Source organism: Camponotus floridanus, unplaced genomic scaffold (assembly GCF_003227725.1).
Source record: "Camponotus floridanus strain SB8 unplaced genomic scaffold, Cflo_v7.5 scaffold33, whole genome shotgun sequence".
In the NCBI taxonomy this organism is placed as follows: Eukaryota; Metazoa; Arthropoda; class Insecta; order Hymenoptera; family Formicidae; genus Camponotus; species Camponotus floridanus.
The window spans coordinates 3,721-147,899 of NW_020229470.1; the positions used below are offsets into that span (position 1 = coordinate 3,721).

Sequence of the window (144,179 nt, forward strand, 5' to 3'; positions counted from 1 at the left end):
TGCGATTTTTACGAACAATAATTATTATTTTAATATTTAGAATCACAAATACATTTCATGTGTGTTACTTTATCGTTCTACTTGATAATTTAAATATAATTTGGGATGTGAGAGAACGAGAAATAAAACAATCGATTTATAGAAGCAAATAATTAGCATAACAAAAGACTCCGTGAATTGTATGATAAATAATTAATTTTAATCAATAAATTAAATACTTTCATAATTTAATATTTTACGTTAATGTATATTTTATAATATATAAAATATTTCGGTAACGAATTATCGATATCACGATGTTTGATTTTGGCAATATAAAATATAAACAGTAGCGCGCTATACGGTGCCGCTTTGTCATCATTCGTACGGTGACTCTCGAGTAATAAAGTAGCGGTAAGAATCGTTTTGTATATTATAATTTTTCTACTAAACATGATTACAATTAGTATGGAAACATAATTTACGATAAATTTTAATAAAAATTACTTAACTAAAAATTAATTAGCGACATGAAACAGTATAGCAACGATAAATCTTTATCAAATCGCAATCATTGATTACCGCGATTAAAAACTGAAGCAGGTTATACATAAAAGAGGATAAAATATTATGTTGTGATATTTCGATCATCGATACTTATTATAATATTTCTCTATAATATTAGAATATAATGTTACAATCAAATATATATCGATTCAATGCTTTGAGTTTTCTCAATCTTTCTAAATACAGAATTTAATCGAAAATCGTTGAAATTATAGGGATTTAAAATATTAAATAATCACTTCAATAATTGCGATTTTTACGAACAATAATTATTATTTTAATATTTAGAATCACAAATATATTTCATCCGTTTACGTTATCATTCTACTTAATAATTTAAATATAATTTGAGATGTGAGAGAACGCGAAGTAAAACAATCGATTTATAGAAGCAAATAATTAGCATAACAAAAGACTGTGTGAATAGTTTGTTAATAATTAATTTTAATCAATAAATTAAATACTTTCATAATTTAATATTTTACGTTAATGTATATTTTATAATATATAAAATATTTCGGTAACGAATTATCGATAACACGATGTTTGATTTTGGCAATATATAATATAAACAGTAGCGGGCTATACGGTGCCGCTTTGTCATCATTCGTACGGTGACTCTCGACTAATAAAGTAGTGGTAAGAAACGTTTTGTATATTATAATTTTTTTACTAAACATGATTACAATTAGTATGGAAACATAATTTACTATAAATTTTAATAAAAATTAAATAACTAAAAATTAATTAACGACATGAAACAGTATAACGATAAATCTTTATCATTGCAATCATTGATTACCGCGATTAAAAATTGAAGCAGGTTATACATAAAAGAGGATAAAAGATTATGTTGTGATATTTCGATCATCGATCCTTATTACAATATTTCTCTATAATATTAGAATATAATATTAGAATTAAATATATTTCGATTCAATGCTTTAAGTTTTAATAATATTAGAATTAAATATATTTTGACTAATGCTTTAAATTTTCTCAATATTTCTAAATACACAATTTAATCGAAAATCGATGAAATTATAGGGATTTAAAATATTAAATAAACACTTTGATAATTGCGATTTTTACGGACAGTAATTATTATGTTAATAATTAGAACACAAATATATTTCATCCGTGTTACTTTATCGTTCTACTTGATAATTTAAATATAATTTGGGATGTGAGAAAACGCGAAATAAAACAATCGAATTATGGATGCACATAATTAGCATAACAAAAGTTTCCGTGATAAATTTTTGAATAAATAATCAATTTTAATCAGTAAATTGAAATACTTCATTAACTTATTATTCTGCGTTAATGTATATTTTACAATATATATTTTACAATAAAATATTTCAGCTAATTATCGATAACACGACGTTCGACTTTAACAATATAAAATATAATCAACAGAGCTCTATACGTTACCGCTTTATCATCATTCGCACAGTGACTCTCGAGTAATAAAGTAGTGGTGAGAAACGCTTTGTATATTATAATTTTTTTTGTTAAACACGATTATGATTATTTTTGAAACATAATTTGTTATGAATATTAATAAATGTTCATTAATTAAAAATTAATTAACTACATGAAACTTTAATGCAACGGAAAATATTTATCGAATCGCAATCATTCATTACTGCGATTAAAAATTGAAACAGATTATTTATAAAAGAGTATAAGAGATTATGTTTTGATATTTCGATCATTGATGCTTATTATAATATTTCTTTATAATATTAGAATATAATATTAGAATTAAATATATTTCAACCAATGCTTTAAATTTTCTCAATTTTTGTTAATTAAATACACAATTTAATCGAAATCTTAATATGTAAATTTAAATTTACATACTATATTTCAAAATAAATTCCAAATTATATATATATATATATATTATATTATATGTTATATATTATATTATTAAATGGAGTGAGAGTAAAGGATTTGAGAGCTTTTACTCTTACTCCATTTAATTATTTTTTATAGAGAGCTTATTAATTACAATTATTATATTATATTATATTATATATAAAAAAAATTATATATAATATAACCCTCCCATGGGGTACACCTTGTCGTGGTGGGAGGGCTTAGTACTTGGATGGTGCCTTGAGATTTATTTTAAATTTTTCTATTTACGATAAATCTTATGGTGCCTGAAAGGGAAGCGAAGTACCCTTTCGCGTCGTCGGTGCCGTCAACGTGCCGCGGACGGCTGCGCTTCGTAACCGCGTTTTCGCGTTATAGTACCTCGCGTTATCGCGTTTTCGCGTTTTCAAAATCCCAATTTCGTTTTTGTCAACGAGTCTCTCCTTCCGACGCCAACTAACTGGGATGTTTCATCGAGTCGTTGCTTTGCGACGTACTCGCGCCTTGTGCAACGTGGCACTTGGTGATGCCGGCCGCGCAGAACGTATGTCCAGTACAAAATGTACATGGGCGCGCGGGTTCGATGCTTCGCGCTCGATCGGCTTAGTGATGAACACGCTCTGCTTCGTCAATTGATTTGGCCCGAATCGGTTAGAACTCGATCGATTGTTCGAAATGGTCGTCAATGGGTCCCTTCTCTTTGCTCGTCTACTCTACAGCCATACGCCTAGCGTGTGTTAACCCTGTCGAGGAGTCGAGTGGATTCCCCTAGGCACGATTTTCGCTCGGTAAAAGGGGTTGCCTCCCCATTTTCTAAATTGCTGAATGTTAGCTTTTAAAAAATGTGGGTATCCTCTTCTTTTACCGTCTATCAGCCTTGTGTACTGCGCTAGTGATATAGCATCCGTGCGGGTCACTTGAAATCGTCCTTAGCGGGTCCAGGTTCGATACGAGATAGGATAATTATGCGCGAAAAAGAGCTGGTGAACTTTATTTTCCTCTATTCCGTCAATCGTTTCGTCTTCTTTCCGGTTCGGGCCTAATCTTTGCTCGTTGTATCGTTGCATTCCCGACCTGTTGGCTCGAAATTGATTCTCGCGAAATGAAATGGGATTTTCGCTCGTACCGAAACCGGGAGTGCCGTTGAAAGTATATGTATATTAAATATATACATCGCGCGACCAAATTTTTAATCCGAATACCGAAGTAGTGCGGGAGTGCCGTTTAGTATCGCGCGTAAAATAATGAAAATAGCGATATAAAAATATCGCTCGTGAGTGCGGGAGTGCCGTTGAAAGTATCGCGCGTCAACAACATGAGAGGAGGAGGAGGCCTGGGAGAAGCATCTTGCATCGGCGGAGCAACCTGATGGTGAATATTTATTATTTGTATATCAATTCTTATAAGTCGTACGCATAATAATTCGATCTTATTATTTAAATGAATTAAAGAGAAAATTAGAGAGAAAGATTTTTATAAAAGTTATATAAAACTTTTTAAAAAACTTTCTTAAAAAACAGTTTTAAAATTTTATAAGAATTTTCCACACGTGTTTATCTCTGCTTATTATTTTACACATCGGATATAAAATTCCGCGCGATAAAAATTTTTTGAAATATTGATTGCATTTTGTGAGCATTAATATAAATGAATTTTATATTTGTATGTTACAGACAACTAGCTTCGATAACAACAACTCCGCTGTTGCGCATCAGTGCCGGTGAGTGAGAAAAACTTTTATTTAACTTTAAGGTAACGGATTCGTAGAGATTGTAGATGTAGATTGTAGATTGTAGATTGTAGATTGTAGATTGTAGATTGTAGATTGTAGATTGTGAATTGTAGAGTAAGTCCGTTGCCTTAAAATGGATGAGCTAGGATAGATTAAATTAAATAACTTTTAATAAATTCTTTCGAAATGCTTTGCATCTATTGCGAAAATATATTGAAGTATTAATTTAAAAAAGAGAATCAAGAAAAGAAAATTTTTTTTGTAAAGACTTGACTAGTTTATTAAATCAAGAGCACGCATTAATAATTTTAACAATTTTATCAATTTTTGATACTAATTTATTCTTATAACGTGCACTTATTTTATTCTAATTTCTTATATCATAGCTCATCCATTGTAGAATTTGTTTGTAGATACTGTTTTTAAATTTTACTTTAACTTAAAATAAAGCCAAACGATTAATTAATTAAATAGTTTGTAATATCATAAAAGTTATACACATACATGAATTTTATATTTTATTAGAACATATAGTATATAGAAATTTGTAGTAATTTGGCTTTATTTGAGTTAAAATAAAGTTATATTCAAATATTTAACAAACGATCGTAAAATCGAGCGATCGTTACGATGAGCGTGAAATATTTACGCTCATTTGCCGGTAATTAATCGGCAAAAGAAGGAGTGTTTATCTCCTTTTTCGATCTCTGATTAGAGATCGAGCGAGAAAGTGGCCAGGATCAACGAAAGTAAGTTCAACTGGCCTGAAGAAAAGCTTTACGTACAATAGTACGTAATGTCGGACATTTATTCACGCGATTAGGGCGGTTATGCGGTTAGAGAATGTAATTAGGGCACGTAATTAAAATATACGTGATTAGAGATAGGCTTTCCTCGAATAATTTCACTTAATCGAGAAATAGGATTGTTAGAGCTATTAGGTGATCATCAGGTTTTTTTCCTTTCAAATTCCTTTCTATTATGTCATGCTATTAGGTCATCATTAGGTATTCCTTTCTATTATGCCGTGCTATTAGGTCATCATTAGGTTTTTTTCCTTTCAATTTTCCTTTCAAAAAGTACAGGATTGTTAGTGCTATTATGTGATTAATTTAGCTGATTTTATATTATGTATCTTTTAAGGAATCAGGAAATGTAGGTTTAAATAATATTAGGGAAAACAAATTAATAAATATTTCAATAATTATATTATTAATATTAAGAATTTTTAAAGGATCAATATTTTTTGAGTGTTTTTTTATAGGTATTTTATTTATATAAGGATGAAAATTAAATTGTTAACACTCAATAATTTGTATAGTAATACGAATTTTTTTGCGAAATTTTATGTACTTATGTAATACGAAATGTATGTACTTTTATGTAATACGAAATTTTATATGAAAAATTTTAAATATAAATTTATATATTAAGCTATGTTTTAGTAATATGAATAATAAATTTCGTATATTTATGAATTTATAAGTTATTTTTAAATATAGAAATTGAAAGATTTAAAATAGAATTAAGAATGAGTAGATATTAAAGCATGAATAGAATTTATAGAAAAAGATTTATTATTAAAATTTCAAAAAAAATTTTTGATTTAAATAATATTTATAAATAATAACTTTTCGAAAATTTATATATTCATTTATTTATATATTTATGGTTTTAATTTAAATAATAATTTTTACAAAATTTATATATTTATATACTTATATATACATTTAAGGTTTTAGTTTAAATAATAATTTTTATATAAAATTTATATGTTTATTTTCTTATATATAGATGTTTGTGTATTTATGTATTTAAAATTTTAATTTAAATAATAATTTTTATAAAATTTATATATTTATATATATTTTGATTTTATATATAATTTCATTAATTGTATTTCATTAATTTTATTTATATAAATTTATCTAAACAGCTTATATTATTAAAGTTTAATATCGAAGATTAAGAAAATTATTTTTTTCAGATATTTGTGAATATATATTGAATGTATATAATATTGAATATAGTGAATATTATGAACATACAATAGGATAGTAGTTTGTTAGGGCTACTCCATATAATGCTCCTTATGCACATGGTTCCGGGGACTTGCGCGTTGGAAGACTAAGGAAAGGCGCGTGGGGTTTTTAGTTGGTAGTCCCTGCCGTTAAAATGGCGACAGGGAGAGCCCAACACTACCCCGACGGGACCGCTAAATAGGTCCCGTCGGGGTGTGCATAAGGAGCATTTTCCCCACGTAAAAAAAAAAAAAAAAAATTGTTAAATTATGTTGTATTACATTTCAAATTATATTATATTTTAATAATGAATTTCAACAATGAATTTCAACAATGAATAACATAATATCCGATATAAACAATACCGTGCCAATGATTTTGTTTTACGGTCTTGTTATGCAAATTTAAATTTATATACTATATTGCAAAATAAATGCTGCAATTGTATATATTATATTATATATAAAATTATATATAATATAACCCTCCCATGGGGTACACCTTGTCGTGGTGGGAGGGCTTAGTACTTGGATGGTGTCTTGAGATTTATCTTAAATTTTTCTATTTATGAAAAATCTTAAGGTGCTTGAAAGGGAAACTAAGTACCCTTTCGCGTCGTCGGTGCCGTCAACGTGCCGCGGACGGCAAGCGTTTCGTTACCGCGTTTTCGCGTTGTAGTATTCTCGCGTCGTCGCGTTTTCGCGGAAATTTTGGACTTTTTCATATAAAATCCCAATTTCATTTATTGTCACGAGTCTCTATTTCCGATGCCAACTAACTGGGATGTTTCGAGTTTGCACACGTTGTTATGCAACGTACACTCGCGCTTCGTGCTTCGTACTTCGTCAAATGATTCGGCCCGAATTAGTTAGAACTCGATCGATTGCTCGGAATGGTCGTCAATGGGTCCCTTCTCTTTGCTCGTCTACCCTACAGCCACACGCACTGCGTGTGTTAACCCTGTCGAGGAGTCGAGTGGATTCCCCTAAGCATGATTTTCGCTCGGTAAAAGGGGTTGCCTCCCCATTTTCTAAATTGCTGAATGTTAGCATTTAAAAAATGTGGGTATCCTCTTCTTTTGCCGTCTACCAGCCAGGTGTAGCCATATCCTGCATTGCGGGAAACTTCGTGTTCCGGGCGAAGCACCTGAAATCATGCTTAGCGGGTCCAGGTTCGATACGAGATAGGATAATTATGCGCGAAAAAGAGTTGGTGAACTTTATTTTCCTCTATTCCTCAATCGTTTCGTCTTCTTTCCGGTTCGGGCCTAATCTTTGCTCGTTGTATCGTTGCACTCCCGATCTGTTGGCTCAAAGTTAAGTCTCGTAAATGAAATGAGATTTTCGCTCGTACCGAAACCGGGAGTGCCGTTGAAAGTATATATATATTAAATATATACATCGCGCGACCAAATTTTTAATCCGAATACCGAAGTAGTGCGGGAGTGCCGTTTAGTATCGCGCGTAAAATAATGAAAATAGCGATATAAAAATATCGCTCGTGAGTGCGGGAGTGCCGTTGAAAGTATCGCGCGTCAACAACATGAGAGGAGGAGGAGGCCTGGGAGAGGCATCTTGCATCGGCGGAGCAACCTGATGGTGAATATTTATTATTTGTATATCAATTGTTATAAATCGTACGCATAATAATTCGATCTTATTATTTAAATGAATTAAAGAGAAAATTAGAGAGAAAGATTTTTATAAAAGTTATATAAAACTTTTTAAAAAACTTTCTTAAAAAACAGTTTTAAAATTTCATAAAAATTTTCCACACGTGTTTATCTCTGCTTATTATTTTTCACATCGGATATAAAATTCCGCGCGATAAAATTTTTTGAAATATTGATTGCATTTTGTGAGCATTAATATAAATGAATTTTATATTTGTATGTTACAGACAACTAGCTTCGATAACAACAACTCCGCTGTTGCGCATCAGTGCCGGTGAGTGAAAAAAACTTTTATTTAACTTTAAGGTAACGGATTCGTAGAGATTGCAAATGTAGATGTAGATGTAGATTGTAGATTATAGATAAATCCGTTGCTTTAAAATGGATGAGCTAGGATAGATTAAATTAAATAAATGAAATTAAATAATTTAATTAAATTAATTAAATTAAATGATTTTAATAAGTTCTTTCAAACTTATGCTTTACATCTATTGCGAAAATATATTGAAATATTAATTAAAAAAAGAAGAGATCAAGAAAAGATTTTTTTGTACAGATTTTGTCTAATTTATTAAATAAAGGACAGCCATTAACAATTATTAATTTTATCAATTTTTGATGCTAATTTATTCTTATAATACGCACTTATTTCGTAATTGCTCATAGCTTATCCATCGTAGAATTTATTTGTAGATATTGTTTTTAAACTTTACATTAACTTAATATAAAGCCAAATGATTAATTAATTAAATAATTTGTAATATGATAAATATACACACATTAATTATATATTTTATTATAAAATATAATTTAAAGAAATAAAATATAATTTATAGAAATTTGTAGTAATTTGGCTTTATTTCAGTTAAAATAAAGTTATATTCAATATTTAACGAGCGATCGTGAAATCAAACGATCGTTACTAAATGAGCGTAAATATTTCACGCTCTTTTGCCGGTAATTATCCGGCAAAGAAAAGGAGTAATTATCTCCTTCTTTGGTCTCTGATTTGAGATCGAGAAAGAAAGTGGCCAGGATCAACGAAAGGTAGAGTCAACTGACCTGAAGAAGTACGCGATTAGGGCACGCGATTAGGGCACGCGGTTAGGACACGGGATTAAAATATATATACATGATTAGGTAAGATGATTAGAGATAAAAAAAAAAAAATATATATATATAAATATATATATAAAAACATATATAAAAATTATATATATTCGCAATCAGTCGAATAGTGAATTAAATATTAATATATACCAAATGAATTTATTTTATTTATATATATAAATATTAAACGAATTAATCGAACGTATGCATTCCGATTCATCTTTTTGTTCGATATATATAAGTATTTAATCAATTAATCGAACGATTACATTCTGGTTCGCTTTTTCGTTCGGTATAAATATTTAACGAATTAATCGAACGATTGCATACGGCTTGCCATTTTACTCGCCGCTTTACAGTGAATATCGTGCGAGAGAGGCAGGCAACATGTGCGGCGTCGTGCACGATTTCGACCGTCCGCGCGCAGACGAAAAACGGCCAATTTATAACTCGACTTCCGGACGCGATAGCGATTTCGTTCTTTTTGCATAAAATTCTACACCATTTCGCGGCACTACCGGTTAAATCTCGTCCCGATCGCCGGAGGAGCGGCTGACTTACAGTGAATATCCGAAATCTGATTCTTGGACTCACACTTAAGTGTAATATTTATATATATCGAATAAAAAAGCGAGTCGGAACGCAATCAGTCGAATAGTGAATTAAATATTTATATATACCAAACGAAAAGATGAATCGGAATGCATTCGTTCGGGATTAATTCGTTAAATATTTATATATATAAATATTAAACGAATTAATCGAACGAATGCATTCCGATTCATCTTTTCGTTCGATATATATAAGTATTTAATCAATTAATCGAACGACTACATTCGGGTTCGCTTTTTTACTCGATATATATAAATATTACACTTAAGTGTGAGTCCAAGAATCAGATTTCGGATATTCACTGTAAGTCAGTCGCTCCTCGGGCGATTGGGACGAGATTTAAACGGTAGTGCCGCGAAATAGTGTAGAATTTTATGCAAAAAGAACGAAATCGCTATCGCGTCCGGAAGTCGAGTTATAAATTGGCCGTTTCGTCTGCGCGCGGATGGTCGAAATCGTGCACGACGCCGCGAATGTTGCCTGCCTCTCTTGCGCAATATTCACTGTAACGCGGCGAGTAAAATGGCAAGCCGAATGCAAACGTTCGATTAATTCGTTAAATATTTATATATACCGAACGAAAAAGCGAACCAGAATGTAATCGTTCGATTAATTGATTAAATACTTATATATATCGAATAAAAAAGCGAGTCGGAATGCAATCAGTCGAATAGTGAATTAAATATTTATATATACCAAACGAAAAGATAAATCGAAATGCATTCGTTTCTCCTCGTTTCTCCTCTGAGAACATTCATGGAGATTGGCTTTCATGTCTATGTTTTCAATGTCCATAAAGGGAGTATCGCTTTGAGGGATCACCTAAAAGCGGGCCATCTTTCAGTCTTCTCTCTGTTTGACAGCTGATGATATCAGCTGATTCGTGTTGAAAGCGCATCGTTGGTAAAGTTGGAAATAATAGCAATTTTATCGACCGAAGATTAAAATACTTGTGCATGTGCTTTGACATCATGCTCGCCAGATGGCGATACGAAATATCTATGATTTGCGCTGCCATATGCATTTTTTTAGTGTTCTTACTAGTGTTGGTGCGCGAACGTGCGTCGCGATTTTTTTAATCAGATTTTCGTATAGAAATTCGAATCTTTGCATAAACTTGATAGTGCATCTCACAGAGTAAGATACTTTTATTTGATTAGACTTTTATGTGTGAAGATAGTATTATTTATACGCAAGGATCGATTCGATTTTTTAAGGCAAGGTTGAAGTAAAACGGAGTGAAGTGCACGGATAATGGAAATTCTTTGTTTTATCGAAACTGCAATAATGCAATTTTATCCAATTTTCTTTTATTTCCGATGTTATCTGATCCATGCTGTGATGGACATACGCAGTGTGCGTATCTGCATGAATCGCCCGATCGGTGAGTCGAGTTCAATTTTTTTCATTATATTTTTCGCCTTCGTTTCTAGCATTTAATTCGCATATGTATTTGGAGCCTGTATCGTTATTAGATTTCTACAGATTGCAGAGATTGATGATAGCTTCGATTAAATGAATTTGTGTAGCTCTCTTGTCAGATGGGCGAATGTGTAATGCATGTATAACATAAATCTTTCCTTCATGATCAGACAGGAACAGACAAGTCAAAGCGCGCGAAAACAAAATGGAGTATGTCTTACGAATTGATATGATGTTTAAATCAAATATACATATGCGAATAAATGTTTATATGTGTAAAATATATGTATGTATGAAAACATGGAAGATTTTAGTTAGGATTTTATTCTGGACGTGTGGAAATTTTTTTCTGCCGCGATTTTTGTATTGAAAGATGATCTTTCGTCGAGAAATATGATACCCTCATCGAGTTTACAGTCTACTTTTTTTATGCGCGATTTTCGTTAATGCATCAAGATTACATCAAGATAACAATAATATTGCATAAAAACACAAATTTAAAAATCGAAAAAATATATATATATATATATATATATATATATATATATAACAAAAATTAAATTTAAAAAAAATCGAAGAGAGTATGCTTTCTTTAAGAATCAAAGTGAGAGAGGGAGAATAAGAGATACGAAAAATTGCGTATAATCGATATATTTCATATTCTTCAGATTATTATAGTCACGTAATAAAGAAGCGGCGTAATTAACATTATAATAGCTATTTTTCTCGCAAACAATCGCATAGTCCAAGCACGCATTTACGATTCAATGCACGCAATCGATCTATTTTAATTCTTTGTAATTTTGCTGTTTTATTAATAACATAGAAAATACAAAGTTACAAATACACGCGGCCGCATCGCTCGCAGCGATTACAAGAGCCTTTCTCGTGTTACATCACCTGTGCAAGAGGAGAGAGCACGTGGCTCTCCTCGCTCTGTATGGTTTTACACATCCATTATTTAAATATTAAATTAACGAACATGCCGTTATACATTAATGCTCGATTAAATACAATAAAGGTATTCTATCATGTAACATACAAAATATGTGGATATATTAATGATCTGTTTCAATTCTGCGTGAACGTCCATATCTGTGCATTCGGACTTTGGTATATATTTTTATTTCTTCGTGTATATATAATTACTTTTGTAAATATATTTTAGGCAAAGCATGATACGTGGTCATGTTTTAATGAAACGAGTGAGAATGAGAGGGATTTAAGATTCTAGATAAGTAAGTTTTTTTCTCATGCAGAACGGAAACAGGATCTCAGACTAGGCTCGCGTCCGAGGTCTTCTCAGCGTAAACTATGATACTACGCTATGACACATCGCTTATCGCATAAAATGATCATTAAGTAAAAGACACGTCCTCGCATCCTCTTAAATCTACATAATTTTAGCGATGCGACTTCTCGAGTCCTTTTCGCCGACGAGAGTTCCTGCTCGTGAAAGAGGCAGTTCTTTTTAACCGTTTCTCTTCAAGAGTTATAATTAGAAGCACTGTATATCACTAATAATTTTGCAGGGTAATCACTAATTTATACATTACGTCACATTATTCTAAAAATTGCTCGAAAGTTGTACAGAATGTTATTTTCCTATCTCAAATGACGTGTGTGCAAAATCTTGGATATTTATTTATTTTTATTTTCACCGCGCATCGCGATAAACCGCGATAAATATCATTAATGAAAGTATCCTCGTCATTGTCATAAACTTCGAAATATTTTACTATTCTCGACAATTACTGGTATTGAAATTCAACGATCACATTATTACCATCGTATCCTCGTTGACCAACAATAGAGAAGAAAAAAGCAACGATACATATAGCCTGGATAGCGATGTACATTTATACATTTAATGACGAGAGGATACGTGTACACATATACATTGTATAATGAGTCTCTTTCTCTCTCTCTTTCTCTCTAACGAAGACACACTTGAAAAAAAAAAATTAAAAGAAAATGGCACCATCAATTTTTCGTGCGTTTCATCGCGTTCTCTTTCTCTTCATTGGCACGACACGAATTTTATGCAATCATTATTCTTCTTTCCTTCTCTATCCGATATATATTCGGTATATATATTTATCGCGATTTTTTTAACTCCTTAATCGGTGTTTTAGATTCGAGCGGTAGTCTGACATTGCGTTGAAGGTGTCCCTTTTTTCTGGGCATTTACCTGATAAACTTATGTACTCGCCGAATTCGCAGTTAGGCATGGCACATCGATTTTTCTGAATGCATCTGCGATCAAAGATTAAGTATGATATTATAAATGAGGATTAATCGATCAAAATAAAATTTTTAATATTTTTTTTCTAATTATTCTATATAATCTTAATATTAAAATAATTTTGCAATATTATAAATATAGTTTGTTAAAAAAACAGTTGATCAATTTTTATTGGAATAACAAGACTTAACTTATTTTGATTATATTTGCAAATGTTTGGCAGAGTGTATTCAAGTTGAATTTAAATGTAGACACGGTGAAACTTTACCGTACAGTACGTATACAAATTCGCTATATTGTCTTGTAAATGTCAGTGATTAGTATGCAAGTGCTACAGTACGGTTTTATCATATTTTTAAACTCGTGTAATTTGCATTGTAATATTTTGCAAAGTGTGTAGCAAAATTTCAAAGACAGTCTAGACATACTCACATTCTGTCTGTAAAGGAGAAAAATCCCTTTCCGCGTCTGATCCTTATACAATTTTGATTCTTGTCGAAGCAATTACACTGACAAGTGCCTTCCAGCGTGATTTTCGGCGTGAATTCTGATGGGCATCGGCATCTGTAAATTTTTTTTATCGCACAGCAACGATATTAAATGATAATTAAAATTTTCTTCTTTTCTAAATCGTTTCAGGCAAAGTGACACGTCAGAGAAATACGAAAATAATAGAATTAAATATTTTTTAATTTCCATCAGAGAGTTACTTATTAAAAATATTTAGCTAAAAAAATATATACTCACGGCTCTTTCAACGGTGGTTTTTTTATGTTTTGTGGAGGCGACGAAGAGTGTCGATATACTCTCTGATCCATGGGTTTCTCGTTTATCATGTTGTACTGGGACTTCTTCTCGCATTGGCATTCCGTATGATTGTAGAACGATAGCTTCTCCACTACGCTGACGCCGGCCACGTTCGAGGTCTACAATAAAATCAGAAATAAACATTACCATAGGACGCACGCTTTCATAAACGTGCGCGATATACGCATAATCAACGTCGTAAACGATACTTTATGTTCCGAAAGGGTCTGAAGAGCGCTTGAAGCTCTCTCTGTTCCTCTCGCGGGGATTCTTTATATTTCGCTATTTCATTATTTATACACTAATATTTATTCGCACGCCACATTGCGGGAACGTTTATACACGGAAGTTTCTACGATAAGTAAATATCGCCGTGCAAAGTTGGAACTACTTGCGATACGCAACTTTGTAAATAATAGTACGCGATGCAAGAAGCCAGATAGCCTTTTATTCGTTCATTATTTGTAACTGTATAAGGTATTGTAGAACTACCTTCTTGTGCAGATTTTTTAAGACTTTGCACAGTAAAAAATAAAATGTTAATTATAACATTTTCACATGTCCCAGAAAGTCCACTCTAAATTTCAAGTTAAAATAACCCATTCGTCGTTACTTATTGACAAACTAAAAATGTTAAATAATTGACGCGATACTTTACATTTATTTTTGTGACTTTAAGTGTAATGTAAAAATAATATACAAATTAATTAAAAATTGCATGAAAAAATAGTTACAACAACTCGTAAGAAATGTTGAGGATATTAACATATAATAATAATTATTTTAACTTAAATTATTTGTAATAGAAACATTTGATTTTAGTAAATTTGATTATTTTTGTATGTCAAAGTTCAAGATTATTTGATTGTTTAAAATGATTATGTTAAAAATACTTATGTTAAAAATAATATTCCACTTTCAAGAGACATATATAAAGGGTTAAATTATAAAGTTGACATAAATGTAAACACATGAAAATGTTATAAAAATAATAACATATAGGTTGTATGTTAATTTTACGTTAAAGTACTAATCAAAACGTGACGTCACAAGAAAATATTAACATATGGACTCACAATTTTTTACTGTGTAAGATCGATTTTTTTTTTTCAGAAATGAATAACGTTTTATGTAAATAAGTTTTCTTGAGTAATTTTCATTATTATCGTGTCGATTAACCGGATTGCTATTCTCGTACCGATCGCAAATGCAAAAGTGAACCTTTGGACGTAACAGTCGAGCATTCTTATCGTAGTATCGACGTCGTGATCTCATGCTAGAGAGCAATGAGAGCAACGAGACCGGAGGCTGCATAACATTACGGCAATACTTAAAAAACTAGACGATCCGACCCGGTTCTAATTGGGTTCAATTAACCTGACTCACACTTTGTGAGAGAGTCTGCACAACATACTAGAGACGTTTACCGATTGACACGGATACTGTTGGAGCGCGGGAGCTATCCGCATTGTTGGGCCGCATTTAGCCCGCCTTTAATCGGCTCTAATTGCTCTGAGTCACTACTCGTACCCGATTTCTGCTTGTATCTGGCGCATTCCGATCGGTCGTCGTATCAATAATTGACGTGGAATTAATGCACGATATAAATAAACGCGCAATTAGTCGATACAATGCATTGCAAGTCTTGAAATATAAATGGTCTACAATAAAATCAACAGATCGGATAAAAAGTAATTAATTTCAGATTTTCGTTCGAGAGAATCTTGTCTGGCTGTATCTGAAATAATATTTGCGTATTCCGAGACATCGTATATTATGGATTTGATTTCGTTTCTACTGCTCGTTCATGACGGGATTGTTTATTATAGCGTTTTATTACTTACTTTTATGTCTTATATTTTCTTGCTGCTTGTTATACTATGACGCAGTTTCGATTAAATGAAAAATAATAATATTTCACGGTTAATTGAAAGTTGGAAAATCACTGGTGAGAGAAATTCTAAGGCGGTGACACGCACCGCATCGTAAGCGGCCGCATCTCGCGCTCGTAATTATACTGTTCTCGTAATTGGCAACGGACTGATGTTCATTGTGCGTGATAGAAAGCTCGTCGTACGTGACTCACGGATTACCCCCGCGAAGCAAAGATTCACGGTGTGCATTATTACCGGCGTGTTTAAAAATCTACGGACACGTTGACTGCAACAGCGAAATTTCGTAACGACAGAACGCGAAAACGCAAGAGAAATGCATTAAAAATTCAACTCTCGCGAATTAACTTTCATCACGATAATGAAAAAAATCGCAGAAATCGCAGAAATGATTTATAAATTGATAATACATTACATGCTATATGAAAATAATTAATTTTTGAATTTCCAATCTGCGTAGTGCGAGTATTTCGAGCTTTTGCAAATTTCCTACGCACGTGACATTTAACAAATATCCACTTCATTACGCGAAATTTATGAACTGTACATTCTCTTAACATGGCTGAAACGCGAAAGCAACTCGTGTTAAATAGGTCGAGTACTCGATCACCGAGATCAATGATAATGAACGACACGCGGTACGGTACGTTGTGTCCGGTCGAAATCCGGTGTGTAAGCGATCAATCGCCGTTAAGATTTTATTTAGCGGATTGTCGTGACCACGAAGTTGCGCGTCGCTCGATTAATGCCCTTTCGCCACACAAGGCAACGTACGACGATTGCGACAATCGCACATTTCTCGCGACGTTATTAAAATTACCCAAGGGGCAGGATTGCGACAGCCACTTTACGCGATGGCTTTAAAAGCGACCGGAAAACCGCGCAATATATAATTCTACTCGTTGCGATGGTCGATATTAAGGTTTTCCTGTCTGAAAAAAATCTCTTTAGCGGAAAAAATCAAATTAATTAATTAAATTGGATTTAAAATATCGGTAGATAATTTTATATTAAGGACTCTTTAAATGCATCGCGTAAAATTGGGAATTTAAATCTTCGCGACAAATTGCATCTAAGAATTGCACAGGACTTTTTTGCCTTGATAAAGTGCACGGTTCTCGCTGATACTTCTCTTCTTTGTACTACGAGCTGCATTCGCGAAGAGCAGTCTCCTTCTTTCTCCGACAAGCTTTGTCAGGTTGGTATACGAGGATTGAGATTCGCGATCGTCTCTAACGAATAACCACGTCGAGAGATCGTGATCGTAAATTTCATGTAGTGCTGTATGTAGGACGTCCTGTGGTGAACGTATCAGAATTGTGCTTAATATCACTTTTACTATTTACTATTTCAATTTTATTTAAAATATTCGAGGTTATTTTATCAGTGATTAGTCTAATTTATGCAAACTCGTTTCGCGATTACCCAGTCGATTAATTCTCGTATTCGATTTGTATCTTATTACGTGTATTTTTCTTTAAAATTTTTCTAATTTTTTTTCATAACATACGAACAAATGTTTTAATAACTGCAATATTATTATAACAAAAAATTGTCAAGATTAGAGAAGATTAAAAGAACAATAATTATAGGTGTATACATATGTTTCCTCGAATCGAACGTCTAGTTACGAGTTTCGTGAATTTCTTTGCGTGCATCAGCATCATCATACGAGCGAGAATAATGCACCTCCTCCAAGGGATGCATAGAAAGGTAGCAGCGTGGCACGAAGTTCCGCCGGTCTCATGTTTCAAGATTTTTGTCGGAAAGCGACGTGGAACAGTATAGGTATATTTATAAGATGCAGCTTACGACTCCACGCCCATAAAATCAGTATAAAGTCAGTTTGGAATTGTCCCTGACGGCGATTTTATATGTGTAAATTTTATAATAAGTATAAAGTAATATTCTATCACATTTCTCGTATTCATTAAACTCTATAAATGATACGACGATAAGTTGAGACGATCAACCGCGACATTGAAATTCGATGAAAATTACACGATATACAACGTTATATTTATTATCAATCTCGAGTAATAACGCAATTTTAAGCAGCACGTCGGTGAAATATCCCAATTTGCATCTCTCGGGATCGTAATTTTTCGATACACATAGTTACCGTGATCGCGGTGCGTAATTGTAATAGGCGTAGGAAGCAAAGAACGTTGCGAGAGGCGCATGTGATTTTCATAATGCCGCGATGGGTGATTTGCGAGAGAGTTTCTTCGGCGAAGGCACGCCGTGAGTCGTCCCGAGTAGACCGCGGCAAATTCCGGAATTTAATTTCCGCGAGGATTATCCCTTTCGCGGGATCGGAGCAGCTGACTGGTCGCCTCATTAACATTCGCCGTATCTCGCTCCGGGCGCTCGTTCGTGAATGAAACACAGGAACCCGGCACGAAACCAGGCGCACGCCTTTCTGGAACGAGATCGGTGAACCGTGTCCGGGGTGATCCGTTTCTCAGATGAATATCCCGTGTTTACCGAGACAATATTGCGCTACGTTACATCGAAATTGCTCTACCAATGACGTCGAATTTTTCGCAATTTATTTTATCAATTCAGGAAAATAATCCCGAATTAAATCTCTTAAGTTTTTTTTTTGTATATAATTTTTTTGTATTGTCACTTTTGCAATTTAAAAAATTGTATACTTTATATTGTATACTTTGCATTTAAAAAAAATTGTATACCTTTTATTTTTTTCATTTTAGATCACTTTAGAATCTAAATCACTTTTATTTACTTGATAAAAATTGGCGAACAATATTTTTCATTTCTTAATTTTAAATTCCATTAAATCTCTCTTGAATACATGCATTGGGAGGATGCATCTATGGGTATAAGTTTCTTAGACCTTTCTAAACTTTGCTTTAAAATACGAGAGCAAAATAAACCGTGGATCGCTTATGCTTTGACATTTCATAGCGGATATTTTTCACGATTGCTATTAAAGATATTATTTTACACATTGTAAATGTTTATAACCCTATCAATATTCATAATTCCCGTTAATATTATTTGCACAATCATCTGAGGAATGTTTTCACTATAATAAAGGCGTCTATCGAACAGATGCCACATGTCGCATGACGTCTCATATACAAAGTTATCAGGTGTCTCGAATGTCGCGAGGGCTTATTGTATCTTAAAGAGTACAGACTAAACAATGTCGCCGAATAAAATTCTTGCTGCAACGCAAGCCTTCGTACACTTCACTAAAAACGATATAAGACGAAAATATTAATATACATGAAATTTGATACATTTATGAATAATATTTTTAAAGACGCAGCATTTTACGACGATGATTTCTGGGTTTTCGCTTTCGGTTTAATAAGTTAAGTTGAATGCACGATGCGGTGCATTTAAATTAATGGATCGTGCTGACGTTTGTTGCAAAAGCGGTATCGAAATGCGTCGGACAGATGAAGCTCTTCCGGTCCCTCCGAAACGTATCGAATCCTCGATTAATCGACTCGTTCGGTTAGTCAAACCGACTCGGCCTCCCGACAACGATAATTAATTCCTGGCGTCCGACAGTAATTAAGGGACGGGCCGCTTCGTCATCGCACCCACACGGTCGGCATCGCGGCAGAAAGGCGCGGGTGCGCGGGATTACAATGTGGCTTTTGTGTGCTCAGGCTTGTGTATAATTAACATACAATATTCTCGGAGCAGGGAGGTCTGTTCTCAGAGAGAAAAGGAGAGAGTGGATCAAGATATTCCGTACTCAAGAGCGACTTGAAAATATTAATCCGTCAAGTACTATTATCGCACGTGGGTTCGTTCAAATAAATGTAAGCCCTTAGAGAAACAGTTTTAAAATTTACATTATCTTTTTTAATTAATTGATGATGGTAATATATATTTCAAAATATATTTCGTCACGTTTCTAAAAGGATATAAGAGTCGAGTTTAAATTTTAAATTGAATTTCAGTAACTGCAGTAGTTTATTAACGGGGGTGTCGTGCTTGCTTTAATATAATTTACTAACAGAATGAAACGTGTAAATAAACGCAAATCGCTCGCTGGTCTACGATTGCTGCTTTCATGAAGCAGATGAGAGTCGAAAGATACGATGTATCCAGTGTCTGTCAAGCAGTCTCGATCTTTGATACATGGTGTCTTTGAGCGATATCATCTTACGTTGAGGCTCATTCGTTACTTATCAGCACTTTGTTCATCTCCGCCTTCTCTCTCGATGTTCAGAGAAACTTGCTACATGAATTCACGTCCATGCTTCATCCATTGTCTTATTAAGAGACCTCTTGCGATATTTCAAACGTACTAGTGATGAAAAAATATAAAAAAAATTACTCAATTCCTTCTCTTCCTTTTCTTCTTCGATATAACGTTTTCCACTGCTTCTATGTTTTTTGTCGCGAGAAAAATGCGACGCGTTTGAATACGTTTTCGGTTCGCGTGCGTCGGATTTTCACGGGCACGCGCGCAGAGTAAGTGTTAAGGTTGATTTGCATGTGATTATCGGTGGGCGTTGCTACATCGACGATCGAGATCTTTATCGTCTTACCGTAACGTCGAGTCCCCTTAGGCGAGGAGATTACACGGGAATTAGCTGTGACGTCTATCGGAACTAGACCGCGCATCGATTCCTAATTGCGCGGATGGAAAATCGGGTTTGCACGCTATCGAGAGCGCATTTATATAAGCGAGGTCCAGTCTCGCTCGATAAACCGATATCCTATCCGCTTGGCTACTTTAGATAAGCAAATCAAGTTTGTTTTGTACGCTCGTCGTAAATTCACTCAACGACAGGGAGAAAGTTTTTGATGCGATCGTAATTAATTGTAATTGCGCTCTACGAAAGCATATATTTTTTTTTTGCAGAAATTTATCGCGCATTTCTCCTGCCCCGAACGTTTTTTTTTTTTTTTTTTTTTTTTTTCGGCGCGACTTTAGATGCGCAACTATAATATAACTCCGGCAATTTCGGTTGGCTCCGTGATAAAGCTGTCGTAAATCAACGTGCGTCTGGGTCAGCGCGGTTCGCGTTCAACCTGTTTCGAACCAGATCCGAATCGCCGCCGGCGAAACTACGGGGTTACAGTGGCAGTTAAATGACTCTGTCAATGTGAGCAGGTTGTCCCCCTCATGCCGTTAAATACAGGTTTCTATCGAGTTCCGCGACTCCTAATCATTTGATAAACTTCATCAAACCGCGCCATCCATATCCCGTTGGCAGGTATTATCGATCTTATCGATGTCCCAAGTATTTTGCAGGATCAAATATTATTTTATATTCCGGAGAAGCAGTCCGTCATTAAAATTTATTTTTAATTTCAATCTCTATTTTTTTTTTTTACACGATAAACATACGGAAGTACTCGCAGTGCGTCTTTAAAGCATCAATAAAATACAGTTAACGCATAGATTGTTTTTAACAAATATTTGCGTAGCTCGACTGACATCGTCAACCGTTTAGATAACTTTTTTTTTGTTCGTATATACATGAAACAACGACCTCAACTTCCTTGAATATTGATTAACGATATCTACATATCTGTCGTGTCTCTCGCTGGATAACGATCGTTCCAAGTGACGCTGGTTCTATAATTCCGCGGCGTGTATTAATTAACGTTATACGACCGACTGTGTATTGCCAGTGGCATACGTCCTGTCGACACGTTAAGCAGACACATATATATCTCGATATCCTTCAAAAAACTTATACAACTTGACATAGGCGAAAAAAGAGAAAAATATGAAAGATGGAGAAAGCGTATAATTTCCCATCAAGTTTTAAGAATATATGTATACTTTTAAGTATTTTTCTATAAAAACTAAATAAAACAATATTTAGTACAGTGCAAAATAAAAAAACAATAAAAAATTAAATTTGATCCTTAGAATCTTGTTGGACATATTATTGTAGATAATTAAAATTTATGCTAAAATTACACATTGAAATAATTTCAAGAAGCTTTACTTTGCTAGCAAATTGACTCTTGCAATTGCGAGGATAAAAGTTATACGATCGGCCATGTATTGCCAGTGGCATTTCCCTGTCGACACGTTAAGCAGACATATATATCTCGATAGCCTTCAAAAACCTTTTATACAACTTGACACAGGCAAAAAAAGAGAAAAATATGAAAGAGAGAGAGAGAGAGAGAGAAAGCGTATAATCTCCCATCAAGTTATTTTAAGAATATATGTATACTTTTAAGTATTTTTCTATAAAAACTGAATAAGACGGATAATAAATATTTAGCACACTGCAAAATAAAATAATAAAAAAATTAAATTTAACATTTCGAATCTTGTTAGATCTATTATTGTCGTTCTCTCTAAAAGTGAATCAGTGTATTATCACTGATTTACAATGCTGTATTTATAACTGCTTGTAATCAATGACTATTTTTGACTGTTTTTCAGCGATAATACACTGATTCATTTTAGTGACAGTAGTTTTAGAGTGAATCAGTGTATTATCACTGAAGCAGTTATAAGTACAGCACTGTAAATCAGTGATAATATACTGATTCACTTTTAGAGAGTTGATTAAAATTTGTCCTAAAATTGCATATTGAAATAATTATAAGAAATATTTTTTAAGAAATAATTTTAAGCTTTACTTTGCTAGAGTCAAACTTGACTCTTGCAATTGCGTAGATACATCGCGTAGATAATACAAAATCTCATTGATCGTCTGCTTGATTAGCATTGATGTAGATTAATTTATCCGCATTGCACGAACGCGCTGCAGATTTCTCGCGAAAACTTCCTTCCGTTGATGCGTCGCAACCGCGCGTGCAGAGGAAATTAAGCGCGGGGGCATTTCATTCTTTTTGCTCGTGTCCGTGGAATGTACGGCCAGACATGCATGATGCAGCGGCGATGCGATGCGATGCGATGCGATGGATGCGATGCGTTACGTACGTGTAACGCTAGCCGACCAGCCATTCGATAAGAAGCGTAGAAATTAACGGCGATCCCGATCTCGCTCGCTCGAGAGATCGAGTGATTCGTCCTCGGAAATCCCGACCCTGATCGTATCAAAGCTTCGCAATTTCGTAGTCGATCGTAGAGCGTGATTGCCAATTGAAGAATCGTGGAAATGCGAATTATCTCTTTATTTGTTTTCGCCGAGAGATGAGAGAAACAGATAATCGCTGGCACGTAATCATAGTATTATTAATCTTGCATATCGCAGATCGTTCTGTTCCGATAACAATAATAATATCGAGCTAAATGATACGATATACTTGGTCTGCAAGGAGTCTTTCGTCGAACGATTCGAGTTTACGTCGAAAGCGTGCGCTCCTCAAGCTAAGAAAAAAATCGACATGATCGAGAAAAACGAAAGCGCGTGAGAGATACCTTTGAGGAATTGCAAAAGTGTCGCAATTACGTTTTACAATTCCGCTCGATCGCCAACTTGTCTCCGAAATCGATAACGCCGACGCGGGGAGTATCAAAATTTAAAAGTCAATCGACGTGTCGGCGGCGGAACCAGTTCTTGTGTCGATCGCCGATAGGACTCACGAAGATTGAAAGCGGAGAAACGAGGGTGAGGGAGAGAAAACGGAACCGGTGAAAAAAAATGTCCGATCGATGGTCCTCTTAGTGAATGGACGGAATAATCGGAGCTGCACGTAGGATGATCGTCCAGCGACTAGGGTCAACAAGATGAGAGATTAAACTCGAAGAAGGAAGTCGTTTGAGCATCGTTCCCTGACGTAGTCGCATAATTTATACATTGGTAGCTTCGCCGTGATTTACGGGCGATTTAGCGTGTTCTCTTAGGGATACTAGGATGTTTCAAATGTCATACAGAGATATCACGGTGGAATTACTTTCGATGTCAGAGTGTCGGAATTTCTTCCGCGTGTCTCATCTGTGAGTCAAAGCGGCGGGAGTATAAGCGCCGATGTAAATTTCAGTTGACACCGTACAAAGTGCATCGCGTAGCGAGAATCGTGCCACGGTTTTATCCAAATATGATCTACGCCTGTTTGACATCTAACTTGATTTAAGTTTCCAATATATCATCGCTGTTACAAGAATTACCTTAATAATTTTTCCATCGTGTCTTATTCCTCCGATGTTGGAGAAATATTCCATTTTTTAAAGCTGCTGTCATTATACAATTAAATTATTACCATCATTATATAACTTAATTATTCTTATATTTCTCTATTTATATTGATGAGGCTCTTTCTGTTTTCTATTTTTGGATAGATTTTGTCCCATCTTAATTCGACATTCCATCGATTCCTCTTCAGTGAAGTAGGTAGGCTTGCACGGATTAACTTTCGGCGGATTAATAGTTATAGAATAATCTTATTAATTTTTCCATCATGTCTTATTCTTCTGATGTTGGAGAATATTCAATTTTTTAAAGCTGCTGTCATTATACAATTAAATTATTACCATCATTATATAACTTAATTATTCTTATATTTCTCTATTTATATTGATGAGGCTCTTCCTGTTTTCTATTTTTGGACAGATTTTGTCTCATCTGTTAATTCGATATTCCATCGATTCCTCTTCAGTGAAGTAGGTAGGCTTATATTATACAATTAAATTATTACCATCATTATATAACTTAATTATTTTTATATCTCTCTATCTATATTGATGAAACTCTTAGCTCTTTCTGTTTTCTATTTTTGAAAAGATTTTGTCCCATCTGTTAACTCGATATTCCATCGATTCCTCTTCAGTGAAGTAGGTAGGCTTATATTATACATTTAAATTATTACCATCATTATATAACTTAATTATTCTTATATTTCTCTATCTATATTGATGAAGCTCTTAGCTCTCTCTGTTTGCTTATTTTTGGGAAGATTTTGTCCCATCTGTTAACTCGATATTCCATCAATTCCTCTTCAGTGAAGTAAGTAGGCTTGCGCGGATTAACTTTCGGCGGATTAGTAGTTACAGACGGGTTTTAAAGTAGCCGGAATCGGGTGCTGCCGCACCATCGATAAATCTACCTTAATATCAGCGGAGAGAGGCGGATGAAGTCAGCTTAATATCACGGATCCACCTTTGAGAATTACTCGATGGAAAGTTTACGAGTGCGCGCCCGCGGGTTACAGGTGCCGGTTTACAGGTGAAACTCCGCGCGAGATCGAGATCCTGATCGATCCGAACGAGGATTGATCATCGCGCGGAACGATAAATTCACAATATCGTAAATCCACTATACGGACTATACTCGCGATATACTCCGCGGCTATTATTTTCCCACAGCGGGTATTTCACGTTTCGAATTAAGAGATAGGGCGCCGTCGGCGGCGGTTTGCACCGGAAACAGTCTCGATCTCTCTATTATCCGCGCGCGGCGGGACTTTTGCGCGAATTTATGCGACTGAATAGCGATACCCGACGGGAATATACGGTTTCTGCGAACGCGAGATAATTGGATTCCCCTCCCTCCCTTTTCACCGATATATTTCATTTGTGACGCGGGTTTGACGTCCGTCTAATTGCAAATGGTTCTATTAAGCGAACGCATTTTAAAAGCTATACATCTACATTACGTACGGCGTAATTGATCTCAACTCCAGACAGATAATGGTTATTAATCGCGTGACTTATTAATTTCGTCTGAGGCGAGTTAAACGATCGCGCCCAAGATTACTCGAGATTCCAGCGCTTACGATAATGCACGCATTGTATTCTTATTCGATGTGATAAAATTAAAGAAAACTTTATGCGACGCGAGAATAATATTATTGATATAAAAAATTTAATCGTGTTTCAAACTGATATAAATATATCTAAATTTTTAATTTGATAGAATCCTTGCTTGCCGTAAAATATTTCGTGAACTTCAAATGGAGCGAAATTCGAGATTCGACTTAATTCAGAGTTCAATTCGAGTTATCGTTATATCATATTTTCTCTCGTAAATTGCGTAATGACGTTTTAATTAAAGATTTAAGAGTTCAAAAAGACAGTCACGAAGTTGCATCGTGAAAGATTCTTCTTTCGTATCTTTCGAAGCTCGCGGATTCGATTCGTAAATTCAGGAATTATCGTCGAATAGCCGCCTCTAAGTATCGAAATAAATCAAAAAGAGATTCAATTATGATAGCCCATAATTAAGAAACAGGAGAGACGCACGGGGATTGCGAACAAAAGTTACATGGATAAAAATGAATTGTCTTTTGTTAGCGAAAAGCCAAAAGCAAAATTAATTGATCAAAAATATGGCAATCGATAATCTGCCATAAGTCCCATAACGGAAATAATGTGGTCGTCTTTCGCCCGTAGATTTCTCGACGTGGTGCACCTCGAATAAAGACGAGGCAGGTTGAGATCTGTCCGTGCGAGATGGCGTGTAACCCATCAAGGGGAGGGATCTAATTACAGGATCCTGTTTCCTGCAGTAATTAATCGGTACAACCCGGAAGATTTATGTCGGATTGAAGCTCGCGCCTTCGCGTTCGCTCGCTCGACGAGGGCAATGTTTGTCTTTCATGATCTTGGGACGCTACGTAAGGCGTTGCTCTTCCTTTACGTCGAGTGAAACTATTTGCTATTGATATTAATTTCGTAGATTCGCAAAATTATAATTTCGATCGAAATTTACATTTATTTCACGAAAACTTTCAAGAGACTGACATGAGAGGAAGATTTGAAAGAGAATGAGAGAAAAAAGACCATTCTTTCAAGAGAATTTTATAAAAAAAATATACTCTTTTTTGCAAGGATACCTTTTTTCCTAACAAAACTTGCTTGCACCCTGGACAATACTTAGAAAATAGTGGGATCTTCTTCTCGGTTGATTAGGCTTAACATGGTGTTAATATTAGCGAGACGTCGGAATCCGACTGGACGGACTGATCGCTTGAAATACGAGATGAGAACAATGAGTTTCCGGTAACTTTGTGCCTTTGTACCAGGACAAACGACAATGGTCACATTGTCTTGTACGAGCTGCATAAAGATGCACTCCTGCGGGAAGGATCTGCGAGTCAACTAACTCTTCCCAGAATCATATATCGTTAGTGTTTACGATCGACAAGAATATTCCACCAACTTTATGGTTATGTCTATTTTAACATAATTTTATAAAAAGGAAATTGCGATAAATTTAGTCGTTAAATTAATTATTAATTATTAATTATTTTAATATAATCTTATAAAAAGGAAATGTCGATAAATTTATTCGTTAAATTAATTATTAATTATTAATATTTATTGAAATATTTGCAGAAAAATTAGTCACCGTTTTTATAATTTGTTTTTATGAAACCTATAATTTATTAATTAAACGAATTTTTTTATAACTTTTTAGAAGATACAGATAGAGAAATGTGTGTAAATATTCATAAAACTAATAACTTTCAAAATTGTAATACAATATTCACAAATTTAAATCTCATCGAGCAATTAATTTCCTTATAGGAATTATTAGAGAAATCGACCTTATTCGATTATGCAATCGCAATGATATCGTAAACAACAGTGGGTGGAATTGCGATCAGTGTTCTCACGCGAAGATATATAACAGTTTAATCGTCGCGATCGGTCGAGCACAAAGCACCGGTAACACATATTCCCCAGTCACCTGCGAGTAAAAAGCGCGCGTCCGTTCGTAGATGAACACATTGCGCTATCAGTTTGTGTCATCGATCATTGCGCAATCGTTCGCGCGTTACGATATCCATCCGCATTGTTAAATACCGTGATCTATCACGAGTGCGTCATCCGGTTGCTGCGACCAACGGCCTATCGGGATCGACGAACGATCACCTTCCTCGGCGTCGTCGCGCTCGTTAATCTTTGCGATTCTGTCGCGAAATGATACAGCCTGCTCGGGGGAGAGAAGGAGAGATCACGAGGATCACGATTGTGTTAAACGTGCTTGGACGATAAACATATCGCGCGATTTTAACCGCCTTTGTAACGCCACGAGTGTACGGCGATAATCATAAACTGCACTCGTAATCCGTTGATCTAGCATCTTGAGCTGAGTGTTGACAATTTAATGTTCTTTAAGCGGGTGTTAAATATATCATCGCGCGATGCTGCGCTGTGAAATCTGCGAGACAATAATTTGACAAATTTCCGAGTAATTTCGTAACCATATGTAGGTAGATTATTTTTATCAGATGCTGTAATAACGTCGCGGAATAAAAAATTTTTTACATAAATTATTCTAGAATTAATCAGTTAATGAATTATGAAAATTATGATATGTTGTAAATTGATGTGCTATAAATTTTTCTTTTCCTTTATCATTAAATTAGAGAAATTTTTTTGATTAGGGTTATTGTAAGGTGGGAATTTATATTAATAATTTATATTGTTACATTTAACATGGGATAGCTTATATAGAAAGAAATAAGTTATATTTAATTTATATAAAAGATTATTTAATTTTAATTTTATATTTTATTCCTTTAATTATATATTATAGTTTAATTTGGTAATATTATATTAATTATGATATATTATGAGGAAGAAAGATATAATTTTTAATAAATAAATTTCACGCGTGGGGAAAATTCAAATCAGACTAGAATATAATATTTTTTCTACACGAAATAGCGTTAAATATACTTGCCATAAAATAATAAGAAACTTTGGCATGATAACAAATCAAGGGTACACAGTTTTGTTTACGCTACATGTGTGTATTATTCACTCGATAACACTCGGCTGGTAGATAATAGGACAATTCGCTCCTCGAAACGCGATTATTTTGCATGTATTGATTATCAGATTTGTATGATCAATACTCGGAAATGCGAGATACAGGATATAAAATACAAAATAATTTCGATACGGAATTATTCATTTCGTAAATAAAAAAGCGTAAAATATATTTGGTATAAAGCAATAATAACAAACTTCGAAATGATAACAAATCGAGGACACACAGCGTTTGTTTGCCTACGCACATGTGCGTATTATTTCGCTCGAAAATGATGTTAAATATACTTGGCATAAAGTAATAAGAAATTTTGGCATGATAACAAATCAAGGACACATAGCTTTGTTTACGCTACATGTGTGTATCATTCGCTCGATAACACTCGGCCGGTAGATAATAGCACAGCTCGCTCCTCGAAACGCAATTTTGCATATATTATTTTGCATATATTGATTATCAGATATAATTAAAATATAAATTCGAGAAAATAAATACGGAAAATAAATACAATATAAAATACAAAACAATTTCGATACGAAATTATTCATTTTGTAAATAAAAAGCGTAAAATATATTTGGCATAAAGTAATAATAACAAATTTCGAAATGATAACAAATCAAAGACACACAGCATTTGTTTACGCTACGCACTGTGCGTATTATTCGCTCGACTAGAGTCGATAATGGCACGATTCGAAACGTGATCATTTTGAAATTATCAATTATCAGATTGTATAATTAACTCCATGATGATTCAAAATTCACATCAAATTTTAATTTAACTAATTAGTTTTATTTTCAGGAATATCAAGCAAAATATTGCGCGTGTATCTTTGTTTAATGGACGGTCGGTCATGTTTTAATTTCATTAGTAATTTTGTTTACTTTCAGAAGTGCCACGCATCTGTTTTCATCCGTATCGCGGATAGATTTGTTATACTTTTATTAGTTCGGGAGTGCCGTATAAAGTATCGCGCGTATAAGTGTTGCGATCGATTAATGTGTTTTCGCGAGTGCAATGAAGAGAAGCTGATAATTAAAGGAGAGAAGGAGAAGTCCTGAAAGGCGCTGAATTAAAGGAAACATCCTTGGGTGAGTAATCTATTATTTATATATTATTTTTTCTATATTTCTTATTGTATTTATTTATTGTTTATATTATATTTATTTATTATTTTTTTATATATTATTTATATACGCGCATAAATAAAAAAATGCCAAACAGATATTATTTGTTTTTTCAAGCTTCTATTTATTGCATATAAAGTTCAAATAATTTATATACTTGGTATTTTTTTATTTTTTTCATCGTAGAAATATTTTTGCATAGAGATAAATTGCAATAATTCTGTTATTCTGTCAATCTTAATTCTAAAAGTATATATACGAAAAGTTCAAACAAGAATTATTTACATGGTAATGCAAGTTTAACCGACGTCACGTCATGATTTTGCTAACCGACGTCACGTTGTGATTTTGTGTCTGTAATTACGACGATGACAATCTCGTTAAATCTTCTCTCGCATACGCGGGACACAAAAAATAGAGAAAATAGCTCGGCTATATCCGTCCGCGTTAATCAAAACATCCCGTAATAACGATCGCGATAACGATCGGGAATTCTAGAGATCCACGGCTAATTGCACTTCCAGCATTGCATATTGCTCTATTCTTAAGTCGTCACTCGTCAATTTTTACGTCGACCGCATCTTCGTCCGCCTCCAATTTCCGCGGACGCATGTTCCGCGGGCGGTGTAAAAAGACGCACGAGCGGAGATTAAACGTCCGATAACGTCGAGTTGTTTCACATCCGTAAACCCATTCTCAAGTACCGTTTACATAGATTTAGCGCTAATCCTCGTAGAGACTTTATTAACTTCAATTTATTCAAAAACCGCGAGATCTCGCACGACTTATTCTTCCGTTTCATTCTTAATTTCGTGACCATCGGTGAAAAGAAAGTTGTGTAGTTAAAATTAACGGGACCAGCCACGTATGCATGTGTGTGAACGATACTTCAGGGCAGCTCTTGCGCGTAACCACCTTCGCCTTCGGGCTCCTCACGGTCGAGAGACAGCGGAAGGTTACTTAGAGAAACTCGCGGGTGCAAGATAGTTATCCATCTATCTGCCTACGTTCGATGCAGCAATTCTCGTCGACGTCCCACGGCGCGAAGATCCTTAACTTCGCCCTCGGGGCGTATTACGCCGCGATTTTCAGAATCGTTCACGATTGTCTAAAAGACGCGATCCATCAAGGCTTTGCTTCCAATTCAACGGTCGAATTTTTTAGACACATAATTTTGTTTTTTATTTTCCACTAGATCTCGATTTCCAATTTTTGTGCTTTGTGTTTTTTACTTTTAACCGCTTATTTTTAAAAATGTTTATGCATCACGAAAAATCTCGGATCGACAGTTTATATGGTAATAAAATAGAAGTGCACGCGGATGTGTATAAACGGTCCTCTTGCTAATTGCTCGATAACGAGTCCAGTTAAGTCATTTCTAGACTCTATTCGTGCTGCTCGATAGATCGTTCCACAAATTCCGGCGATATCAAGTGGAATTGCTCTTAACGATCGAGAATCTCGCGTTTAGAAAGTCGATCTAATTAATTTCGCGCTACCGGCATTTTGCGACTTTCTTTCTGCTTCATCGAACCGAAGAATGTTCAATGCTATAAGATCGAGATATATCGGCGTGTTCGATTCTACCATTTTGCTGTGAAATAATCGACTCTACGAGTCGAGTAGAGATAAAATGTAAAAATAATATTTCTAAATGAACAACGCGAAGAATACAATGGAATGATAAATCATATGCGACTCGTGTTCGTTTAATAAACGAGGCAGGTGAGCGCTAATTAAGTGACAAGTGAAATCATATGAATGAATGGGAGAGGCGAGGAAAAGATGAATTCAAGAGACTCGAGCATAATGTATATAATAACGACCGACAATAATCCGCATAACGAAAGTGACATTCGTTTTCTGCGAGAATTCCTACGATTCCACCCGGAATCATAGGCATGTGTATCCTGATATTACACATTTTGAAAATTGAAATGGTTCTAGAAAAATATCTCGACAAATAATCATAATTTTCGATATTTATTGCAAAGTAAGGAGAAATAAATTTTCCGATATATATCAAGTAAATTTTTCCTCCAAAATATAATTATATTATATTGAATATTATTCGTTTACGCGAATTAAAACATTTATTTCCAAAACAACATTGGATTAAATAGAATGAACGATAAATTCGCACGTTGGATTTTACTTTCTAATCGCGCGTAGGGAAACTCTCGTCCTTTCTCACGTTTTCCTCTCGCGAGAAAAGCGGCGTCCCGATCATTATGAAACACGCTCCTAACATCTGCTATCGCGTAATCATATTGTCAGCCGCCAACGAGTGAGCAGGCTGACCTCGTTTCAGACCTTCATTTTTCCTCACCTCGCGACAATGGAAATCGCGGGGAAAAAAGAAGTGCATTGCCCCCTCGGCGACTCACGAGTGAGCGGCCAGGAGAGACTCGTCGGCTTGAGTCCGACATGGGCACGGCTCGAAGGGAAATTGCGGCAAAGGGACAAAAAGGGGGGAACATCGGCATTTCTTCGCGTACGAACGCATGCGGCGTTATTATCGCCCACGTGCGCGGCGCGCTAACTGTACGCGCAATTGAATCCCTCTTTCGCGTCCTGCGGGGCTCGCATACCCCGGTGACGACAATGCCGAGAGTTCGCCCACAATCGGGACTGTCTCTCAGCGATGCATCTCGGCTTGTCTGTACTTAGAAAAAACTCGGAGCCGAGTTATTAATGATACTCGAGCTGCGTAATCCTTTAACTGGAAAAGCATCCCCCAACGTTAAGATTTGAAATTTTTCTTAGATCTCTCAGGATAGAACTCACACGGATCTTGAAATATTTCCAGCAATATTGGAGCTCTCGTATTCAAAACTTTAAGATAAAAGAATAATATTCGAAGAATAATATGTGCATCTCTTTCTCTCTCTTTTTTATAGTTTGAAATTTAAATAAGGAAAATTATTTTGTATATTTTGCATAAAATGTCTTTTCTCGGAATTTGTGGTTTTAGATTATTACGTATCGGTCAGCATAAAACGTGAGGTATAAGCATCGGTTGCTTATTATCAGCCTCTTATCGGCTCGAAAAACCGCGGGGGTTCTGTAATTTAAACTGGTATACGTAGAAACTGTAATATAGAATATAATAACGATCGTGTTTCTGGTGAGGTTTCGTGATTTCATATGTAATTTCCTATCTTCCATCTGCATTCGTGACTATATTCGTTTTTCTTGACTGATATAATAAATTTAACGTACATCACTGCAGTGGATACTACAGAGAATAAAATGACATCCCTGGCAATTCGTGCTTTTTAGAGAGATGCACTTTGCGCGCTTCAAATCACGCCGTACATCATATCTGTTTGCTTAGAAATTATGTATATCCTTGTATGGTTATCGACGATATTCATCATTGATAAAAATACACATATATGTGTCAATCCAACTTTCGAAGAAGATAAAGTGCAGAGAGTTTCGAGAGTCGTATGGAGGTCGGCGATAATTTTCCTTTATTCGAAAAATGTACGCTGACGCGCAACATGCATGATTATTCTTGACATTTAGTCAAACGACTACCCTCCTTTTCTTCGAGTCGCGCAGATCGAGGACTGGGTTTTATCGGGCGCCGTAAAACGCGCGAAACGGAGTGCACGCGCGTTTTACGCGCACGTGTGTGCATACATGTGCTTCGGATCGTAGGTGCGGAGCGAAAGCGTGGGCGTTTCGGCCATTATGTACCTGACATGGTGACAAGCTCGCGTGAGTTCCGAGGAATCGATAGTGGAAAAAGGAAGAGGAGAGAGCGCAATTGGATAAAATCGGCGTGGGCGGCCGCTGGACCGACCGGCCGGCTGCATTAGAGGTCATTGATTGCAAAATTTAGAACAATGCGACCTTTCGCTATCCGAACAAGTTTCGTTTTCTCCGCCTTTGTTACGTCACATAAAAACAAGAAAGTCCCATTTGCCGACGAAGCATCTAGTCGCTGTGACATAACTGGAAAATAATGCTCGCTTGTGTAATACATCGATGTTCGTGTAATATCGATATACCTCGTGACCTACAGAATTGCGAAATTTGACTCGTCACCTTTTTCCATCGTCGCTCGAGCCATTTGCATAATGATTGGACGCTGCACGTACTCGTTATGTTTATGCGATTATTGACACTTGCGTGATTCACGTTTTGACTTACGCACTACGTAACAATGATAATCTCCGAGGGTTAAAACGTCATCAATTGATTATAATAAATGGTCACCGTCGTGTAGCAAAGTGTGAAACCGCATTCCCCTTTCTACGTGTTAACGACCCTGAGGAAGATCTATCGAGGTGATCGGTTCCAATCGGTGGTTCCATTGATCGATACAGCCTCTTCGAGATTAATTAGGCGAGATTTTTAATTAAATATGAGGACGATGATCCGATATATAACGAACTGTTAATATATTATATCGAGTTAAATAACGTCAAAAGTTCTTTCATAACTTTAATACGTACAACAGTTTTAAATTCATCGATATAACCGGCTGTTATTAGTTGATGCGCCGAAATGCGAACAATTGTAGATTCGAACGATCGAGCCTGAATGATTCGTCATCCTCGCTTCTTCAATGAATTCGTTTATCGACACTCTACTTGTCGATACTGTTTTATTTAGTGTCACGTCGTGGCCTATTGTCCTTGTTTAGCATCGTCATTCTTTTAAATTGCACTATATAGCTATAAAAACTTTCACCACTGAATCTACCATTGTTCGAGATATAACTCAGCTTCAATATTTCAATTCTTCGCGCATCTCCGGGATCAGCGAATCGTCCTTATAGAAATTAATGACGTCATGTCAGTAATCTGTACATGTATAATAATCTTAAATTACTATCAGAGCTGAAGAGCACATTATGTTTTATTATAGTACTATTTTATTTAAAAAGATCTGTAAAAAAAATTTAGAATGAGATAACAATAGAATTAAATGTGATGATTAATGCTTGCTTATTATCGGTACTCTTCGAGGGAAGAGCATTATCCGGGTAATGGTTCGCAAACAGTCATGTTTTTGCATTTCCAAAAATAGTAAGAGTGAAGTAACACGAGTACATGAATAATGGCGTCACGTTTCATTCGTCGAACATCTATCATTTCGAAACAAATTCCATTCTCTGTTCATATCTGCGAGTGTTAAGCTGTCATGTCGGATATTGCGCGAATGCGTGTGTACTCCTTGATCTACTTTCTTGTCGGGAAAAATTATCGCGAGCGATATCCTTCTCAGCGAGTGATTAATCGCCTAAAGCCAACCTTGAGTAACTCTCGAAACGATGCGCGTACAATTATGCCGCATTCAAATGAGCGATTACTATAACAATGGTACAGAGGTAACATGATTCTCGTAGCCATTGCGGAAGATCTCTGTATTATTTTCTCATGAATCGATACATAATTTAACGTATAAATATTTTTTTTTAATGTTCTCAAACCTATCAAAATTATTTTGTATCGTCCTCCAGTTCGTGGAAATGTTTTCACGATTTAGATCATTCTCTTTGATACAGAGATTTTTTTATCAGACTAATCGTTATGTGATATCAAATTCTTTTCGCAAATATCAACGCGTACGGGGATTTACGCGGAAGTTATGTTCTCAAATTCGCGACGACTCGCTCGTGAAATCGTCGCTAATAGGAATAAAAAGAAGGCGTGCAAAGAAGGCGACGTGATGCGGATGTAGGCATTATTATACGGCGACAAGTGAATAATTTTACGGTGAACGTCGCTATAAATTAGTCTGTCCCGGCGTGTCGCCGTTACTCATCTGCATAACGCCGTGTCTTGCATCAGGCAAGAAAGCGCGATCGATCACGCGCGCAGTGGTCTCTTGTTCCTTTATTTTTTCGAGAATAAAATTTTTATTAAATATTTTATTTAAATATTTTAAATGAGACAGGAAAAATTCTCTTCAGAAATCACCGACAGCGATTCTGCTGATATCTTATCGAAACCGATCTCGTCAATACGTTTCGCTCGATCATAATCAAGCATTGTAATGTTACTACATTATTATTGTCTCGATGATAGATTAGGCCTTTTGAAATGCAGAAGCCTAATCGCGGAAACAGCAATTAACCGTTAAAGTTTTTTTAATGAATTAAAATTAAAATTCTTAATTTTTTTGTTTTATATTTTTTTTTATTTGCAGTTTTCAATTTTTATTTTCAATTTTCAATTTCAAATTTCAATTTTTATTTTTCTGTTTTATATTAATTTTCAGTTTTCAATTTTTAAATAAATTTTTAGTTTTTCAATATTATTTTTTTAATTATTTTTATTTTTGGAAACTATTTTTTACATCACTATTTTCGTAGGTAATATACATAATAGTTTTACACAATCGGTGCGTGTACTTGACACCCTTTTTTACTTTTTTTTAAAAAAGTAAATTTTTAGAAAGGATTATATTATAATCCCTCATGGGTACATCTTGATAAGGCGGGATGCGCCTTGCAAAGGGAGTCCGACGTTATCATTTATCGTCTAATCTCATTTGATCGTTTAGTCATAAAATCCAATAACCTAATTATAATTCAAAGCAGTTAAGAGGCAATAATAGAATTGAAACTCCTTGGGAGTGCGATCGAATCTGTCAGACGAACTTTCTTTCGATATCGGTCGGAACAAAAATGCCCGACAACCGTGGAACAAAGATGGACGGGGGAGTAACGGTAGTGAGGTGATAGAAATTCATAAAGCGGACGTCGAACATGAGTGAAATTAATATCGGGGATAAAAAGATAAATGAGATTTTTTAATTGGGCGGCGTTGAAAGGCTTCGCGGGGAGAAAAGAAAACACGGAGAGGAGGCGTTGAACGGAACGAACAGACGGGCGCGAGAATGAATCGCGAGCACGTGCACCGGTCGGCCGGTCTCGCATTAACGCGGGAGCGAAAGGCCAATAAAGAGACGGGGAAGGCGGGCGACTGTCCAAAACAGACTTCCGCGAATCCATTAACATTCGGATCGTTCCCGATTAAGAACGCGGATTGGCTGGCTGGCTGAGTAGTTAACTAAAATCGAGAGTTTAATTGGGGAACTGATCGAAACGCATCGACCTAATTAGCTTTAATGCGATGCTCGCTCGATTGCTCCGATCGCGAAACTGAATTAGAGTTAATCGATCGAGGATTAGATTGAGCGATCGTTGCGGTTTGTCAAACACCTGCCGTTGCTGCTACCGCATAATTGTCGGATTATATCGATTCAATCATTGCAATTTGATGCGTACGCACGCGTCTCGTGACACAGTAAATAATACATCGTGGTAGCTCGAACCGTTAATCGAGGAAATCCACACAACGGTTAGATACTCGAGAATCGGATGTCTACCTCGAATGTCCTGAATTTACGAAGCGCTAAAAACGAGAGAGTTTGTACTCATTGCTTGTGCTCGGAAAGTTTTATAAGGGAGAGAGAAAGAAATGCGCGACGCGTACGATGCAGACCGGAAATTTCATTCTGGTTGTCCTTTTTTTTCTTTTTCCAACATGGTAGTCGAACCGGATAGATAGTCATGTGGTAATGGGACAGATAAATATGCAGACGTCGAAACGAGGCGGAAGCGCGCTTTCCAAGGAACACTGACGAAGCGTTTAGAATGCGAGAATCGCGTCGACCGCCTTTGCAAAAAGTTCGCCAATGAAGAACAACGTAAAGGAAAAGAAGCGTATCGCACGGTCTAGGTGACGCGGCGAAACGAAACTACCGACTTCCTACTTCGCGTTCACATTCGTAGGGTGACCGATGCACTTGCGCGGATCTTAAGATTGCGGTGCACGCGACATTACGTGAGCCGCCGGCACGAAAGTTTTATTTTTTGCGGTTTGCATCTGCGGTTTCGCGCCCGGTAGACGTCTATTGTCGTTAAGCTCTCTCGAGGATAATTTCTAGATTCTAATCCCTCGAATTCGCATCGCGTTACGAGATCGTCATCGAATTAAAGTGCTTTATCAGCTGACATCGTATCTTCGAAATTAAAGAGATATATATTTTTTCCATAAATTTTATTATTTTTTAAAGATTTAGAAATGTTAGAGGATATATAAGAAGAGAATTTCTGAAATTGCATTAAATATTTTTACTACAATTTATTATGTAATCGTTTAATTAAGATTTTTTAAACATATCATTAAAATATTTCTCTCTTGGTACGTGGGTTATATTCTTCATTTCGCAGTGCGATTTTACGATCATGTTCGCGATCGTTGTTGTTATCAGCTGACATCGTATCTTCGAGATTAAAAAAATATATATTTTTTCCATAAATTTTATTATTTTTTAAAGATTTAGAAATGTTAGAGGATACATAAGAAGAGAATTTCTGAAATTGCATTAAATATTTTTACTACAATTTATTATGTAATCGTTTAATTAAGATTTTTTAAACATATCATTAAAATATTTCTCTCTTGGTACGTGGGTTATATTCTTCATTTCGCAGTGCGATTTTACGATCATGTCCGTGGTCGTGGTTGTTATCTTGCTACCATGTAACACGTGCATGTCGCGGGCTGAATATTGTGTTGCCAACACGAGAACGAGAGACGTTAGGGCCTCGGCGTTACACGGGTCTAATACAACCACTCGAGTGGCAACTTAACTCGAGGAATAATCAAGCCTTAACGAACGCGGTGAGGTTAACGTAAGCGGAGGTTACCCGAGGTTAGTTCCTCGATTGATCGGTGGTTAGACGTTACGTGTAAACGCTTGCAATATGCGGGCCCTGAACCGAGGGCCCGTGCGAGAAAGCATCCGATCGATCGAGTGCAATTCAACGAGCGCACCTCGTATCCGTGTAATTAATTTTGATACGGTTACCTTCTCGCTTTTCGTTCGATTAAAATTAACTTTAAACCGCGTAAATCATTAAATTAAGTTAAATATATCTTGATCTCACATACACACATATGTGACAGGAAAAGGAGACGTTTATTTGCCGTTCGCCGAAATAAAGTTAACTATGAGCGACATCGGTATAACCGGTCTTAAGGTGATTGCAACTGAACCTCGGCTAAAGATCCCAATTTAAATTGCCCCGAGGAGCTTGTCCAGCTCTTTAAACGAGAGAGGGAGGAAAGAGAGGGTTTATGGAATGGCTGTCCACGACTCTCTCGTAAGATATGACACGCGAATTATTCCGCGGACGTTCCCCCTGAATTATGAATGCACCCCAAATAAAGCTGCCAGGCGCATCTCCTCCTGTTTCGTGGCTCAAACGAGCGCGTGCAACAAACGATGACGTACGACGCGTATGTTTTAAAATAATTCAAAATTTATCGTTCCTCGCCGCTCTTATATTAATGCTTTCGCGTTCTCTGACAAGATGACAACGCACGAATACTCGTGCGAAGCACGAGATATACGCTCCCTCTTTCATTGTATGCAGATTCGCGTCTAGAAGTCCTGCTGGAGGACCACACGTCTTCTTTATTCGCTCTCGCGCTCGCGTTCTTTGCGAAATTTCATGAATAAATAAATGATTGGTGGCATCGAAATGCCACGGTGCGTGTAAAATAAATTTTTCTTATGCCATATAAATATATTTTTCTATATATAATATATGCCATATAAATATATTTTTCTATATATAATATATGCCATATAAATATATTTTTCTATATATAATATATAATATAATTTTATATATAATATGTATATATATTTGAAATGAAATATATATTTGATATGAAATATATTTTAAGCGACAAAAAGTGTTAATCGCCTACAGCTTATCTTAATAATGACATATATATCAATGTAAGTCGCGAGATAGAAAGAAAATATAAATGAAATTTTATATGCAGATTTAATCATATTTTTCTTGCATCACATGATGATCGTAATGTGACTTTGATGAAGCTTTAGAGTCAAGTTACGTCGTTTCTCATTGAACTTACATGTGGTCGAGATTGTCAAGTAATTCTGGGATTATACGAGGGATCTCATATGTATATGCCTTTGTTCTCGAAATATATTTTACAAGCGTAAAAAGGAGGGGAGGAGGGAGGAAGAAAAGCGTCGTCAAAGCTGGAGGAACTTATGGGATTAGACAGAATTCTCATAAGGAGTGGCCGATCGATGTGAAAAACGATCCACCGATTATTTAGGAGACAGATACGTTTTTCAAATCGTCGGCGAGATTTATGGCGCTTCATTGATGCATAGCAACTCGTGTAAATAATATAACTGGGCAGAGGTCATGTTGAAATGGCCGTTTAGTGCGTTCGAGGCATCTTGTACGGTCGACTCTTTCGTAGGGCTTCATTCATTATGCTTTATTCATAAAACGCTTCACGTGCACGCGCCTTGAAAACGAATGTTACGACAATTTTACAGGCGCGTTCAACTCGAGAATTTCTTTGCAAAAGCCGTGCCATTTGCCATTTTACGTAACTATATATGTTTTCTTCTTCAATTGAACAAACATCTTTTATTATATAAACGCGATTTCATAAAGATATGATTACATTCTTCTCAAATGAAATTTATTCCTAACTTTGTGAAAAATTTTATTTGCCCATCATTGCAAACGTTATGTGCGCGTTTGCAGTATTTTTCTCAGCTAATCTATTAACAAATCGAGTCGTAAAATGTAAATAGCAGACGAGATACCAACATGTATGAGATACGCTCGCGCTGAGAGTCACTGTAAGGTAGGAATCTGACGGTAAATTACGAGCTACACGAGTACCTACACAGGATGTCCAATCTGCGCAGGTGGTCGGCCAACGGTTGGACGTCCGCGAAAGGATGTACGCGAGGGAATTACAAGAGACAATCAGTCAATTTTTCTCTCGTTTCGATAACGAAGTTCCTGAAGTAGAAGGGCAAGAAGCAACCGATCTGCAAGTCAAAGTCGATTCGTACGTCTCAGCGAAATTATTTTTGCGTGAATTAGTCATAATTGGTGATATACATGAAAGATTATTCACAACGCTGAGTTCAATTTATTCTATCTTTACACAAAATTAAATTGACATAATTCTCATAGGATACAAGTCAAAATGTCATAGGATCAGTCAAAATGTGTAATGTATAATATTGATCTCGTCACTATTCTCGCACGCTTTAAAATACTAATGAATTTGCCGAATATCTATTTCCGAAATATTACAATGGCTCTTGCAAATATAAATTTTTCGTATTTATTTTTAAATTTGCCTACAGGAAGATTAAATTTGAGTCTAAATCTGAGTTTAGAGCTTTACGTTTTATCATTTATTTTTATAGAAAATTCAACGGAAACAGATAAAGCAACAGAAGCGTTAATCTCATTGTCAGTTAATTTTTAATAATAATTTCAAAACGAGTAAGTAAATCGTTTTAAATCTTTGTGGGAATATTTTTACATGTATGAAGAATATAATATTATAAAATGAAATTTTTATCATTGTTTTTTTATAGTTTGTGAATAATTTATTATCTGTCTCTTGAACGTTTACATAAGATCCTATGTTAAAATCGCAAAAATTAATAACTTTTAAAGGAGCAAGCAAAAAAAATTTGAAATAATTCATAACGATTTAGTTATTAAGAATGTTAAATTAAAAATTCACGGCGATCTCATTGATTGTAATATATTCCCACTAACTTAAATGTAGGATATTGTATAATATATTAAACCTCGTATCAATTTGCCGAGATTCTCGTATCAATTTACTCGTGGTAATTGAATAATTTTCACATCGATATAAATGTATTTGCCAATTAGTAGATATAGTCTCATATTTAACCTCTCCATGACAGCATGAAACGAATATTGCGTAGCACGAGAAGGTTGCACGACAATGATGACCAATATAACGCGTCAGCCACTATGCTATCCATTAAAATCATAAGCGATTAAGACAACGTAATGCAAGATGATATAAATTTCTGTTCGAAATCCCTGTTATTAATTTTATTGGATAATGTTTCTCGAATATCTATATCGTATCAGTATCAATACAAGAAATATGTTTGAGTTAATATATCAGGGATGCCTCAACAGTATTTTGTACGCGTCGGCTTATCGGATTAACTCGTGCCAAGTTAATTTCGATCGCGAGTTTGTCTCTCTTTCTCTCTCGTAGAGAGAGAGATCGTTTTCATTGACTGGTAGAAAGAGCATATCTGATGGGACCAGCGCCATTGCGCTCGTTTGCAATCTAAAAGACGTGTCAGATGCTTTCTATGTAAGCATATATACGCGTGCACACGTACACGCGCTTCCACGACGACGATGAAGAGGGCACGTTCTCCGAGTACGTCTGGACGCAAAAATAGAAATAACACGATGCTTAGCATGAGAGAGCATGTCTGGCATGTACGAGGCGGGACTATCGATACCTGACAGCTGACCCTTACGGAGGTCAGCGCGAGTAGGCGAGGCGTTACGATCCAACGGAAAAGGAAGTCGTGACTCCGTTTCTTCTTCCTCCCATCTATCTTTTGCTCGGTTTTCATCATGCGACCTGCGAGATCGAGATCGACTTCTCGTAGCTCTCTGTCTTTCTCTTTCTCTTTCTCTCTCGTCGTGTACACGTTATTTAGAAGCGTTTTAATAATCACATGGTAGCTAGATTTATATGAGATAAGAGCAATTCGAGAGCTTGTTTTCCGGAAAATTCAAGTTGTCTACTCGTACTACTTATTAGCGATACTTATTCGATTAAAATAAATTTATGTTAATGATAACGAATAATTACAATGTCGGCCCGCAATCAGATTAAAGATTATGATTAAAGTTTGTTTCTGTCACACTCGAAGGTATCCTGCATCGAGAGTTTAGCATCAATTATCGTTGACAATTCGAGAGATTTTAATTGCAATCATTAGTTTGGTAAATTATAACAAAGGGATTCCGCAGAACGCGAGTAATATTCGAGTAATATTTCTTTTGTTTAGCCGCTACATTTAATATAGTTTCACGTTAATTACTCGAGTGTTGAAGCAGTTTTCAGATAATTTCGCTAAGTGGTTTAAAGCACGATAAGAACGCATTCCGTCATTTTAGGTAGCACCTGTCAGTGCGAGATAGACCGCTCAGTTAACGTGTAATCTTGAAACAGAAGGACCCACGTTGACGTGATGGTCCCCATTAAAATGATGGGTGCATGTCCACGCTGATGCGACGATCCCATTCATATTACGAGTCCAGGAGCGTCGTTAATCTTGTGGGGTCCTTTTTCCGGCTACTCAGAAACATAACGAGGATGGTCGGGCGGATTCTGTTAGCGGTCTACAAAAGTGGCGACTCGAGAAAACCATTAAAAATGATAACCGACGCTCTCTCCTGCCCCAGATTGGGATCTACCACATTCCATGAGAATGTAACATTTTTCTTTTTCTTACCTTCCAGCGCAGGTGCGCGTGTCAGAAGGTATCTCCGAACAAAATGCCCATTTGTCCAAACAAAATCTGAAGGAACGGTCCTTTTTCGTTGGTTTTTTTCGCGAATTTTCACGAATACGTCGCTACAGCATTCAATAATAACGTTTATAGAATTTTATGTACATGCGTTAATTTATAAATATTTTTTGCATATCTTTGCGCATCGTTAACGCGCATAATCACGGAAAAATCAATCAGTCTCAACTCAGTTCGCACCATTTGCACGGACATTTTCGGCGACGCCACGTCATCCAGTAGCAGTCGCGAATGCGTGGACACACACGTGAATATGAGAAAACACAAAACAATGAAAGCGCGGACTCGTTTTCCTCTTGTTCGTCCCGACGAGCGTGTTGGTCGGCATTATAATTCTTGGCACAGGCTCGTCGTGGCCTTTTTCGCTGCAGCTGTTACCCTCGTCAAAGTCCAACCCGATATTGTTTGTACCTTCGCACTCTCGTTGAGTACTTAAGGAAATTGTAAAATCCTCATTTGCGATCATCACCGACAATAGCTTGACTATCTGTCGTTGACATCTTTTTCAAAATTTGCACGAGAATTTGCTAGGAGCTTATAAATTATGCGTAAAGAAGAATGAATATATTATACTCAGAAATCCTTAGCCCGGTAAAATCCGGGATTACTAAAAATAACTATGGTCCATTTCTTTCTTTGTACGTAGAAACATTTCAGAACACTCCGAAAAAAGGCTTCTATAAAAAAGCATCTCGGATCTATGCGGCACTTGGAACGCTTTTGCGATAACTAATGGTACCGGTGCATAAATAGCAGACTGATATCGAAAGATTCAGGTCGTCCCTAAACGTGCTTTTAAGCTTCACTATTATGCTGTGAATTAATGCATGATATGATTCATTTAACGAATGTTATCGTAAAAGCAAATAATCGGATATGAATATTCTTAATTTTCCAAAATTAATTATTAATCGGATATGAATATTCTTAATTTTCCAAAATTAATTATTAATCGGATATGAATATTTTTAATTTTCCAAAATTAATTATTAAAAAAATTCTTAAAGCTTTCGAAAATAATACATTTCTTTCAAATAAATTTAATATCAATAAAATGATGATATTAACTTAGTCAATATTTTGATAAAATGTTATTTCCCGGCATCGCTTTAGATGTATGAGACGATTAATCTACGCAAATCACGGAAAACGAGTTTTCTGAAAATGGGATCGTTCAGCTTGACGCAGACGCGTTTATCTAGGTGATATCGATTTGACATATATTTATAGATTTCACATATCTCATAAATTTACATTTTTTTATCACGTTTAGCAACCATTTTTACGATAGAATGATAAAACAATCAATGTTAATTTATGAGGACAGACAGCTTAAAACTCGCTCAAAGTTTCATATCTCGAAACCCTCTTTTTTTTCTTGGTCATTAAAGAGAGATTTTTACGTTGATAAATTTTCTAATAATTTATATCTTTATTATTTTCGGTCTCGTTTTTCATTTGTATTGGTATCATAACGTACACCGCGGGGGAATGGAATTCGAAATTCCACGTTTTTATTTATGTGATATATCACTACGTGCTTAACTTATTATTCATGTTAGCGCTTCTACTAGAATATCAAACGAAACGTCACAATAACGATAGCCATACCGCATCTTTTTTTACCAGACGGTTGGCGCAGCACACGAGCAGTTCCAGGAAGAAGGGCGTATTTAGCGTGGGATTATCCTCGTAGAAAATCTACGCAGTCTGAACTTTGAAGAAGCGCATTTTATCCTTGCGTAAAGAACGTTAGCCGGTTACGAATTGTGGAAATTATCCGCGATTGTCGAGTATTAGGCATTATTAAACGTCGTGAAATACGAGGGTCTTAGTTGCTTCTTTAATTTCGAGTGCGCCGACCATCGCGCAGGTAGCTATTAACGACCATTCTGAATTTCTCCTTTGCGAAAAAAAGAATAAGATTGACGAAAAGGGAGTGGAATTTTAATTTGAGCAAAAATGTTGGCCGATGTATTTGCGTTGCTGACGAGATGAAATGATTTTCGTGAAGCGTGTAAATAGCTATTCGACGCGTTTAACGATACGTCATATATTTCACGACCGAGTAGTAATTTCGATTAGACCACTCTCGTATTTTCGACACACCGCTTTTCATATACATAAAGACTCATAAAGACGGTCCTGTTGACGAACCCATCATTCGTCAAACGGATCTCCCTCTAAAGAACTTTAACGATCGACCAACGTTAACCCAGTTGCTTATGCGCGTGTGATGCTGGATTGATGCGAGAAGAAGCGGCTTGACGATCCAGAGGAACTCTATAAATCAGCGTATTTCGGTATCGCGGAAGCCACGGTATTTATACAACTCTAGGTTTGCGCACTTTGTATCCGAGCATCCAACGTACACTTTAGTCGGATGCTTACTGTTGTATGTTAGTCTGCGATGAATTTGATACCTAGCCAAGTGTGGCTCGACTCGAGACTGACTCATTCGGTTCACCAAGTTGGAAGTTAATAGTACAATATCGGGCCGGTCAGGATCAAACGAGTCTGAGGAGAATTTCGTGAATGAGAGGGGATTTAAAGAGTACGATGAAAAGTATGCAAAAACGAGCGCGATCTGATTTTGGCATCGACAAAAGACCATCGAAAGGGTTACGCGGTATAATAATAGAGGGTGAACTGGAGCATGGCGTCGCGACAACTGTTCTTGAGTGATGTCTCCTTCACCTCTTTGTCTTTCATCTTTAAGTGGGACCAAGAGCGTCTTTTGTGAAATGTCTTGTGTCTAAACTTACGGTGTTCCGCTATTTTATGTTGTTTATTAGAGCCGCCATAAATACATAGTAGTTTCTAACTCGAGAGAGAAGCTTCATATTTCTAATTCGAGAGAAGCTCGTATTGTAGAGATTATTAGTTGACATTATCGCTTAACCTTTAGTCTTAGTCAAGCCAACTCTTATACGTCATGACAATGTAAAATATGAACTGATAAAATATTTACAGAATTTAGAAGCATAAAATAGAAAAAAATTTATTTATATTTTAAATCTATATTTTAAATTTATAATAAATATATTTTATTTTATCTGCTTCTCGCAAAAATCGTACTCTAAACACATTATAATAAGACAGTTTTTAATAATCTATAGTATCGTTAATATAAATATTAACGACGCTATATATTATTAAAAACTGTTCGCACTATATTTAATTATTAGATCGCGTTACATAAATATCGGCGTATATTTGTTTCACGCCTTTAGATCGTTTGTGCACGATAAATTATGGAAGAGATATCGACAAGTTTGCAACTCATACGTGTTGTCATAGAGGCGTTCCCGTGTGGATATTAATTCCTCCGATAATATATTAGCTAAGATACGTTCGAGAATTTATGGCAGACGTACGTACTTTCGATGTCGTAACCGGCAGCGGAATTGCGCGCATTCTACAATACTTGGCGTTCAGTGCCACGGATAAAAAAGGCGACATATTCCATTGAATTTATTGCATTCCAAACTGCGTGACCCTTAGTGGTTCCCCAACCTGTACATTTATCACAATCAGTGCACTCAATTGGTCGGCCAATCGGGCGTGGGTTTGCGGAGATATCGGATAATCTCTGGAGATAAAAAATACTGAAGAAAGCTATGTGTCGGCTGGTCAGTCGTTATAGTTATCGTTTTCACGTCTTGTAAAATTCCGAGCCCGATAACTTGTCTATTGTGTGCTTATCCCCTACAAATACGTCGCGACTTTACTATTTCATCAAGCAGTAATTGTTTCGATTATTCGTCCATTGTTTCAATTTATAAATATCGACACAACTAGTAATATACGTATATCTTGAAGGAATGCTGACTATACAAGGATAGTTGCAAATTGAAAACGTACAACTTTATGATCCCGTCAATTTTTTTCACGCGGCTTTGCTCGAGAGTCGCTCGAATCGGAATTTGTCAATGTTTTGCTCGATTAAAAACGAGGTGTCTAGCGTGTCTTTCTTTCTTCTCATGTCCTTCGTCGAGAAAAGAAACAGAGAACGCGATAGAGCCTCAGACATTCTTAATCTATTTCTGCTTGTAAGAAAGGATATATTCATGCTCATCGATTTCGCGATGTAAATTTATCGCGGTATCTTGTCACTTGCTTGTTCCTCCATATCCATTGCGACTTTTTTGTACGCGCATCGCCGCGAGATCCTTGAGTACAGACTCCCGCATTCAGACACGATGCACTTTTAGAGTCGCGAATGACGCGATAGGACACGCCACTGCAATTGTCGATTGATCGAAACAACATGGAATGTTTTCGAGAGCGACACGACGAGATGAAAGAATAAAATATACAAAGAACACAAAAGCGAATTAATATGAAAAAATTCTATTATTTATATAAGGTAAAATTAAATAAGGTAAAATTTTTAATTAATTTCTTTTTTTGATTTTTTTTTTCAATCAAGTCTTTAATCTTCTAGTTAAATTATACTCGGAAAAGTGATCCTCGTCTGGGGCATTTCTAAAAAGCACGTGTTGCCCTCCTAATAAGTGTTTCTTCACGTCTAGCCCACTACCGTTTCCCACCATAGTTGGCTTATGCTAATGTTACGTGGCAAAGCCGAACGGTGATCGTGGTAAAATGCAAATTATACCCGTGGTATTATTGCACATCTCGGTATTGGCAGTTATACGGGCGCTTATTGGAATTTATATCGCGCCTATTTTTATTCTCAAGCGAGAAAGCATCGTTAAGAACTTTAAGAGTTCACCTCTAACGAGGGGCATTCGATCCCTATTTCTGCTGAATAAGGGTCATCTGTTTTGTTAGAGTGATACGGCTTTTTTACCAGGAAATATATCGATATATTTTATTCTTATTATTTATTATTATTATTCTCTCTTTTAATCGTACAATTCAACAAATTTGAAAATTGACGAAACCAGATTTCTGCGCAATTAAATCTGCAATTTGATAATTTTTAATTAGAAATCACTTCTGCGTGTGATGACTTATGGTTCAACGGACCAACGTGCACCCATGCAATTTTGCACGATCGTTTCACAGTTTAATTTTTACGAGGAGGAAATTAGTATGGGCTGTGGCGAGCGTTAAACGTTCTCGAAGCGATGATGATCGACGGCAATTGACCACAACTCTTATCGTTCTCACAGGATGTTACACGAAGCCATTGTTGTTTAACGAGTATGAGAAATAACTAAAAGATGAGTCCAATTGTCGATAAAATAATGGTCGTTATTTTTTGCCGAAGATATATTCCTCTTTTAATTATCAAAAATTTCCCTCATTAATTAGATATAATAAATGGTTTGGACGCTTATCGGTGTTGCTTATCACGTTGATATGAATAGAATGCATTTATCACTGCTTAATTGATTGAATAAGCATTCAATAGTGGAAGATTCGAATTCCAAGCCGGGTCATTGAAACATTGATACCAGTTCGATTAATGTGAGCGAATAAGGATGCATCGTCGCACGATATAACGATTTCTATGATCTTTAAAATCTCCGTTAATATTGACAAAAACATATCAGGGGATTGCAGCCATAAATTACCCTTGCAATAACTTAATGCAGAAATAATGAGTATACGACATTAACATATTCAACAAATCACTAGTTTCCAGAGAAAGCTAGAAGAAACGGGGAAATCTTCTGCTCGCGATTAATCGAAAAGAAAGATCAAGGGTCAATATTCTTCGTGAGGCAGAGTCTCTTATAATCACTTTCGATTTTCCTTCGCATTCCGATTCGACACGATTTATACGGGAGTTTACGGAGCATAATTAATTAAGCATAAATCACATCGATTGTTGTATAATATGTAAGAAAAATAAATTAATTAGTGATACTTTATGCAAGTCGACAGCCACACTAGTAATATTTTATCATTCTTATTACGATAATCAAGCGTGTGAGTATTTATTAAAAAACATTAAATTTTTAATAAAATCAAATCGTTAATTGCCTGACTCTCCTCGATTTGTTCAACTGTGCAGTTTCGAAGTGACTTATGGTACACCCTATACACGCAGTTATGACATTACGTATTCATTATGTTGGGATAATAATACACCAGTGGTAGGACTCGGCTCGGCAATTGCGACAAAAGCAAGTAATTAATCCGATGTGACTGGCGATAAGTATAATGAGGGAGGAGCGAATTTCGCTATATTTGTTTTTAATTGCATATTTATGATGCAGATGCCTTATGCTGGTCGTACCGCATAATAACGCTTGAATATTACGTGCGGCTGTATGAGCCGTGTTTAAAATTGAATTCGCGCAAAAATAAACGGATTTATTTACTGTACGAGATATAATTATCTAAAAATAATAAAATCTGTCAATAGCGTTTACATTTGAGTATTAAAAAGTATTTTAGTTAATTAATAATTATTGATATTTATTACATCTGTGATTCATAAATTACAAAAATGCATTTATGCTTTAAAAGAATCAATTAATCCGTGCACATCGTGATACGACTGAAATTGGGTTAAGTCATGCCGACTTTCCAAGAATGATGGCGAGATGGAAGTCGATCGCGGGGCCCACCATAATCGCGCGATGAAACGATGTAGCAAAATATCGGGTTGCGAGAGAAGCCACGGTGGTCTTAATCCTTAACCCGTAAACGCGATCGGTTGCACAATCACGACTACCGGTTCGTTAAATGAAGGTTTAAGGCCGAGACTGCACCCTTTGTCGGCACTTGGCCCCTCTTGCGTACTTTTCAATCTCAACGAAAAGTGAAAAAAATTTCTCCCGAAGATATTTTGTTCCGTCGAATTACGGGGAATACGAATCCGAATGTGGAAATTCGAATAAAAAAAGGAAAAATAATAACGATTCTCGCTCTTATAAACTTTTTGCTCGCCCATCGTGCGATCGCCTGAGGTCGTTATTAACGTAGAACGCGCGTTGATTGTGAGCAGGCATTAACGTCGTGTATCGGCGACGACGAGTCACGCATAACGTAACGACTTATAATTTTCCGAGAATAATTTTCCATCGCGTGGCATACGCGCGGTGCGTGTAAGTACAGTTGCCCTGTTAAAGAGAGACGCAATGGACCACCGACCACGACGATGGCGCGTGTCATGTGTCAAATTACCGCAACGCGGCATTCTTGACAACGCGGCCTACGTTCAAAAATCGACGTATGTTGACACACACGCACGCTACAATTGCATTTGTCCATCTTGATTACGTCTCAATGATGATGATGCGAAAGATAAAAAATGTCGTAGGAAAGGAAAATATTATACTTTCTATAACTAAAGTGAGATTTGTTTCTTTTAGTGATAATCGATCTGAATAATATTTTATAAATTACGATTTTATATATTTAATATTTATAAGGGTATATTATTATGAAAATCGTTAGCGATTATCAAGCATATAAAATCTTTTATTACTTTGCGATACAAAATTCATGAGTTCTTATTGCTTATTTAATATGGCTAGATAAAGACAAAAATAATTCAATTAGCCAATAAACGTCGAGATGTTTCATGTTAACTTATTTTCCCTGACACTAATACATCCTATTTTAATGATTATTTCGTAGATAAACAGGATATGCGGGCTTTTAATTCCACGAGATAGCACGCTGTCATTTTCGTTAAAAAAAATGATCATTTTTTATTACGATGCAACGATCGCGTGTAGTAAAGAAATCGTACAACGTTTACCTATCTGACGCCAGAATCGAGAAAGAGTTCATGTACGATTTGCAGCTCGATATCGCGACGCGAGTTCGTAAATCATGCTCGCATATCGTTGGCTCCTCCTGTGATATGCCGCTAATAAATCGTTCGCAATACGGTTTAAACGATTAATGATACTTTCATCCGGCGTGCGCGCGGATAAAGTCTTTCTCTTTACGTCGGTGCATCCATCTCTCGTTGTGTCCGGCGCATCGCGCGCGCGAGAACGCCTCTTTCTCCCGGCGAGATTTATCCGACATGCAGCGAGCCGGCATTTACGAGAGCGTTTATCGTCCAATCGATCCGGGCCGTGCCGTTAATTCGCTTAATACGTATCCCGACAAATTATGCGTCGCGGCAGTTAATACTTATTATACGGATTCGCGTACTTCTATGAGGCACGTTGAATCGCGCGATCGAAAGGGGTGGAGAAAAAATGTCCCGCATAAATTTATACCTATTTTTCGATAATATTTATGGAATTATTAATTCTGCTTTCTCTATTTTTCTATAAATTATTATATAAATTAATATGTTTATAAGATATATCAATCGGGAGATAACTCGGGAGACAATTTTGATTTAATTTTATTTCATTGAATTTGGCTGTATATAAAAATCGCAAAAATATAAAAAAAAACAACACGATAAGAAACTAGCAAATAAGAGCCACCGCGAATGATAATGCGTAAAATTTTTCTTAAATTATTCGCGAAAATTCAAAAGTGCACAAGGCATATACATATACATATTTAATTTACCCCTGTCTCTACAGGGGGATAAAGAGGGGTTTATATAGAATTCAAAAATGAGAATCTATATCTTGGTAAATGCACCAAGTAAAATATATGTATATGCCTTGTGCACTTTTGAATTTTCGCGAATAATTTAAGAAAAATTTTACGCACTACCATCCACGGTGGCTCTTATTTGCTAGTTTCTTATCGTGTTGTTTAATATATATAGAGCCTAATTCTTTGATTTATAAAAAAAACAATGAATGTAATAAAACGAGAGAAAAGATATGCTTACGTAGAAGAATAGCTCGACGCGATGAGATTTGATTGGCATGCAGGTGTACGCTTCCGAGTTACAGCATCCGGTGTCGTCCGAGCACCTGTGCAATATAGCGCAGTGTGGAATGTAGGTGGTTGATGGGTTCGGATAAACGTCACGTACTGGAATGACTCGGGCGCGTGGCCACTGACAGCTGGCTTCCTTGTGAACTTGGTGCGCGTAGTGAATGGCCTTTCGCACTTCGGCTTCTAGGGCAAACATTGGATTGGTGAAGTTAATCTCTTGTTAATGCAATCATTGGAAGAGTAGCGGACGTGTCTAATTTCTCCAAGTCGAATAAGAACGAAAAGTACATGCTATAGCCTCGTTCCCGGCTTGCGCATAACACAATTACGTTTATTTTAGAAAGTCGTGATATGTACACCCGTTCGCGACGACGACATGTGATTTATAATGCGTTTCTCTTGTCGCGATTCTTTTATTCCTGCGCAACTCTTTCGTCAATCTTAGGATTTTAAAAACTTCAAGCTTTTCAATTCACAAGGTTAAATATTATTGCTTTTCATAGATCTTTTAACTAACATTAAAGAAACATTCTGCATGCTGTAAAAAGCCGATATTACCACGGTTCATAACTCATTAATTACTGTTGCATCGTAGTAAACGTTCGTGACAAAACGAGAAGAGACGGGAGCAAATAGGTCAGATTAAAAGAGGAGTCTGTCTCGCGGTAAATCTTCGTTATTTATTCATCAAATTTATCCGACACGTTCAGTTACCAGTAACGTACGGAGAAAGAGAGAAAGAGAGAGAGATAGGAAAAAGAGAGACAAGCATGTGACTATGATCAAGATCGAGATATCAGGCGGGACCGAAAGATCACGGCGGATAGTTTGCTTCGCGAGCTCAGATATATTCAACATTTAAGTGACATAAGTCACGAGAGCTTTCTATTGATTCAACGCGGACATAACTAATCGCTTTCTACACGCGTTTCGCGTATCATCGATAATTACGGCGACGCTGTCACTCCGCATTATTCGTTTGAGCGCGCAGAGAAACCGCATTGTACGGGAAATCGGGAAATTCTAGTACAAATAATAACAGCGGGGAAATGTCAGTGTGGTATGGAAAGAAATTTAAAGACAGTACAAGCCATTTGAGGAAGCGAATGGCGATCCATCACGTGATGATCGCGAGTCACGAGATCGGCTGCTCTGTGATCATCGAAGAGAAAGCACGTTTGTTGTGTCATTTAACATTTTCCATTTTTTGCGATCGGGATTATCTCGAATGAAGAAGCTGAGATAAACCGAATCGTTCATATTTCCAAATTAATATGACATTCTCTAAATTGCGAATTTACGATTGCCCTTATGATTAAACGCAACTCTCAACCATTATGCGTTGATTAACGATGTTAATCGGTTCAAGTTCGCAGACTGCGCGTTTCATGAATACCGCATCGAGGTGCCATGTCGTTTTTAATCGAAAATTATTGCGATGTAGCGAATTCCAACAGTTTATGCACGGCGGCAAATTACCCCTCATCAAAGTGTCGTTTGTCGCGTCGAGCCGCCGATTAATTTATTGATCGTCGTTGAATTGGCCGCGCGTGGAAGGTTACGGTATAATATATCGCGATCCGTATGTGCGAGAATCATTGGCGTTTTTGTTACAAACATTAGAATATAAATAGAAAAAAAATGCTTGTTATAATTAATATAATTCTCGATAGATAAATTATGAAGTTTTTGCCGATTTGAAAAACGATTTTCAACATCGTATCCGCATTCGAGTCCTAAATTATTTTGAGAGAGACTGAAATATACATAAATCGCGGAATTTTGTTCACGCCGATCTAATCTCGAGGGGCGATCTCCCTATGCTAATTCCCGACGTAGGCGTTACTCTCGGGGCTGACACGAGATTATATCGGCGTCTTCACAATAGAGGCACGAGCATCGGAAATTCTGAAGTATGTGCGCATTCTGTATTCAAACTCCGGAATATATTATGAGAGGAAAGGATTAGATTCGGTCGCTTTCACTATTTTATAAGTTTTTCAATAAGAGAAAGAATATCATGTGACATGTATGTACACTATATGTATAAATTTTGTTACTCCCACGTATATTTATCAATAGAGGAAGGAAAACTTGAAAAATTCGATTATCGATGATGTTGGCGCATTTTGTTCTTAGATGTTGTTTTTAATAGAACAAATTAGAACAAATTATTTCAGTTCGTCTTGACGCAATTTTTACAAAATAATTTATCAGATTCACATACACATCGATAATTTATTCTTTTATTTTTCGGCTGATTTACAGTAGTTTTGTACGTACAAACTCATGTCGTCTTTTTCTTTTTTCTTTTTCTCTGACTAGAATTGCACAAGACTCGAGGCAAGACAATATCGACAATTCGCAAAAATATTATACTGGTATTGAAAATTCTGGAAAATTTATAAATCTCGTATTTTAGTCTTGAGTGAATCTTTATAATAAAAAAATCTTGTCTTGATTTTATTAACAATTTTTATCTAATACTGAACAATTGCTAAAAAATAATATTTAACATAATCTTTATATATTCGTAACATATCTTAAGATAATTATTATTATTCATGTCATTCGTTTAATTTGCCAAAACATAATTCGAGACAAAATTGAAGACAATATCAAGACAAGTCATGATATCTCGTGCAACCTTGTCTCTGACTCAGCATGAAAGTATTTGATCAACGGTATCTGATGATTCTGTAGTCAGGATGTAGTAGCATATTCAATGAATAAATCACGCTGAAAATATGCAGGATTATACGAGTTAACGGAATGTGATATTATCCATGACACATTACGCGAATACTTTCCACGAAAAAGCTTTATTTTTTACATTTGCTTATCACGCGCATTGTTTACAAGCATAATTCTCTCTTTGTTAAAAGCATAAGATAATTAAAAACTTTTTTGAGAATTAAAAAAATTATTTTCACTAAAATTTAGATAAAAAATTTAGAGAATATGCACGGAACATAATTTGAAAAAGAGGAAAGAGATTTTCGATGATAATAAATCGATTTTCGATGGAGATATGAATCAAAATGTGTACGCACTCACACATGCAATCATTATTAATTTACATATTAATAATCTACAAATTTTTGTTTGTTTTTTTTGCGTCTCATAGAATTCCCAATATTATGCCATCGAGAGCGTTATCTCGCGATTCAATATTAGAAGAATCATGCAGGAAGAAGCAATCGTGTCATATCGAATGTAATTAATAATGAAAATTATTTGCGAGGATGAAAAAGATTTCAAGAGATTTTGAATATAATAATTATAGAATGTGTATTAATAAAGAAATGAAACTAGACAAACGAAAATGTCAATACAGAACTGCGAAATATGTAGAAATATGAAAATATATTCTCTTCACAAATAATATAAAAATATCATATTTTGATACAGATTTTGATGTCTACTTAAAAGCAACCATGAGAAAAGCAGCATCCTCCTCTCTCTTTCTCTTATTCTGTCGAATACAGATATGAATGGCGATTGCACAATTGCAGCGATGGAGAAGGTGCGATACCTCGATAAATACAGGCGTGTGCTGGGAGTCATATCGCAATCGGAGTAATATAGCACGGGCAAATTTATATTGCGTGTTGCGTGTGGCAGGTAATTATAAAAACGTCCATTACACTAACTAAACAGTCAAGTTGCGTACGGTACATTACGTTGCGATTACAATGTAACATTGTGGATCTCAAGGTACACGATTTTTCGCACCGAATCAGACATGCATATATTATTCGCTCATGATCGCGATTGATTTATGCGCGATTTCAATTTCATAATTGAAAGAGATATACTGTTACATCGTGTCCATCCTGATTGCAAACACAAACATCCGCATGCATCTGCGAGGCAATTTCGCGCAAGGCATTAGATGGGCGGATAAGTGCGACTTGTGAATTTTTGCGCAAACATTTGCGTATGTGCGTGCGCGATGAAAAGTACATGGACAATTACCGTGGTATTCCTGACATTCGAGAAATATAGCTGTGTTATTACGTTGATCGAACATTGCCACCAAGAACGGACCACCAGCGTGGTTTTTAATATCGATTAATAACTATTCGCGGTATCTTCGGTGGGTTGTTAAAATTAATTGAGTCAGATGAAAACATGATGGTGAAAATGCAAAACGACGTTACGCGCGCATTTGCATAAACCGATCACGACGCGAATCGCGATCGCTTACAAACTGCTCTCTTGATACGCGTCCCGATCGCCCGCGCCTTTCATTTATCAATGAAGATACTATTACGAAAGAAAAAATTTGATTCGCACTCGACGACTGAAGTGCGCTCGCTCTTACCATTTTTGGTGTGTTGCTGCATGTTACCCCTGGTTTGTTTGACACTCTCGCGAGTGCCTAGCGACTGCCACTTATGTATGCTGTGTGCAGACATCGGTGGATAGTCGTTTTTTGCTTGGTATTCGTTGTACTGTGCCCCGGTGCCGCTTTCGTAGGCTCTCTGGTCCCTGTAATCGTAGCGTTGATTGATCGACGGTTTCGGCGTCGTAGTCGTCGTGGTCGTCGTGGTCGTGGTCGTGGTGGTCGTCGACGTGGCGAGGGTAGTCTCGTCCTCGTCGCCGTTTTCGTCGTCCGTATAATCCTGCGCAAGTAATATATCGGAAAAATTGAGGAATTGAATAACATAATTTGCAATATTGTATATTATTCGCATACGATATAAACATATGAGAAATGAACGAATATAATAAAGACATATGAGACAATTACAATTAATCTTTCAATTCGTGAAAGAAAAATAAAAACGAAAAACATAACATGTTAACTCTTTGCAATTTTAATTTTTTCATTTGTTACATTCTCGTTCTCATATGTAATAATTAAAAGAAAACTGGAGCAAAATGCGTGATCGACGAGAAAATATGTAACACTATTTGCAGTCGCACTTATTCTCGAGACGATTTCCTTTGATCGTAAGTGATTAACGTGACCGTGAATCCTCGGTAGATTTTTTTCTTCGCGATAAGTTTAACAGGCGAATTTGCATTTCTCTCTTTTTGCGCCGAATGCATCTTTCCTGTTCCTCTTCCTCTCGTGATGGTCGATCCGCGAGTTCAAAGAGAGCAGGGACCTACTTAATCGTCGTCTGCAACATCTGGAGTCTTTGATGTCGAGCCGCTTAGTAGAAACAATCTTCGCGACTGCCTGAGCTGAATCTAGGTAGACTTTCTTCGGGATTGTCTCGTGCTTTCAATTCTACGTGCATTTATTGACAAATACACGGATACGTACACTTATGCGTACTACTATCTGTGGACGTGACAATGATAGAAATGTAAGAAAGAATTAACAACGAATTAAAAACGAATCCGGACTTGCATATATTTATTAAACATAAAATTGCACATATGTTGAAAAAAAATTATAAATATTCCGTCTTCAAAATTTATCATTATATCAAAAGAGAAAGAGAGAAGAGAAAAGTCATTTATATTGTAGTTTAGAGCCGCGAAAAAATTTTAAGTTTGTTATTATAAAGAAGAAAATATTGAATGCCATCTTATTTAGCATTTTACGAGCAATCGTTCTTTACAACTTTTCGGGAATTACATAATAAGAACATTAAAGAATGTAGGAATTGCGAAATGAAATCTGAACGGCAATGAATTAATCAATCTCTCTCTCTTGAATGAGTAGCTAGTAAAGCCTATTACTCGGCCAGAGCGATGAATCGAATGTTGCGCAAACATTTATCGTGTTTATCGCGTTTCGATCGGGCCGCTCCTCTACCATTGATTGAGATGTCGACTTGTACAAGGATTTGTTTCTCTAATGAGGAATAGTTTCTGCGAGCGACGAGAGCTCCTTGCATCTTGCCCTTGAGTTATTGAACTCACATGTGATGCAGGATTTTACAAAAGCTCCTTTTTTTCTGAATCTTTGCACACGTTGTGCAACATGTGGCTTTAACAATTGACGAAAGATCGATTGTTTTGAAATTTTTGGTACATATGTGCACTATGGCATTGAAAATCGATATGTGAAATGGTCCACATATTTATTATACTATGCATATGCATTATATTATACGAGATCAATAATTCTTTAAAATTGGAGATTGCAATTAATGCTTGTTGTAATCAATGTTAATTAATATTTTCTTTCAAAATGATAAGTTGCAGTACATGAAAAAATGTTTACCCTGTGTGTTTTAATTATTTGAAAATCTGACAACGAGAGCAACGTGAAAGCTTGTTGGCGGCTTATTTTAATCCGCCTTTTATGCGAGATCAGAATAAGAAGCTTCGATGAGGAAAGAAAAAAAGTCTCGGAACTCGATTTACCATAAAATATATCCGTGAGACACTTTGATCTTCGCTCGCATAAAGCGGATTAAATCGTCGATAAATTAAAATATATCAGCGGTATATATCCCGATGTGTACGCTATCGTTAACGATCCAAAGGAATAAGGATGAAGAGTCAGCCCGATTTAAAAATGAGTCCAGTCTCCTTCGAATCTCTTTAGATATAACCGGTACCATCTACGTGCAAAAATCAAATTTTTAATTTATAAATCTTTCAATACATCAATATTCATCATCCTCATCGCTTTCTATATTTCCTTAATATTTATATAGTACCACTATATTTATAGTACCACTATATTTTAAGTATTTTGTTTATTTATCTAATAAATCTAAATAAATTTATCTAATTAATATATATTGAATCGCGCGCAATTGCAGATGTACCCGTGAAAGCATCAATTCGCAAGAGCGAAGAATCGCGATCGTTGGTAACGACCGTTACTCTGCATTAAAGTACACGAATCGCATTTATGGTACGATAAAGATAACCTTGGCAGGACGTTAGGCACTTGTTATACGTACAGAGCGTATACTATCACCGTCAATGATTCTCGGAATCGAGTGCCTGGATTTTACGAGCGACCCGGGGGGATCAAGGGTCGCCGACGTTTGATTGCCGCCGAGAGAATTCGTCTGTCCGCGTGCTGCATGTCCGCGACTTAACGAGGTTGTGAAAATTCACGATAAAAATCTGGGGTCATCGGCACCGTTTTTTAGTTTATTCTATTTTCAGACAAACTCGTGCTCAAGGATCTTGCTCGCAACGACGTAACTGATAACCAATGTCATTCGCCTATTGTAAACTAGACCACATATGACTCTGTGTGTGATAACGTAGGAAAATTTTTCTCCATTTCTTTTTCTCTCCGCGTCGTATCGACGAGTAATTGTTCTACTTACGCGACTGATAATTGAATTTTGTGCAATCAATGTTTCACGCTTTGTTGCCCCCGAAACCTTAATATCTTCTTAATTAATGATGCTTCTCCGATTATCTCGTTCTCGGAATATTGAATAATTTCATCACTTTTCGAATTTTTATGTTATATTTGTTTCTATATTATTAGTAAAATATAATTCTTGAGAAGATATATATATATAAAATTTTTTCATGCGTGGAGCGAGATATAAAAAAGAAGCTTATTCGCAGACATAATCGTACGATGTTGCTCTTATTGAAATAAAAACATGATGTGAGATTTGACGTGAATCTCATCATGTTTACGCGGATGATGCGATATTCCAGAGTGAAAGAGATCGACACGTTTTAATGTACGTTGTGAAAAATTTAAATATAAAAATATTCAACATATTTTACGAGTTAGCGTTTTATCGACGACGCTTTCGACACTCTACGTAATTTTACGAAGCTACTCGCGGTGGAATACACATACACCAATATGTTGTAAAAATTTTCACGCGGTCGTATATCAAGTAATGCGGTAGCATCGCTCGCAAAGTCAAGTATGTCCATAAAAAGTGACTGGTCGTGCGATTATATTTACGTTATATCTTCTAGATACCACTAGTAAATAATTTATCCGGAATTTTTATACGATAGAGCGATAGAAAATATGCTAGAAAGAGAAAAAGCGCCTACGCACGCAAACGCGATAACATCATATTTCGCGTGCATATATCGAGAAAAAGGCGAAAGGACCGGTAAATTCACATAATTCGCTATCTCTCGCATTATTCATTACGTGTTAATTGAGTGCCGGCTGAGCACAATTGCAAAGATAATTAGATAACATATGTAGTATATATAAAGTTTTCGACCGTGGTAAAGCGGGTTCACCTCTTGCATCGAAGCTGTTAAATACTGGCGGCAAAAAAGGAAAAAGAAAAACCGACCGAACGGAACGCTGGTATTTCCAGCCGGTTCACGTACGACGAATGTGGTTAGAAATTAGACCGAGCAAGGAATGTCTAGAAGTGTAAAAACGATGAAGCCCAAGGAGAGAGGGTGTAAGCGAGAGAAGGCGGTTCTCTCAAGGGGCGCCCTGAAAAACGTAGCTCGCGGCTGCACGTCGAATATTAACAAGTATTAGCGCATAATTCCGTGCACCTCCTGTTATTAAATGTAAGGGTTCTCTCGCCCACGACGTGGACCACCCAAAAATCTTATGGTGATCCGCGACATCGCGATAATTTCCCTCACGGAGACGCGGTTTAGAGTTTGCCTCGCTCCGTATCTTCGGATTTACATAATTTTCGCCCGCGCTTCGCGATCGATGCGATAAATCAGTACACGTCAAGATTTTGGGGAGAAAAGTCAGAGAGTTTGTAAGCGCGAGGTAGTTATAAATAATTGCGTTTTGTGTGAATTTTCGTAATCGCTTGTAATGTAATGCAGAACAATTTCACTTCAAATATTATTATACGTGCATAGAATTATTATTTTATAATTATTATATTATATTATAATTATTATATTACAATTATTATATTACATTATTATACGTTAATAGAATCATTTATCTTATAGTTTAGCCTTGTGGCGATAATTATACAATGTTGCATAGCCGCCGATGAACGAGTTTCCAGCGCTCTCGTGCTTCTTTTTCTTTTTCTAGTGTGCTTCCAAGAGAGTGTAACGTGCCCACGGCGTGTATATCCGATTGAATTAATATTCGTGCATCAGATAGGGCGCTGGAAGACAATACAGTGAGACTTGAGGCATATCGATCATATTTTAGATAGCCAATCTCCGCGCTAAATAAATAAATAAACAAAGCAAATGATAAACCGACCACCCATCGAGCTAAAGGGCGGTTACATTGACATATTATGGGTTCGTCCGGCAGATATTTCGTCCCGTTTGTATTGACAAAGTGTCCCATCTTCTTTCTGCATTAGAGTTATAATTCAAATGTGCGACAAGAAAATTTGAACTGCGATTAAATTATATTTTTTACCAACTTCATTTATATGTGAAGATAAAAAAAATGCTGATGCATATGAATTTAAAATGTCATCAATTACTTTTAAATATCTTTATATAATTAAACTCGATGATATTCCAATATTATGACATATCGTGGAGTTAAAACAAAATTTTAATATCTTTTATAGCAGATACATTATAATTGCGATAACGTCGACCAATTCTATTGTTTCCGTGCTACTACTCTTGAACGTAACAAAAATGCAGAACAAAGTGTCCTATAGGAGTCATGGCACGCCAATGTTATGTGATCGCCATACAAAATGCAGTCTCGATCGTTCCGAGAAAGGAATCGAGCTGCTGCCAGGCTGTCTGCTACCGCGAGTCGGTGACATTAGACATGGACGGCCATAGACGAATCATGATCCCCATCGCAATGGATTAATGCTATTTATAAGAATGACTGTGCGCCCATCGGTTTAATCGATTACTCAACTTGTCGAGAATACAATGACTTATCGTAGATATTTCTTATCGATATTTATACGATTATATTATATTTAAGGACTGCGATCTTTTATATTATTCAGACATTATTCTTTAATAAAAATTGAGAATTGTTAGATTATAAATATCTTGATAAATGAGTTAATTAAATCTATAGATTGTATAAATGTATAAAACGTATAGATTCGTTAAAGCATAGTAATCAATTATAAATCAATTTGAAAAATAGAGAGAGAAATTTTAATTGCGAATAATTGAATGATATTTTTAAATAACATTTGTAAAACAAATGCTGAATGTATGTCTTGAATATTTAAATAACTAAAATTGGTATCGATATAATTATTATATCGCGATGTTAAAATTTCGATATCTTATAATAGAATAAATAACGATGACATCTTTCACATTCATAAACATCACAGATACTCATAATATCGTCACTTTTACAATGCAGAGGAGAGAGATTACGGCTTGTGCTTATTTTTATGATGCAATAAAAAGAGGAAAAAAAATAAAAAATGAACGAAGCCGATAATATCTGCTTCCGTAATTAGTATTTTGCCTTTCACGTGAGACATATTAATTGCCCGTGCATTTATTGCATCGGTATTTGCTTAAAAGTCCGTTCAAGCAATAATTTCTTGGCCTTTTCAAGCTAAACGATTTATTAGCGCTCTGACCGCTTTCTCCATCAAACGATATTTATGCGATTGCATTGAAATCGCTTTATTTATACTAAGTAAATCCAATTCGATGGCATTTAATTCGATGCTGGGAACGATCGAATACCGAGATTATTTCAGTTGGTTCGACCCAAGTACGAGAGCTGGTCTTGCTTCGAAGCTTTAAGAATATTTTTATCGAGGTCGCGCTGCACACCGAAAATAAAGTTCTTTCTATCGCAGAAATTGGCAACGGTCCAAACGAAATTCTCAAGATGAAAGTATTCGAAAGAGTGCTATCCGTCTCGTGAGAGACGTCGACACGTCTCGCAGTCAAAACATTGTGAAATAAAGTTCTGACTGAAGCGTTTTATAAATAACGTCGTCATTATGTCGTAAGAATCTCATTGAAAATTCTTTGATGCGATTGTCACCTTGTGAAAAATATATTACTGCTGCTTAAGCCACTTGTTTTGCCAGCAATGCACAAATTTTAATCGCGGAATAAATCATTATATTAATCATTATATAATTATTATTTATTTTGCTGTGAAAGTATCATTAAATGGCAGTCGATAAATACGTCTAAAATGAACTTTAAGCTAAAATTATTCGATGATGGCGAGAAATATTTCGCGCGGCTTGACATTTTTGAACCCTGATCATATCGAAATGTTTGTTGTGATTTATTTACGATCGTTGCTGTAGAATAAATCTGATATCTCGCTTGTTTAGATTAAAATTTGTACGAGAATGAATTCGATCGATTAATTTATCCGATATTGGCTTATCAGGACGATAACATGCAACCTGATTCTAGGGATAATACATAAAAATGACGCGTGCAAAGAATGCCTCGTATGCATTAATAAAACATCCTCATGTTTTCCTTCAAACTATACGTCCAGTTGAGTGACGCGTCGTGTGTATGTGTGTGTGTGTGTGTGTGTGTGTGTGTGTGTGTGTGTGTATGAATATATGCAAGGTTTATTTTATCCGAGAAATCCAAAGATTTCGGGAGAGCTGCCAAATTCATAACAGGTTTCCTATTAATGTAACATGATGGCCACATTAGTCGCATTCCTGTTTAACTAATATCACTCTTTTATTTCGTAACGTATATACGATTCATATAAATTACAAAGCTAAACAAGATACGGATTCAATTAATTAACTCGATACTCTTCTACTGAGAAAAATTTCAACTTTAAATTTATCGACGATTTTAATTAAGCTAATAAAAATCTTGAATAAAAATCGATATCGAGTAAAAAAATCCGAAACAGTGAGTGGGTATACATATGTTCCGGCCATGTGAAAAGGGGTAAACAGCGACACATGATATCCAAGGGAAATCTGTCGGATACGCTTGTCACTCGGTTCTCTTTTACGATTCAGACAACGTGTCTACCGAGTAAAACAACACGGCATATGGGGTGAGCAGCTTCGGTTCTCGCTAGAAAGAGGCAATGTTTCATCGACCGATTTTATGAGGTGTTTACCGCTTATTTAGAGCCAAGGAAGGCTGTTCCTTGGGTGTTCCTGTGAAGATTTTCAGACGGCCGTTTGCGCGATCGATTACAGCACTATTGTTTGCTCGTGTATATATTGGCACTGACATTTTAGAAGCGATGAATCAACACGACCAGATTCTTCCCAAGCCATCCCTGCCGGTCGCTCTTTCATGGGTGGTCCACATGCCAGACCGCGGAACGACTTACGAGTACGTGACCAGTGAAACCGAGCCACTTTCAATGATTCACTCAATGATTCTTGTTCGTGGTGCCCGGCTGTCTCCAGCGGCGTTTCAACGACGGTTAATCGATTTACGGCGAATAAAACGACGTGAACGTCAGTCAAGTCAATGAGTAATTCGGACTGTCACGTGCTCGTTTTGATTTGGTGACTCGACTGAACGGGCAACGTACTGAGAGAAACTTGAAATATAAAGATCTTGCGTCTGCACAAAGATCCTTAGAAATTTTTTGAAAAATGTTAGCCCTCGAGTTATTCGAAACTTATGCGACATAGGTCGTAGGTCGTATGCTGAAAAGGCATTATGCTATGTTGTCTGCGGCCAACATTCTCCGACCGGCAAAGTCCACTCGTACATCTTCAACCGTGATAAATCTCGATCCAAAATTCCAAGCGACTTATTTTTCTTTTTCCAAGGAATCTTTTTATCATGTTTTTCTTTTATCGTCTTTTCTTGGACAAGATTTTTTTAATTTTTTTGTATAATATATATGGCATTTTCTTCGCGCGCGACTCTCTTTCGGAATAATAAGCGGTTATAAAATGATTCGAGCGGTCTTTGATAAGCTCATCTGTGAATAATCCGACAAATTTTATTTGCGAAGAGCGAAATGAAATTAAATCGCAAGCGATCATCCAGAAGAATTGCTTAACGTACAGCATAGTTGTTGGCTACTAAACGGGGAGAAGGTGCAACGCCTGTATGACATCATCTTGCATTCACGCCTAGGAGAACGCGGCGTTAGACACTCCTTAGAAAGTCTTGAGGGTAAACAAACGTCAGGAAATTTATTTATTCGCATTCACTCAGCCCCGTTAAGAACGATAAATCTTTTGTACCCTTGTTGCACGCGTCAAACGATAAGTCCGGCAAGAAAAACCGCACTCAACGCTGAAAGATTAAGCGAGTGTTAAGCGAATTCGGAGATAGTGTTTCTATCCTAGAGCGCTTATAAAGTCATCCATCATACCGACATAATTCATTTATCATCTCCATCTTTGACCGCGACATGTTTATTCTTACTAAATTGTAAAAGCTGCGTAAGGCAAATGTTGTTTATAGAAAGCTTCCTGCAAACATAATCAACCTTTATTGTTAGATATCTGATGATTTAAATGCACAAAAATATCAAAGTATATTCATTAAATGTGCAATCTTTGTTGCACACAAAAAAAAGTTTTCATATAAGTTTCCTATAAGACGAAAGTTAGAGCAATCATTTATGCGCGTCATATTAAATAGAATACGACTTCCGATAGATAAACCTCGACAACTGTTCGATCAAATGGATTTAGATCGTCATCACATCGATGCGAAGTAAATGAACCGTGCAGTGTATGTCAATGGTGTGCAATCATCACATTTCAGACACATTTTGAACGGTGACTGTCGATAATTAATTGCGAATGCATTCATAATGTATTCATATATTTTATAACGATTTGCATGTCACGTTTTCTTATAAGGAGGAACTGCACGGATTAGCTGTATCAAAAAGTTAATAAATCTAATACATTTTGAGATTCATGAATTTCACATTGCGCAAAGCTCCTTTAGCCTCTTAAAATATCAAATCAATTATTAATTTTAGCCAGCTAAACCGCGAATTTAAAATATATTTTTAAGATATATTTAAGTATATTTTTGACGCAATATTAGAAAACGTATCCGGCGAGAAACTACATTCGGTCAGCTCTAAAAACTGTTCTTCGCGGGTCACAAACCGTGCACGCTAACGACTCGCCTTGGGCACGGTTTCATCTTCCAAGTAAAATCCACCCTCTTGGTAGACCCGTTACCTGCTATGCTAATTAGCCAGTAATGGGTTCAACAAAATCATCGTTATTACCTGAAACGATGGATCAACCCATGAGTTATTAGCAACAATATAACGGTTGTCTTTACAGAATCACATTTTGCGTGAAGTACCGTATAAGAAAAAAAATCAAATATTATATATGTTAAACATCAAGTGGCGGACTGTCAAGGTTTCAGTTTCGCGCCAGAAAACGGGGCTTCTATTTAATCACCTTATTTCGGGCTCCAAAATATGCGGATTCGATCTCGCGTGTAGAAGCAGACAGTACACGAGGGAGAAACGTAAAAGAAAGAGAGAGAAAGAGACGTGGAAACAACGGTTGGGCAGTGTCGCGGTGAGATAAAAATAGTTGACCTGCATGAAAATGATCGCCCAGAGAATCTTCATTTAACCCGCACTGTGTGCGTGTCAGGCTGTCGCGACGGTAATCAGATCTGTTATAATAATTTTGCGCAATGCGTCTCGACACGGCATTGTCGGCGCGCTTGCGCTCCGCGTCATCGGATGAATATTAATATTGGGCTCGGTGTGTCTCGCATAGAACGGATCACCTTGTCGCACTCGCGCGTTCCTAGATCGCGCAATTAAAACGACGGTGAGCGAATTACGCAGACTTATTTGCGACTCGATCTACGCGGTCGAAAAATATGCGGAAAGTCCAGAACATTAGTCGTAGAGCGGTTCTCCAGAAAGCAACGTGTAATATAGGAATAATACGTTCTTCAAAAAGAGTCAGCCGCGATATTAAGGAAATTAGAGAGCGGCGGTGACTCACACAACTGCAATTCTTGTGCCGTTTGCACTCGAGATATTTTATGGCGATGTCATGCCTAGGACTTGTGATTATACGCAGAACGCATCCGCGTTGCGAATTAAAAAACGCCCGGTGTAATTGCACGACGCCGCATAGGAGACTCGCGCACCATTTTCCTTCGTTACTGCATATGTCCGAGTTACTAGGTACATAATTTACGGACACCCCCTATCGCGGAGGAACAAGCAATTAGCGAGAGTTAATCGTGCCGCTCATCATCATCGATGCTATCATTTGATCTCGAGCAGCTCCGCAATCATTAGAGATTTTTTTGCCGTTTCTTGCTTTTTATGAACTTCCTTGCGTCGCGGCTCCTGTGGAGTTAAGTATCGGTAGAAAGCATAATCGATGAGGAATCGAGGTGTGCAGCAATTCATAAATCGTAATTTATCATCGCGATACATTATGCTTATATTCCAATTATATTCTCACGTCTTCATTCAAAAGAGAGAAACTTTGCGCCGATGCAAACTGTATTACAAAATACATTTATTGGTATTACATGTACGAGTATACATAAATATTTGTAAATTTCTTTTCCATTTTTTAATTACGTTTTTATCTTGTATGTATATTAAATTAAAAAATAGAAAATAAGTTTAAAAATATAAATATAAAAATATTTAAAAATATATAAATTTAATTAATTTAATTAATTTAAAAATATATAAATATAATAAAATATATAAAATATATAAATATAATAAAAATATATAAAATATATAAATATTTATATATCTAATAGCGATAAAATAAATGTATTTTGTCAGACGAAGTATAAGGGATAATAAACCTGTTTCTAAAAAATGTTATCCCAGTGGCACATGCATAGAGAAAGGGATTTCGTCAAAAATACCGTTAGATGAACATAAATATACATTAGGTTCTTTCGACATGACAGGGTAAGAGTAAGGCCGCGCATCGTTCTATTGTTAAATAAATGATGCTACGCGCGTATAATACATCTCGTTCGCGTGTCGTTTTAACTGTAAGACAATGTCGAGCGATGCATAGATAACACGTAGCACCGTTATCTGCGCGATGTCCTCTTCGACTGTGCCTCTTCAGGACGACTTTTACACTTGTGGACCAGTTTCCAGCTGGCGATGCGTAAGTCATTAGCGAGCTGCGTAAGAACGCGTTGGATAATTGAATGTATGTTCGAGTTCCATCAAATACATTTCAGTTTTAATGTCAATATTAGTATGCTTTAAATTTAATATTGCGTTCTTAAAAAGCGGTAAAAATGAAGGCTTTTCTCTCTCTCGAAGAAGAAGAAGAAGAAAGTTTGATCTTGGAAGCGGTTGATCTTTTCACGACATGCTTTCTTCTAATGCGGCTGTCAACATGATCGATCATGTGACCTCCTTCGCGGTGATGCTCGGCGGTTGTTATTAAGCTATTACATTTTTAATCGTAAGTTTTTTACATGCTTTACATTTCGTGTTACTAAACCAGTTTCGAATTAGCGGTTAAACCAGCCGGACGCGCTCGGCCGACTCTGGAAGATGTAATTTATTGACATTTGTCGCACAGATGTCGGCGATGCGTGCGCGTAGACATCGAGTGCAAATCCCGGAGACTGCTGCATAATCGATTATGTTTGACTTATCGACGCACAGTGCTCTTTAATGTTTAAGTGGTATTGTTACATGGCACTATAACACCATGAGCATACAACAAATATGGCGCTTGATGATTTTTCTCCTCGCGGTCCTCGTTATTTCAAGAATGTTGACAGATCATTCGCTCCGCTTAATTCGTTATTTAGGTGAGGATTGCGACTTGGCGCATTTAATTTTTTTATTTTTATTTGCATTGATCATGTCTTGTACGCGAGTCTGCAACTGCGCGATAGCGCACGTTCGTTCGAGAATGTCTTTAAGTCTGGGATAAGTAACGGGAGATCAGATACACCCGCGTGCATGCGGCGCATAAATTATTTGTACGATCGCGTCACGCCTGATCATGCTTGAACACGCTTTCGGTGAAAGAGGGAAAACGTTATTAACGGTCCGTTTGATTTATTCTCTTCATTAGTATACAACAAATATGGAATATGTATGATTTCTCTCCTCGTGAAATGTTGCCTTATTGTGTCGCTGAATATTTTTGACACTTATCGTTTCTATATTTATATCTATTGCCTGGTTGCCGTTGAGTTGAAACACGTGGAGTCTCCAACAAGGTGTTAATAAAGTATTAAAGTTTGCGTCGCGACAGAGAAGACGCGAGAATGATAATTAAGATAATTAACTGGTGATAAGACGTATTGTCACAGGTACTTTTTAATTGCCACTTCCTTCAATAATCGACACTTACGAGTCTATTATGGCAATTAATGTCACTGGGATATCCCGCGAAAACTAATCTTCGCGATTAATACACAAGAGCCTCTTCATGTATCTCAAATATCTCTCCTTTTTCGATTTTTCTCGCCATTAGATGAAAATGTCGAAAGAGATCTCGGGATACTTTCCTTTCTTTCTTCAGATTGATTTGTAGTTGTTTGCGCAAACATGGTGATCCTCATCAAGCGAAGTCTTAAACTTCGCGACAACGGATTGTCCGGCATTTTCTATTAACCGCGAGTCGCAAAGTTTCCAGAATCGAGGGCAGAGATACGAAGGACGTTACGTCACGACGAGATAAATCATCCATAACGATTCGGCGGTGTATTTACGATACTACTAATGAGATTTTGCGTTGGGAATGTATCTTTCTTTGCTTTTTCTTCTATTGCATTAGAGAGTTTAGCGTTACGAAATATCTCGAACATCAAGCTTGCTCGGAGAAAGCGCGCGTACATCAATTTTCTTCGTAGGGGACCAGGAAACACCAGTCATCTTTGACCTTTACGCACTTTATTTTATCACACGCGCCGTAATTTAACCATGACCGCATTTAAATGCGGCAACTATTGTGAAAGGAGTAGCAGTGTTTCGATTGTACACAAGTTTCTATTCAATATCTTGTACTTGACACTCGGGTCGATAGGTTCCCGTATCGCGTTATTGTACTATGTAAGTATTCGACTGCCTACGAGATTCTAGTTGTATTCAGAGGACCACTTGACCACCATCTTTGTGTAAATACCGGCTGCCACCGTCGCGCTTGGAAACGCAAGGCCTCATTGAGCGGCCTTAACCCGATACAAACGGGTGATTTTCAACGACTCGGAGATATTCTGTGACTAATCGTGAGCGTGAAGCCGTGACGCAACAAAAGACGCTTTTAGAGTCACGCCGCTCGTTGAAACGTCACGGTGACAAAATGCTCAACCAAGGTTTCATAGGTTACATCTCCATTCTAGACGGGCGACAGACGTAGTCTAATTGGTTATTCGCCATTAGTCAAGAAGTAATATCGAGAATAGTAATATTGAGAATTTGTTATGCCAGCTTATCTTCGCGTTGCGCCTTAATTGACGAACAAAAGCAAACTGAAAGGCTCAATTCAACGACTATTTTTTGTGTTTTGAGTTATCGAATTTTTCAGAAAATAATTATTTTCCAACATTACTCATTATATCGCTGAATATGTTATACAATTGTGAGACCAATTACGACAAGATGATATTAACGATGCAATTTTTGTTACAGGAGAAGCCGTTGAGAGCGACAATCATGCTCAACCTTCATTCGTAAAGAGATTGGAAAGTGATTAGAGCGATCCACGTGGGATCCATCTCTGAGAAAAGTAGCAGAGAAGGACAACGAGGCCGGAGGTAATTAGCTCTGCACCGCTAATGGAAGCACACTTCCAGCAAACATTTGTTCCGTTCTTGGACGCCCGGTATCAGGCGATACGAGATGTATCATATCCACGACTCGATCATCGTCTCGCCCAAGAGCTGTTTCCTGCAAGGTAAGTGTGATGACAGCATGCTTCGCTTCCTCTCGGAGACTTCCTCCCGGTCGCAGTCCCATCCAGGCAAATAAACAGAATATCCTCGCAACGTTCGCGCTTGTGTGCTTGTTCAAGCCAGACGCGCGAGCGTCTCGGGGACCGGTTTCTAAAATGGGATTTAACCCTTTCTCGATCGTCTCACGGATTAGGAGGGGACGTGTGACAAATTCCTCATATATTACTCCGATTTATCGTCGATTCTGCGATCGGAGAATCTGCGCAGTGTTCCTCGGCGATCGCCGATGGTGAAATTCTAATTAGCTTAGCCGCGAAAAGCCTCGTATCTTAGCAAACTGACAAATTGTGTCGATGCTTTAATGCCAACGAGCTTCGCCACCCACGCATAAACGCTCGTTCGAGGCTCTCCTTCTCCCTCGGACTCTAGAAGCTTTCTCGTCAAGAATTCGCATTTGTATATCGCCAGATCGTTCGATATTATATTGGCGCGTGAATGCCCGGGGTCGCAAGTATGCGCCCGAGAAGACGCGTCTCTTTCGCGCCAAAATAGCAACGACTGAAGATAGACGACTCACGCACGCCGGTGTCTAGCTGGCGAATGTAAACCGCGTTGGAGCCTGTGCCGCGAGCGGGTCGTTGCTCTTCTGGACAGGTTCGAATAGAGCCTACATCCGTGATTCCGTTTTAGAATGACCCGCGATAACTGAGATGCCGCGATCTTTTTTTTTTCCCGTTGATGTATAATACATCAAGCCTTTGTTCGTATCAGTCGGTTTTCAGCATAATTGCAGTAGTTTATCTTTGCTGCACCTCTCGTTGATTTCGCGATAATATATATAATAGGTACACCGGTAAGATAAATAATGAAAGAGGTGATTAAAATCGTTGTAAACTTTCTACATTAATTTTGCCGCGCGGTTTATTTCGTGACATAAATGTCACCGTAAACGAATCACCACTCGAAATACCCGTCATTATCTGGTAGTATGTATCCGCGAAAACACGAATTTTTACTTATGCAAATTCAATATAATCGAAAGTGCTATCTTAATGTGTGTACTTAAGATTAGAACAGAGTGTGCGCGAAATGAAATTCAAATGCTACTCTTTACACGAGTGCCACTCTGTGGTTGTAATGATCGATCGCTTATTTGTACATATTTTTATCGTTCCATGTAGTTCCATATAGCGTTTCAAATGTAAGCGAATGGCAATTGAATTATGCACGCATATATGACTTGGCGAAACTAACTCCTGCCGCCTTCAAATCACTTATAAGAAACGATCGATGAAGACCGACAAATTCGCCTTTCTATGCCATTAATATAATTCGCGCGGCAAGATAAACGTCTAATAATATTGCAAAATCATTACTTTGTATGCATATTGACGCGTTGCCAATGAGTGACCTCGATGACGTCGAGGTTGTATCATTTATAAATATGGGAAAACCAACTCGGTATAATGTTCGCGGTTCGCGACACCAGATAAAATGTTAATGATGCATCGCATTCAACGAGTTTCATTCCATTGAATTTGCATGTATCGATTATGATGTCTCTAATGCAATCTTGCAATGTTTGTGATCTTATACGAAATAAATCTCGAGATTGAGATTTATCTGGATATCGAACGGGAGGAAGAAATGTCTTCGCTCGCGATGGCCGTTGAAATGTCAAAGTTATCGCATGTAATTAAAATGCTAATGTCAAGAGCGACGGTCACAAAAATTTGCAAGAAATTGCCGGTTAGGCGTGGTAGCCTTTACATGGCAGCGAAAAAAATGCGAGAGAGGACGATCGAGATTAGCGGATCGCCAACCATATTTCTGCGAGAGGAAGCCGACACGGTGCAATAATTAACGTAACAACGTCGGTGCAATAATTAACGTAACAACGTCCTAACTATAGCATCGCTATAATTCCCATGCGCATTTGGCGGCTATAAATTGGACCACATGGTTTCCTATTTTCTATGCACGTAGTCTCGCACGTGCAATCGAGTCGCTCCACCGAGCAGGCGGCCATTTTTTCGGTAGTACCGGTATCGCTGATATAGCCTTGCCCTCTCTTACTCAGATACCATACTATTATCGTCGCGCGAATGATAGTCCTTTATTGTGATAAGTATAAACTTAGCCATGCGAGGAAAGACGGTGATCGTTAAAACAGAAGGTTACCCTCCCATTTGCCAGCGTATATGTATGTATGTGTGATACCTTTCTGCGAGGTTAAAGAATATATTTTGATACGGCTAATCATTCCTCGCGCGTTACTCGTATCAAGATTATTATGAACTTTTTCTGCATAATAAGATGTTTCGTTATAACTAATAATCGCGCCGAAAGAGAGACGAAAATACAAATGCGCACCGACTGTGCGGATCATTTTGCGCTGTGCTAGACATAATTGAATGGTAATACTCTTCCGAGAAGTACGTAACGTTATAGCAATGCATGCTCGCGCATTAACGCGCGCACGCACGTACGCACGTACACGTCTATGATAAACTCGGCTCGATTTGGATCGTTTTGCACGTGAGCTTTTACCAAGATTCCATTTGGACTTGTTTCTGCGAAAATTATTGCATATTGTTTAAAATCACGCTCACTATTCGTATAAATCTCTCGTCATTTTTAATTAAAGAATAATTTCAAATAATACACACACACACACACACACACACATATATTATTCACAGAATAATTACTGTTTAATCATATTTAATTAAGTAATGAGAAGTTTAAAATTCAATATATAAAATGCAAATTGGTACATTCATTTCATAAAAAATATTTTAATCTATATCGGATATTAATTATTTGAATCATCATATATATCAAATATTTATTGTTTTCATTATTTTTAGATAAATTTTTAATGACTTCTGAGATAATCGGGGAAAACATTGAAAAAACGCAAATACTTGCTAAATCTTGCCCATCATCTTAGCATTATTATATCATTACGCGTATCCTTTAGCAATGTGTTAGCGTCATTTAAATTCAGATAGAGATCAATCATTTTAATTAGCATGTCTCCGTTTAGCATGTTATATAATGATCGTAGCGAACATTACGATGATTATACATAGTACCGATAATATTCTCCATTCATAAGCAAATCAGTAGATGATAATTACACGATGAATCAGTAATGACCGCGGATATAATAAATCTTAGTTGGCATGTCGTCGATGATTTTTAAGATGTTAAAATGAGTGTTTTGAACGACGAGCAAAATTATATGTCGCGTGAACGAAAATATATCACAAGAAGATAATAAATTATCGTAACTGTTCTCGTACAGCTTCAATTGAAATCTTCGTCATGTAAGAATTCCGCCGATTTTTCATATTCTCCTGTCATGTTCGTGTAAGGATACTAGCGAATCGTTAATTGAATGTAATCATTATTTCGTCACGTCGATATTTTACTTACGATGCATGGCAAATGACTTCCTTGTACATGTTGGGTGTGTCTCGATCATTTTATCATAAATTTTTTGCTTGCTCTAACGAACCTAAGAATATTAACATCATGCAATTAAAATAGCATTATTCAATCGACGATTCTACATATGTTTACAATAATTCATTGATTATTGATTAAATATGTGATTATATAAGAATTTATACATGGCTGCACAAAAGAAATTAATGACAATTTATGGTGAGTGTTCGCTATTTAGACTGGAATTAAATTACACGACAGAAGAATGTCGCCGAGTATTGCACGATGACTAATCTATCATATAAATCAACGATATGTACTTTAATGTAACTGGGTAAATCCGAGATGAAACGCAAACGCTTAAAGACTCGCGCAAAATTATTACGACAACTATTATTTGCATAAAATGACGTGTAAATTCCGCTCGGAGATACGCGAAAACTGGACGATGTCAAGAGTTTATCCGCACCGTAAATCTGGATGATTACCGAAGCGATATTCTCGTCGCGAGGGAATGCTCGCATCGCGACGAGCTTGTGTTGTGTGTGATTTCCATTTACCATTAAATCATCTTAATAATCATTATAGATTTGCTTACTGTATAGCTAGTATAAGTAATTATTGAAAATAACATGAGCAACGTACTATACGACGTCGATAATAGACCAAAAAAAAATGTAAAAAGCGGTCACAGGTAATGAGAGCAACTTTACAAGAAATGTGAAGCATGAGGTAATATCGTAAAGATCGTTGCAAGATATTAGAAATATCGTGCGTTGACTTTTTTTGTTCGTTGTCACTAATAATAATTCTGTTGCGAAGTGGCTTACGCGAACGGAGGGATAGATACATTACCATGTGTAAGACGAGAAAATTAATTTCACGCCGCATTACGCTCTGTCGGGAAAAATGCATTTCATTTGGCAACTGTCGCTCGATAAATATCGCAGAATGCCATTCTTCTCTGAATTAGCGCGCATATATTTTTCGTCCACGTCTCTCACATCGAGAGAAAAGCGATTATCGCTTATCGCGGTAGTCTTCTTGCGACATTTGCACAGGATTTCATTTCCATAACGAGGGCGCGAGACCCATTCGCGAGCGTATTCGAGTGCGTATTTATGGACGTTACGAGCGCGTGGGAAGAACAAGACGTCATCCGCGAAGATGAGCGTCCGTCTGATTGTCATGTAACAAGCAAATTTAAATCTGTAGGACTTTGCGCGATGTTTAGATGTATCGGGTTTCACGCGCACAATTTCTCGCTTGCATTTTAATTGAGCGCAATAATGATCGAGACCTCCGCTTCGTCATCTGCGATGCGTCGTTATTTCTCCGCGAGTCACACGTGAAGATCGCATAAGGATTCTGAGGATAATTCAATGTGAATCCTACGCTCGCGATAATTGCAATTTTATTAGCTCCATGGACGTCCAGGATCTATTATATATTTCGTTTAATAATCTGAATATCTCTCGATATTTCAATAATTTTATCATTTAACATTTTTATGAAAATAAAATGCGAACATTAAATAAAAAAATCAAATGTTAAATGATTTGTGTTAATAATTAAGCTCTTTGAGACGACTCATAAAACGAAATTTTTATGAAATTTTAATTACTATCCAGGAGGATCAGCGAAGAGAGTCATTTGCGATCACAGTATCGCTAGGGGCGATTAAGAAATAATGGGTTGTCGCTTCTTCTTCGCGAGGGGATTCGTCAAGTTCAGTCGCGATGAGGTCACACATTCTGCTTTTTGCGCAACTCTTCAATACAGATCGGCTCGCGTGAAAAAAGAAACGGGAAAAAACGCGCGTGCCTTTGCGCGCGCCGCTTAATTACATCCTTGCAGCGTTTATGGCCGGTTAATAGTCTTGTCGCGCGCGTTTTCCTCGCGGCGATCCTAAGCCTTTTACGTTACCGTCCGGGAATTCAATTCTTTCCGTTGCGAAAGCCTCGGAGGAAGCCGGCAACCTTCCACCGGCCGAGTCCCCGTCTCGTATTTTACGCGATCATCGTGTCCGGCGCGTTCAATTATCCTTTGGAAAGGAGCAGGACGATGCGCTCGATTTAAGTTACGTCGCAAAATCCCCTTGAATCGTGAGCGATGCAATTATGTAGCGAGAGCATCGTACAAAAATGAATAAATCGTATAAAAATAAATTCGATAAATTAATTGAAGAAAATTAATTTCGTAAAAAATGCGACCTGTAATTTATTCTTCGTATAAATCGTCGATTAATATATTAATTCGATACGTAATCCCGGAAGTTGAATCGATCGTCCGCCATAACCGACGTGTTACGTGCAAAGTGATTCTGTTGTTTAAATAACATGTACGTTTACATATATTATAATAAACCTATCATTATATCGAGAGATCTACGAGATATTTACGAGATCGTCGAGATACACGTGCGCTTTATAGCAGAATATAATTATCGATGCGCGTCGACCACCGATTAACGCCTACACGAAACATATCCTGCAGAGAAACAAAACTATGAAGATGAATAGATGCACTTTTTATATGACAAATTGTTTTTATTCTCTATTACGTAATGATTTAGTCATTAAATTGCTGCAATGTCAGCAGCCACGTTTAGAATACGGCTAATAATATCCATCGTTAACGAGATTGTGTTGAAATATGTAATTATTAAATACAAAAGAAATGATCTAATTTTGTTCATGAGCAGTAAAAAGCTTTAGATATAAATCGCCTAGAGACAAATTATGTTATTTACCGCAATCGAGAAGTGACCGCAGCGGATACTATTAACGGAATGATTCATTAGGTCGCAAGCTATACTTAACTTCTCGGACAATTAGTTGACGGAAGGAACGCGAGCGCAGCAGTAAACAAGGAGTCGATTGTCGCGAAGTTATTGGGTCTCTCCCATTTCATCCATATAATGTAAAGCCCGAGCAGTTTGGTACATAGTTGGAGCTATAATCATTAATTAAACGCGAGAGCACATAATGTATAGGTATCGTAAAGTAAATGGAAGGTATACGCAGGGCAAACGTTGCCGGAACATTTAGAGCAAACATATGTCGGACCTACCTACGAGTGAAAGAAGCACGTGTTTTCTCAAAAGGGGCTTGTCGCGTGCGAGATCGAAAGGCGGTCCGGCGACTTTATTCACTTGGCACGACAACTCGCATCTCTGGCATTCACTTGCATCACGAGTTGCATCAAGGAAAAAAAGGCGCACCCGCATATTCTTAAAATATTATATTTTTTAATAGGCAAGAAGTAGTGGAAAAAAACGAAAGCTCTGAAACTTTCGCAACTTCGTCCACAAAACTTGTTAACCTTCGTTTTTATTATATCAAAAATGTCAGAATTCTTTTCGAAAGATCAAGGATTTTTTGAGAAAGAGTAAAAATATTTCTATCAGTGATATCGAAACTAGAATACTATATAATTGCACAAAATTGCTTACCTCGCGTTACAATCAATTTTAAGACAAGCGTGAAGGAATTCGAATAATCTTTCCTTGGTATGGCAATAAATCGCTAATGATACTGATAAACGATTGATAAATGGATCGTGTAAAAGCGTAATACGAATCCACGATATGTGATCAAGTAGATTACATATTAATTAAGCTTGCCACCTGGCGCAACGTCGAAAGGCGAAGCGGCATTACGAAAATTCCTACGCTCTTCGATGCGCGTCCGAGATGTGATGTATTAATTATTTACATATCGACTAGGCGTGACGGTAATGATACGTTAATCAGGATTTTCGATAAGCCACCCGATCAATCAACTTGAAACCGACTTTACAACTTGACGTGCGCGATCTCGGACGCGATGTGTTATCCGTATTTAAAGTAACATTCACTTTTCTCAATGCAAATATGTAACGCGACATAATAATTATCGATCATTTGCATGAATTTTAAATCCGGTTAATAGAATATAACAATTTTCTACATGTTTAAGGTAGCTTAAAACATTGTTAATCGATAAAGAAAAAAAATCGAATACGCACGAGAGGATTATTTATGGATGTCGCGTATCTCTCGACACATTGTGTCTAAGCCTAATATATAGGTACACTTCGCTATGCCTGCGGGATATTTGCGTTAATGCTTATTTGACCATGCAAATTCTCGGCTGGATATATTAATTATTCAGTTGGAACGAAGCGTAGGCTTGCCGCGCAAGCAATCAACAACTCGCATATTGGACATGTATGTTAATCGATTCTCGTGAGTGCGGTTAAAAGATTTTTAAAGAGAATCGTTTCGTTCGCGTTACAGAATAGAAGCCACATTTGATCTAAATGTATTGCAAAAAAAATCCATAGTCTCAACGCGCACAATAATAAATTTATTCAACGCCGCAGGACGAGATCTAATCACTGGACAATGTTATCGATATGACATTATATTTGAGCGTACACTTAGATAGATCTATGATATCGAGTCAACGACGTTTACCGTTTGGCCGAATCGTATTATAATTATTTAGATCGTTCGCAAAACGACAAGGGATTAAGCAAGCCGAGCGCGAGTTACGATGAGACGCGCGCAAAGTTGCATTTTAGAAATAAATTGGCTCATACATATATTGTACTATCCGGAATAATTACCGACCGGTGTGCGCGTGTGCGTGTGTTCGTGTGCGTGTGTGCGAGCGGAATAAATCATACTTTACGACGCTGCAGCAAACCGGGATCGCGGCGACGCATACGCGTTTTCGCGCGGCGGCTTATTATTAAACGCAGCGTGAAACGCTTTTCCGCAACAACGAGCAGCGCGCACTGTAAATTAAGCGTTGGCGACGTCTCTTTCATCCGCGGATGACAGTCGACAATATTAACGTGGATTTTTCGCCGGTTATATTGTTTGAAAATAAATAAATTAAAAAATAATTTTTCTATGGTATATATAATACATGTATATCATACATATTTTCTTCTTTGAAACATTTGTTGAAGACATTTTTCTAATTGCGTACGTAGTAGAGATAATTTAATCATAAAATTAAATATTTTATATACATCCTTTTTCTTCTTCTTATCAAAATTTAAAATAATTTCAGATATATAATTATTTGTTGCGTTTGTCCCTGTCAGCGTAAGTTCTTCGATGTTGTGAAAATAAATCCATATTAGCTGTATAATTATATACAACTTATAACGTATCATTATCGTATCTCCAAGATGGCACAATTGCCGCGCAAAAAATGCTAGTTAATCGCAACGTGAAACGAGTAATATTTGTGTCAGCGTAATTTCTCGAAAGCCGCGCACTGCACGCCATTGAAACACATCATCGTCACTCTAAAAGCAATGTTGAAAGCCAGCGAGGTTGCTTATTAAAATTTTGGTAAGCGACGACGACGATTAAATTCCATTGAGTCTTTCAGTCTTCTCTTTTGATAGGCTTTTGAGCAATAACCAAAGTCAATATAAACAACTATAAAGTTCATAAATTTTGGTGGCATCCATTCCGTTTTGTGGATCGCCAGCTTTAGCCTCGTTTTCGTTTCAGGAGCATTTTTCTAGGATTACAATGATGTCACGGGATCAAGAGCGAAAGAATTAATCGTGTGGTAACGCATGAAATGACTCACTCTCACGGTTTTCAGCTTCAAATTTTTTCAATTTACAAAAAAGCAGAGACATCATACTCAGTTTATTTGATACGAATTGCTCGTATAATTTTTAAATTACTAGTCTTAAACATCCTTTAGAGCAAATATGAAACTTTATAATATTATCGTTAAAGCACACTGTTTTCAGGGAAGCCTGATTTCGCCATCATGCGAAACGTATATCGTCCACACAATAATAATGTCGATGAAAATTGTGAAACGTAATGAATCTCGCGACATCGGTGATCATAACCGGACGGCAAGCAAGTAGCCGGTCCTTATCGAAACAAATTGGACGAGCGAATTGAGCGATTAATTTTATGGTAACGACTGAAACACAAGAGTCTCTCACGGTCGTGCCGCGAGTATAAAGCTTTTTTTAATGTGCGGGAAGAGCAAGCTTTCTTTCTGTGCCACCCAAGATCACCGTTGATTCACAACGATTGGCCACAGAATCACACAGACCCAGTCGGTTATCGATTAATAAAATTAATTCCGTCAGCGTAGCGTGCAATCGCATTTGTATTTTGTGTGGGTATCTTGAATCGTCGCTTCCATACGAATTAACGCATTAGGGATTTAGTTTAGAAATCCTTAGTCGCGTAAGAGATTTAATAGTCATCGAGGAAGGGTCACGTAAATGAATTAACCGTTAAAGTTAATCGTTCGAGTGTGTGAAAATTTATAGAAATAATTGATAGAATTAATAGAATTAATTTACAGAAATTAATATATTTTATTGACGTAGCTAATATCTTACAATAAAGAAAGAGCTGTGTCGATTGTTAAGATTTTAACGGTGCATTGGCCGCGTCAAGATTTTATTCGATCATTGAGATGAATTACGTAAGAAATTGCGGTTAATTGATCGCGTTTAGTATATGCAACGCGTATGTATTACTGACGGTACGATCGTAATAATGCGCTTTAATGGGACGCGAGGCCTTTGATCCTGCCGATTAACAAATTACGGCTAATACGCGCACTTTGTTTTTCTCTTCTTTGTTTCTCCGAAGAATCTGGAGAATCATAAGAAAATCACTCGTAATTACTCGTAATTTCGCTCGGGGATTATTGCAAGTTTGAATTTTTACTCTAATGTATTGTATTTACGTGACTATTTCTCTTCGCACGATAATTTAATCTTCCGTTATTTTATTTGACAATCAAACGATCCATCACCGGAAAGTTAATTCTCTATTCTCTTCACCGTCGCAATTAAGCGAAAAAAGAAAATAGCATAGAGTAGCGGCATAATAATGGTAGAGAGTAATAATATACGTACGGCATAAGTAAAATATGCGGGGAATTAGAATGACCATAAAACGAATCAAAAGTGAGTTTTACGATGTAAGCCTTACGACCAGCGTCTGGGAAAGCTTACCGACGGCTTAATGAGTGATTATCGTTGTTCATTTGCCAGACGGTGTTAATTAAGGCGCCGCACCGATTGTGTCCTTCTCCTACTATCGCGAGAATTTCTCCGCCGATTAACGATCGCGCTACGTGACACCGATGCTCATATCGCGGATCTTGGCGCCAGAATTCTACTCGCGCTGGAACATGTCTTATCTTTTTCTTCGCTCATGCGGTTTCATAATACATACTCTACTGATTGTGCAACGACTTCATGTTGTCGGCTTCATGAATGACGATGAGCAATGCCATTTAACATTTATTCATTAATTCGTTTCCCTTAAAATGCTCCTCCAGTCACGGTATTCTTTTTAACACTTTTTTTTTTCAAGTATATTCACTTTTGAGAAACGGCAAATTATATTTCGGTAAAAATTAGTCAAAATAAATGATCAAAAATCGAAGTTATGATTTTAGAAATTGCGCCATAATATGCAGATCGAAATAATTCACGAAGTTGCAGCTGTATATCGCCTATTGAATATTACATGCAATTCCATTGATTAAATTTCCGATTCATTTCGTGACAGAATTTCGTATTTGCTCTTTACGATCGCGTTTTTGTGAACGTTGACGCTATCCGTGGAACGTGTGCTGCCTCACGTGGTGCCGCCATTAAAACGTGAGCACCATAAAAATCCCGGCGCGGAAAGAATCCCGAGAAATTCGACAAACTTTTCGTATCGAAGCGGCGGGAATCGATTCTTACGGCTAATTTCGACCTCAAAAGAAGTTTGTACTTTTATTTGTATATCTAATCCGTGGAAGAAACGACGCAACACGACGAGCTATAGGTCCGAGATGCAATCCCATTCTTTTATGCATGAGCAAACGTTTCTCCCTTAGACCGTTTTACCTGTTCCTTTTTTCCTTTGAAAAGAACATGCCATTGATCTACGTTTTGCGCTTCGATGCCAAATCGTACTGATGTAGTTTTTAGAGACTTTAGAGGCAGTCGTTTTTTTATTTTTTTATTATTAAACTGGAAAGTTGTTAAAACGATTTATCATTAACTATTAGCTGAGTATGAGAAGAAACGATATTATACAACGCGACTTGAAGATAATCTTCAATGATAAGTTCTGAGATTCAGAGTTGGATACGCGAATCTAATCAGTTACGATCCGATGTAATACTTCTACGCTTGTTAATAATAATGAAAACGTTGTGTTAAATTGCTACAAAAAGTGAAATAATATTAAATGAAAAGATACAACGTGAAGCATCGAATACATATACATGTATACTGGAACTTGAACGAGGTAATCCCCATAAAGCAAACTTTATTAAAGCTTGAAGCCACACGCTCGATTACTATAAGGCAAACAAACTTTCCATTTTTTTTTTAAATCGGATCCCATATTTATCGTACTTTTTATAATGGCTTTATTATCCATGTGTGAGCTGTTAACTTAAATCGAAGGTAGTAACGTGTTATTTAACCGATCGCGCCTGTTGGCGAAATTGCCTTCCCTTCTCGTTTTCTCTGAAGGGCTTAATGGAAATGATCGAGATATGGCGCGTCCTGATTCGTACATTCCCTATATCGACAGTGTAAACAAAATTAACACTCTGATGAATATCCTGATTATTGGTCCCAGAAAGATACGAGTCTTATATTTCATGCCGCTCGAAATTGCCGATCGAAATTATTAATTATATAGTGCCATAATTGAGAGACTTGACATGAGACACTTGACTATATTACGCTTTCTCTCTCTCATTTTTCTTCCAGTAAAAATTAATTATTAATTTTATTAAAAAGCAATACATAGTGAAATATTATATAGAAAGTAAAGATAATTTTTTCCTGTCATTTCGCTCGATAATGATAGTCGATAGAGATATATGTCCGCCGAAAGAGCGAGTAGTCATGACTGAATTTTTTCTAATTCGACAACGTTAAATTTCCTTTCGATTCAAATAGCAATTTTATCTAGTTACAAAGCGCTGAGGAAATATATTTGGATTAAGATGCAAGTCGCATTCGCGCGGATGGGTAGTGTTTGGAAATTTTCCAAATGCGCCCCGCTTTGACCTAAAACTCAACTTGAAAATTCGACGCCGCCCGCATCCTAAATCGATCGTATCGTCCTGCGATGAATAACGATCGATATATCTCGTTGGATATAATACGATCGAATCGACCTGGACGGTCGCCAAGATATGCCCGACTGAATTGCACCTGGTCGCACAGGAAGACGGAACCCACCGCATTCAGCACATTTGGAAAATCGCCAGATGCGACCGTCAAAAAAATATCGAAACGGATTTAGGATAGGAACAAACATTTCCGACATAATTATCGATGATGTTTGCCGTTGGCGAGATAGCACGATGTATCCCACGGATTAACTAACATCACGGGAATTAACTTTCTAACTAGTAGCGTGAAAGTTATCGTGTCTATTTTTATCTGAATATTGACCTGGAGTTGACTCGAAAGACCTCTTGGTATTCCGTTAAGTAGGATAACGCATTGTAATAATTGCCGGCTGACAGTAGGCTGTCTTGAAAAAGATAGGTGAGTGAAGGAGATAAGAGTAGTTTCGCAGGGACTTGTAGATATTCTTGAATCTTTAGATGTAAGATGTCGAAAATAAAATTTACATTTGAGAACACAATAAGGGCTTAATGAATATTTGAGATATTATCAAGTGCCATTTGATTTTGGATATCGACTAGGTAGAGATTGTGACGTAAATCCGGACTAATGTAATTTCAGGTTCCATGTCTGCGGGATAATTCTCGCTGCAGACGTGCTTCCAAGAATTAATTAGTCAGTCCCGACGGATTAGTCCGCAGACAAGTGTTTCGCGAGCCGAAACCGACTGCCGAAAGTCGTGAGTCACCATTTAATTCGATTTAATGAGATGAAGCACGTAATAACCACGTCACATAACTCATGATGTTCTTTATAGCATTTATTTTAATTTGTTTAATAATGATCGTGAAATAAGGATGGTATATTAATATTCATTTAGATTGATATTTAGTGACGAAAATGGCTAATCATATTGCAAAAGATTCCACGAATATTTCAAAACGCACAAGCGAGCCAAAGATCGCTATTAATAAAATAATGGTTTCCGAGTAGTTATACTCTTCCATTCGCTTGCCTATTTATGTCACAGTGCGCAGTGTGAAATTTAACGAAATTTAATGCGACTCGTCAATTGTAAAGAAAAGAAAAAAAATAGAAGGAAAATTGTATTATGTATAATTTCCTAATTTCTTGTAGGCTTTCCAAGAATAAATGCACCTGGATGCGAGCCCATTGTTTAGGCAACAAAGCACACTTCTATTTTTATCACGGTAATGATTCGGATTATCTTGAAAAATTATAGTAACACAGGGTTTCTAATATTTCAATTTGCACACATGTGTCGAATCGAGGCACCTTCAAATTAAAGAAAAACCGATCAGTTATATCAACAGTTAATAAATAATACATTTACAATAAATGAAAAAAATTAATAATTAATCTCAAAATCATAAATACTATTTTTATATTAAACTAATTTTTTACAGTGATTATACCATAAAAATTTTATAATAATTATATATAAAAATTCATGAAAATAAAATTAAAATTAATTTTATAGGACATATCTTTCAAGTCATACCAATTAATTATTAATTTTATATTTTTAAAAACTAAAAGTTTGCGCACTGTATCGAATTCATGAATCTCGAATAGATTAGTTTATTAATGTTTGATATAACAGATCCGCGTCTAGGTCTTCCTTAAATAAAACTACACTCTGATTTCAATTTTTCTTTTCATTTTTGTTTGACGTTTGACGTCGAAGATGGGAGACTTTATTATAGGAAAAACAACTTTTATGTCAATAGACACTTTCGTTTCGCGCTTGATTATTTTCCTTGAGCGTTCTTCGAAACCTCTGCATTATGTGAGAGTTTCTTTGATAGATCACTTTACAAGTGCTCAATGAAGGAGACTGATGGCATTCTCACACGCCGCCCGATTGATGTAAGGCGAATGCCAGGCTTAAAATACGTCTCTTTCGAGCGTATAAGTTCGAGTTTGAAGAATCCTTCATGAACCGTATGCACCGTATTAACTGCATTTGTTGAGTCACTGCATTGCGACGACAACGAATCATCATTTTAACTAGTTACTGATTCGTAATTAATTTTAGAAATACGTTCTAATAATAGACACGCACTTTAAGATTAAGCTTCAATTAATGTTTTGCTCATTAGTTATCAAGGAAAGAAATATAGCGTGTTCATTGAGTTTGATGGAGAGCTATAAACTTTTAATGAAACGAGCTGCCCGAGAAGTGATGATCATCACTTGTATTTTCACTATCTGAACGTGATGTTAGATAACTTATTTGTTTACATCATCTGATGCCAATATTTTAAATCTCGCTATTATGAATAATTAATTATATTGAGTATAATTTGAATCTGAATCTATGTCGGGATGATGGCATAAGAAAATGAAGTTGATTGTTAATTTTATCAGGATCTTATTCGATTGTATAGAATCGTCAATTCAATGGATATACTCGGTCACTTTTGCAACTGTGCATTAGATTTGAAGACGATTTACAATGATAATGATGAATCATCGTCTTGAGGTCAACGATTCGCCGATCTTTAATATATATCATCGGATGTCGGTTTTTTAAATGTTTGTTATCGTTTGTCGTCATCCGATGATTGTATCCTATTTTTAGAAATAAGTACATGCAAGTATCTGATGCGCATTGTAGAGAAAGAAATATTAATCTTTTAATTACATTCACTCATAAGAGATCATGACCGATAACAAGAAGAATGCGAGGTATGTATGGTGTCGAATCATTGAAGTACTTCAAGTTGCAAAAGATAAGGAAGTAATTTTATAATATCGCCTGCACGTTGAATGACGCGCTTAACGATTCTACGAACACCATATCTTAAATCAGCTCTTAAACGTATCTATCCGCGAGATTTTTTCCGTTCGTTGCGCAAGCATCGATGTAATTTACTCGCCTACACGAAAATAGCCGTGCGGCGTTTTACGGTCGCCGAAAATGGGGGGGAATTTGCGACGCGAGAGGAAACCCCGATGCTTTTAATTCATACCTCGTTGCATTATGTGTCGTCCGTAAATCCGCGCTCTCGCATGAATTCCGCCGCTGCCGAATCCCTCGTGGATGCATCGCCAGCCGGATTTTACGCACCGCGGTAACGAGCTTCCGTGGTAAGCTTTATGGTGGATTTATGAATACTCTTCGTGGTCAGGTGGTAAAGTTGTTTTTTAATGTTCGTAGCGCGAGACGAGGATTCATTTCAGCGAAATTCTCGAGAGAAATATAGATAAAGAGAGAGAGGGGGGGGGGAGAGAGAGAGAGAGAGAGAGAGAGAGAGAGAGAGAAATAGAGAAAGAAAATCCGTGAAATCGAGAAAAATAGATACAGAACACAATCACAATTTAGATGGGAAAAGACGGATGAATCAAAGAAAGCAACGCCAAAAGAGCTCCGTATAAATGACATTTCGGCGAAGTCTATCAGCTGTTTATCCAGAGATAAAACATTTATACAGATGACATTGATTGCTTTAATTGTAATATATGAATAATATATAAAGTACACCTTTAATAAATCGAATTTAAAAAGATGCTATATGCTCAAAACTACACCGTACAAACGAGTGTGTAAGTAACTGAAATATATGAAATACATTTGTGCGAGTACATTTGTGTGTAACTAAATTGAGACATAAATCTTGTACGCGATAAAAAAGTGATGACAGGCGGACATGAAAATCGGTATTATTTTGGCTTAGTTTTTATCTTCATATCGAGTTACAAGATAAGATAAAGCCGAGTCGAGGCTCGCTCGAGCTTGCCCTTTAAAAGCAATTAGAGAAAAGGACGCAACGAATTAGAGAAAAGGATGCAACGAGGGTACGTTTATTTGGTTCGACATTATGATCTTATAGATCTTTTTAAAGAGTGCATTAATATTAGAATGAAATACTTCTAAGAATGAAGCGTGTCTTTTGAACGAGGACATGTCAATACTTGACGCAATCATTGAAAATGAAATTGTATGCGGTATATGTCAGTGTTAACGATTAATTCTTTGAAATCTTATCCAAATACTTTGGTGAGCTTAATGTTGAAATATTTGTTAATGAATCCATTTTTGATCTTGTATTTAAAAGCGGAAAGTATATTTTAATGCTGGAAAAATATATTTCTGCAAGTAAATAGGAGGATATGCTGGTTATTTGAATAATGCACCGCGCATTTTATTATTTGTACGGTAGATAAATCCAATACTCGAGGAATGATGTATTTGCAATTCGTTCGCGCAAACGCATTAACTTGCAACACTCGTGTTTTCTATACAAGCGACCTGTAGTTACGACGATAATCGTAAAATTCTGCTGCATTTTATGAGTTTTCCCTGTTTTGATAAAGAACGCTCGAGTATCATGCTCTCGGGGCTTTAACGAGGATTCTAAGAAGCAAGATAAGCTGGTTAACGTGCATTTGTTACCATATATTAGCATTGGATAGAACTGACTTTTACGTTGCACTAGATGTTTTTGTCGAGAGGTAGGTCAATTGCAGATTAACATGTCGTTCAGATAAACATGCCAAGCGATAAAGAAAACGCTACATCGACGATTAAGTTTTGATGCACATGTGCGTGTGCCATTTGTAAGAAATGGTATTTTTATGATGATATATTCGAAATATGTTTTGGATTATCTGTGTTTGATATTTTGAAGTAGAATATTTTAATGCTATTTTATGTGATTTCGATGCAAAATTTCGAATTTTGCGAAATTTCTCTCTCCTTTTATACATAATTATTAGAGATATTACATAATGAGATATTACAGAAAGAGATATTACATGCTCTCGTTCCGAGATATTACTGTGCCCTATTTCACCTTTGAAGATATTTGTTATACATAATGCTTTGGACCGTTTATCTTCCCAGGATCCAACGTAATGGAATTAAACGCTAGTCAGTTTCGCGCAAATTGCGAGTCGTGCGGCTTTTGAAGATTCATAATAAATTGGAACGCGAGAAAATTATGGCTCTTTCAAGTCGCTACTGTACGAAATGTCAAATTATGCGCGCCTAATTTAATTTTACCGTCCGAAGAATTAATTGCAAATTTTCTCGTCATATTTAGATCTCTGGATTAATCGCGAACTAATAAATATGCATCCACTTAACAAGATCTCTCTCCGCGATTATGCGACGGAATTCGCAATCGTTTAATCCAAATTAAAAAGCACGATCGGTGACGGAAGGTTCCCTTTGATCATCCGGCATCGATGCACGTGAATTTACGGCGGAAAACCACGACTGGGTAACTGCAACACGTGGCAGAATTGCTCAATTACCCCGGCAATTCCTCTCCGACCGGCATGCAGAGGTAAATTGCCGATGGAACGTGGCGGGTTTACCTTTGTAAATTGGCGCAAAAAGGGCAAAGCACGATCGTGACGACAGCCGCCGTGGACGTGCCCGTCGTTTTGTTCGTCGAGATCGCCTTCGCTGCGAGCTACCGCGAAATTAAGATGCGTGCACCGCGTTTGGCGCCAAAATACGCAAAACTGAGAGCGATGATCTCGTTGTCGAATAGGTTTTCTGACAAGATAATAAAAGTTTCTCCTGATTCGCTTATGGATTAACTTTAGGTACTGTTTTTTTTAAATAAAAAAATTCATAAGAAAGCCATTAAAAATTTCATATATCTTTCTTCTTTTTCAATATACACAAATATATATATAATCAGGCTATTTGCCAAAGTATTTGAAAATATTTTGCTTGGCAATTCAAGTTCTATAAATATGTTCACACTCTGTTGAATCGAGCTTCGGTTGACGATAAACTATACCGAATCGTCTGCCAGACGATTGGCGCCTAGCGAACGGCGAGGTCAATCCTACGAACGTCAGTTAGGAAGTTTTGACGCGGATGAAACGATTTGCCGGTCTGCATTGCCAAGGTCAATCTAATCTTGGTCTTGAGTAGGCAAAGGGTGCACCCCGGGACCATCTCGCATGCAGATACACCAGTCATTAATAACGTCGAGCATTCGCGATCGAGCAAATCCGAAACAGTTTTCGAAAATAAAGTACTTGGAAAATCTTGAGGAGTATGGCATCGCCGATGAGAATAACCAACATCAGGGATTCTAATTTAAAGTTTCTTAAATCTGTTTTTTGAACGTGAAATTACAAGATAAAAGTTACTTATAAATATGTAAAAATTTAAATTCCAACATTTTTTGCTTATATATTTATTAATTATATACAAATTATAATTTAATTTTATATAAATAAATATTTCTACTAATAATTCCAATCTTATACAAAAACGAATATATAATTTTGATGAATAGATATTTGACAAATAAAATAAAATACAGAGTAAAATACGGAGTAAAATAAGAAGTAAAATAGATTTTGACGAATATGAGTAAAATAAGAAGTAAAATAGATTTTGACGAATATGAGTAAAATAAGAAGTAAAATAGATTTTGACGAATATGACAGTTGCAGTGAATAAATGTCTTACATTGTTTCCTTGCACTATTATGAGAGTTGTCGAAATAATTTCAAGGTGAACCAGCGCTACCTTCAATGCCGATGCACTTCGTGAAAGTTAATCTCAAGTTCGACAGCGCGGAACGAGCAGTCCGAAATGTTCTGGCCCATATATTACACGAATGACTGGTAAATCTAATGTGCTCTATCCCGCCAATCTTATTTCGCTCTGTCGACACGCAGCATAAAAGCGATCGATTCTCAAGCTTCGGCTCGTCGTCGCAGGTATAAAATTGCGAAATCTTTGACAAAATCAATTTTATGACAAACATGTGTGTTTGTATATGTGTCGGTTAAGAATAACCTATCAGAAATAATTTTCATTGCCAACATTCGTTGTCATAATAAATCACAATTTACTGTCTCTTATGTAAACACAGCAGCTTTCGGAGATCTATTTTATCGAAATAAGTATTGGCAAAAGCTACGCGATCTATATCGTATACCTATAATTCTTATCAATCTCGTCAGAATCTCGTCAGAGAACGCAAATCACGACGTAACGAAGATCCTAGTAATCATTATAACGGTAGCGCCGTTATGTTAAATTAATCACGAGTGTCCGATTCGATCTCACGTTCGAGGAGAATTGCGATCGAGACTGGACGATTCTGACAATACCGGGGAAGAAATACGGAAGATGACTATCGAAACTGTGAGAATCGTTGAGAAATCTGCGAAAGTTCTCTCTCTCGGTACAGTTACGGGAGAGTTCTTTCACATATCGCGCCACGTGCTATATATCGCGTGTACCTCCTCGGGTGTTTATGCAAATGGAACAGCATTCACGAGAGGGAAGCATCGATGAACGGATTCGCGTTTGCGACTGTACGTGGTTCGAGAGAGCTTCTCGACTTGATCCTAATCTGCGTCGAGGCAAGGTCGATACGAGGAGAGCTCGACAGTAACTGACTTTACGATTTTCAGCTCCTGCGATGGCATCGAGAGCACGTACACGCATACATTCTTTCTCTCTTCGTGATTTCTTAGAAACCGAATTACATTCGCTTTGCTCGGAGCCCGACCTGTCGTGATGTAATGATACTCAATCGAATTATACAATTTTCCGCGTCTTTCTTATTATTAATCGTGATAAATCGTGACACAATCGTGTGTCTTTGTCATGTGATTGGCAAATTAGAAGAATTAGAAATAGTTTCCAATAAATTCCATGATTGGTCTTCTGTCGCGAAATAATACTGATTTAAGAAATCGATTCTGTTTACGAATCATTTATTAGTATTACTCACATTATTAACATCTGCTTGCATGATCGAATCGTCCTCAGTACCAGCTTTAGCGAGGTCGTCCTCCTTCTCGTTATCCGGAGCATTCAGATATTCGTCGTAATCCTCGAGGCTCTTGGTCTTAGTACTGACCGCGATCTTTTTCTCTTGCCGATCGTTGCCCTTGACCGTCACGTCGGTCGCGTTCTTCGGGAGCTTATGTCCGATCGAACCAACGGATTTGACGGTCGAGTTCTTCGCGGCCCGTCTGTTCACGAAATAATTGGACATGGCGCTGCGAGACGCGTTACTGAATCTGAGGAGATCCACCGGTTTGGAGACATTTCTCGGTTCGTTGAAATTCTTGTAACTGTCACGTTTCGCGTGCTTATTCAATGTTTCGATGTTGCGGTAATCCCTCTTGACGGTAGGTCTCGGAGTGGTCGGTTCGCCAGACGTGAGTCTCCTGATAATGTCTTCATAGGTCTTCAAGGGTGATTTGGCCTTGCTCTCATAGAAATCATTATCAAATTCCTCCTCTTCGTTATCTTCGTTGTCTTCATCATCGGCATTTTTCCAAATGTCATCTTCTTCTTCGTCTTTGTCGTCTTCCTCGAGTCCACCGTGATCCTCGTAATCTTCATCTTCCTCTATCTTCTTATCGTTCTTCGAGGAGTGATATTTAGGCTCCGAGATGTTCAATCTTACTCTCCAATCATCCGTCCATCCAGACACATCGGCACGATCGGTGATGCCTCCGCGATCCTCCAAGCGGTCCTTCTTTGCGCCACGATAACCATTCATTCTATTTCTCATGTCTTTCCTGAGGGACGCGTGTCGCCTGGAGTTTCTCCACCACTCGTGATGTTTATCAGCCTCGTCACTTTCGATGTATCTGTGCGTCCTCTCGTAATCGTAATCATCCTCCGAAACATTCTCGAAATCCGACACGTCGTGATTGCGCGAATACGCGGGTTTATGATAGGTCCTGCCGGATTTATATCGATAATTCTTCGTGTTATATCGCGACGGAATTCTATACCTGTCGTAGTCTTCATCGAACCAGCTTCCGCGATGTCCATCGTGATATCTGGCCGGATAACGCGGCTCAAACTTTCGACCGTGATAACCCCTCTGCGCGGATCGATGATGCGATCTGAGATGATCGTAATACGATTGCACGTCATAATCTTCTTCGTCGATCGGATCCTCGGAATCTCCGTCATACGCGTCATAGTCGACTCTCGGCCAGGATCTCCTGTCGAGGTCGTGATGATTCCTTCGATTCGAGGATTCGTGCCTGTGCCTATGTCGGTGTCTCGCCTCGGTCCCCGTCATCGCCGCGTCATCGCGCTGATGATATCGGCATTCGGCCACGAAGAGGCCATAGGCCATCAGCAGGCCCAGCAGCAGCACTAGCCTTTTATCGCGCGTCATTTCGGTCTTCGTAGCACCGTGTCCAGGCACCTTACATCATCATGTGCCCCTTGACTGCGGCTTTCGCGCGATAGCACCTTGATCGATTACCGCTTGATGCCTCGCCGGTCGCGATTTCCTTAGCCGCGCATCGAGCCGGCTCGACTGTCGAGTAGCAGTACTCGCGCACGATCGATATCGCGTCGATCATTCCACGATCGAGGCAAAACGGCCCACCGCGGCGTCGCGTTCTGACGCACCTGACGGCTTTCGTTGAGCGTTTGTTTGATCACAGTCGATAGCTCAATCCGGGAACTGTCAATTTTCTCCGATGGCAGTCTCTAAATTTAACCGCACGTCACGGCCGGATTGTGGTGACCATGTGGTGACCACGGAACCTGAAACGATGGTGCAACCGTGTACGCGACTTCTTTTGGCGCGGCTCCAACACGGTAAGAGTCCGCTGCAACGATGCTCGTCACTGATTACTGAACCATTTAAACATTACAGAAGACACCGGGAAGATATTCCTCAAGACGATTCGAAGCAATTCTCTCGCACTGCTCTATACCGCGTGGTGATCGTCGTTGGTAGTTTGAAATAAAAATCTATCCTTTGTATCGATTAATAATTTCCTCCTTCGGGAACTTAATATCTAAGTCACCTGTTTAAATGATTCATTCATTATAATGTGCATCCACGATCAGCGACTGTCCCAAATTTATGTCATATATTCGTAAATTACTCAAGTCTAAGATTTTGGAGCACAATGCCACTGTCCGATGACGAGTCTATTTTATTAATCACTGGTTTCCTCGGGAGGGGGGTGGTTTTTGTTACTGTACCGGCGCGTAGATATCGACTTGCTGCAACCGGTGGGGTCCAGAGCACGACACGTTGACGCCGAATCGTATCGCGGACAGAACGTCGCGGACGACTGAGACCAGCCGGAGCAACCGGCGGCCTAAGAGATCGCGGCACGCACCGCGCATGCGTGCGGGCGATATTCGCCCCCACCGCCCCTCACGCCGCACCAGCCCGGGATCGCCCGCCGCCGTCGCCTCTTCCTTCGTCCCTTCGTCCTTCGCCTTTACCTCCGCAAGAAATCTCTCCGCGCGCGGCATTTCACGGACCCCGCGATGATGCACCGTGAAACAATAGACATGGACGAAGGGGGCGAGACAGACAAGTCCGCGGACGCGGTGAGCCGCATCTCCGCCGGATGTGCGATCGGTACGAGATGCAAAAATTCTCCTCTCAAAAATTGCCACTTCCGATTGTTCGACGGAATCGTTTCCCCTTTTAATAGCCAGGCATAAATCTCCTCAAGTGGTATTTTTTTAAATTGTGATTTCAGAAATAAATTGAAGCTTATATTCAGTTATTGTATTTATTATAAGACAAATTTAACGTAAAGTGTGACAGCTGAAAGAAAAAGATGATGTTCTTAGCCTTGTCTCGCTTTGCCGAGCAAAGTTGGAGAATTGTGAACACAGGTGTGGTCACGCATCGGAATGTAATTATGTATAAATGACGCAAGATAACTGCTACTTCTCGATTCAAGTGTATTTTTTAAATGTAGGTATCATTGCTTCGGTAGTGATACTTTATATAGTGCCGATTAGAGAATTGGAAAAATTGAAGCTGAGAAAATTGTAGGTGCGGATCGATATGGCAAGACTTCATGGTCCTTGGAGTCACGCGTGTTTGTCGAAACCGGTTTTCAATTTATTTCGAATAGACACGACATTATCCGCATTAGACTCTCGTGGAGATTGCTTCTTATCCGCGATAAAAGGCATTAAATTGATTTAATATCGAATCAAGTGGTACAGCGGTGCGCGTGTCGCTCTATCTGAATCTATCTTAATCACGATTAGTTTTAGCGAATTTAGATAAGAACGACATTTATCCTTCCTTTAAGAAGGTATTCATTTAAGTAATCAAAGTACCTATCAATGTTTTTAGAAGACACGAAACTGTACTGAGTTAAGTATTATTAGAATACGCACATACATTAAAATAGCAATTACATAGAAAAATATTGTAAATATATATTGAATTCTTTATATTCATCTGGAAGAAGAGACTTTTATATAAGTCGCGATAATATAAATTATGTATCAAACATTATATATTAAGATTCGTACAAAAAAAATTTAAGAATTGAGATATTGGAGGTTTTAAAGAAGACGCTATAAATATGTAGGTAACGAGCAGCGCAGAGACATATCTCGCCCAGGATATAGCTTAAAGCTAATGGATGGCCGATGTTAAATGCGCCGTTTATCTTACGCGAAATTCATTTTTTTTGCACGCGATTATCCAACCGTCACCGGTGCTTTTAGTCAAAGGAGATATCAGGCGAGTGCTAAAAAGAACGCTCCGATTTTAATCCCTCGCGGGAATCTCTTTCTTCCTCCGCTCTTCCTTCACGTTTACGATGTAACGCGCGGGACGTACGTTTCTGTGACACCGCGAGCCTGTCTCTCTCGATTTTACGATCGTCTGGGTCGAACGACAGTCGACCGGCTGGTCTTTTCGCCGGGCGTTCCATTCACTTTCGCACCGCCATTCAGAGATGTTGGAGTAGACGACGATGCCGCGAAATCCGGATCGAAATGGGAGCGAGAGAGAGAGAGAGAGAGAAAGAACTCGCGTGTATAAAAAGAAGAGGAAGTCGCATATCGCGAGAAAGATGTAGAGGAGAGAGGACTGCGAGAGGGCATGCGAGGAAAGGAAGATACGATCGTTGATGCCGATCTTGCAACCGGTACAACGAGGACTGCTTTTTCGTCGCTCACGGAGGTCGGCGGGCGGTTTTTGTCGCTCCTTTAAGCCGACCAGCGATGCTTACGACGATAAATAAACACGGCAGCCTTCCTCCCTCTTCGCGGCTACCGCATTACATTCCTCCAGTCCGATCGATCGACTGATGTAACGCGCGAATCTGTCGGCGAAGAAACGTCGCCGACATGTCATCCGGATCTTCCCCGACGTGCCAGGAAGCTGGAGAGAGGAAAACACTTCGTGAGACGCGTCAAGCATCTGAAATCATTGAAGGACCTGTCAGGAGAAACTGTGGTCGACTGATTCTCTAGTGCATTCGCGTTTAATAATCCGCACGATTCGTCGATACGTTTTACGAAAGATCAGCATGATCGGCGTTATTCAGAGTTAGGTTCTCGAATTTTTTGCGAGAAGAGAAACTTACCTTACATAGTCATTATGATGCCCCGCGTGTCGATGAGAATCAGAATTTTCATCTTACGAAACACGTGGGATGCGAGGGAATCAAAATTACTCTTACGTCGTAGGATCATTAAAATGTTTCACGCCAAGCTTGTTTTCCTAAATGTCGAGAGTGGGTTATGCAATAACGCTGTTGGCCACGGTACGAGGGCGTTGTAAAATTGATTTTACAACGTGGAATCTGCCGGTCACGGCACGCGGCGTTTAACAGTTGTGCGTCGGCGGATTTCTCTAATTATTTTGCTTTCACGCCTCGTCGACGCTCGTCCGCGTTAATTTGTACCCATTTGTCGAGATTTGCCGGGTGGACAAACGGATACTCGTTAGCGCGTCGACGTAAAATAACGATTAAATCGCATTCGCGCCCAGAATTCGCGAGTGTGCTGGTGCGTAGAATGCGCATAATCGTGCACGCTGCCGGATAAACGAGGTGAGACACCAGGTGCGTCCGGTTAAATAAATGGGAATCGTGGGGCGAGAGAGAAGAAGAGTGTTCTTCTTTTTTTTTTCTTTTACGAATTTCTCGCATATGCGGACCGCTTGAGATACTCTCGTTGCTCAGCTTCACCATAGGTGATCAGATGAATAATCTCGTTATATTTGATCTCTTTATTCTCTTAAACTGAAAATGTCACTGATTAAAACAGTGACAAAAATTTCATTGCGGATCAGTGAGTTTATTTGCGATTTTTAGTAAAAACATATTTTCCTCGTTTAATTTATGTTTCAATAATTATGACAATAAAATTTCATTGAAAAATCAGTAATAATTACATACATTTGTAAGTTGTAATTTTAAGGTTCTTTAATTTGTTTTAAATTGCTACTTTTGAGAAGCTTCCTCATACATATCTAAACGAAAACAATATAATTAATTTGTTTTGAGAAGGAGATATATTATTTTACTCTTAAAATTTGATAAATCTTAATCACAAAAACTGAGATATTTTTTAAATAAAATATATTATAAATTTATTTAGTATATAATATTATATTTATATAAGAGATGCACTTTATAAAATATCAACAGATTGCAGCTATTATCGTTAACTTTCTTTCTCACTGAGATTGCAATACTTGTAACTGAGATCACCGACTATTTGTTGAAAAGTGATCTCGCAATCAGTCGTGATAGACAAATTTTCTTTAAGAGAGTACGTTATTTGTTTTTTGCCGCACAAGTCTATATCACGAGAAATTTTCGTTACGCGAGCGGACAATAAGTGTACATTTACAAAGATTTTGTTCCGTGATTCCGGCTTATTCTCGACTTGTGCGCTCGTTGAGATACGGAACGCTCATAGAATATGACAGGGCATGCGATCACGTGGAGTTTCATCAAGATTTTCGTGGACACGAAACGAGATTAGTCACGCGGATTTAAGCGCGGCTTTCGTGCCAAGACAGACAGACGCGGAGGTACCGATTTGTTCTACTTACAAAACAAGCGCGTGGGTTCGAATGCACGCATAGTTTTCCATAAGTCACCGACTTAAAGATCCGTGACTCGTTGGTCGCTTGTATGCAGGGCGATATCTTGTTTGTTCAGTTTTCTTATGCAAGAAAGCCTATTACGTCTTTTTCAATTAATAAATTCAAAGTTGAAGATAATTATGCGTTTTTGAATTTTCTAATGGAAACGTAACTAACGATCGATTATAAATATCGGTCTTAGAAGTTATTGTCGCCTATTATTTAAATAATTATGGCTTCTTACAAAAATTACTCGGAAGGAAAAGACGTAAAAAGATTCGCAGATTTTTTTCTCTTTCGAAAATATTCGAAAGAATGATTATTTCTTCGTCGTATCTATTTCTAACGTACTAAATGACTAACATCAGACTTGTTTTTTATCATATCTTAATAGTTATTTAAGACTATCTATCTATATTCGAGTGATATACTACAATTTCGCAAAATTAATACATCGGAGTATTAATATCTCATTAGCTCATTTAAATCTTTGAATATTTCACACATTGATGTGCCGATAGTATGATTTATAATGTTAGAAATTATTGAATATATGTGATGGCGTACGTATTTAAATCCATATTATAAATTAAAAACAAAAATTATTTCGACTTGTCGACGTAATAATATCACACGTTTACTTTCGTTATCTCTTGATTTCGCATTTTTAACAAAGTTCAGCCGGGTTATCAGTGGAGATTATGCTTTTGGGTCACTTTGCCATTTCAAAGAAATATCAGTTTCTATTTGTGATAATATAATTCTATTTATGATAATAGATAATTTGAGCGGGCTTGTAACTTTTACGTTACATTTAATATGTAACGGAAAAATTTTAATTAATCTTTATCTCTATATTATTTTTATATTTAAATAATATTAACGTTTATGAATATGATAACAGTGTGAATCTTCAAGATGCGTATTTATCATAAATTCTCTTGATTTTCTTAGTTACAGAAATAAATTATTCCCAACATTCTAAAAACGATTGCGAGGGTGCAGAGGTAGGGGTAGAGACTGGGACGAACCAAAAAAATAGCAACGCGTGGAACACCCGCCGCGGCCGCCGCAATCTCAGATACACTTTCATCTGATGATCGCCGCTCTCTCGCCGCGCACGTAGAGAATCCCATTTTGCACGGTGCACCTGCTGAGTGGCAGCCTGCGAAAGGGGCGACAAAGAACGCGCGTCTCGGTATCCGATAACCACAATAACCTTCTTCTTCTGTATCCTCCAAGGCCGCGAGGCTGATACATCGTCGCCGCGACCTTTGACATCTCTCGAACGACGACACCTTCCACGGTACATTCGCCGATACGGCTCCTCTTTCACCACGTTCACCTTGAGACGTCAAACGTGGCATCTCCCCCCCCTCCCCCCCGATGAGAGAGAAAGCGTCGATTTTGTCACTTCGCGAGAGGCTCGACATTCCGGAGACAGCAATAAGTTTCCGTCATGGTGTGTTTGCCGAGACTGCAACGAAGGACGTTCGTTGGTCTTCTTCTCTCCCTTTCTAAAATACGTTTGATAAAGAGTGCGGGTAAACGTTCATGAGCCTGTCGTTCAAAATTTTCCCAACTGGACTTCGTTTTTGGCCTTTAAGTAAATAATTTGTGACGCGTGGATTACGAATATGCAAGTTTCCAGGATCGAATTATCGCTTATTTAATTTTCAATCTTGTAAAAACTTTAATTTTTACGCCTAAAAATATTTTTTACCGGTCGTTTCCTCCGGAACTATAACTCGGTCCATCTGAAAATTTACTTATTCATAATCCACGCGATATAAACTTTATTTTAAGCAAAAAAATGAAGTCCAATCTCGAGGGAAATTTGAGAAAATTTTAAGTAACAGCTGTTCACACTCTTTGTCGACAAGCATAACATTATTTTATAATTTCCTCGATCGATAAACGAACATTGAAACCACTTTTACGCCGAGTAGCGAGAACGGAAGTACTTCGAAGATAACTAGACGACAAACACGAGGAAAGCAAACAGGGTGGATCCTATATGGTTTATACTCCGTATTTAAAATGCAAACATCGCTGATGAGAACCTTTTAGTGCTCCGACTTTTTTTAACTCCTTCCAGTTAACCGGAACAACCGCAGCTGGTAGTTCATAAACAGACGGTTCTTTGTAATAATCTTTACAGCTTCACGAAAATGAAAGTGGTCTGTTTAAAGGCTGCTAGTCTTTGTCATCACGGATACATGGTGGTTTTACTGGCGTTCAATGTCGCATACATAAGTCTGCCAACGCTAAGGAAAAACTATGCATCAACATAATAGAGGCTGCAGCGCACAATATGCCATTATTTTCTTCTGACAAAATTAGATTACCTCATTCATAGTCACTGTGCGCATCGGACGTTTGCATTTCATTTTCATAGATAATTGCATACAATGGCAGCGATAGAGATTCTATTGAATGAGCAAATCATATCAACTATTTTATTATAATTTTTACGATAACATAGATTTTAATGAGACTGGCATTCCATTCAATTAGAGATTACAATCTCTAATTTTTAGATATCATTGAATTTAAGTTTGAGTTTCGTTTGATTTAATGTACAATTTATGAATATCTGAGGCTGAAAGTATTTTACACTAGAAATGAGACACTCCCTCGGAATAAATAATCTCGCAAAGGTTTTCTGGATAATTTTATGCATTATTTTATTGACTCGTTATCAAACGCAATGCACTCACATCGTATACTGCATTTTTAATCCTTTGGCTTGGATATGTAGTTTACATAGAGACTAAATATTATCTTTCGCTGTACCTAGATCGGAGATATGTTAACGCAGGTATAGAGAATAATACGGTGAATATTGCAAAGGGACATTAAACACGATGAATGTGCGCGGCAAGTACAATACACGTAGCACTTAATATAAGGTTGCACATAAAATGCCTTTTCTTCATAACGCTCTCAGAAAAAAAGATAAAAGAAATTTATTAGATGCGCACTTTTTACGAGTATATACTTTATACAATGATTCTTTTAAATGTGCGACCGGTCTACGATCGTTCCGTGTATCAGTGTATTTCTTTAACGAAGCGTGATGCAATATATTAAGAAACTTTGTCGACATTAATTAACAGTAGGTACATAGCATTAGAATATTCTTTTAACAGGTATTAAAGTTACTCTCGCGATATGTGAATCGATACGCCTACGTCGATATATGCCTTTTTACGTAACGTTATGTAACTTATACCGCGTCAAATATATTGTAAAAGATTGCATTTCAACGGAATCGTGTCATTTGAATAATCCGATTTTAAGTACAAAATGTATTGATAATTTTGCGCGGGGAAGATTCTTAGGATATATTGTGGAAATTGTGTTTGTTGCGACGAATCGAGTATTTTCAGAGGTACGTCTTAGAAAGTATAGCCACGATGAATCGGGCAGAGATCCGATGAAACGATCGCGAGAGTAATCAAGTGATATTCACAACATGTGATCGTTATCGGATTCTGTCGTTCGCTCGTATTTCTTTTATCAAGATTCACGAGATGAAAGGAGATTGGGGCTCCTTTTTTCTCGAATCTCGTCACAAGTCTACTCTCGACGTTTACGTTCTTCAGCAGCCTCAAGAGGATTTCACAGCATCCTCAAGAGGACCAGGAGCGCCATGGACGACGCGCCCAGGTTTATCATCATGGAACTCATGGAACTCGTGGATGCAGCCGAGAGTTCGAGTTTGTTCTTTAGATCTTCCGGCACGTCCACGTAGACCTTATCGAGTCCCACATCTCTGATTAATTTCGAAAGGTTCGCGGCATCGACGGAATCGCCCTCCGACGACCAGATCGTTAGTGTCGCCTTGGTGAACGTCGTGTTCTTCAACAACGTTTTTATGCCATCGATATCGTTTGCTGCGAAGACGGCTCGTACGGGATAAGTTACCGATTGGGTAACATTATTCTTGTTAAGAGCGTTGATCATGGATTGAAGCTGTTCCGAACTGTATCGACCCTCGGTGCTGTTCTTTTCATATCTAAAATATGACAGATAGTTAAACATCAATCGTAATAATATAATAGTCGTAATAATATTATAATATATGGCTAGATAAAAATTTATTTTATTTTCATTATTTTGTTAGCATTTATAGATTGAATAAAAAAAAAAACAAAATTTACAAATGCAATTTAATCGATGTGCCCATTAATATTTTTATTTAAATATCAAGCAACTTGATAAAAATTTTGTTTTCTGCAAATAGTGATGATTTTTCTCTAAATCTGTCTTATTATTTATCCGTTGATTCTTTAAACATTTTTATTAATATACGTCTTTGGCATTGACGTACATCCAACATATGTATTTTATCAAAGCGCTAAGTTGATTATCTCTTCTCAGGGACTTTATATTTATAACTCCCTCTTTTTATAAGAGATGATGCCATGGCCACGATATATGTATATTTCTTTGCTTATACGGTTAATTAATTACAAGGTTATATATTAGAAACTGCTGTTACTCTGTTCACACAAGTGCGTCTCGATAGTTGTTTACCTGGTTGTCCAGCCGACGGAGATGATGCTCTGTGGTATAGTTTCGTTAGCTCCTTTCAGAAATTCTGTCGCATTAAGCGGAATAGTATTGTTCCCCCCAGGTCCAGGAAAAATATCCGCATTCAGGAATACCGGAAACGTTAGCTGAAATGAATACATGTTTTATTTATGTGTTTTATTTTTCAAAAACATGTTTTACATAATTAAAAAAAATATACATACTTTTTCTCGAAATTCTTTGAGAATAGGCTTGCTCTTCGTGAATGCTTCATCGGATTTAAAATCCAGTTTAATGCCCTTTTTGTTATTGTGATAGGTGAAGTTGAGAAAATTCTCGAGTGATAGATCGCTCTCCTTGTCCGGTGGATGCGCCATTATCGGGATATCAGTTTGATTGCCAGTGTTTCCAACAACGACGTCGGCTTCCAGCATCATGATATCCTCTTTAAAAAGGAAAGTCGGTTGTCTGTTCGTTCGTATGTATTTGTATGTATGTACGTGTGTGTGCATATAAGCGTATATGAGGCATAGCTTGAGACGACCGGCTGAGCGGGAGGAGAGTTCTGGTATGTGCATATACGTGCAGGGAATATCGATCATGCCCTAAAGAGGCTGGAAGATTGCCGGATCCACACGTCCGTTAGTGTTGAAGCTCAAATGACCGAAAATCCTGGCTTTTTCATGATGGAGACTACAGAAGATGGACTACACAGGCTGACGTCAAATTGTCAAGTTGTTCGAAAAGAAACGAGAAGTATTTTACGACCTAGAATGTTTCTTTTGTGAATATCAAAGCGACTCTTTGTGGGGAATTATAAGAGAAGCTGAACGTTCTTCATGTAATAGAAATTATGATAATTTGATAATGTGTAGTAATATGCAAGAAAGTATGTATAATCTATCGGCAAAGAGGAGAGAGGAGGGAGAGGAAGACATTTAGAATTTTGAGCTTCAATAATATTTTTGTCATTGTGTGTGTGTGAAAGATATAATCGCGGAATTAAATTATGAAGTTGAAAAATCGAAAGTGAGTTTTTCTTCATTCGTGATTACTTTGCACTTTGGCACTTTATTGAGATTCAACGGAGGCACGAATGTACCTTTCCGAAAACTCTGCATCGGACGTGACTGCGTACAAACGACTTATCTACAAGGATTCAATCGTACGGAAATAGGAAATTTAAATACGAAGACTTGAATTTTTTTTTCTTCGGAGTTGAAGCGCGAAGTTTGAGAAAAGTTTCGAGCTCAAAGTTGGCGTATATTCCGTGTCGAGATATAAAATGTACGTACATCATATATATATCGAAGGGGAAGATGTCTATCGAAAATACGAGACTTAATCAATGTCACTTATATATTTTATATAGACTTGCTTTGTGAAGGCGTATGAGATAAATCTTGTAAAGCGGATACTGCATAAAGCTTTCTCTCCCTTGCTGTCGATATTTCTGTGAGCGCACTTTTCAAGGACATCCCACACCATTATTTAAAGCGCGCCAATGTAAAAATACATGTCATCATGCGGGTTGACACAAAGACATATCTCGATGTGGGATATCCATGAGAGTGAGACAAATGCAAAAAAGCGTCAGCATTGAAGATTAATGTCGCAAAACTCTACCAAGTTCATTAATTATTAATACCTTGATGGTCGATGAAAATAGCAAAATTATAATAAATTAATATCTTATCGGGACGCGACGTTTTGTCGAGGCTATTTCCCGATTTTTTGACATTAAATAATTATCGTGACTGTTGCACGTTTGCAATCAAAATAGTTCAAGGTGCCGTTTCGTAGATAGATATGCATATCTAAATTATTCGTACTATTTAATATTGCACTCTTATCAATTATTATCCTATCAGATCTACCAATTGCTGCTTGCTGATGTGAATTATTTAAAGAATTTTATGTCATTATCATCTTTTGCAATTTTATTAGCGTGTTAATATTAGTTTTCGTCTTCATGCTTCAAAAATATAAAAATATAATACTTTATTTCTTTATTATTTTTTTTCATCTAAATATTGCCTTAAATAAATCTTAAATAAATCTCTTCTAAATGCATTATGACCGTCATATTTAGACTTTAAATTAAAAAATATATTAATTTGAAGGTCCGTTAAAATTTTAATGATGTCGTGACTTTACATGAAAAGAAAGCAGCAGTTTAATAATTAAAAATTTTTCCTATCTGCAAAAACAATGGGATGCTTATTAAAACCGCGTCCAATACCTTCAAAGCAATTTCGACGCTTACGACAATGCCGGCGATATCTCAACACGCGAGAATAATCAGAGTGCCGTCATTCTTCTCTCCATCTCTCGAGTGCAATAAATGGAAAAAACGGGGGAAACTTAGGCTACGAATCGCGATCAACCTACCTGACGAAAGTGCTTCGATCAATTTCGTCCGATTATTGACGGCGTGCGCCCAGACAATCTTCGTGAGATTGCCTTTGACGTCGGGGAAGAACTTGGTCGGATCCGGCGAGACATCGTTGGACTTGCACAGGGCAGCCTCTGAAACACGGGAAGCCACTAAGCTGTATTTTATCAGATCGTGTTTCGCATTTGCATCGGTAGCGCTCGCGGACTTGACCTTCTCTCCATCAGTATTCCCGAGACCGCGCGAACCATGACCCAATATTCGCTTCATAATTGAGCGAGGACTCGAGAATTTCTCGCGGCAACCGGCTGTTCTCTCGGAGACGACAGAGAACCCTGCTCGCTCTCCTTCTATTGTGCCGTTCGATCGATATAATCACGTTCATTTGTCACGAGGGGTTGCCAACTACCATCGTCGGTTGGCGAGCCGAGCGGCCACGAATCCGGGGGTCATCTCGCCGAGATATACACTTATATAATGTATACACGTATATAATGTATATATTGCTCTTTCCGGCGAAATATTTCTTTTTTTTTTTCATTTTGTCGATTCGCTTGGCGGCGTAAATATCGATAGAAGCGAATTACATACGTCACAGAGCGCCGTACGTAGTCGGGGAAAATAAATCGGCGCTCGCTCGGGGACGCGTCTGTATGAATTAATAACGGGATTGCGTCGAAAAATTCCACAGTACGGTTCTCTCTTTCTAGTGGGCTACCATTTCCGGTGCATTCCGAGCCATGTGGTGAGCAAACCTTACGCGTCGAATGACCCCTTCGAACAGATTACGAGGGCGATTGGCCTCGCTTTTGACTGGGTCTTTTTATGAACGGCCAGCAGCAGGACCAAGTACGGCAAAAATTTGCTTTGATCTTTAAAATTAAGTTCGATATAAATAAAAATACCAGAAGTGAGTGAAATTCGCGGCCAGACGAGAAATATGAAGGCAAATGTATCTCTTGATTAAAAATTCTCCTTCCTGGTTTTGTTCTTTGAAAGAGAAAACGATAGCGGTTTTATAGGCATGCTGCGTTCGACAATGCGGGTGTCACTTAAAGTTTAATACCGACCATGATAAAAAAAGTTTCAGTGACTAATTGCCTCACGATTTAAAGCAATGCTTGTTCCTTGTCTACCACCAGTTTCTAGCCAGAGCAAAAACTTTACGGAAAATCTTTTTATCGCGTAGACTCGCAGATTGGTCGGATTAAATTAATATGCTTATTAAGTTATTCGAGATTAGTCATTTATTTTTTGCAAAGTTATTCTGAAAAACTCTATTCGTGCAAAGAATCGATAGCTAGGCCGCGCCAATGATTCCGATTGACCCGTTTCCGATCCAGTGATCATGGACTAAATGTGGTCGGTCAATAAAGAGATGCTGGGTCGGCTTTTTTGAAAACATTAGTAGCCTTCTATCCGTATATTTCCGTTGCAGTTCAAATAATATACTATCGAACTATGCGAATATTTGCATTTTTTTGCGAACAATACTTGCGCGTTACAATTGCATCTCTGTGGAAATTTCACATTTTTTTATGATACCTATATACGTTATACGGAGATATAAAATATTCATATATCACTTGGGACGTAATACGAGAGAAATTAACTCACAACTGGATAGAAGAAATGTCGTGAGCAAATTGTATTTGCCGAGTGATAACAAACTTTCGCGACCACTCCCAGGTTAATTTAATGACATTTCTACGGCGAGCTAATGCTCATTCGTGTACTTAGACACACGATAGCAAGGGGATGAGTCAGCAAATAGTTGAATGATTTGAATTGATCACGCCATATTAAATTCGTTTTGATTCTTCACTCATGAGACGTAGCAAGTACCTTTTGAAGGTCTTCTTTCTTGGAGTCTCGTTCAATATAGGCGTATTCGTTTGTACATCCTTGCGTACATTGTCAAAATCCGAGTTCCCCCCCCCCACGTTCTATCAGACCTATCATCGCTACAATGTCTACGAAACGGCCATTTCCGGTACGGCAGTTCTATACAGGGGCCGTACTGTGCTCGAACCGGTTTAGCCACGAGGGAAAACCGTGAGAGCGGTCCTTCTTTTTTGTTACGAGGTTTGCTTGCGCGACCGAATACTAGAAGATCGAGGCGATTGAACTGGTCGAGTTCAGGCCAACTAATTCGTTGGACAACCGATCATCTGTTCTCTCGAGGTTATCCGTGCCGTTGCACCGCGCATGATTTTATTATTATACAGTTGGAATCGTGAAATTCTTCCGCGTCACATGACCTGGCGAAGGTAAATATTTTATTTTTTGAAACGCATAGCGTGAGGTGCATTCAACGTCGATGTATGTTTTTACCGATCCGGAAATATCTAATTTAAAAAACGCAAGCGCGACGTCTTTCACGTGTATCTATTGTATAACATAGTGTTGCAATAGAGTCCTCCACAAATTGAAACATCCACTTCGTGCACGCGAAGTGAACTAATTAAAGTTAGAAATAGAAGTTTCATTGCTTGATTCATTGGTTGATTAATAAATTTGACTTTGCGATTATGAAATTTCTCTTGAGATAACAATACATTTGCGTGTAATTTATTTAAGGGGATGGGGCGTAGTAAAAAAAAAGAAAAAATTAAAAAATTTAATTATAAGAAGCTCTCTTAAAGTTAGAAATAGAAGTTTCATTGCTTGATTCATTGGTTGATTAATAAATTTGATTTTGCAATTATGAAATTTCTCTTGAGATAACAATACATTTGCGTGTAATCTATTTGAGGGGGTGGGGCGTAGTAAAAAAAAAGAAAAAATTAAAAAAATTAATTATAAGAGGCTCTCTTTATAATTAAAAAATTTAATTATAAAAAGATTATCTTCAAGATTATCATATTCTCTCGTTTCAGTTAAATGACCTATGATTCATGAAATAATAGTATATTTTCCTATGTATACATATATTATCCATCTGTAATATTAAATAGAAAGACGGATAAGAAGAAAAAAAAACAGATATATGTATGGACATATATAAATTTACACATTTAAAACATATGGGAAAACAACTTTTACACCAGTATTTCGGTGTAAAACATTCACCAGTATTTGTCCCGTGTAAAATTTCGTTTTAACAACTTCCGATATTTCCAACCTGAGCGTCAATTTTTATCGCATTCTCGTTTCACTATAAAATGTCACGAATTGCATATCGGTTTTTCGGCTGTGCAATATCTCGAATTACAGACCCGTCATTGCGGCCCGTATTTTCTTAGCTTGTGACATTGTGTCGTGGATGCAACGAGGATGCAACAGTGAAATCAAATCAGGCTTCCAGTTCCGTGAACAGCACCACCGGCGGCTTGGCTGCCTCTCGCGATGTACAAAAGAATTCCAATGCCCTCGTGGGATGATAAAAGCATCTTTCACGCGTCACTGCGCCGCGTATAGTTTGCAAATAACCGCTACTACCGCCGTTCTCTTCCGCTTAGAATGTGCATCTGAAGTCTCGGGTCATCCTCCGACGAGGCGGGACCTCGTTTCGACGGATTTTGCCTTAGTCAGCCGAAGACTGACAAAGCGTGACTTACGGCCGCATCTACATATTATCAGCGAACTTGAGTCTCGATTAAAGTAGAAATCGACTGCTCGTGAGCAGCAATTCGGAACTTTAAATGGAATCCGATATCTCGCGGATTTACGTGACGAAATTTCATGTTAGTCAAACTAGTTCTATGGAAATGCAGAACAGATCACTTGACTATCAAAAAATTATTTATAGGAATCTGAAACTTGTTTGATATAATCGATATTTTTGGTCCAGCAGACGAGAAAGATTTGGGCAGAATATAAAAAATTATACTTCATTTCTTTTTAGTTATTTTATCAGTTATATTTGAAATGAGAGCATCGAGAAATATATTATTAAATTACTGATTTTAAATATTTATTTATGTAATGCTAACAATGTATGATTGTATATTCGATTATCTTCCAAGACGAAGAATAAGATTACAAATGTTGAAGATTACATTACCACGAATTGTAGCCATTACATTAATTTCGTAGAATGAATTGCATAATCATGAAGTGATTTATGTATTGTGATACCAAGTGTAAAATGTCGATGATAAATAATAATGTACAGGCAATCTTACAAACAGCTGATAGGCCATCTGTCATGCTTGTTCCAAACTGTTTAAATTGCGAGCGTATATCTCATATATTTTTAAGTAAAGTATGATCGTGTTTTTCTAAATTGATTATTTTTCAATGTTTGCTGAGGTTTCACGTAAGTTTTAATAGTTCAGAAATGGAATTTTGTTATCAGAAGACACCAAAGCGGTCATGTCGGATTATATCAGAGCATGTTAGCCACTCGCATGACATATAGCACGAAAGACTGACTGATAGTCGACATTTTTTAATCGACTTGAAGTCGACTTTTTAAATCGACGTTTAGTCAACTATTTTTAGCATGGTTTATTGTCGACTTAAATAATCGATTAAAGGTCGAATATATTCAAGAAATTAAAAGTCGTTTTTTTGGTAACACGAAAAATCGATTGAAAAATAAAAATCTTTTTGTCAAAAAAGACAAAAAAGATGTTTTTGTCAACTCGATCATTTCTTTTTTTGCTTTTTCGATACATTGTTCCATGTTTATATATATATATATATATATATATATATATATATATATATATGCATACCTATTATAATTATTATTATTTAAATTAAATGGACATTTTCAAAGACTTGGTTAATTTAATTTTATTCTTCTTTAATTGTATTATATGTAACACAATATTATATAATTAAAGTACAATAAAATTAAATCGATCATGTTTTTGAAAAATGTCATTATTAAAAGAAAAACTTATTAGTTACCCACTCGATATGTAATATTACTAAAATATTGTAATGTTCAAAAATGGTACAGAAATATTTCATTAACATTTCAATTGTAACTTTACATCTGAAATATTAAAAAAAAAAAAGAACATATTATTTGAAGGTAAACGGAATAAATGGGAAATAACCCATTTATTGCGTATATTAAAGTATTTCTATTGCGAGGATATTTATATATTTTTACAAGTTTTCAAAGATATTTGTCTATCAGAAACAAAAAGAATAACATTTTAATAATATTACCGAGATATTACTAAAAATCTTTCAATAATATTGCATTCGAAATAATTAAGACGGACATTGAAATATTCCAGAAATATTACAGAAATAATCGTGAAATATTTCTGTAATACTGCTAATATTTCAAATGGAACATTGCAATGTTTCAGAAATATTACACACCGAGTAAGTAATATAGATAACATTAAATTGGTTAAAAATTAACTTATAATCGCCATAAAATAATAAGTCGACTTTTAAGTCAATTTATCGGTTGACTAATAGTCGACTATAATCGAGTCATTTGTCGGCTGTTAGTTGACATTTAATCTGACTTTGAAATCAACTTTAAACTTTTTCTGTCGACTGATAGTCTATTAACAGTCGGCTTGGTTTAAGTAGTGAAGAGTATATCATTATAATGTAAAGGTTTGACTCATTAATATATGCGACAAAATTTGTTCAATTTTATTAAAAAAGTTGACTTCTGAAAGCAATTTTTTGCCATTTATTATATATTGCTATTTTATCAAAAAATCTTCTGTTAGTTGATATTAAATTATAACGGAGTTTGAGGTACAATTACCGATTTACATCATTGATTACGTTGAGTTTAAAAGTTTAACCAAGTTTGAAAACCAAGTTAAAGATTTCGCAGAATTTAACCTCGCGGATCGCACGTGTAGAATATTAATTCCAAATTTGATATCAAAACTTGCTGTTTGAATTTACTGATTAAATATGAAAATACGGCTACCTGATGAATTCAGACGTAAGTACAGGCTAATAATTTCTAAAAACATTCTTTAAACTTCTTTTCTGAGAGTTTTTGGTTTAGAATTGAGATAACATGAATCATTTGATGTCTTACAAAAGAAAAATACTTAAAATGATTAAATATGTATTAAATAAATATTTACTCAATCGATTATGTATTTAGTAATTATAAATTAATATTTTTTATTTAGAAATATCAATTGCCCTTTAATGCGTCAAAGATTATCGTTTTTTAACGCGATGACAATTTATTTCGATTTCTGCCCATGCTAGATCGCAAATTATGATTCACACAGATTCGCGAGCGTTTCGACTTCTACTCCAAAGTCAACGACCTACGGAAGGTTTCTAATTTTTATATCTCAGTCAAACATATTTGGACATAATTTTTCACATACCAAACGTGTATAATACTTGCATTCCAGAGTACATCAGAACGATGAATTTATTCTGCTTATCACGAATAAACAGGCTGTTATCAGCTCGGTATTTTTTTCCCATTTCACATAAACGATGTTATGTCGTCTGGCGAGTTCCATTCAGGTGATGTCGAATAAAATTGATTGGCGTCTCCAATACACAGATAAGGAAATTGTACTGTGTGATACCAGTATCTTTATTCACATGAGGTATATTCTTTTTGTCGAAATGCGATAAAAATATACATTATATTAATGTACATTAAAGCGAGATTATGGCACGGTCATGTGGCATCGGAATGATTGTTTTTTCGAATAAGTACTTCTCGATAATTTATTTGCAATATAGGATTTTACAGACGCTTCAATATCGTATCAAAGTAACCTTGTAACGCGCTGCGTAATAACATCGCGATCCAACACCACGCTTGTTTTCATCTCTCGTTATAACGCTTCTCGATACGAATTATTCATGACGAGTCATTGTACTCGGTCTGGATGTTCGCGCGATTGATGCGATCTTGCTTTTCATTGCCATTAGTGTTTTGCTTTTGCAGCGAAATGCAATGCGATTTACTTTTCAACGCGATTGTCATTTCGATGTTGGTGTCCGTTTGAGTCATGATGACTTGCGCCGTGAAATAACATGATAATGTTGATGATGAATTATTGTATATTTGATATTAATACATTTCACAACGAAAATACAGGTCATTAACGAAGATTGTTGACATGCGTCGTGAGGCCTCGTTAAGTTTCATGGATTACAAATTTCAAATTTATGCGGCGTTATCGCTGAATCCGATATAAATAGCTAATTAATTGCCTCCTTTGGCAATCACCGTTGCCTATCCCATTCATTTTCGTAATGAGACTCACTTACGTCACGAGATCTCATCCCCGAGAGTTTTAAACCTTTTTACACTAATTGTTTACGTGTCTCTTATCCTGATTCCAGAGAAAAATATGCTGGCACGTGCATCGATCTGTCATTATCATATTCCGGATCGGTAGACACCTCATTTGCGTTGTATCGAAATATTTGTGATTAGAGATTACATCGGTCTTGTTATTTTCGTATTTTCTCGCGCTGTCTGTTTATACCATCTGTATTCGTAAATCGTTGCTATGATCGGGCAAAGGAGTGCTAAAAACAGTTTATTTTCGTACTATTTTCGTGCTCGTGATATGCTGTAACTTATATGCCATCGATATCGTCCCGGTCACGACGTTAATCTATTTTCGCGAACGCTTCGTTTACAAGCAAGCACGTTAGCATCGTGGGAGGTATCGAATCTTTGATCAATTCCCTTTTTAGCGAAATATTATGACAATGAAAGATGCAGTTGAAAAATATGCTTTCTTGCCGCTATCTTTTAACAAATAATTACATCAATTGTTTCGGTAGAGATCAATCGTTCCGTATCATTCATGTATCATAAATGAAGGAAATGACGTCCACATTGAAAGGAAAGAAAAGGAATGTATGACAAGCCGGAAGTAGGAAGAGGAAGAAAAGAGAAAGATACGCGCGTCAGTCATGCATGATAAATATCCCCAAGTGTCCGGATTAATTGCGTCATGCATCGGGCGGTGGTGCCAATTAAAATTAAGAACTAATTTAATGTAAGACGCTCACCGTAAAGACACCTCACCGAGTTCGCGAACGTATATACATTTACCGGCGTGCGTCATCTCCGTGAGAATTATTAGCGATCGATTGGGAGACGAGGATTTATTACGCGTCATCGCGGTCTTCAGACCGTGTATCCTTTATCATCTTGTAATTTATTTCTCTCGGTTTGATGAAAGCTCTCTTTCGGCTTTTAATGGCGATCGCGAGTTCGAATTAATGCTTCGAGAAAATGTTAGGCAAAAACAAAAGTGTAGAGCGAAAATTTAGAAAATTTTTTTAATTGACTACAATCACGGTTTAACTAACTATCCGACCGCTCACGGATTTCGTAAAGTTTCTCACCTCTCCTTTCCTTGATTAAGGTATTAAAGCGTAAATTGAATTAAATTGTGAAACTTTCCGCTTGGAGAAATATCTTTTCGTTGGAATTTATTTGCTCACCGTAACATTGAACATGCCAGGGCATTTGAATCAACATGATCTATAAAAAGTCTTGGATCGTAAAATCACAATACGTTGAGCAGTTTGCTCATTCAGGTCGACGGTATGTTGATATTATTATCTTTGTCGTTGGAAAACTTTTTAAAAAGTTTTATCTCTCTTGATTTTTATTTGCGAAAAATTTCTCAGTTTTATGCTTGAGTTTCGGTTTCAGAGATTTTACTCGTTAAACTCAATGTAAACTTTATTCAGGATTTAACACTCGACTCGGAGAAGACATCTTTCCTTTGGTGATGCCAAGCGGAGAAACGACGTGACGAAAAAAGAAAATCGATACGTCTATTAGAGGAGCGTGTAGTTTTTCAATGCACAAGGCGCACCCCTATAGGTTTTACCACGTCCGAGAAAATTATTCTAGACTCGGATTTCACGATCTGTTAATTGTTTCCTGTAAGATATAGTTTCAAAAAACAAGATCGATAATGGTTTCTTTTGCGGAGCTTCTCGCTTTCACACTGTTTGCAAATCGCCATCATTCTTACCACGGTGATTTATGTCCTCGCGTAACATTGTGTTGAGCTGTCAACAAAAGCTGTCATTTGATTTACGCCACAAACATTACTGATCAAGGCTAAAAAAAGTAAAATCTCTATAATCCTTACAAAAATAGTATTGATTTTAATTCATTTCTTTGTTGGAGTAATGGGACGATTTTGGAGCAAGGCATTCATTTAATATATATTACTCAAATATTTTCACTTAGAAACAATCCGAATTCGAGTTATTCATAAACAGCCAACCTAAAAAGCCATACTTGCTCCGTAATAAAATAATCGTTGGACGAGTTTGGTTGCATGTAAATGTGTCATTTATTTTCGGAGCAACGATATAAATAAAGATACGATATACAATGCACATCGAAACAGCATATGTCATTCAGGTAGTTCTAAACGTTCTAAATTGCGTCATGTTGACTTACGGATCACCGCTAGCAATATTGCAATCGTCGTGATTACAGTACCCGCCATGGTTCTCGATGCCGGCTGTACCAAACTCGCAATGGGGTAGCCAACAAAAGAAGGGATCGACGTGAGAGAGAAGCGAAGCGATGGGGAGAGAGAAAGAGACACACAGTACGACCCGATGCGGCTCTTCCGCAAGACGCCCGGTCAACTCGGCGGCCTCGAAACGACTGACTGTCTCCACGAGAGGAGCGGTTGGTCGGCCGATCGTCGAAATCCAGGCTCGTACATAATGGCACGTACAGGCCGCCGGTCATATTTCGCGGCGCCGCAATGCCGCGCCGGTACACACGTGCTCTCTCACCACCTCTTTCGCTCGGGGGAGAGGGCCCCTGGCACGAATCACAAAACGTGGGGTCTCAAACGGCCCGCAGGACTTAGGGGAGAAAGAAAAGGAGAGAGAGGGAGCGGAAGGACTATGCGTGAATCGAATGGAAAGTCGTTCTCAGCAGCAAGAATTAGAAAGGATCTATCGTTGTCGTAGCTTATCATGACGTGAGATTTTCATTTGAGATGTTCGCGATGGATTTTGACATGTGCGCTTTTAAAAAAAGGACGCACGAGCACGAAAACATCAACTCGAACAAGTAGATTCGTCGCACAAGTTACCGCACGCCTGGGGATTTGGGCAATTTATATACGTGAAAAAAAGAGTTGGAGATTTTCCAATTTTTTCTTTCACTGCTCATTCTATTGTACGTTTAAAATACGATTTTATTTCTTGTAGAAACGGGGAAAGTTATAAACATATGATGGAATACATGCACGAATATGTTGCATGCTCATATCATAATGTATTTTGTAGGGAAAAGATTATTAATTGAATAGAAAAATATACATGATTATAATCTATTTTAGGGATATGGTTATAATTTATTTTAGAGCCTGAAATAAATATCTTTGAATATATGATAATATGACGCAATCTAAAATGGTCGTGTACTTACTTTAGGTTTATTATTTGAATAATCATATTTTACATAGTAATACTTCTATATCATAGTTACTACAATAAGCAATTTTCACACGTTACATTTACTCGAGATTTTCATGGCAACTTTGAAAAGCAGAGAGATCGATCAAACAATAAGAGCATTAATCCATCGGCTCACGACGTAATGTTTTATCAATATTAGATTCAATTAATTCGGAGACACCCCTACGGGACCTAATCGACAAAACTTTGATGGGATTTCTGAAAGGACAAGGCTGACAATTTATGTGTCATAAGCACGAATGAAACGAGTTTGCGTAGTTATAGCACGTTGTTTTGCGCAGAGTTCATCGTGACTTTGCTCGACATGTGTTCGGTACAGGATCCCCAAACGAACCATAAATGTGGGCGACAAGGGTCGTTTTCGTGACTCCCGGCATGGCACGGCGGGGTGAAACATCTGCCAAGGGTTCACGACCGTAGGGCAGGCGCTAAGCACCAATTCCGCACAACTTTTATATTTAGTGAAACATTTACCATTCTTCTCTTTACGATGCGAACAACTTTTTCCAACAAGACATATGCTCTCTTGCTCGAAAGAACAAGTAACGTTTAACATTTTTATTCGTCTTGATGTGAATAATTAATCTTTTCGGAAAATCACTATATTCTTTATTCACGAAAAAATTTGCAATTAAGAAAAATTTTCCCTTCTGAACTAAAGAAGTTAAAGTCTAAATTAAAGAAGTAAAAGATTTATTTTATTCAATCTAGCTATTTGTTTTTAATTGTTTTAAAATTTGGCGAAATTCGTAGTGTTAAGGAATATTAAAACGTGTAAAGGAATATTTTGTAAGAAAATCTTTATGACCGAGATAATTTTAGTAGATTAATAAAATTCAACGAAATTATAATTAGTTCTTCGAATGTTATCTCTTTTTATAAGCGCGTGACTATTAAACACTTCCTAGTATCAAAATGTCGCTGAATCGTTATAATCTCTTCTTATCTAGTGAATCATTCGGTTGTATTATGTACAAATTTACGTGATGTGTCAGACATGTAACATTTTGTGGAAAAAAACGGTGCGTCTTATCGTTTCGGCGCTAACAAAAACAATTCACAAAGTGACGTTTTAAGCTTGATTCACTGAATTTATAAATGATTATTTCCTTGTATCCAGTATTCAATTCTCGAAATATCCGCATAATATAACATAAATAATTAAATTCAGTAAGTTTCTGCGTATGTGTACCTTTCTTTTAAAAAAAAAGAGAGATTGTACTAATTATTCACGATTATAGCAACGAAGTAGAAATTCATAATTATCTTTAACGCGAAAGAAAATTAACTGTTTATTGTGTTACAAGATTATAAATTAAATAAAATTAATTAAATGTTCAATTGTAGTCTGCGTATTCATGAATTTTATGCATCGTTAATTTACTTTTTATTGATATTATATAATTTGTTTTGAATATTTGTCTATAAAATAGAATCGGCTATATATTATTCCCTCAATATTGTTCATTTGTAATGATGTTTGTAAGAGACACAAATATAATTATCGTTCACATGTACAAGTTGGCGCGACAGGTCAATGGTGTTAATGAGTTAATTTCACGAATAAACGTCATGCTATTTTTGCAGAGAAAAGGGCGGCTTATTTATTTAATGTTGGAATTGCGGCCCTTTTGTGCTTTTTAAAACTGACTTCTCTCTCTAACGATCTCGTTGCATAGGTAATATTTGCTCAAAGTTCGTGCCTGTGATACAATAAGCCATTATGCGTCATTGATTATATTCGCGTTTTATATCTGATCGCGCACTCGCGATGGCGCAGTTAATATTGAATGAAAAAAATTAGAGACGCACGACGCGCTATATGATTTATGTCATTTTATTATTTCCAGGATAATTGAAAATATCGCTGCAAGAGCTCTTAATATTGATAGTCATCTTTAGTTAGCCGATGGACGCTTTCAATTAGAAACGTTCGATTTTTTTACTCAGGAAATATCTTCAACGTAACTATTGCGTTTTTCGTCTTGTCGACAGAACGTATCAAACTTTTTCAGAGTTTTCTGAGAGAATTTTGAAGGAAAACCTGAAGGCCGTGAAAATATCCGATTTGCGAAGGCAAAGTGCAAGAAGATGTTTTCAAATCATTCGCATTTATGAATTCTGTTCTCGACAAGAATAGATAGTTCTTCCTCGTGTTTCCCAATTTCCCAAATTTTTCAGACCTTCTAGTCTGGGTCTGGCGCCACGATGAGATACGATAGGGAAATAGGTGGAAAATCCACGAGACAATAGCAAATGCTATCCCTTGATCAGAATCGAAATTACGTGTCCTTGTTCCGAGACGAGCTCGCTCAGGTACATCTACTTTAAAAAAGCGTTCCAGACGCGACAGGCATGTGACAATTAGACGTTCCAATTTTCGCCTGTATGCTAATGCCATCGCAAATTTCACTCGCCGGTGCGGAAAAACAAAGAAGGGAGCTAAATCCGGGAGAATCGGAGCGTTTCCTCGACATTGAATCTCCATCCACGTTCTTGTGGGTAATCTTCTTTGCAGGCTTCATTAGCAATAGATGAGATAGAGTAAGTTTATCGTAAGATTTGACGTAAGATATCGACGTTAGATAAATACATTTAAAAATACGAAGCATTTTGTGCGAAATTTTTTATTTCAATATTATTTTTCTTTCTTGCGAAGTGAAGAAAGAATGTTTTAATTCGCTGATGATTAATGGCACGTATGCTTACGTAAATATAATGTAATTATATATTTACGTAAGCATTTATGTTTTTAACGATTGCGCATGATATATTATCGTGGTATCGATAACACGATAAGACAATATTTTATTTTAACTGTATAAATATAAAATTATTTTTTATCGCTTTATCGCCCCGGAAATGAAAGAAACAATTATTAATGGATTTATTTTTTAAAACACGCCGAAATATATATCTGACACAAATTTTTACTCCAAGATTGATTACTTGCGATTGGTATCTTCGCTTTTGATATCTTTCGTATCGCGCATGATCGCGAATCCAATTCTTATTCCTCCTCCTAAAATTCCTTCGCTCGCCTCGTTGTTGTAACTCTCGGCGTATTTATTTAGCGGCTTGTTTGCGTATTCATGCTTCCGTATTCAACATTCAAAATCAACAATTGCGTGCCACTTTAAATATGCGATTTTACTTGAGTTACGCGCTCGAGTTATGCACGCGCGATTCGCGCGATAAACAGTTTAGCGCATCGTGCGAGAAGGAAAAAAAGGAAGAGAAAAGAGATTCGTACGTGTGAATATTGCACTTCCTGCGCGCCGCGCATATATTCTATCGTCATCGTCTCTCTTTGGCTCCGCTTTGTTTTGTATACGTGTGTGTATTTTGTTGCGCACATCGGAAATTGAATATCGATGTCAAAGATGTTCTTCTATTGTCTCTTGTCTCGTTACAAGTTTCTCATATAAAAAGTAAATCAAAATTTATAATACAAGTCTAAAAAATATTTCTTGCTTTTTTTATAAATATTATAAGAATAATAATTATTATAATTATTATAAAAATATTAACTTTTGGGTCTTTATAAATAATTTACATAGCTTACATAGAATATTAATATTCCATATAATTGGAGTATTTGACTTAATGGAGGGAAAGGAATAACATAATTAATAATCTTATACAAAAAAAAGTTATAAAGATTGTTATTAAAATAGAATATCAAATAATATTTTTATACATACATCATGACTTTTATATCGATATCAATACATTATAAGTTTCGCCGATAATTTAATGATTCAGTTTAATTCTTTATTTTACTTGTTTTTCTTTAATATTTAAATATGATGCTCTATTATTTCGTAAAATTAAACAAGCATTATTAAAAATTATGATATATGTCCCATCTATGAAGGATTTTAAAATCATAAAATACCTTTGCGCAATTGGACATTCCAACTTTTTGCTCAGATGCGATCGCACATAAATGAATTTTATAGCAGCTCCCCTTTAGATCTGACCTTACGAGACAAATGGCGTACCAGCAGTTACGAGACTCGTGATGATCGATAGCAGGCACAATAATGCCCTACGAGTTCTTTATCTACGTGATGTTTCGAGGCATGCAGGCAGTCTGGCTTCTGTTGTGTAGATCTTTTTCATATTTAGATCTCTTGTATTACTTTTTTACAAAAAAAAAAAACGATAATTAATATATTCTTACTTGAGTATGATATACTCAAGATAAATTTATCAATTCGATCGGAATTATTGTAAATTCATTCTTATAAAGATTTAATAACGTTTCTCACCGCGAAATGGCGTGTAAGTGCATAGCATAATAAATAAATTTTATGCATTTTTGGTACTCAAACTTTTCATGTTTAAAAATAAATATGTATTTCAGTATTTCATGCAGATAAAATTATTAGTGATAAATTTGTATTACAATTAAAAATATTCAGCAATGAAAGAGAACTTTTATTGGCAATGTAGTGATTCGCGTTAGCAGTTTATGATAGTGATGAATATAATATAGCATGAGTCTGTTACCTGTCAATGTCTGTTTACCTCTCAATGATACGACAGATTATAAATCGCGGCTGCCATTACGTATTTGTGAACGTGATAATTGAGAAAATGTGGAAGATAAAAGTTTCTGTCAATTTTGTTAATTTAAAACAAATAAAATATAAAACAATATTGCAGCAAAATCTTTCATTATGCAAAATGTGTCATTAATCATGTCATTAATCGAGGTTAACGATTTAGTAGAGTAATTTTTATTAAAATACAATAAAAGTGATAATAAAACTGATAATGATACAAAAATGGTAATTTTTATTAAAATACAATATAAAATTGACTTTGTCCAATTTAAATCATCGTCAACGTATCTGTATTTTGATAAAAATGTATAACATATTTTCACACATCACTATGTGATTGCACTTATATAAAATTGGTAACATTTGCCGCGACTCTCGTCGTCGGATACATAATGCTTACAATTAGTAAATGTCATTGGCACTTGTAAATGGCTGTTTTAGCTCCTCAAATACAAATAATTTCAAAAAAGTATCACCCAAACAAAGTTTTGTCATACAAAACTTATCCGTGTGAGGTATATATTGTAACAAAAGATTGGCACAGTAACTTAACTTTGGGCAGCGCGCACTTATATTATTACATTACACGCTAAATAATAACGCATCAACAAAAATATATTGTTAAAAAGGAAATATCTGATGGATTTTACTAATTTCATATCAACGGAGTAAGAGAGAGAGAGAGATGATTCTTTTACATTGCTTCAGGCATGCTTCATGAAGAAGCCGCCACGTTATCTCGAGATTATGGTATGTCATTGTTTAAATATTTGTCTCAATAGATCCGAAAACCTGTACGATCATAATTACAATTATACCAAGGCACATCATAGATACTTTGTCGTACAAGAATAATATATTGCATTACATATTTGCAATAAAATATCTATCTATCTATCTATCTATCTATCTATATATATATCTATATATATATATATATATATATATATATATGTACATATATATATTTTACATTTCCTACATTTATGCCTAATCTAATGGTAGAATTCGTTGTATACGATATCTCTCGTACATCCCATTAATATCTAAAAATCTAAACAACTTAAAAGAAGAATAACAGTCATTTTGATTTCGAGCAAAGGATAAATTCGGTTTCATTGCAATGTCATGTATTTGTTATTCTAAAGCTTTTTCACTTTTATTAAAGCTTGTTTATTTATCTGATTGCAATATCAATTGTTTTTATATCGAAGATTAGAAATGATTAGAATTTTATATCGATGATTAGAAATGATTAGAATTTTATATCGATGATTATCTTCTAATTATTTATCGCGTAGATTCATTTATAAATATTTATAGATTATTTATGTGATCGAAGGAATTTCAATTTTTACAAATAATAAATTAGAATAATTGGATCAAAACATAATTTGCAATTCATTGATTGGTCAATTGTATATTTTAATCGAAAACACATGTATGAAAGTAATAGATTGAGAAGGAAATAATTAAAGCTTTAATAAAATAACGTCAGTCTTAGACGAACCAATTTTTCAAAATGATAATATCATTCCATCTATATCTATATGTCGTAGGAATGTAACAATCACGATGAATTCAACATTTGTAGCGAATATGATCTCTAAAACGAATAAAAAGGTGGAAAATTTATCCGTATTTCTTTTTCTACAAAAATTATGATAATCATTCGAAAAAGTCATCCTATATGCGTCTTTCAGCATATTCGCTGTCATGCTTTATCTATTATGTATTCAAAATTACACTTCGATCGGAAATATTTTAGCTCGTGGTTAGAACATAACGCTACTTTATTATCATATAAATTTATTACCTTCGAGCTAAGGAATCGAAGTGTAATTTGTTCACATCAATATCAAACATATTATCATCATTATAACCATTAGAAGCTTATTTTATAATTATCTGCGATTTTTCTAGTTATTAAATTTCGCAGATCGTTAGTATCAATCATATGCAAATATCCTATTGGCGTTTATACTTTTAAATAACGTTTTTACGTTTAAATAAAAATTTATATCTTAGAATATATAAGTCCAGTTGTTATCAAATCAGACTAAAGACACATGAAAATTCATTTGCATAACAACAACTTCACATGTCAAAGTTGCCTCACGATTGCACACTTGTACAACGATTTGCATATCCGTTCCAGAAGCATAGTTTCCTGAAGAAACACTTACTGTTTCGCGTACAAACGGCGATCGGTTTTGATGTTACTATCCTCGTTGTTACTCGTTTTATCCATGTACACCATTTCCGCTTTTTTCTCACAATCAGAATTATCGATCATTTTCTCCATCGTGACTTCCTGTAAAACGCGCATCGATATTGAATATTTCTTTTCTAACCACGAAAAGGATTTTAGGAATTAGATGAATGTACGTACCGTTGAAGGCATGTGTCGTTTCTTTCCGAAATAACGAAGCACCATGCCGGCAATCAAACATAGTCCAACGATTATCATAACTATACTACTACACAACATCATGGTTGGAAGTGCTAGTAACATTCTTAAATTAGACGCCATTTCTTCGGTAATTTCCACTTTTAATTTGAACCATAACATTGGCATGTAGATGTTTGGTACTTTGTGGAAAAGTCTATACAAACATATCATGTTTTTCTTTTAATTCATAAAAAAAAAATGAATATCGAATATCGATAATTTTGTTATTAAAATTATTTTTTTCTCATAAGAACATATATGACGATACATTATTCAAACGAATTATTTATTGTATTGCTCGAAAAATGTACTTACTCTATAATTTCCGATGAATGTAAGTGTATATTAACTTGAAATACAGCTGATACTTCCAAAGGAATTCCTGTTATCTGAAATATCAAATGCATCTCTATTTGTATGATTTTTTTATTCATTACAGGCATTAACATTGCCTAATTACTATATCATGTAACAACGATACATGAAATTACTGCGTGCAATGCACGCTATTGCTTTCTCAATAGCGTATATTATCACAACAATCGCATGCTATGAATAGTCTGGATGAAAGGAAATAGAGTAAAATTAGTATCTTGATTATAAAGCCTCTGTAAAGGGGCTTAATAATTAATTAAACCTCGTTCTTTCTATCACGACTGACTTGAATGTTTACGTTTTAACAATTCGCAATGATAGCCACTTACGGGTTCTAGAGTGATGGAGAAGCTGTGATCCTCATTGGGGCTCAATCCATCGATCGCATCAAGAACGGTTGGATCAGCCTTGTAAAAGTGAGGTAAGCTAATGAAGACCGGCGCTCCGTAACGACATGCTGTTATATTTAACAAACCCGATGGTGTACACTCGCCATTACAATAACAATTGCCCATGTTAATAACATCCGGATCATTGTTGAGATATTCGTCCGTGTTCTCGGATGAATAATTATTATTAAAAGTAGTGGCAGTGGGCTCAAAGACGGTCGTATGCTCGGCTACAAAGAAGTCCTCTGTGGTCGTGGTTGGTTCGAAAAATTTCGCTTGATCATGAGGATAACGTCGTCTCGTGGAATTGCCTAAAGTTTTTCCACCAATAGCGTATCGATAACCTTCGATATCAAAGTGAGAAGTCGTTTCTTCGTATTCGTAGACTAGCGGACTAAAAAAAGTAATAAGGTCAAGAGATTATAATGTGCAAACATATCGATGAACATTGAGCTATTGCTTGAAAAAATTAGTATAATGCTTGTAATGAGAAGAGAATGAAAAAATAATAAATAATATGATAAATGTTTCTAATAGTGATAATACATTGCTTATGCGGCTTTATAATATATAGTAGCTTAAGTTTATAAGCTATTAAACGTAAATTGGTAAAAATTGAAATTTTAAGCTTTCATTAAATACATTAAATATATTAAATATATCGCTCTTTTTGTTACTGCAAGTGTTATACTTTGTTCTCTATTTTGTAAATCTAATAATAATTTTTACTAACCGGCATAAATCTGAGCTAAACAGAATGATGTCATCCTTCGTCCTGCCAGGTGGCCAAAATTCACCCGCACTGCCTTCAATGAGATTGCAAGGAGTCTTGTAGAATTTCGTCGTATCTTTATAATTCCATTTTCTCAGGATACCCAATTGGCTGATGTCATCCTCGCCTGTTTCCATATTGAAGTGTCCATCAAACATGGTGCTGCCATTTCTCTGTGCGTGTAACAAGGTCGCATTATGAATTGCAGTGGTCTTCGATTTTCTTGCAATTTTAAACTTGTTAATAATTGCACCAGGATTCAGAAAAAATACTTGCGTGAATAATTCACGCAAGTATTTTTTCTTTAACATGGCTATTCATGAGAATTAATATAATAATAAGAAAAATTATATGTTTGTTTGATTTTTAATGTTTTTTTATTAAAGATCAAACATATAGTCGCGATCGAATTTATAGGTTTTTGAATATCTATAATTAATTTTTATATATTATATATATTATATATATTCAATATTATATATTATATATATTCAAATATTATATATTATATATATTCAAATATATAATTTTCATAGAGCACATTAACATCAATATATATAAGTTATGTACAACACATAATATATATTTCCATGACCATTTTATTTGCTATGTGGCAACTTATATATGTATATATATATATATATATATATATATATATGTGCGATTTCTTCCATTCATTACCAATTTAAGCCCAGTTACAAATACTCTACTACCATCGACCGTGACGCTATTGTCCAGAGTCATGCAATTCAAATTCCATACACTATGTGCCTCGTGTTAATAAACGTATAATTTAATCTGATAATAGTTTCTCATATGCTCGTAGCGATTCTCAATGTTATTGGTTACTCTATCTTTCATGTTAGCAGTTTAAATGTTTGTGAAGATGTGAGTGATTTATAATAAAGCGAAATAAATGTCAGGCATTTGTGTCTGATTTCCTAAGATTTGGAAAAGTGAAGCGAGTGACTGTACAATACTTGCCCTAGGCGGGTGAAAAAAGAAGAATGCATGAAGAAATAAACGAATGATCGTTGAAATGAGTACGAATATATGTACATATATATATTTATATTCGTGCTCATTTTCATGGTTGCTTATTTATCTTCTCATGCGATTCTTCATTTCATGATGAAACGTAATATTGCCCTAAAACAAGTATTGTATAATATACATATATATATATATATATATATATATATATATATATACACACATATATTAATGCATTGCTAGGGAAACAATTTATATGGATATATTTGAGAAAGAAAAGATAGATAGACTTACCATGTAGAACCAGCCGAAACGATCAAAAGTCGGTATTTCGGAGTCTTGCATCATCATCTTACCCAACGCAAGTATGTTATCGGTATAACCAGTAAATAGTAGTTCGTCCACCGTTTTGATGGTAAAGAGCTTCTTGTTTGATAAAAGGAAGGATAAGGAGTTTTGGAAGTCGTAATGCCAGAATCGAATTTTGTGCGCTGCCGACTGCAAAAAAGGAAGCTGCATTAGCGCGACTTGACCTAAACTTTGCTTCTTTTCGCGTAACTTTATTTTAACATTACGATATTATACGCGCGCGTTTTTACTATTTTTACGTTACGATATTTCGTTACTGCAATTAGAATTATCAGAGAAGAATGTTTTATATGTTTGTACATATCTAAGTTTTTTTTATAATTATATCTTGCTCTGAAGAGCAAGAAAATAAATATATTTGTACTTGTATGTATACAATAAGACCACATAATTATATTGATATCGAGTCAATTGATATATCAAGTACTTTATATTGGTGTTGAATCAATTGCTATATCAAGAGAATGCAATTTACTATACTAATCGTACAACAAAAGATGCAGTTAGGCTTACTGCAGCGACCACGTCCAACTGGCTGACAGTGTCGTTGAGAGTTCCATTGCTGCGTTCTGCATCGAAATACCATAATCGTCGTTGAAAATAGCTAACAGTTTTATTTTCATGATGAAACGTAATGTTATCCTTTTGCCTCACTTCTCTGAAATTTATAAATTATAATGATAATTTTTTCTCTTGCTTTGCATTATTACCTGATCTTATTATCTGATCTTATGATCAATTTTTTTCGTCACAAACATTAATTAAAAATATATTTTTTTCTTGTCAAGATTATTTATAAAAGCAATTGAAAGAAAGTAACATTGATTGAATTACTAATGTAAATTAATTATAATTAAATATAATTAAACATTTATCGTAATTTTATGTAAAAGAAAACTTAATTTTTATTTAAAAATATAATAAGTATATTTAAACAATATTTTCTAAATTACTATTAACTGATAAATTGCATTTATCATGCAACCGTGATCATTTTTCACTAGATCTGAAGTCGATTATCTGACCATAGTTTAGACATCTGACCTACATATTTTGCTTATTGGTTTTAACGGGCCAATTGCTATACAACTGCACAGGACGTGTGTAATGACGACGACCTTATCCCTAATATTCTCTTATTGTCAAAGATGCAATCTTTATCATGTAACTAGCACAAGAGATGAAAGTATGTTGCTAGAAGAAAAATTTTGAGAAAAAGAGTTCTATTTTACGCGACAACTATTACAGTCATAAAAAGAGAAGTTTGGTTATTTGCACAAATTGAGGATAATCGATAAAAATGATAAAAATTGAAGAATTTTTATTAAAATTCAATTTTATTTATGTAATGGAAATTTTTTTATTATAAGAACTTTCTTAATCAATCATTGTTACTAAGAAAACAATTCATTGGAATTCATTATCGCAATTCTATTATTCTTTAAAGAACGACATTTTAGTTGTGGGCTGTTGATTTTATAATAAAATCATATATTTTTATCACATAAAAATATTACAATTACTGATGCTGCCAATTATTTTTGTAGGTCGATGTTTCACATATATTTAGTAATTTAGCGACTTCTTAGATTAATATCAATCAGTCAAAAGACACAAACCGGTGAAGTGCATCTGTGTGGCACTTGTTATTAAATACACAACCGAGAAGAAAGTAATTACATAGTCAATTACTTCATATAATCTCGCCCACGCGTGTGTTACAATTTGACCGGAATATTTTATTGTTCATTAAAGTGTCAATACAGCGAGGTTAACTATTTCTTCTTAATTGTCATTATTAGGTTTATTATCGCATTGTTACTTCATGACAATCTGATTAGCATAACTTTATCTTTTATATATATGACGTATATCGGATCCTTATGCACTATTTTTTTTCTAATCTGCATATGTTTTGCTTTTATCTATTATAATAATATATCGATCAGTAAGTTTTGTTTAACGCTGATGAAAAAAATAGTTCTAATCTATATTGCAAGAATCTTGTTTTATTTATAATCAATTGATTGTTTATTTAAAATATATTATTCTTTAACTTTTAATAGACAATCTAGTTAGAAGTGCAATTCATCTAAATGAATGAGAGTCCAGTTGTTTAGTTTTTATTACTTAGTTTATCTAATTTTTATTATGATTATAAAACTAGATATGCAACACAAAATATTTTATGAAGTTAAGAAACTACTTTAAAGTCACTAAATAATAATATCTGTAATGCTTTGAATACATTATTTAGCTAGCTTGTGAATACATCATTTAGCTTTTAGCTACACAAGCTAGCTAATATAACGTATTTGATTTTTCAGTTTTTATCTAGTTTAACTGGAGAGATATGTGAGATGCGTTTCTATTATATTGTATTTACATTTAAATTTCACATACATTTAAATTTCACATACAAATACTTCAATACATTTATATTTTATATTTTTTAAGAAAAATAAATATTAAATTTATGTCTTTTGTGTAAGATTTTGTATATTTATATTAAATTAGCAATACGCTCCTTTTTGGATTGATAATTATATGTCATAATCTAAAATTAGTAGAATTTTTTAATTTTATCATGATTATAATTTAAATAAAATCGTCTAAAATGATTTTTTTATTTTCAAAGGATTTAATTAATTGATCGATTCAAAGTTAAAATTATGTTGAAATAATAATCACCTAATCAATATTTATATCATTTTGATATTAATTTGATCAGAATTTCAACTTTGACATTTGATTTTTAATGTTTAATTCGACATCATATATGTCACTATATATTTCTGACTGGGAAACATTTACATTACTTACTATTTAAAATTAAATTATTGTCGTTTATTAAAAGCAGGATACCCAATTTGTAAAATAATAAATAAGATAAATGTACAATATATACAATCTAATCAATACATATTGGTTATGTATTTAACACTGAATGATTGCAATTTTATCTTATCTGGTGCGACATGTGCATTAATTGCGTGGTTTCGAAATTTGATATGTCTGCGAGTTTTTAACTGACAAAGATAGAATATACATGTATCGATGTTTTTAAAACGGATTGATGCAGAAGTTAATCTTGAGCCTCATCGATACATATACATATATATACATATATAAGAGATATATATATATATATATATATATATATAAGAGAATACCTTCTTCTTTTGTACTTGTTTCCGAATGTCGTTTATGATCAAGCGCAATAATCGTTTATTTGAATGAAGGTCATTCTTACCTGAAACAGTAAGGGCCAATTTGATCGTAATGCGGCTTCTCTTTACCAAGTTCTTCCGGATTGGTCCAATTAAAGAGGTATACCTCCAAGAACATCGGCGGTAATTCGCTAGTGTCATACCATATTTTAAAGCTGTTAGAAGTCGGCGATAGAGCCAATCCCTGCGTATGGAAATAAACAAATTTTAATCCTTTATTTTTCTCCAATTAACTTTTAAAATTGTTTATTGTTTAAAAGAAGTTGAGAATAGAGAATCCTTTGAATTATGCACTGGGGCTTTAAATAAAGTTATATAATAATTCTTTGTACACATACACGAGAAAATATCTATAAATAATCTTTATTATGTAAAATTACAAATAACATGTAATTAAAAATAAAAAAATGAATAACATGCGTCATGAGATGATTGGCGACTTTTTTATTAGTAGATTAGTTTTTTTTTTAGTTTTTTTGTTTTGAATGACCATTTTCTATAAGACATGACTATTTTTATCTATTTACTTTTTTATTTCGATTTTTTAATTTTATATAATTGATTTTAATAATTCTGTGTGATATATATTTAAATTTGAATTTTTCACACGAATAAAATTAATATTTTACTTTTATTGTATATATTTTTATATTATACGTATATATATATATTTATATTTATAGAGTTTAAAAAAATTATTTTTATCTGATACATTTTTTACAAACAGGCAGCTTTCTTCTTTCTCTCAGATTCGCATCATAAAATTTATTCATTCGATTATATGAAAAAAATTTTAAATGATAATGAATAAATTGTCACATCCGTTTAAAAATTTGTTCGACATAGAAATCCTTGAATAAAGTTATTCTGAAGAAAGAAACAATATATTCTAATCAGTGATTTTAATATTTTTTCCATTATATATTAGTTTACATTATCTATTTATTTTGTTTTTCCTTTATTTTACGTAGGCATCGTCAAGATAGTGAGATACCGAGACATTTAGTATTATTTTGGACGGTATCCTATCTCATCGATTCAGATATGTAACACCTTTGTTATAATTTTACTACATCATCACATTTGCGCTGAAGATGACCCAAAAATATGGTCGAAACGTTCGCTATTCCTTCGTTTAATCTTAATTTTATTCTTATTTATATTTGTTTTATGCTTTTTTGTATAATAAATAAATAAATGTGTCATAACATCGACGCTCGACTCGTATTGCTATTGAAACTAATTTGTTAATTTTATATTTCGAGTCTTATACTTTTATTATTTCTAATCAGTGATGGCAATGATCGTTTTATAACGATAGTCTGATAACTTCTTTTAACAATGATTAATGATACGATTATATAAGAGATTTTTTTGTTTAACGATTTTTGAATCCTATTCTACGATTAATATCTATCGATCCAACATGCTTGGTCAGTCTACGGTAGATCTTCATCGCGCGTGTAAATAAAACGCAAAAGTAAAGATTTGCGATGTATTATCGCAAAAATATATCATTGACCATTGTATAACTATACAATGTTGCGTTTACAAATTTCGCCTGTACATGATGCAATGATAATAAAGTGCCATTGACATCGTATTAGTAGTGTTAGTAAAAGCCAAGAAAAGAATTAGTAAAGTATTGAAAAGTTAATTAATTATTAAATCGATTGCAAAAGATACGATATACAGCTGATGGCGATAATCTCGAGTAAGAATCTATTCGCGCAGCTGTCAACAATTTTCGCGATCGTGAAAATAATTCGAGAGGATAAAGATGAGATATGGTGGATCTTAATTTTATCGGTACCGAGATATTTCGTGCGCGACGATGTTGTCGGTGGCGTGAAATCGTTTTTGCAACCAGTTGCAATGCACATAGAAACGCGCCAATTGATGGGACAATCAGCCACTTTTCCAATCGGGCTGTGACTAGCGCTGAGACAAGTTACTCCAGTCTCTAATAGTATCTGGACTAGTTCAACGAGTAATCTTATGTTCGTTGTATATACATGTCTGCATGCGGCGATGGTCGCTTGCTGCGTTATTGTGTACATGGACATGATTCATTTTTCGCGATCGCGAATACAAAAACAATTTGCGACGCGCATGTTCTCGTTTACCTTCGGTTGAGTTCGAGTAGTAAGTATGATTAATCGTTCGAAAGTCAAGAATAAATTTCAGCATTTTTCCTCACTAAGAAACAAGAAGAAAGAGAATTTTAAAAATATATTATTATTGCTGTGTGACTGATAACCTAAGAAAACAAGGCTATCCGTTTACATAGAATAAAAATGAGTACGATTCTCATAGAGTAGATGACGTTTCATACTCGCATCGCATTTTATATGACCGACAATTTATTATGCATTACAGCATATTTTATAATATTAATTAAAAAGAATAATTAGCATATTATATATAATTTATAAGATAAGAAATGATAAATTTTTTAGGATTAAAAACCACGTTAGAAATATGTCAACGTTGATGACAACTTATTAAAATTTTGAAATTTATGTTATGATTATTAAATTGTAATACAAAAACATTTTATCTTTAATCATTCAAATTAAGTATTTTTCGATTAAATAATTATACCATTCAATAATTATGCCATTTTTTGTCATCAAATCATATTTTTTCACAAAAATCACTTGAAATTTATTACACTTTTGATGATATTGTGGCGAGCCACATCAGTATCAGTAGTAGAGATAAGCAAAGATTAAATTTTTAGTGTCAATGTTTATTACACAACGGCTTATATGTTGCACGCATATAATCCATTTCGAATTCAATTTAACAAAGATTTTAAAGCGGATATCGAGTAAGTAAATACACTAGCGCGATCTAACGAGAGAGAAAGATAGTGATTATGTTACACCAATCTTGCTTGGAGTCACGAGTCTTATCACTTTATGAAATAAGGTTCTGCGATCTTGAAAAAAAATATATAATTGACATAATTGGTATCACGAATAAAAATGTGACAATTGTCCGCACTCACTTTTTGAATTATATGATGGAAAAATATTGGCCACAAAAAGCAGATGGAGATGCCAAGGGCTACCAGAAAGAGCCCTAAGATGCCAAAGCCGAGCGACTTGTTCGTCCACGGTCTCATAGCGACGCGCGTATCTCGTCGAGCACTGATTCTCGTTTCTGCAGCATGTGCACCCTGAACTCCCAGTGGCTGGACTCTTCGTCGATCACTTCTCTCACTCCCTCAACTTCCCGGCCAACGATCCACGCGCTTCGCGGAGTCTGTAAGATAAAACGTATCTAATCAAACTACGGTCGAGAGAGATGACGAGTTTACGCCTCATACTATATGAGGTATGCACGTGTGTGTTGCCTATGCGTGGCGCGTTTCTTTCAGCTTAGCTTGTTATGCTCGGTGACGTTTCTTAGTCGGCCAAGACTGCGTAGGCGTCGACGCGAATAGACACGCTTCGTTTCATGCGTGTCAACTAACATGTCGAGTATTTGTGAGAGTATTCGGAAGATCTTTTGAAAATATATGGAATATTTTGAATAGTGTTTTGAATAGTGAAACAAGTTCATAGGTCTAGAGTAAAGTTTACGGAATTTAATATAATTTTGCATTTTTTTTCTCGATGTAAAAAATAATAAATATCTAAGAGTTTTCTTCTTTCCTAAATTATATTAAAATAAAGATAATAGAGTGTAATATGTAACAATCGTTTTTATATGATTATTTTTCTATCTCTCTCTCTTTCTACATTTATATTCAATATTATAAATGCAAATCACGAATGATGCAAGAACTTTTCATTTAAAAAATTGATTTATTCTAATGAACATTTTATATTAATGATAAAAATAAACATTACGTGATAACAATTCGCAACACGAGCTCAAATATACATTTAAATTATTACAAAAAGATAAATACTTGTTCATAAATTCTTAGCATAAAATGTATTTGTTGAAAAATATCATGTCTGTATTTTCGTATTTACAACATTCCGGTTATATATATATATATATATATATATATATATATATATATAGAATTCGTTATTTAATAGGTTAGTTGGAGATGAATCGATATAATATTAATCGGCTTACCTCTTGTTAACAATGTTTTTATATAACTTTAGTGATATTAAACGTTTAAAATCACACAGTGATAATAACAAAATAAAAATCAATATAGAATTGTTATAAAATGCATTATGTATTACAACAAATATAGGGGAATTATGATTAATTAATACAAAAAGTTAAAAAAATATATTGTTTATATTTATAATATATATATGATAGTCATAATGCTGACACTTATTGTAATATATCAAAGTCTTTCTCTCTCTGATTACGTTTTTAAAATACTGATCAAAATAAAATTATATATAATAGAATAATAGGATTCCCATAATTAGATGTATTAATTGTTAATTGTTTTTATTAAACAATTTAAGCACATCACAAAATCTATGTAAAGTGCTCGATAAATTATATATTATTAATAGATCTTTTGCTTAATTCATGATTTTCTTTACTTCAAGTTAACTCATATCGCGCAAATCACTGTTTTCCATCAGAAATAATTATGTTAAATTACGAGTTGTATCAAAATTTAAAAAATAGTTAAGATTTCTGTACATATATATCTAATCGAGAAAACTTATTAATAATGATTTATTAATGAATTATTAATGAATATTATGATGTATATCTACGGATGGGAATAAATTAAATTTTTTACGCCGAAAAACATTGTGAAATATTGTAAATGATTGTTCGCGTTTGATTAAATTTTTTGATGCAATATAATTATATCTTATTAAGTATAATATAATATAAATATATATTAGGATCATCAAATACTTTAAAATATATAATAATTACTAGTAATAATTGAATACTACAAAGCACAGAATTTAATAAATTAGCGCAATTATAAAAAAGCAAGATATCTACGTATATATTTGCTTATATAACTTTAATTCATGGACATAGTCATTAAATGTTGAAAAAATTGATTGATGGAATTGGAAATTTGTTGCATAATTGATATAGATAATTAGGCAAATTTCATCAAAATTTATAAAGCTTATAATTAATAGTTTTTAGCTTATTATTATACTTTTAACATATAAACATCTATTACACAATCTGTTATACAATCCAATGATTTAATTATTTATTTCTTTAGTTGAATGTGTTTTGAATATTAGTATTTCTTGAACATTATTTCATTTCTGCTCTATATATAAATAAAAAATGACAAATATATGTATAAAAATGTAGAAATACTATCTTTTTTTAAATATATTTTTAATTTTATTGATAAATTTATTGATATATAAAAAAGTTCAAAATAATTTAAGCTTTTCGCAAAATGCAAACTTGCAAAACAATTACAATTTTGTAAAAAATAAATATTTCTTCGATTTGATTGAGATTGAAAAAATAAAGTGAATATAATTCGTATTTGACGAACAATTAAAATTTAAACTCGTATACACTTGCATTAGATAAACACATAGCATAAGACTAGTTAAACTAACAATAAATAAAGCGTTAAAAGTACGTATTCTTCACTGACCTTCTTCACTGATAATCGTTTATAACAACGAATGATCTATATTACAAATACTTTCATGATAACTTCTAGCATAGTCATTTTCATAGAATTTGAATGATAATCATGCAGAGTTATTTAAAGTTCAGGTCTTGTCACGATGTCTTATCATCTATGCCAGTTATCGTTTTTTTTTCTCGTTAACGATAATTTTTTCGTTAAGAAAAAAATTAATCTTGAAAAATTTGTATTTATTAACTCTAACTATAAGTTGAAAGGCGTCAATTAAAAGATAAGTAATGCTAGATACATATAATCTAAATAAATTTGTATGGAATTATTCATTTTTATTACTCATTTTCATATATTTTATATTCACATATTTTAATATATTTTTCACACATTAATTCAATTGACACATGTTCTATTGACATCAGAAATCGTAAAAAAATAGATAGAAGAAAATTAATAATAATTTATGATGATTGAAGTATAAGACACACTATTGAGAGTAACCAGAATATTAATATTATAAATTACCAGAACATTAATATTATAAATTAAAATCACTTTTCACGATTATAATTTTTTTTTCGCTTATGCAGAAATTATCATATGTTTCATTATGTGAATAACAAAACAACATGTGAATAACATCGATATTTCTAATTTTGTTTATTAAAAAATCGAGATTCTTTTCGGTTAGACTCACTTTTCAGTGCTGTCCAGATGCCAAGGTTTCAGTTTCTTCTTGTAGCACCGAAATATTAACTGAAAAAGACGACAGATAAATATCCGCTGAGCTCTCAGGGACTGCTACTCCCATTCGTGTCTTTGTGCTCCGATTCTGTATACGACGTGTTTGTTACTGATGAGTATGGGTACTGCGAATCAACAGGCAGGGTCTAACGTCTCTTATCCCCTCCACTTAGGGAGGATTTTTTACTGAGCGTTTCTGTCCTTTGCGCCTTCATGACCGCGCCCCTCATTCCCTTTCATATCCCCTCATGATCAGCACACGACAAATTAACTATACTTGCGTGGATTAAATACGACACGTAGGAAGACTTTTGTCGTTTACTTGAATTCTTCTGTCGCGACTGAATTTTGTCTGCTTCTTTCTTTAATTTTCAGGATAAAATGATTAATATTTGCAAGATGAATATATATATTTATCATCACGGAAATATGAATCGTAAATAATGAATAATAGTATATCTTCCGAAATTTTATTTGCATGTAGAAAAGATTAATTTATATGTTCGCGAAATAATGATCAATCAATGCCGTACAAAATTAAATCTTAGCTAATAAATGGTTACATAATTATGGTTATTTTATCGCGAAAAAGCATAAAAAAATACTTATATATATTTACATATTTACATATTTATTATGTTTTTGTCTTGTAATATTTCTTTCAATATTTCCTTAATTTTCGGAAATTACATAAATGTTATCTTGTAAGAAATGGGAATACAGGCGACATAAAATTAGATAAAATGCTATTTGTACGCTATCATATTAATATTTTGTATTTTTTAATTATTTTTCAAAAAGTTTTTGATTGTAACTTAATATTTTTTGTAACATTGTACCATATCTTATATGATTAGAAAATTTGAACTAAAAAATGATCAATAAATTAATTCAATATATGCATACGAGTGCATAAATAAATTGAATAAAATAATTATAATATTAACAATTATAATATATTCTATTTAATACACGTATTCGCACAATTATGTTTTGCTCATCGATCGGTACTCTTTAAAGTTTTCTAAATTGTTTTATTATTAAACTTGTACAATTTTTTCTTTTGTTTTATTATGAAAATTATAAAGTTATTGCTGTATTTTTATATTAAAAAATAATCATAAAAAATTTTATATAAAAAATATTTATGTTAAAAAATCATCGTTCTAATGTGAAAATCATGTGAATAATATAATAATAATGTGAAAATCATGTGAAAAATAAATGCTCTATATCATAAAAAAGAAAATTATTAAACTTTAGAACGCGTTTTATTGTGATACTCAAATTTTCAACTTTCACAGAATACATATAAGTTGCTTTGCATATTCTTATCATCTTAGCATCTTAGCTTTGTTCCCATTTAAATCAATAGTGTTAAAGTGAGTTTTTATCTGTTTAAATATGTGTTAAGTGTATTTCAAGGAGAGTAATTTTTTTATGTTCTCCATAAGAAAAATTACTCTCCTTGAAATACAATTAACACATATTTAAACAGACAAAAACTCACTTTAAGACATTCTCTGTCTGCTAAAAAATATATATGAAAAAAAATATATGAAATGAAATATATATGGAAATAAATTAGTATTATTCATACCGCGCAAACATGAAAATCTTGACCTCTTAATTACATAGCTGATTAATGAATACAGTCTAAGAAGTTTTTATGGTCCTACTGATGGGACGAACAGTTGTCTGTCGGCCTTGTTATATCACGGTCTTATGTAATCGTGAATAAATTATTATCGCATGATCAGACTTTGTCAGTGCATCGAACGGAAGTAATTCGATTTTGTACTTTGTACGCACCCTCTATCGGCATTTCCTTATTCTATGTTTAGAATTAATGAGATAAAGAAAGTCATTTAACGATAAAATGGTTAAGGCAAGGATTTAATGGGATTGTATTCAAATCGCTCGATTTCTTTACATTATCATGATACACGTGTTTAAAGAATTATTATTAATTGTCGAGAATGATATATGTTACAGAACAAGTATATACATATTTTATATTTATTGAAGTACATATTTTATATTTATTGAAAGATTGCATGTAATAATTGTAATATTTCGTGCAAAAGAGTTACTTTTAATCGAATATAAACGAAGATTACTGTGCAAACAATTAAATTAAAATATGGTGAGTCATACACATAAATGAATAATATCTGATAAAATTAAAAACATATGTACGTATATTGCTGTAAACATGAAAAAATTTTTCTTATCTACGAAATTCACTTATCGTCACGCACATTTGATAGTTCGACATATTTCCAAATAATCAACATTCAACTTACTTGCGGCGGTCACGATTCTTCAATCGATCTTGGATTCATAGTCTTGATTCCCACTTCTTGAATTTTATACGAAAATAAAACGTGAAGAAATATGTTGTAAACGTCTCTGTTCTTATCTCTTCTCGATATCAATCTTGATGATATTTTATAGTCTCATTCTTATATTCTATATATGGATCTGTCTTTGTTTCTTTGTACTTTAAACGCTTTCTGACATTTTTAGCCGCCAGTGCAACGCACTGAAATGCTTTTGTTCTCGTTTTACCGGTTATTTCGAGGTCTACCGGTTAGTGAGAAAGGAAGAAGAACTAACAGACCGGTGCTGCGGTCACCTACGATCCGTCAACGACGCCCGTTTGAAACTGTCGGTATGCAATCCGAACGAGAGAACGATCATGCTCCGAGCGGATAGCAAGCCTTTAAAGTGCCACCACCTCTCCCTGCCCTTGTCGCAAGTTAGTTGTCAGTTTATCGGCGTGCGTCAGGAACGTTTGACGGTTTCGCGTTTTTATCGTCACTCCGTTGATTAACTCCGATAAATCCTGATCCGGTAATGAACGTTTACCTCATTAACATAGGTCGATCGTTCCCGTAAGCGGCCGTTGGAATCAGTTTAAAAGAAGGAATCCGACTAATTGTCGCGATGCCGGCGCCTCACGAAAGTTTGAATGACGGCAACAATGATGCCGAGACACTGAAGGACTTGGACGTGGAATTACTTGCGTAAGCATTAAAAAGATAAGAACTTGTCAGAGATACAGTCTGCTCGAAACTAATCGAACGAGAGCGAGTCAGCCGCGTTCTTAATAGTCTAATCAATATGCAATATTCATAATATAGAAATCAAGTCTGGCAAGAGCCCCCATTTTCTTATAAAAATATTCTTTTTTGGTGTGTGTGTGTACCTTTTATACAAATTATATTTTTCAAACTCTACAATGAATATATTTAACACTCATTTATATATTGAATATATTTAAATTGTATTATTGGACATTATAAGACAAAGTTCATCTTTTTTATATAACATTTAAGAAAAATGAACTGATCTTTGATAAATAAAGACTTTGAACTTCTTTTTATCACGCAATTAGTACAACTATCATTGCAATTACAGATAAATTAGAAATGCATTATGCATTAGTATGAAATAAAAAGAGAGGTGTTGATACTATATTCCATAATACTTTTATAACAATGATGATAATGATATGATATTACATAGATACATTATTATACCTTATATTTATTATCGATCTGACAACTTGATTCATACATATTTCTTTGTCATTTTCATCGACTTCAATTTAAATTTATTTGTCAATATTAGAAGTTTAACCAGAGTAGGAAATAGTTATTTCTTATTATATCACTTATGTGTCTAGTATTATGATCAACAAATATTTAATTTGCTATTTGAATCATATCATTCAATATACTAAAACTATTCAATAAAATAAAAAAATATAGACAACTAGAAAATAATTATATTTTTCGTAACGACATGTATATTTTATGCACTGCATGCTGATTTCAGTAAATAGGTGATACAAGTGATACTAGCGAGAGGTTAATTAATGCATATCGAACGATAAGTAAAAAATAAATAGTTTAAAATTTCTTATGGAAAACTACTTATGAATTTTTTTTATGAATTTGCGTATGTTTCTTTTTTCCAATATCCATTTTATGATAAAGGGTAAATAAGCAATTTATCAAATAAGGATAGCTGCATATGGCTAAAATACGTTGCAAAAAATACATACATACGAATCACCTATGTCTGGCACTACGATTAATGAGTATTTAATTTGCTACTTAATGCACTAAAACTATATACAACTATAAAAAAAATTATAATTTAATATACATAGCTTTGAATATAATAATTTCTGTAAGGACCGAGGACGCGCACCGTTCCAGCCTTGTAGTCGATGATTTTATATCGTTGATAATTTCACGCACATGGAAATGCAAATTTCATAAACGGCCTTGTGTTTACATCGCGGTGACTGTCGCCTTTCCAGTGGCAAGTTGCTGGAAGAAGCCATTATCTTCTGGCAAGCACCACGTCAAGCTATCCACTTATGCAGAAACACTATTTTCTTGTGTTGTTATCACGAGGTATCAGCCGGCCGCTTACGAAGCCCATCAATGCTCGCACACTTGCTGGTAAAAACACCCAGTATTTCATCATGCTCGTCTCGTATAGCGACGTGACATAAATGTATAATGTATAAATGTGATCGATTGCAAGAGTCAATTACTAGATACGATCGTGTTTAAATAGATTTCAGATATCTTTCCTGCTATGATAATTATATTACGAGTGACCATATGTTGCGCAAACAATAACAATCATGTCACTATCGGGAGGTCAATAAATTCACGTGTAAAAGATCATAAAAATATCTTTGACATTTTCGAGAATTGGCTTATATATGGAGAATAGTCGCATAAATGTTTTGCTATTTTTATATTTTTAAATATTCTGATATCCAATATAAAATATATATAAATTTGATATATAAATAATATTTATATTATGCAAAATTTTACAAACATATATAACTACGAATATAAATTTAATATGTAAATACACTTTATTTTGATGTTAAATTTTTACAAGCGAGTGATAAATTCTTTTTTTAAATTATTAAAAGTATGTTATTAGAACAATATTATTCGATACAACGCCATTTATTTCTTCAAGCGACTTGAAAATTCTATCAATGTTGAAAAAATAATTGTCTAGTAATTATATTATTGACGAGTAAGAGTAAACAAGCGTGTTTAATTATATGCATATGTTATACATGCATTTAATTATTTTCAAAAATTTAAATTACAAAACATAATATATATATATATATTGATTAAATATTTAATGTTCACAAAACAAGTAATATTACTGACATATTGATATAATTTTTTCAATTTTTTTTTATTATTGTTAGCTGCGATAATTATAATGTGTATAAATACGTATGACAATATTGCGCTGAAAAAACTCAATACAAGTAGTAATAAGAAATGTAAAAGATATTTATACATATCTTTAATGGCCATAATTTATATACTCGTACAATAAAAAAGAAGAAAAAATATATAATATTATAAACGACAATTTCTCTTGACACAGTTTCGTATTTGATGACCTGTAATATACGATGATTAAGTCTAATTATTTAGAACATGCAATTATTTAGTAAAATTGTTAAACAATTATGGTATAATTAGCGATACAAGAACACTCAAGATCCTTAGGTCAGAGTGGTTAGATAAATAAAATCGCTGGTGATACTCAAGAATATATACGTCCTTAATATATTAATTCTGTTCTTCATTCCGTCACTACATATACGTGATAATATTTGATACTATCATTTTGATTTACGTATGTCCTTCATAATCTTTAAAAATTCATACCTTTTTCAAGACGCACAAATTTGCCTTGTAGAATGATATATTTTCTCTGCTATTTCATGAACAAAACTTGATGCTGTTCTTTCTATAACGACTCCTTTCGCTAATAATCGTACGACTGATGTACAGTTTTTATTGAATATTTGTAATCGATTATGCGCACAGCTATCTCGCTTAAGTACACACACGTGCTTTTCACAAGTTCACTCGGCTATTTCTCGTTAGATGACTGACAAAATCGTTTTCTCGCCTACCATATAACTGCTAGAGCTGCTGCCAAGAAACCTATACCGGCGACAATTTCCATGGAAATCGCTCTATTGCGACGATAAGCAGGCACTTTTAAACTGATTCGTTTACTGGTTGCAACGTCGTCAGTAAGGGATATCGCTGCCACTTCGAAGGTATAGAAGCTTTCCTCCTCCAAAGTTTTCACTGGGGTGATATTAATTATACATTAAAAGTATTATACATTAGAAGTATTACCGTTATTTGGTGTTTTAAACATGTATGATAACTAATTTGTAAATTAAAAACAAAAATGATTTTATGATAAGTTGTTTACCTAGATAATAAGTATCGGTTCTTTCTGCTCTTCCATACAAATGCTCGGACTGTCCTCTAAACCATCTCACGGTATAAAGTCTAACTTGATTTCTGCCATATTCAGGTGGTTCCCAAGTGACCAAGTAACCCTCAACCGTCGCTTGAACCCTTACGTTGACCGGCGCTCCCATGACTTCTTCTAAAATAAAGCCTACACTTATGGCTTTGAGATATTCGACTGGGATCTATAAAAACTATTTTTAAATTTTTTTTTACTCACCTTGCGGACTGCGATGTTCCGATGCCGAGTTCTCGTCGAGAGAAGATCCTAGAAATGAAAATCATTTGTTAAATTATTTATTTATATTTTCATATATCTGCGTATTTAAATACGCCCGAAAGGTGACAATTTTACCTTGAGAGTCTTTAGTCGGTTGAGTGAATATCCGAAGCGCTTTACTGAACATTCCGTCGCCATACTTATCTTGACTCAACACCATAAACTCGTATTCTCGTCCTGGATGAAGATTATTGACCGTTGCCTCGGTAATCTTTCTCGAAAGAATTTTCATGGTTCTCCATTCGGACGTATCCGTTGGTCTGTACCTGCACAGAGAGACATGCTTATGTATTTACTTTAATTATAAAAAATTTCTTGCTCATTTATAGCAAGCGACAATTCAAAATTTAACATTTTTTTAAATTATTATTGAACAAGCGAGATACTTTACAATACTGAATACTCCTTCTTGGGCCTCACGTATCCAGATACCCAAGTCAAAGTGACAGCATTCTTGCTACTGCTAGCGCTTCTTAGCTTGTACGGTGATCTAGGCGGAACGTTTAACACCATTAATTCAGCATCCGCGATGACCGTCGCCGCCTTGTTGGTAGCTGCGCATTGATACAATCCTCGATCATGTTCCTGGATCTTTTCTATCGTGAGATTGCCATCGGTTATGATACTTCTGTCAGGCGATAAAGGCATTCCGTCCTTTCGTCGCAGAAAATTATTCGTTTTATTACAAAATAGAATGTATACAACATAACGCGTAATTGGCGTAATTAACAATTAAGGCGTCGTACTTTGTACCACACGATGGTAGGTCGACGCGAGTGGTCGCCGTCTCTGGTTTGGCAAGGAATTTCCAGGTCGTCGCCCAGCTTTCGTATGTATAAATGTCGCGGTGTAACTGTGAATACCGGCGATCTTTGAACTATCTGTAATAATAAACAGTAATTAATTTAATATAATATATATTGAATGATATGCAATTGATATTTAGTCTCGAAAAGCTATCATAATATGCTATCAAAGAAACTATAATAAATAAAAAAAATAAATAAATAAAATAAAATTTATTTGGTTTTGTTCTAAAAATCATTCGAGACTTTACTTTATTGTAGAATAAAAGCAGTTCGAATACATGATGCTGACTAGTTAATATTGATCAATGCTGATGTTTCTGTGCTAAATTTGTTCTTTCTTTTTTTTCTTTACGATCTGTATATTGCTCTTTATGATAGCTCGATAGATACTTACTACGGTGATCGAAGGACTGGGCCCTTCGGTACCTAGTTCGTTGTAGGGAGTGCAACTGTAACTTCCCGAATGCGTCTCGTCTACTTTACTAAAATAGAGAGATCCGTTTCTCCTGTGAAAGACTCCGTGCACCTTGTAATGATAAAAGAGAAATCCATCTTTTTCCCAACGAAGATTCGTGAGAGGCGGGTTCGCTCTGAAGTGACAGTCTAAGAGGGCTGGTTTGCCGTATGGAAGATAGACTTCCCGGGGTGCGTAAATTACTTTTGCCTTATCTAGAAAATGAAGATATCAATTATCGATAAAGAAATGACGTGCAATGAATTAACGACGTCGCACTTGGCGCTCATTATTCGACGCTCACGTTGTACGTTGAGAAAGGCCGAGGCGTTTTGTTGATCTCCGTTTGCTCCGGTTACCCTACAGGTGTATTCTCCAAGGTCATCCATGGCAGCTGAAGTTATAGTCAACGTTCCGTTGGCATCGATAGACGCTCTTCTTCTGAGATTCTATCGCGATAGCGAGTTAGGTAATTTTTAAGATGTCGAATTAAAACATGTTTTAAAAATTGATTGAGTTAAATTTGAATTAATTGAGTGAAAAAGGCAATCATTTTTGTACCTGTATTTCCCAGATTGCTGTCCCATCATGAAACCACGTTATATTCGTATCTTTGCCTTTAGGGACACAGTCAAAGGTAACAATTTTGCCCTCCATGACAGTCTTATTGACAGGTGGTATCGTTAGCAGAATATCGCTTGCAACAGTCGTCGGGAACAGCGACGCACCTTTTTCAGGTGTTCAGGTTGAACGATTTAACGAGTCTGCTCAGGTTAGGTGCTTCAAGTTAGTAAGCAGCAGCCGGGTTATACAATAATTTTTCCTTCATATCATTTCGTTCGTTATTATTTTATATCAGCAGGATTAATGGCACGAGATAACCAATTGTAACGATGCATCTAAAACGCATCATACCAAGCATTCCACCGACCGGAAGCTGCCGCCCGACGACCATCCATCGGGCAAGGGCAGGGGCGCGGTACGCCCACAATTTTTAAATTTGCTAAAATCCGCCGGCCGAAATATCGCCGAAAACCGACGAACTATCCCGACGGTACGATAGGTAAACGACTCCGGCGACAATCTCGCTCAGAAGGGTTGTACCATCTTCGTCGACACGGGTCGACTCGTATAAAAGGGGGCTGTCACCGGCTTAAAAGACACTTCCTCTCCCGCTGGTATAGCGCGGAATCATCCAGACTCATTCCGAACCCGTTACGTACCGAAGAAACGACCAGAGGTGGAGGACTACTCCACCTGGTCATCCCTAAGGTACATTCCAGACCCAGACTCAGACTGCCGACCGGATCGGAGGGAAGCTCCAGTTCCGCCGAGCGTTCTCGGCCTGACAGTCGACAACCCCCTTTCCCCGCACCGCCAAACAAGTATCACCAATATCCCGGGGTGGAGAGAGAGCCGCCTCCGACAAGTTCTCATCCGATGCTTGTATGAAAAGCTCACGAGTACTACGAGCCCGATTAATTGTTAATTCGCGCCAATAAAATCGTAACAAACAATCACGAACCCAGCGAGCCGCACGTACAAATTTAAAAGCCCAACGATCAGCTGTTGGCCCGACACTGCTATAAAAACCGCGCGTCAACACGTATAAAAACTATTCGTTACGCGGAAGCGTTATCAAAGACGCCCAAGCGCAGGCATTTAAAAACTAGCGTAATTAATTGCGATCTAATTCTAATTAACGCGCAAATACATACACACACACATTGTAAAAATACAAATTACACTCAATAAATACACGCATATCTTCCAGTAGATTCGTGACGTTTCTCTCTCTCATCTGACACAACGAACTCCTAATCCCGGCGAGTTATTCCGCGGCCGAAAAGCAACGTGACACAATTAATCACTTGCATTTTTAATTTTGCATTTTGACAAACGGGTTAACCAAATCAAGTTAGTATCAAAATTAATAGGGTGCGGCATCATCGTATAAGCTATATATAAATGCACATGTGATTTTGTATATTTAGTGTAAATTATTATTTCAGAGCGATATTTTTGCAACATTATACGTGAGAATCATGTAATACTTAGTTTAGATATAACCTTGAATTAATTATAGTACAGAAATAGTCATTTTCCGCAATACATTATCCGATAAATAAGTTATTGTTTGAATATATGAATGACTCATTGTCAGCCAGTCGTATCATGTTAGTAGAATTCAATATATAGAGAGTGAAAATTCTTATCTGATCATTTATTACACGAATCTTTTCTAATTGATAAGTTTAACCTTAGATGATATAATATAAATATATATAATATATTTATATTATATCGTCCAAGATTAAATAATCTTCATCATTAAATTCTATCTTCTAAATCTTCAAGAATTAACTTAAATCTTTAGAAATAATTTTTTAATTTAAATCTCTCTCACGTATTTTTTTACAATATTTTCTCGTAATATTTTATTAAGAATA

General features: G+C 35.7%; 4 protein-coding genes across 8 annotated transcripts in view; all 4 read right to left on the bottom strand.

Annotated features, from left to right (window-relative positions):
* Positions 1–12,023: 12,023 nt before the first annotated feature.
* LOC105257931 lies at positions 12,024–93,273 on the bottom strand. Of its 2 annotated transcripts, XM_011268875.3 has the most exons (6): positions 90,936–93,273; positions 56,261–56,561; positions 51,884–52,116; positions 13,995–14,173; positions 13,680–13,811; positions 12,024–13,258 (listed from the first exon to the last, which is right to left on the bottom strand). In XM_011268875.3, the coding sequence occupies exons 1-6, from the start codon at positions 92,346–92,348 to the stop codon at positions 13,114–13,116; spliced, it is 2,403 nt and encodes an 800-aa protein (XP_011267177.1). In that variant the 5' UTR covers positions 92,349–93,273; the 3' UTR covers positions 12,024–13,113. The 2 variants fall into 2 exon arrangements, 1 of the variants encoding a protein (XP_011267177.1); XR_889703.3 differs by lacking the exon at positions 51,884–52,116 and having other exon boundaries at positions 13,085–13,258.
* Positions 93,274–99,722: 6,449 nt separating this feature from the next.
* Positions 99,723–113,602, bottom strand: LOC105257932 (protein FAM151B). The gene is made up of 5 exons (XM_011268877.3): positions 113,342–113,602; positions 103,983–104,120; positions 101,816–102,036; positions 101,595–101,737; positions 99,723–101,073 (listed from the first exon to the last, which is right to left on the bottom strand). The coding sequence occupies exons 1-5, from the start codon at positions 113,388–113,390 to the stop codon at positions 100,677–100,679; spliced, it is 948 nt and encodes a 315-aa protein (XP_011267179.1). The 5' UTR covers positions 113,391–113,602; the 3' UTR covers positions 99,723–100,676.
* A 6,754-nt stretch (positions 113,603–120,356) lies between these two features.
* Positions 120,357–136,446, bottom strand: LOC105257933 (protein croquemort). Of its 3 annotated transcripts, XM_011268879.3 has the most exons (11): positions 136,155–136,446; positions 133,802–133,860; positions 130,546–130,802; positions 127,556–127,716; positions 124,816–124,960; positions 124,228–124,431; positions 122,902–123,113; positions 122,109–122,562; positions 121,720–121,793; positions 121,345–121,558; positions 121,096–121,266 (listed from the first exon to the last, which is right to left on the bottom strand). In XM_011268879.3, exons 3-11 carry the CDS (start codon positions 130,660–130,662, stop codon positions 121,135–121,137), a joined length of 1,713 nt encoding a protein of 570 aa, XP_011267181.1. In that variant the 5' UTR covers positions 130,663–130,802; positions 133,802–133,860; positions 136,155–136,446; the 3' UTR covers positions 121,096–121,134. The 3 variants fall into 3 exon arrangements, with proteins under 3 accessions (XP_025266385.1, XP_011267181.1, XP_011267182.1); XM_025410600.1 differs by lacking the exon at positions 136,155–136,446 and having other exon boundaries at positions 120,357–121,266; positions 133,802–134,186; XM_011268880.3 differs by lacking the exon at positions 133,802–133,860.
* Positions 136,447–139,232: 2,786 nt separating this feature from the next.
* LOC105257935 (protein borderless) overlaps positions 139,233–144,179 on the bottom strand; it is an 8,608-nt gene continuing 3,661 nt past the window's right edge. Inside the window, exons 4-12 of one of the 2 annotated variants that reach the window (XM_025410596.1) lie at positions 142,291–142,457; positions 142,034–142,178; positions 141,670–141,944; positions 141,213–141,347; positions 140,858–141,120; positions 140,542–140,732; positions 140,407–140,454; positions 140,146–140,325; positions 139,233–140,015 (exon numbers count right to left, since the gene is read on the bottom strand). In XM_025410596.1, the coding sequence (XP_025266381.1) occupies positions 139,831–140,015; positions 140,146–140,325; positions 140,407–140,454; positions 140,542–140,732; positions 140,858–141,120; positions 141,213–141,347; positions 141,670–141,944; positions 142,034–142,178; positions 142,291–142,457 (1,589 nt within the window). In that variant the 3' untranslated portion in view covers positions 139,233–139,830. Of the gene's footprint in view, positions 140,016–140,145; positions 140,338–140,406; positions 140,455–140,541; positions 140,733–140,857; positions 141,121–141,212; positions 141,348–141,669; positions 141,945–142,033; positions 142,179–142,290; positions 142,458–144,179 lie in introns of both variants that reach the window. The other variant, XM_025410595.1, reaches the window with a different exon arrangement.

What these genes read in the sequence shown, in the direction of transcription:
- LOC105257931 (XM_011268875.3), bottom strand. Translation starts at nt 92,348, where the DNA reads ATGACGCGCGATAAAAGGCTAGTGCTGCTGCTGGGCCTGCTGATGGCC. An exon ending in TGCAAGCAGATGTTAATAAT is followed by an intron (nt 56,562 to 90,935) that starts GTGAGTAATACT and finishes TTACTTGCGCAG; the next exon opens with GATTATACGGACGACGAAAA. An exon ending in GCAGCAACACACCAAAAATG is followed by an intron (nt 52,117 to 56,260) that starts GTAAGAGCGAGC and finishes TGTTTGCCCTAG; the next exon opens with AAGCCGAAGTGCGAAAGGCC.
- LOC105257932 (XM_011268877.3), bottom strand. Translation starts at nt 113,390, where the DNA reads ATGGCGGGTACTGTAATCACGACGATTGCAATATTGCTAGCGGTGATC. An exon ending in AATATTGCTAGCGGTGATCC is followed by an intron (nt 104,121 to 113,341) that starts GTAAGTCAACAT and finishes CCCGTGTTTCAG; the next exon opens with AGGCTGCCCTGTGCAAGTCC. An exon ending in GATCGAAGCACTTTCGTCAG is followed by an intron (nt 102,037 to 103,982) that starts GTAGGTTGATCG and finishes TCCTTTTTAAAG; the next exon opens with AGGATATCATGATGCTGGAA.
- LOC105257933 (XM_025410600.1), bottom strand. Translation starts at nt 130,662, where the DNA reads ATGAGACCGTGGACGAACAAGTCGCTCGGCTTTGGCATCTTAGGGCTC. An exon ending in AGTTGGACGTGGTCGCTGCA is followed by an intron (nt 124,432 to 124,815) that starts GTAAGCCTAACT and finishes CCTTTTTTGCAG; the next exon opens with TCGGCAGCGCACAAAATTCG. An exon ending in CATTCATCGGAAATTATAGA is followed by an intron (nt 121,559 to 121,719) that starts GTAAGTACATTT and finishes ATGTTTGTATAG; the next exon opens with ACTTTTCCACAAAGTACCAA.